The sequence below is a fragment of the Protopterus annectens genome, chromosome 9.part0 (assembly GCF_019279795.1).
Source record: "Protopterus annectens isolate FY-2018-M chromosome 9.part0, PAN1.0, whole genome shotgun sequence".
Lineage (NCBI taxonomy): Eukaryota > Metazoa > Chordata > Ceratodontiformes > Protopteridae > Protopterus > Protopterus annectens.
The window spans coordinates 656,787,887-656,911,793 of record NC_056743.1 but is presented as its reverse complement, the minus strand read 5'-3'; the positions used below and the strand labels follow the sequence as shown (position 1 = coordinate 656,911,793).

At 36.5% G+C, this 123,907-nt stretch overlaps 1 protein-coding gene across 1 annotated transcript; it reads right to left on the bottom strand.

Annotated features, from left to right (window-relative positions):
- Nucleotides 1–59,957: 59,957 nt before the first annotated feature.
- LOC122811414 lies at nucleotides 59,958–122,981 on the bottom strand. Its single transcript, XM_044083245.1, has 6 exons — nucleotides 122,702–122,981; nucleotides 103,926–104,065; nucleotides 84,608–84,678; nucleotides 84,258–84,365; nucleotides 75,061–75,165; nucleotides 59,958–60,542 (listed from the first exon to the last, which is right to left on the bottom strand). Exons 1-6 carry the CDS (start codon nucleotides 122,837–122,839, stop codon nucleotides 60,499–60,501), a joined length of 606 nt encoding a protein of 201 aa, XP_043939180.1. The 5' UTR covers nucleotides 122,840–122,981; the 3' UTR covers nucleotides 59,958–60,498.
- Nucleotides 122,982–123,907: the final 926 nt, after the last annotated feature.

Genomic DNA, 123,907 nt, shown 5'->3' with positions numbered 1-123,907 from the left:
TGCTCTGTTATGTCATCTTTCCTATGATATATCCAGGTAATGAATAAAAAATAACACTTAAAACCAGTACATCCGCCTGACAAGTAAACAAGGCCATAGATAAATAAGTAAGGATTTGGGCCACATACTTTTTCATTTACACTGTACTGAGGATGTGAAATACAGTTATATATAGGAACCCAATTAAGAATAAACATTTCACTTTAGAACTTAGATGAGGAAGACAAAAATAGTTCACAGACAAATGTTGAAGAAAAGGCTGTTCAGTAACAACCTGTCAGACAATCAAAAATCATAGAGAATATGGCACTGAAATGTCACTTCCCAGGAAAACTTATATGTATCTGCTTTTATGAGGAGTATCTCAGATCTGTATTGTCTTTCAAGGAAGGTCGTTCTGCCCACAATCCACTATGTAGTGAGACTAGCTCAGAGGTTTGTACATTCGAAGCAGACGTTTTATTTCATAGCAGTCCATGATTTGCAATTCACTTTGTTAATTAATTAAATTCTTTCAGCAAACTTACAATGAACAAATACATCAGACACCTGATGTTCCAGTAATTGTCCCATTTCCTGAAAGAACTTATTTCCTGTTTGAGCTTCAGAGATTTTTTTTTTGTCTTAATGTTTAAATTTAGCTATAAATATACAGGAAACGTCATCAGATAAGACAATGTAAAATGTCTAGCCTGTGAATTTTCCGTCATAGTATAAAATTGTGATTATTTTTCCCAGTGTTAATATTAAGTTCCTTTAATTCTTGTGTTGACTTGTTTGCATATGGGAACAGCACTACAGTTTGCCAGTAGGTGGCACTTGTAAATGGGTATATCTCAACATTAAGCATTTTCTAAGACATGTCCTAACCTGTAATTCTCAATTAGGTTTATCTCAGGGTTCACTCCTGCTGTCTGACGTACGACAGATATAATGTTAAATCATTAAGTATCAAATGCAACATTCTAGAGAGTAAAATTAGACATCAAATTGATGAGTTATCCATAATTCCTACAGCACTTACACATCCACTATTTTAGCACAGCACAATAGTTTTATTATTGGTCACTGCTGAGCAGCAATGGAACCACTTTATGTAGTGAACCTCTAAAATGGATGAAAGTACCACATTCACTTTTGCCTTCCACCACCAATGAACATGCTGTCGATTTGAACCTTATGTTCTCCAAACCATAAGTGCAGTTCTGAAATAAATTGAAACAAAAGTATATATTTGTGATTGTTGAAGGGTACATGCTCCCTTAAATTTCAATCATAATGCAAAAAAGCCTCCTATTCACCCACTACAGTTTACCATTCCACACAATAAAATACCTAGTCCTAACACAAACTGATATTGGAGTATCCAGTCCCCCAATATCAGTGATATATACATTGGCTCTAGATGGTTGTCAATATTGAAGTGAATGAAACCCCTATGTCATGTACAAAAATGAGGAAAAGGGGTTGTGGATGGATGGCTGGATGGATGGATGGCTGGATGGATGGTTGGATGGATGAATGTTTAGATACTCAGGAATATCAATTATATATACTCAGGACAGTAGAATAATCTATGCTACCTAGCATTACATGTTCCATATCATATTTGCAGTCCTAAAATAAAGGGCATCATACCTCCCAACTGTACAGTTTTTTGCAGAATGTCCAGATTTTTGCCTCATATTTTTGGTGCATTTTCATAAAATTGTGGTTTTCTGGAAAATTAGTAGCAACTCATTAAAGACTGAAGTTAGAAAATAAAGACAGACATTTGAGTTTCAGACTTCATACCCTTCAGAAAATTAATGCTAATGTAAAACCTGTTATTCTATCAACTTTCTAAGTTTGTAAGTGCAATATTTAAAAATTGTCTCTATTTTTGGGCCTTTGCCCCACTTTTACTTATGGCTTTGTCCAAATTTCTTGCTCTAAGACTTTGAGAGGTATAAAGGGCATTGCTAATCAAAAAAAAATCTTCATTCACCTGCTGAATCTACCAGTCCCACCAAAAAGACATAATTAAACTTGGGATAACCGAATAGTACGTGCTGTAGACCATGATGCAGTTCATCATAAAATCCAACAGCAGTAATAAAATGTTTAAAATCCAAAATGATCTTCATTCACATACAACACAATATGACTGTTGCATCCAACAGCCCAATGCCATGTAATAATCATGAAGACACAAACCACTCATTTACATACCTGAACAGTAAGTGCTTCTTCAGCCAAACGTCCAACATGTGCAGATCCAGTGGGATACATAGTGGTCTCCATATTTCTAAATAAACACAAAACTGCAAAAGCAAGAAAACAACTAGAAATTGCCAGTACAGTGACTGACATTAGCAGTACCACAGGTCTGAGTATGGACCCCTCAGAGAATAATATATCGCCGTACAGGAAAATTAATAATTGGCAGTACTTGCACTGATTGTTTCATCAGTTCCATGTAATTGACAACAGCATCATTGACTAATATCTTAAAACAGCAAAGCATTAAACCTACACCCTTACATCTATGTAAATACTCAGTGAGATCAAACATTAATATGGATACCTTCTTGCCACTTTGTGATCTCACTTTAAGCATAATGCTACAGCTGATAGCAGCAAGAGTTGATCAACTTGTTCAAAACAGTTTCAAATTAACAAAAAAGTATACATGGATAGATATATTTAGAGATTCATGAGAAGTGGTTTGGCTTTAGCTGCATATTACAAATGAACATTACTGCCTTGGGCTATAAGCAACACCTGCCCCCACCCCAGTAAGGTTACAATATAAAGCACAAAACCATAGTTACAATCATAGCTTCTCATGATTTCACCACCTTACTCTCAAACCAGTGTCTTTCAGTGCTATTTTAGTGACAGTAATAGTATCCAGGCTACAACTATTGCAGCACACACACACACACACACACACACACATATTTATATATATTTAAAAAAAATCTAAACTGCAAAATATTGACAGCAAAAATACCTAAACTCAAAAATTCTCTAAACATTAAATACCAAGACAACACATTTATACTAGGGAAGGGATTATGCCCTTTCCCCACTGTTGTGTGACCTTGGAGTTTGTATGTATAATTACCAGGAGGTGTGGGGTGCAGGGGTGGGCTTGTCCCCCTCCAAAAACATTGGTTTTGGATATGGTTAGAATTTGTTGATATTTAGTGTTGATATTTTTGACTTTAAATATTTTCTGTTGATATTTTAGCTGTCCATATTTTACAATGAAGATTGTTTTAAAAAAAAATATATATATATATATATATATATATATATATATATATATATATATATATATAGTACTTACGTATTATCGCCACCAGATTTTTGTGGTAGTAGTGGTTGCTTCCCAACATTAAAATCTGACCGATGATGTTGTAATCAAGTCATACAATTTGTTTTCTTTCACACTTACAGTTGTTGTACTGCAAGGTTATCAGTAAAAATTAAAAACTTCATTTGGCTGTTTTGTATGCACTTCCCCGGCAGCATGTCATGTGAAACCTATCTTGCCCTTGCAAAACACTATTTTGAAGCACTCCTGACTACAATCTGTGACAACCTTCCCCCGCATAGAAAAATGAAGACAAAACCAGGAAATGAACAATCCACATATTTTCCGTAGTAATACCTTCCAGAAAGCAGTGAAGTACAATCTCAGTTTCTCTAAGGATACCACCATCAACAACACAAAAACAACCCACTACTGACAAGTTCTCCTGTCAGAAACAAACCCCAGAATTACCTGTCAACATCATCCACCAACATTTTTGAAAGCCATTCCTTACTGCAACTTGCTGTTACCAAAACTTTCCTTTCAAGTCTGTGTGCAAAGTGTTAGATATAAAGACGTTACCTAAACATTTCTATATGTGGCGTGGGTGCTTTTCTTGGCAGCGTTCTTTCCTTACAGTCACAGTATTCCTTTTGGCAGTAACGCAGCAGCCGTGAGAATTGAAGTGTGCGTGTGTAATGCACAAAAACAAGAAGGAGAATCTCACATTTATTTATCTTCCAAAATATTTCCCAAACTTGTTTTTGCTTAGTAAAGAAGTAAAATTACACCTTACGATGTTTCCTGCACTCCATTTCTTTGCAGCATGTGAGTTTCGCAGCCACGAAAATCTGGTTGCGATAATACATACTATATGTATATATATATATATATATATATATATATATATATATATGTATATATATACGCTCAACACACACACACACACTTATATAAAACTACCTTTTCACCATATTTCTACATGGGATCAAGGTATTTAGTCAACTCTCATTAACTGTCTTAATTCAGTACTGGTCCACCTTCTTTAGCAGTCCTACCTGACTGTCACAGGTCTTTCTCATGTAATTCATTTACCTCTTTGCTCGATGTCCTTGTTTTTTCTCTTGCCTTCTTTCTTTCTGCCCCAATTCTTCTTCAACAGATTATATTCTACTTTCTCGCAGATGTGCGCAAACCATCATGATCTGTTCTTTTTGACTCTCTCTGCCATTGGAGCTATTTTCGAATCTCTCTGATATCATTTTTTTAGTCCCACAGTATTCATCCTACCAGCCATTTCAGGCACTTCATCTCCATCACCTTTAGCTTCCTCAGTCTGCCTTCACTTCCCAGATTTCTGTACCATACAGAAATACTGTTCACACCACTGGTTTGTACGTCTGAATTTCCAGACTCTTTGGCATTCTTCTGTTACACACACTGTTGCAAACTCTATGCCAATTGACTGCAGCTCCTCTGCGTTTAGCTTTGACTTCCTATTTCAGAATTTTCTTCTCCTCAGCCATCCCTCACAGATACTTGAATTTGCTAACCTTTTCCACTATTTTCTCCTCCATCTTAATTTTCAGGCTCTTCCAAGTTGATGTATTTGCTGTCTGGGCAACTGACTTGTCTGTACATAATTTCATCTCATTTGGTTAGGTTTTCTATTATATTTCCTTATCAATGGCTGAAATTCCTGTTCAGGGTCTGCTTGTAATGCCACATCAGTCGTACCTTTCAACTATACAGATTTTTGCAGAATGTTCAGAATTTTGCCTCATATTTTTGATCTGTTCCTTATAAAATCTGCATTTTTCTGGCAAATCACTGTGGATTGACATCATTAAATAATGACAGACATTTGAGTTTCAGAATCCATATCCTTCAGAAAATGCATGTTAATGCAAAGCATATTATTCTGTGAACTTTCTAAGTTTATAGCAGCAATATTTAAAATCCGTCCCTATTTTTGGACCTTTGTGCCCCCATTATTTTAGGCCTTGTCCAGATTTTTTGCTCTAACAGGTTGAAAGATGTGCACATCATCTGTATATAGAAGCTTTATAGATTTGTCCCAGTGTTCTGTTTGATAATGTAGTCCATCACCAGCTCAAAGCTGAGGCATGATGCCCACCCACTCCTACTGGGAACCCCTCTGTGAGTCGGAATGCTGTTCATACTTGTGACATTGGTCCCTTGTACATAGCCTGCAGTAATTCTACCAGTGTTTTTGGAACTTCAAACTATCACAGGACACCCAAATCAGCTTTCTTGGGACTTTGTGATACGATTTAACCAAGTCCAGGAATGTCCAGTTGGACTATTTTTTTCCCTATACAGCTGTTTTGCTGATATCTATCTCAATGAAAATATGGGGTCAATTTTTCTTTCTCTACATTATTTAGATTGCTTTATATTAACTCCTTACACAAACAAATGTCTTTTGATCTACAGAGTTTATATTACTTTCCATTAACTACTTACACCAACTAGTGAGTGTCCCTTGCCTCAGAAATTATGTGAAAATTCTGTTAAGCCTTTATAATGAAGAAAAAGTCAAAGTGCTCCCATTGTATCCAAATATAGCATAATCTGATATCATTATTGGGTGCAGTATTACTTTGTTTTAACTACGTGCACAATGTCTAAAAGTTCTCAGGTATTTATTCTAAACAGATCTTCTAAACATGTTTAGTTTACTAAGAATGGGATTTAATTACTTCCAATCAGTCTGACATCAATTGATTGGGTCTTTGTTTAGTCAACGAATTAATATTACATTGAATGGCTAAACATCGAATGTTACCATCAAAGTTTACTTTCAAGACACAGGCAAATCTTAGAAAAGAAATGCATCACATGGTCATAGTTGGCCAACATAAATGAACCTCGTACTACTACTTACTAACCGGTAATGTAGATATAACAGAACTTGCCATTTCTCCAATTTAGTGTGACCTCAGAGTTAGTATATATAATTAGTGGGGGATGTGGAGGGAACACCCCCAACAACAGAAGGATTTGGTGAACACTGGGCAATACTTATGTGGGGGGCTGTGCCCCTCACACCCCCCGCTAATTATATATAACAGCTCCAAGGTTGCACTAAATTGGGGAAAGGGCAGGTTCTGTTATAACTATGTTACCGGTTAGTAAGTAGTAGGTTGTGGTTTGTTTATGTTGGCTAACTATGGTCATTTGATGTATTGCTATGTGAAGATTTCCCTGTTTGGTAAAAGTAAACTTTGGTGTGTAATGCTCCATGTTCAGCCATTCAATGTACTATTAATTCGATAGCTGAGCATAGACCCCAACTGAATTATTTTTTTACTTCTGAAATATAGCCTGACCCCTACCAATGCCTTAGGGTCATACTCACAAATAACCTACATTGCATCCTACAAGTCTGTAAAGGCCTCCGATCCACCCTGGAAAATACACTCAAAATATTGCTGGGTAAAATATCTGAAAACACAATTTCTGCATGCTATAATACCTATCACAAATGTTGGTCTTTCTCATCAAGCGAGGTAACTATAGTCAGTAGTAACATAAACACACCTAAACCAATTATATACCTGTCCCAGATGCTTCAATAGAGACAAAATCTGATTCTTCATCTTATACATTTCAGGTCTCACCACACTATCCCTTAGTTGTTTTATCTCACCCTTTCTATTTGATGCAAATATTTTATATGGTCTCATTATTTTAATTTGCACAGCATGTACACCAGTCCAAATGGCCAATTTTTCCGGCACAAAGACCTCACAGTTTTGTCTTATTTCTTTTGCAGGTAGCTCATTGATTAAAATATTTCCCCTGTGTTTCCTAGAGTTCAATGTCCTTTTCCTTTTGCTTTTGTTTTTGTTCCTCCTGCTCTGTTATCACAAATTAATAGTCATCCTTCAAGTCCTAATTCTCTTTGTAACAAATCTGGGAGCTCATGGTTTTCTCCATTACATCCTCTCATACCGTGCCTTCTTCGATGTAAATTTCAAGCTTTCGCTCACTTTCTGACTCTCACGCTGCACCACTTCCTTCGCTTTGAGCCCAGGAGCCTGAGTCTCCATTCCCATTTGTGATTCTTTAACTCAGATTCTTCCAATCCCTTCAACTGGTTCAAATCTGCCATATTGTTTGCTTTCACCTCTGACCACTGCTGCTTTTACAACCTCTTTTTCATCTTTCTTTTTTGCTTTTTAGCAATTTTTCTACAAGAACTTCAAATCCTCTCCACTTGAATTGTTTGAGAAAATCAAAATCAAACTTCTACAGTTACTGATATGACTGTGAATGTTTATTCATGCAGCAACTTGAGAAAGTCTACTCATCACTGCACTGAAAGTCATGTCAGCCTTACGTCAGCTTTGCTGTTAACTCCTAGGTGTTAATTTCACAGCTATTTTCTGAAAGCTGTTCTATCACTAGATGTTTTGCAATGAGCTGGTACTTGGCCTTCTGCTGTTCTCTATCGCTAAAATGTGTTGTCATAATAGCAGAAAAGATTAAGGTTAGGAGTTGCCAACAAACTCCATTCTGTAGTCACAGGTTTGATTCTCGTAGTCTCCAGTATTATATGACATAACTCTAAGTACATTATTTTTAACTAACCCATGTTCCTATGTGAACCCATCACATTAGCTTGACATCTCTTGCCTAGTCTACAAAACAAAAACAAATCACAAATTGTTGATGATGTAATCAGTATATTGGCTTAATACTATTGTGACATCACAAGTATCAGCTTCATTCAGAATTTTGTGAACTAAAATTCTGGATGTTTTGCTAGCTGAGCTGATGCTTAACAATTTCAAGACAAACTCTATGCATTTTGCTAGAAGTATAGTTACAAATACAACTGATTCAATTACTGTACATTACACCTGACACTGGTATAGCTGTGGTGGTGGTGCTGCGGTAGCATTGTCACCTCACAGTACGATGTTGTACTGTTTGATTCTCAGCTAGAGAGTCTTCTGTGTGGAGACTGCGTGAATGGGCGTACCTTCATTGAAGGTTGTACATCAGGGCTGGCAACTCGGCACGTAAAAAAATATACTGCCAATCATTAGCGGACTGGAGTTCCGCTGTGGCGACCCCTAACCAGGAAAAGCTGAAAGACACAAACAAACACCTGACACTGGTATGTCCTGTATGTGGTAAAGCAGTCAAAGGAGCAGTAGTATTCTGCTTAAATAAAAGGTCTTTTCCCGGCATGTTGACATTAGTACAAGTAAGGGGCATACTAAGGGAGAGTTTGCCTCTAAAGGTGGTCCCCTTCCTTACTAATGAATCTAAAAAAATGAATGCCAGCTCTATCTGTCTGCTAGTCCTTCTGTGCTGTCAATTTTATTACTTCTTCCATGTGGAGAGAATTCCACTAGTAGGAAAGGTATCACTGTTGTACTGCTGGCTTTGCAAAGTGTTCCATACGTAAGAAATAACACCTCCTCTCCGAAATTTGAAATGGCTATTGTTGCAGTCTGAGTTATACTTATTTATGGCTGATATCAGGGTTATTTTTTTCATAAACTATGCAGAGACCTAAGCAATCTGTTTTGATACACACACACACACACACACACACACACACACACACACACACACACACACACACATATGTACAGCTCTTCATAATCTTAAGATTAGGTGACTGCCTTCTTACTAATCTGCCATAAATGTCTTTACAAAGCTATGAGAGCAAAACATTTTGCTTGACTACACCTGGGATACAAATTAAGCATAGCATTCTTTAGATATATTGTCTCACTTTGAAGCTAATGTTATTCAGGCAGAGCTTGAAGAGATCCTTGCCTCAAAACATCGGTGACTTTAGTTTATGAAATGGATGAGGAACAGCGCGTTACTTGATTGAGTTAAACTGGACTAAATAATCACTTTCCACACACACACACACACACACACACACACACACACACACACACACACACACACACACACACACACATGCATGCACATACATTTATCCTGTCCAGTCTTATGTTTAGTATATCTTTGTTTCACTTTCCAGTTTGCTTATTTCTTCTCTGAGTAGGTACTACATTATTTTTGCCCTTTTCTGCTGCCCCTTTAAAATCTTTATATTTGTTATGCTTATCCTCCTTACTCTAAACGTTAAGCTTATTCAGTTGTCCTCCTGCTTCCCTGTTATGTGCTCTTTCATAAGTTCCCGTGTGTCTTTTTATAACGAATAACTATACCTGGTCATCCAGCACTATACTCAGCAACAATTAGTGTTTTCTTATAGTATTGTTCAGTTTCTTGGCTTGCACTGGGATGTGCATTTATTCATTTATTTATTTATTTTTGGCAAGTACTGGGATATGAATTTAAACTGTTTGTATATAACTAAAATATTGTACTATGTCGATCATTTGGCAGCTTAATTATTTACTAGATTTATCTTAATGGGGTCTCTTTCTGATCACACACACACACACACACACACACACACATATATATATATATTTTTTTTTTTTTTTTTTTTATACACACACACACACACACACACACATATAAAAGCACACAGGATTTCAAAATATTCCAGTTTACTTCACAGAGAAAAGATAGACAAACCACACCTAACTCTAACACTTGAAGATAGTGATAAATTTCACTGACTGTTTCTCAGTAGATTTTAACATATAATGATCAAAGAGGCAGCACACTGTTTTATAGGTTTGTTTTACGTGCAAATGAGTAATATTACATTAAAGGTGTTATAAAGGCAAAGTGTCTTTCTATGTCTGATAAGCAAAAAGCCCACACACTGTATTTAATTTGGTTATACATATGCACAGAAGGCATCACATTAAAGCAATTCCAAAAATAGAATGTTTATAAATACAATTCATAACTACAAGCAAATAGAATAAATAAATAGAAAAAATGTGTTGGACAAACACAATATAACCAGAACAAACATTGCATGTATAGTATAAACAAATACATTCAAACATGCCCATAAACATGAATTTCACAGCTGACTACATAGTATGTGTTTATGAAGGGCACTTATCATCCTTATGCATCAAGTAACATTCATGTTGGCAGAATTTCAGGAAACTAAACAAACAACTTTCTCTGTGAAAAAAACAACATAATGTTTATTAGTTTGACTGTGCATAAACACTGAAGGCATAACACTAAATCAATTCAAAAGCAGAATGGTTATCAAACAAACATACAGCCTTCACAGTGAAAAATAAGATCTGATAGTCAAAAGGGCTGCACATGGTCTTAGCCATAATTATATAAGGCATCACATTAAAGTGGCTGGAAAAACAAAATTCTTATTAAACCAGACTTGCCCATATACATCAATATTACAACTAAATAAGTGAATATGCTTCTCATCTCTATACATCAACTTGTGGGCAAAAGGTTAATGAGCAGACACACCACTTCTCAGTCAAAAATAACATCTGATAAGTGAAAAGGTTGTGCAGTTTTTTAGTTTGATTATGCATGCACCCCAAAAGCATCATATTAAAGCACGTAAAAGCAAAATGCTTATTCAATCAGCAAACAGTCTTCTCAAAGAAAAATATAACATCTGATAAGCAAAACGCCTACACACTGTTTTTAGTGTGATTATGCAGCCACACAGAAAGCATCGCATTAAACAGTTGCACAAACAGTATGCCTGTGCAAACAGTTAATGACGGAAGGATGTGTTAAGCACTAAAAGCAAAATCATAGAATATAACTAGAACAAATATTAACTATATCATGCAAATAAGCTATATTTGCTCATTCAAGCCAGGGCTGAATAATACTCCTGTTTCATTTATTCATATTCTTTCTTTATTGATAAGAATGTATTTAATATTTGTTTTACTCATACAAGAATTATATACGACAGCACAATGCCCACAGAAGTGAATGTTGCCTCTGAGTGTGTTAATGTATGCTTATAGAGTGTACTTCTCATTTTTTATTTTGAATATCACCTATGTGGGTAGAATTCGAAATAGAAATATAGATATAAAAATACATTATAAAGCAACAAAATAGAAGAGAAGAAATAACATTACACCGTTTCAAATTGCATATACACTAACAGAATGAAAATAATCATTCATAGTACTTCAGGTTTCATATTCACAGATTTAGAGCAGATTCGCAGATGGCATTATCGTCAATGTGGCCATTAAACCAGGTACCTTGGTGTATAACTATTTCAACAACTTATGACTTCAAAATATGCTGACTACCTTAAGCAAAAATCTAATCAATAAATCTAATAAGAACCTGGTGGGGGGTATTATATAGCATAAAAGCACATCTCACATCTTAATTAAACTGTGCATGCCCAATGCCCAGATAAAACTACACTCCTACGTGGGATGACTATTAGATAATATAAAATCAAACTGACTTGGTGACACTCTCAGTCTTGTAGCTCAGGACTGTGAAATGTATGCTGGAAACAGGGCAAGGGAAGTATGACTGCGAATACTGAGCATGCCTGCACCATCCTCCAATGAAGCAGAGGCAAGACTACATTAACCTTACCATAGTCTTTTGGCTCTTTACGTCCATGCCAACACCTGGCCAATCTACTTGCAGCTTACAAAGACCTAACCAATCATGGTCAGGAGATGAGATAATGATGCAGATCTCTGGAACACTGAAAACTGCAGATGATTATGCATTCAGTGTTTCAGCTTCTATGTTTCCAGAACTCTCCCCCTTTGTACTCTCGCTCAGCTGACACACTACTATGCTTCAGATCTGTTCCTTAATCCTTACTTTTGCAGTCCTGCCTTAAAAGTCCCTTGGGGTAACTTCCACTCCTGGTCTTCCCTTTCCCTGTTGCTAAGATTAGTAAGCAGTTGCTCATTCTTACATTTCAGCTGCAGCCAGTGACCCTGTAGCTTGATTACTGCACTATTTGTCTGTTATCTGTAAAGATGTGCATCTCTGACTACGTCCTTCTAGTTTTTTTTATACTATCCCTTAAGCAGTGTTTTTTTCTGTTAACTAACTTTCCTATCTATGTTTAAAGCTCATAATCTCATATGCATATCGATGTAGCATTTTAACTTCTATAACCTCATTTGTACTATGTGATAATGCCTCCTACAGCACCTTCATACTCCATTTATCATAGTCTCTCTACCTCTAGGCTCATATTTTAGCTGTTTTATATTCAGTTTATCACTGTTACAGTAGCAAATTGTGGCTGCAGTCATTATGCAGACCACATACACTGTTGTACTATATCACTGGTAAACTTTGTCTTCATTCTTGCCTGACATGAGATAATCATCATCGATTTGTTTTCCATCGTTTCCAAACATTTATCTGTAAGCCAAGCTCTATGTGCCTCAGTTAGTAGACTTTTTTGTGATGAGACTGCATCTTTTCTGTAGTGTGTGTTTATCCCACTCATCTCTTTAAAAGGCCTCAATCCAGCACAGCTGCTCAGTAAAACTGTGGTAAATTAATTAAAAAGAATGTGGCTGTCATCATCTATGAACCAAAATGTCACTGCTTTAAGAAGGGAAACGTTTTTCAATATTTTATCCAAGAAAGAGAATAAGAGGCATGAAAACGGGCTAATAAGAACTTAGCAATTTGAAATAGTTTTCTGACATTAAATTGAGTCCTTGAGAAGAAATAAATAAAACGAAGGTGAAGACTTCAGAGCCAACAAATGTAGTTTATTGAGTGCTTTCATCCCACAGTAACCGGACTTCTTAACTGGAAGAAGTTATCGCTGAGCTATATTCTCCTCTCATTTGAATATAGTTTCTGCTTGCTTATACATGTTGACTTTTTGCCACTTTGCACTTTAAAATGTTACACAATATTTGAGTGCCTCTGGGCCCAGGTTGTGTCTGAAAAGTGTACCATTCTAATTAACATATGGGAAGTAACTGTCAGGATGCTACTATACATGTACAAAGTAACAAGCTTGATGCATGCAAAACACAACTTGTAACAGTATTCCAAGACTGGGGATTAGGCTCAATTACTATACAGATATTATTATAATATGCAACTAGTGTCTTCTTTTGATGTGGTTGCTCATAACATACTTTTTTGCTGGCATTGCAACCAGTGGGAATGAGATACTATTGTATATTTAAAATATTCTAACTTTAGAGATTATGTTTTTTTTTTCTTTCTCCTAAAAGTAGTTCAGCACAATATCATTATAATTAAATGCCCTAATACAATTAAGCCTTGTTTAAAAGAAAAGCACTTATACATTTCTATTTGAGGAAACACTTAATGACATATGTTATTATTTATCCTATTTAAGTCTACTATATCAAGGTGTGTGTAGGGGAATAAATTGGTGGTTTTATGATAACTGTCTCTCCCAGGTATGTCAACTGAAACCTTTCAAATAATTACAGAAATAATACAAGTTAGGCTTCATTTATTTATTAAATTACATTGCTAGACATGCTTTTATAAGAGTGTGCTTAACTTTCTAGATTTCTAATATTGTAGCATTATATTTAGGAAGTAGCATTTGCTTAATCTTCTTAGTTGTGGTACAGATCAGTTAGTGAGTGATTTGAATGATTGTATCTTCAAACCAGGAATTTTACATTCCACGATTGGTGGTCTAATTGTTTATAACTTTAATTGTATATGATTAGTTTTACTTAATTTGACCACAGCAATATTTCTTAGTATTCAGTATTTATTTTTCATACTGAGCCATCAAATTCTAGATTTATTGATTTTTTTTTCTTACACGTCTGTCTACAATTGTCTTTCATTAAATGTCTATGGCATTAATAGCCATTTGAAAAGAAGCGGTTTAAATAAATACTTGAATTTATATAAAATCTACATAATTTCTTTACAGGAAACACATGTACTAAATTAAGGTGTTGATAAAATACAGTTGAAGAACTATTCAGTATGAGTGGGCTCTTATTTTAAATCAAAAAGAAGAGGCACTTTGATTCTTTGGAAAAAATAATTACCTATACCTAAAATCATAAACTCTTACTCTTATAAAAATGGAATGCTGGCATTAGTAGTAGTAGAGATCAACAAACAACTTTATACATTTCTGAATACAAATTGGGTACCTGGAGTAGGGGTAAAAATTAAGAAACTTTTAAACATTATTACTTTGAATACAAAAGGTGAATTAATACTTGCAGGAGATTTTAAATGTGTCCTATCTAGTAGAGATGCTACAAATGAACAGAACCCAAAGGTAACGGCAGTAGCTAAACATTTAAAAAATTGTTTTACTGATTTAAACATGCATAATAGAAATGATTTAAAACCTGGAAAACCCCTTAATTATACACATTATTCATTTAGATTTGGCACCCAAACTAATACTGATAACGTTTTTATTTCAAGTGGTCTATATGCCAAAACTGAAGAAATATTGATAACAGCATGCCCTTTATGCTATAAAGGTTCGTTATTACTTTAAAGTCTAATAATTTAATGCATTGCCAAAGAATTCCTGCCTATATAGTAAAAATAAAAGGTTTTAAAGATTGGTTCTTGAAAGAAAGAAATCAATTTATCAATATAAACAATAATGGAGAAGTATCAGAAGTTATTTTATGGGATACACTAAAAGTATATCTATATGGAAGAATTAAAAATTGGTATTTATGCCAAAGAAAGGAATGGGATAAAGAATTAAAAACTTTGCAATCTAGCATAGATAAATTAAAATGAAACATAAAACCTAATGATAAGGCTGAAAATTCTGAATTAAAAGTTTTGAATCATAAATACCTTGACACACTTCATCATATAATTTCTATAATTTTAGAAGAATTTAACTTACATTCATACTCCATAAATCCTAAAAGTTTATATAAATTAGCTATCATATCTAAGAAAAAATAAACAAAGAACATATTAAGGAATTAATATTTAAGCAAGGGGAGAGAGTTTAAGAAATAACTGATTTAAAATATATATTAGAATGTTTTATAAGTTATTACAAGAGAATTAATAATAATACAGTAACTTTTGAGAATAATAGTATTCCAGATAACTTTTTGAAAAAATAACATACAATATAAATTAACTAAAGAACAAAAAGTTAGCATTGACAAATTGTTTTCATTTAAATATTTTTTTTTTTTTTTTATATGCTGCTATTTTTTTCCCAAGATGTGATGTATCTTTATATTGTATTTAGAACTCAACTATCTTCCTTTTTTGCATTAACAATGTTCATATGTCTGTTATGTACCTGGAGCTTTTCTCCCCGGGCCTCCGCTGAAAATGGACATGTATCCAGTCGGACTCTCCCGGTTAACAAATGTAAAATAAAAAATAAATAAATAAATAAAAATAAAATAATTAAAAGATCAAATTGATAACATTAAAACAAACAAAGCATCAGGTCTTGAGTGTTTAATTCCAGAGCTATATAAGTTGATGCCCGATAATACTTTATGTATATTACTCAAAGTATTTGAATAAGTTAAAACTACTTTAACTTTCCCTTTCTCTTGGCATTATTCTCTTGTTACTCTCATTCTTAAACAAGATAAAGATTCCAAACTCTGTCTTCCTACAGAACTATATCATTACTTAATATAGATTATAAAATGTTTATGTCTATTCTTGCTAAAGAGATTAAATTTCATTATCACAAAAATAATAAATGAGGACCAGACTGGATGTATTTTACACAGAAAGGTTCAGGATAACACTCTAATTGATATAGCTAATAAAAACAAAAAATAATTGTCAATAATAAGTTTAAATAAGTAGGGCCAACTGATGGAATCAAAAGCTCTATCTAAATCTAAAGTACTTAAAAATATATAATTTTTCTGAAAAATGTATAAATCTTATTATGAACCTTTATAGTAATACTTTCTCCTTTGTTAAAATTGATTCTTTCTTATCTAGCTCATTTAAGAATGTAATAGGCAATAAACAGGGATGCCTCTTATCCCCTTTATTATTTGCTTTAGCCATTGACTCTTTCACAAGTTACATTAAATCTAATGATAAAATTAAAGGATTTTCAATAGATGGTAATTATAGTTGTAAAATCCAACTATTTGCAGATGATATTTTAATAACTAGTGGAGATATTGAGGTATCGCTGCAACAAATAACTGCTTCCATAGATTATTTTGAGAAAGTTTCAGATTTAAAATTTAATAATAAAACAAAAACTTTGCTAATAGATAAAAAAATGACTAAATATTTAAAGGACTTTAAAATGTTTAACTGGAATAATACACAAATTAATTACCATAGAGTTGTTATAGGTCAACTGTAAAGGGTTCAATTGCAACAAATTATAGTAATTTAATAAATATAGTAAACAAATTAATTGAAAATTGGAATACATCTTTTTAACAGTAGATAACTTACTCACTCTGATAAAAATGATTATATTGCCAAAAATCCTATTTTATGTGCAGTCATTAATAATTCTTTCCACCAAAAAAATTTTCAAAAAGTTGAAGAATATTCTTAAGTTTTTATTGTTTCCTAATAAACCAAGAATATCTTTTGATTGGCATACTAAAGGTTGTCAGGAGGGTGGTATAGGTTTCCCGATTATTGAATTATATGCCAAATCTACCATTCTGACACTATGGTTAAACTCTTCTTATCAATCTAATTGGAAGTCTATTCATGAAAGATTATGTAATAATAATGGACATATTATAAATCCTCATTTACTATCTGGAATTAATACATTTTACTGGATTTTGAATGAATGTTGTCTAAATGATAGGAAAAATCTAATCTCTACTCCTTTTATTGACAATATAATACATATGTTTAAAACATTTATGAACTCCAACTATATAGTTAAAGATTTACTATTATTCTCTATATCTAATATTGATGGTTGTTTAGAGGCCTTTAATACAAGTAATATGTTAGAATTTAAAGAAACAAATTTAATATTTTGCAATCAATTTTTAAATGGGAATAATGTATATACTACAGATCTTCTTCTTGAGAAATGTTTAGAGAAAAATATTTGGTTAAATATACAGAGCTGCAAAAAAAATCTAAGTAATGAGATTAAAATGTCCATGGAGTATCAGGAAAAGCATATTCCTAAAATTCTGGAATTTCTTTTTAATATTGACAGTAATTTATGTAGAAGTAAATCTTACTTATCAATAATATATAGGATCTTAACAGTAGAGTTTACAACTTTAGATTCAGCCTTTTGGAATTATCCTTTAAAAATCAGTGGAATTGAATCTTCTAATAGTGACAAAAGGTTGATTCTAAGGCCTAGGGGAATGACTACATCTTCCCTTTACTGGAGAATTTATACCTGGAAATTGCTTCATAGAGTTTTATTAACACCCTAATAACATTGACGTAATCTACAAAACTGGGGAAATTAATTGTTGGAGATGTAATGATCATTCTGTTGCAGACTGAATCCTTATGACACTGGAATGCAAAATGGTTACATCATTCAGGACTGGGTTCAAAAACATTTCTCAAACATTGTGGACAGATAAAAGTATTATAACAAATTCACTGATTTTCTTTAATGCTCCAATTCCAGAATCTATTCCTAAATCACAAGTGCCTCTCCTTTGGTCCATCTTAGCCATAGCAAGGAAAGTAGTTACAAGAAACTGTAAAGGTAAAACTGATTTATCTGTTACTGTATTCATATATTTGGCTAAAGGTGTTTGCAAGGAAGAACTGTTGCATTAAAAATGAAAACATCGTATTCCACACATCAAAATAGATATGGGAAAAAGTTAAATGATTTATTAGATAAATGTTAATGGCTTGGTTTATTTTGTTGTGAACTTTTGTAAATATTTTTTTCTTTTAATTCTATACTTATATGAGTTTGTACAGTTTATATGTTAAAATTTAACAAAAAATGATTTAAAAAAGAATAACTTCCTTTCTTGTCAAACAAAGCACTAGATTAGCCACCTTTAAACCAATTTTGATGACTGAATGAGTAACTGCAAATTCACCCCTGCAATATGTACAGACCTCTCAACTGTCCGCATTTGAGAGGAATTTTCTGATTTTCAGGCCTGATTTACCCCTGCACATAATGTATCCATTTTTGGAGGTAAGTCCCTATTTTCAGACTTGATTTACTCCTTCGCGTGTTTTTTTTTTTTTGAATCCCACTTAATCAGACATATTTTCTATAGCTGTCCAGTACACAGAAGAGGACACTATATGACTAAACGGGTCTATATTAGAGCATTGACAAAGCTGTTAATCGAACAGCTTTATAATTGAAAATACTGGTAAAGGAATTCGCTTTTGTGGGGGCTGCTCCACCCACACCCCCCACTAATTATATATACCAACTCCGAGATTGTGCTACAGTGAGGAAAGGGCAACTTTTCCGATCTTCACTGTAGCACAGTCTCACAAAACACACTTCTGTTACCGGCATTTTTGAGTATAAAGCCATTAACGGCTTTGTCCATGTTCTAATATAGATCCTGACTAAACTACTTGCAGTACCAAAAATTTAAAGAACGAGGAAACACATTTTACTGGAATCATTCTCAGATGCAAAAATAAATGACATTGTGAGGTAGAATTTTGCAACATGGTTCATTAATGTGTACAGATTTACACTGTCTCTTTGATAATATGTTTATATTTTTTCATAATTTTTTGTTATGTTTATGAGTAGCATCCCCCATTCTTACTGGAAGCAGGGAGGGTTATGCACTATTTAATATTCAAATTTTATGCTATTTAGAGGACCAGATTTTTGACTGGATGTATCTAATTTTCAGGGCCTTTCTACCTATTTTCAACTTTGGCATGTTAAAGAGCTATGAGTATGTAGCATGGCTCTCTTTGATTGGGTCATCTCATTTATTTACAAGTTTACTGGGATGCAATGGCTAGACTTATCTCGTAATAACCTATGAGCCTGTAAACATATAAATCAATGGAATATGCCAGAATGACAAACCTTATGAAATCGTTCTTCATGAAAGAAAACTTATTTTAACCTGAAGCTGGTGATTTTCCCTGAAATTTTGTATATAATTGGAACTATTACGACAGCTTTTAAGTTACTGCAGCAGCCGTAGCAGGTACTTAAAGTATATAATAGTTTAATAAGTCTTCAGTCTTAAAGGATGATGGACTGGGTTAAGAAGGATATTTATCTTCAGCTTGAGGTACACAGCAGTGTGTTATATTTTCCTCTGCTGGTGTAAAGACTGCCACCTACTGAAGAGAAGAGGTAATACAGTAAGAAACGGCACTGAGATGAGGTTGGAATGCAGCTGGTATATGTAGGGCTAGGGCATCAGCGTGTGCCTTATCATCACTTCAAGTCACCATCGTTGGACAAGATAAAAAAAATAAATGGCTGGGTGTCACTTAAAAAGTTCCTTAAAATAGAGAAATCTGCCACTATCAGAGGGCAAGCAATAGCAATGCCCCTGTATTAAAAATAAAAAAAAAATCACTCTTGCACTAAAGCTGGGGTATCTTTCTAACATCTCATACTGGAAAAGATCTTAGTATATTAACATCAAGGGATCTAGAGAAGAGCAGTAAGAATAATGGGGAAAAGAAAAGGAAAATTCATTAATTATGAGTTGACAGCACTATGAATGCTTTTCCATTCATCACAGGATCACAATTGAGACTGAACCATTTATAAGTCTGCTTATTGATTTTGCAATTACGTATTCATGCCAGAAGTGAAAGAAGGGTAAAGGCAAATCCTAAAAAAAAAATAAAAAATTAAATGCCCAATATCACTTACTTATGAAGTGTGACAAAAAGAAAACTTGCCAAGTTTGAAATAACACGACTATGTTTAAGCTTGATTTGGTGCCCTCTACTGGTCACTCATTTTAGTGCAGCTTCAGTTTGAATTTTCTTACAAAGAAAGAAGTATGTGGCTAACAGCAACCAAACCACATTCTTGTGTAAAAACAAAGCTATATATATATATATATATATATATATATATATATATATATATATATATATAAAAAGACCTTCGACCCTAGGACCCACACCATTTATTTTATATTCATTATTTTTCATGTAACCATGGCTCTCAACCTTCCATTTCCAAAATGAGGACCTCTACCTCTTCTAATGATCATAGGTTCATAGGTAGGTACTAGGCTATCGGCCCATGGGCCTACATAAGCCTAGCCAACAAGGTTCCCTGGCTTACGCCACCCAAGAAAGTTATTTTCCTGTGCCACTGTCGAGCAGAGACACAGAAGTGATCCCTGGGGTGTATTTCCTATTTCCCATCCACTCATCAAGATTTTTCTTGAAGAGTGCTAATGAAGAACTTTGCTTGATATAGATGGGTAGCCTGTTCCAGAGTATGGGAAGTCTCTGGGATAGGAATCTATCCCTCCAGCATGTCCTGTTTATTGTGGTGACAAGTTTTAGGTCCCTAGAGCATGTAGCTCAGAGGGATTAGGATTTCTTTAGGTGTAGCATGTCCAACAGCTCTGGGTTTGACATAGCTTTATATGTTAGGCAGAGATCACCTCAGAGTAGGCGATATGGTACGGAGTAAAGCTGAAGTTTTTTGAGACGGTCAGTGTGGGGCATCTGTTTGAGACCAGTAATCCTCTTTGTGAGGTACTTTTGTGGCCTTTCCAGCTCCTGCAGATGTCTTGTGAGGTACATTCCAAAAGGGGCGTTGTACTCTATAATGGGTCTAATGAGGTTAAAGTAGAGTGGAACAATGACCTCTTTTTTCCTGGATGAGAACCCTTTTATGATGAGGTGTGCCACGTAGAAGGACTTCCTGACTACTGTGGCGATGTGACTATCAAAGGACAGACTACTGTCCACCTGGGTCCCAAGGTCTCTTATCACGCATTCAGTGTTAAGTAGACTGCTGGTTATGTAGTAGTACATGGGTACAGAGTTTTTACCAAAGGGGATGACAATACACTTTTTGGCATTGAGCTTGAGGCCATGGCTCTGACACCAGTCATTTGTCTCAGCGAGGCCCTTCTGTAGGATTTACATATCATTTGGGGACTCGACTATGCCTCCTAGTTTACAGTCATCTGCGAACTTCATTAGCCAGAGGCCTTCTGTGTTAGCCTGTACTTCAGAGAAGTAGATACCAAACAGGAGAGGTCCCAGGACTGAACTGTGTGGTACTCCACTTGTCATTGGTTTGAGGTCAGATTTGGAGTATGCAACTTTTACAGTGTGGGTTCTGTCAGTGAGCAACCCATCTTGTGATGTAGGGATTTATACCTAGTTTAGTGAGTTTAGCTATAATTCCAGAATGGGGGATGGTGTCGAAAGCCTTGGCGAGGTCAAGATAGACTGCGTGAACCACCTTACCCTCATCTACGGCTTTGGTTACTGCCTCAAAGAAGTCGATCAGGTTAAGGAGGCATGATCTGCCTTTCACAAACCTGAACTGGGTGGGATCCAGAGTTTGGAGGTTAGCAATGTCTTTGTTTATGTGTTCCATGATGATACGTTCCATGGCCTTGCAGACCAGGCTCATCAAGCTAATAGGGCGATAGTTCCCAGGATCAGTGGTGGCTCCCCCTTTGTGGAGTGGGATAACTGTTGCTGTACACTATTCAGTGGGCACAAAGCAGGAGGCTATGATTGAACATGGTGCTTAGGTGGGGAGCCAGTTCATTCTGAAGTTCATGTAAAATGCAGCCTGGGATGTTGTCCGGTCCCATGGATGCTGTGTTTTTGGCTTTAGAGAGTGCAGCTTTTATCTGCATAGTTGTGATTACAGGGACTCTGCATTCTTCCTCTATAGATATGGTCCTTTAGGGGGTGGGGGTGGGGGTAAAGTTAGCACTGAACCTATCTGCCAGGATGTTGACAATGTCTGTTGGTTCTGTAATTTTCATGCCGTTGTGCTGTAAGCAGATCTGGGTGTTGCCATTGAGATTCTTGACATAGCTATAGAATGCTTTGTGGTTGTCTTTAGAATCAGTGGCGATTTTGTTTTCATAGCTAGTTTTGGAGGATCTTATAAAGGATCTCAGCTTCTTACTGAGGCTGACCAGGGAGCTCCTCCACTCATGGGATTTTACTCTCTTTTGCAACAGTTTCTTCATTCTGTTGTACAGTTTGTTTATGGCAGGGGACCACCAGATTGGCTTCCTATTTTTGGAGGATAACATCTTGGTTCTGTTTGGGATAGCACGATCCATGCACTCGTGTAAGTGCTTATAGAGTGCATTTGTGTAGGATTCAGCAGTCGTAACTGTATTGTCCATCTGTATGGGTGTCATGAAGTTCACCACTTCTGTCTTAAGAAGCATGAAGTTGGCTTTGGAGAATTTTTTTACAGTGGTTTCCTTAATGGGGGTGGGGGTGGGATGTGGATATCAAGGGTGATTAGCTTATGGTCAGATCGGACCAACGAGGAGTTGACTTCAGGTGTGGAACACTGGTCACTCATGTTCGTAATGACTATCTCTAGGATATTATTGCCCCTGGTGGGGGTGTGGATAAGTTGATCCAGGGCATTGGAGTTTATGAATTTCAGAAAGTGTTGTGTGAAGGAGTTGGTCCATGAGCAGTTTTCCCAGTTAATGGTGGGGTAGTTGAAATCGCCCATTATTAGGGTGTTTGGTTGAACCCTTTTACCAGTACATCAAGAAAAGAGGAGTGGGAATCCTGTGGCATGGTGGGGGATCTGTAGCAAGCTACAATTTGGACTGCAGTTTTGCCCAGAGTTAGTTGCACTTGGATAAACTCGGATGCATTTTTCTGAGCAACTAGCCTAGAGGTGTGGATATCCTTAATGAATATGGACACACCTCCACCTTTGGTTTTCCAGTCCAGGTTACATGGCCAAAAAGTGTGGTATGAGTTATAGCCTGGTAGTGCAGGGGTGCTCTCTGGAGCCTTAAACCTGGTCTCAGTCACTGCACAGATATCGATGTTCTCTATTTTAAGGAGTGCCTCGAGTGAGTGCATTTTGAGATTTAGACTTCTAGCATTGAGTAGCATTACCCTCAGTGTTTGCTTGCCTGTTCCTGTTACGGTGGTGAATTTGTCATTTGAACCTTGCCTAAAAAAGGCACTAAAGGGGTGGCAAGAGCCTTAGCCAGTATCTGGAATCCCAGGGGTTGCAGGTGCAGGCCATCTCTGGCAAAGCAATGTGGTCTGTCAACCATGTCATCCCAAGCAGACAGATGCTGGATCCCCTTAGAATGACACCAGAAGCTTAGCCAATTGTTGAAGTCAATCATTTTGTCCTTGTACTGTGGTATCATTCTGGGTGATGGTAGAATGCTACTCGGGGCTAGAGTCATGCCTGCCTGGGCTACAAGATCGGAGAGCTCTTCCATGTCTCTTTTCATGTAGTTCAGAGAGGTACATCTCAGGTCGTTCACACCAACATGGACAATGACAAAGTCATATTTGTACTTGTTGTGGAGTGACCTGAGTGCGTGGGTTATGTAGCGGATCCTGGCACCCGAAAGGCAGCTGACAGTAACCTTCTCCTTGTTTAGCCTGGTGAGTGGGACATCAGTGTGCCTGACTATAGAGTCACCTATGACTAGTGTGTTGGATACGTTGTTTTGCCTTATTGGCTGTGGTTTTGTAGCACACTGAGTCTGTGGGCTATGTATCATTTGGGTTGTGTTGTGGGGTGGAAGTTGCTTGCATTTCTGCTTTGGAGGTCTATGTTGCTTGGGCAGATTATTATTGAGAGCCTCTGTGAATGTTTTTGTGTTTATATGTGTGGATTTTGGTGGTGTAGATTTAGTAAGACTATGTGATAAGTGTGGTGTGGTGCAAGTGTTTACCTTGTCCTCTTGAATGTCAAGTTCAGTCTTGATTGGAGAGAGCTTTAGCTCCAGTTTGGCTAGATAAGTGCATCTGTCACAGGTTGTAGTGTTGGGTGGTAGGAGAAGGGGGTTGTCTGTGTACATGAGGCAATTTCTACATTGCCCCAAGATGCCCAGATTCATCAGATAGACAGGAGAGAACACTGGGAGCTGACCCTTGGACATGCCTGAATAAAATAATATTTTCCTATAGATAAGTGAGGAAAGTGAGTACAAGAGTTGTTTTTCTCTAAGCAAGTGAGGAAAGTAAGTGCAAAAAACATTTTCCTCTAGGTAATGAGGAAGGTTGAGTGCTATAGTAATTAGTAGTTTATTTAGTGCTTACAACAAGTTCTGAACAAGTGCTGAGCACGAATAAGCAAATTCAAGTGCTAAAACTAAGAATCTGTATCTGCACTAGACTAGTTACAGGAAAGAAACAAGTGCAAATGTGGGCTTTCAAATCAGAAAGTTGAAAGAGATGGAAGAGATTGCCCAAATGGCCAATAACTACAATTTCTGGGCCAGAACCACTCCTTATGTGGTAGACAGGTTACCTAGTGCTTACCACTCCCACTGATAAGCTAGAATGCTTCCCTCCAACACAGAAAGACTTGGGGGGGGCTCAGAAGCTTACATACAGCCCTGGATACAGCAAATCTGTATCTGGACTACACTAGTTACAGGAAAGGTAGGAAACAGGCTTACAGTTTTTTTTTTTTTTTTTTTACAGAAACGTAGCTAAAACAGCAGTAAAAACAATTCAAATGCAGTGCAAGCACACTTGAGTATGTAGCAATATTAGACCAAACAGTTTAAAAAAATGCAATTAAATTAAAAATGACAAAAAGCAAGTGCAGAAAGAAGGAGTGTATTAGTTAGAATGTGGTAAAGAGATGGGACTGAGGGGAGTGTCCCAGATCAAATCTACATTGGGGCAGGCAACTGCAAAAGCCACCAAATTTAAACAACAAACCAGAAATAGGGAGGATGGGTGGGACAAAACGCTTTCAGCAGACATCTGAAAAACTATACAGTGAATCAAAAATAACAGTGCACAACTCTGAATAAAATTAGTCCAGCAACAATTTACACTACACAATTCTGAAGAACCAAAAAAATATACTTAGCTCTGTATATTTCCAGATAGTTTGAAAAGAGCTCTGTTAGACACAGGTTCCAGCAATGATATGCAGGCTGTTAACTAGCAGAGTCTATTATTATGCAAGTAATCCTTCAGATAGTCATAACTTAAGACACAGCAGAAAATAGGGGGAGGTGGGGCAAAACACTTTCAGCAGAGATCTGAAAAACTATACAGTGAATCAAAAATAGCAGTGCACAACTCTGAATAAAATTAGTCCAGCAACAATTTACAGCACACAATTCTGAAGAACCAAAAAAATATACTTAGCTCTGTATATTTCCAGATGGTTTGAAAAGAGCTCTGTTAGACAGAGATTCCAGCAGTGATATGTGGAATACACTGGCAAAATGTGGAAAACTTACTAACAGCTTACTGACAAGTTCATCTAGGAAGGTCACAGGATGGTTAAAATTTGTTATTTTTAATTATAAAAAGTTATTTTGCTGCATTAATGTGATTCATTTCTCTTTATCATAGATATCAGTTAAAACAATTCCTAACACTGAATGTGTTGCAGACACTATCAATGTGGAACATTGAGGAATGTGATTTTTTTAAGAACCCAAATGAGGACCATTCCTCATAATGAGGTACACATGAGAGGTATAGCAGATCTCACAATACCTATATCTATAAAATCATTGAGTGGATGGAGGTAGTCTACACTCACTATTTTAACATGAATTACAGTAAAACAAAGGTATTAGTAGTCAAAAGAGTATTTCCTCTGAAGAAACATTGGTTTAATCTCTACCAAGGCACTTAACAAGAGTTCCTCAGGCAGCACAATCCTTTCATTGGTAGCACACTTCAGTTACCATATTTATTTATGTATTGGCATTTGTTTAACAGATTGCTTTAGCTGGGCATATAAAGTTACCCCTTTTCAGCAAAGATCTGGGGGAAAAGCTCCAAAACACTTTTATACAGACATACAATAACAGAGATAAAGAGAACTACTGTCAGATATATAGAGTATCATCAATTAAACAGATGATGGGTATTCAAATGGTAAGTGTAGGTATATAATTAAAATGAAGACAATGTCACAATAGTAGATAGTTTATCCAGGCTCTAAAAAAATTGAAGTCCATGTTAAGTTGGCATAGAGATATTGGAGTAGACTGGAAATCATCAGACCCATTTGGGCCTTTGCCAAGTGATCATTTTGGATTCCAGGTTCATAGGTATGTACTAGACTAATGGCCCTTGGACCTTTACAAGCCTAGCCATAGGATTACCCTGGCATAGTGCCACCCGACCCTAGTTCCCAGTGCCTCTGTTGAGTAGAGCCACTGGAGTTATCCCCGGGGTGAATTTTCTGTTTCCCATCCACTCATCAAGATTTCTCTTGAAGAGAGTCAGCAAGGTGCTCTGCTTGACATGTATGGGAAGTCTGTTCCACAGCATGGGCAGTCTCTGGGTTATGAACCTGTCCCTCCAGCATGTGCTGTTAATTGCGGTAATAAGGTTGAGGTCTCTGGAGCATGTGGTATGGAGGGATTGGGATTTCTTTAGATGTAGCATTTCTAACAGAGCTGGGTCAGACATGGCTTTGAAAGTCAAGCAGAGATCGCCTCTAAGTAGGCAATATGAGGCAGAGAATAGCTGGAGTTTTTTGAGTCTGTCCATATAGGACAAGTGTTTAAGGCCTAGGATCCTCTTTGCGATGTACTTTTGCAGCCTCTCTAGTTGCTGCAGGTGTCTAGTGAGGTACATGCCAAATGGGGCATTGTACTTGATGATTGGCCTAATGAGGAAAGAGTAGAGGGAGACAATGGCCTCTTTCTTCCTGGATGCAAAACCCTTAGTAATAAGATGTGCCACATAGAAGGACTTTCTGACCATGTGGCAATGTGGTGATCAAAAGAGAGGTTGCTGTCAACCTGTGTTCCCAGATCTCTTATAACGCCTTCTGTGTTCATTGGACTACCATCAATGTGGTAATTCATGGGAACTGGGTTTTTCCCAAAGGGGATGACAACACATTTTTTGGCATTTAGCTTAAGGCCATGGTTCTGACACCAGTTGGTCCCAGTGAGGCCATTCTGTAGGATGTCAGCATCACTTGGGGAGTTAATAATAGCTCCCAACTTGCAATCATCTGTGAACTTTGTCAGCCAGATTCCTTTTGTGATGGTTTGGACTTTGGAGAAGTATATACCAAACAGGAGAGGACCCAGGACAGAACCCTGTGGGACTCCACTCATGACTAGTTGGCAGTCTGACTTGGAGTCAGCTACTTTCACACTGTGGGTTCTATCTGTGAGCCAATTTGCAACCCACCTAGTGATATAGGGTTGATGCCAAGCTTAGTGAGTTTTTCTATGATCCCTGGGTGGGGAATGGTATCGAAAGCCTTGGCCAGATCAAGGTAGGCTGTATGCAGCACCTTGCCTTCATCCACATCTCTGGTGACTGACTCAAAGAAGTCGACCAGGTTGAGCAGGTATGATCTACCCTTCACAAAACCAAACTGTGTGGGATCCAGAGCTTGGAGATTCCCTATATCCTTGTTTATTAGGTCCATGATGATGTATGAAACTTACCCAGAACTCTCCAAGTCTTGAACCCATGACTCTGCACTACAGTCACAGCAACATACCTCTACACCATCTGAGCTGTGTAAAATGCAAAGGACAGTATAAGAGGTAATCAGTTGTATGGGGGGGAGCAAGCGGAGAGGATATATTGCGTCATTAGGAGTCAGTTATGGAGCAGGGACATAGCCACTTACTTTGGAGGCAGAGTTTAAGTTGGTCTCTAAAGGGTCTACCTTTGCTGAGTTGTTTGGTTTCAAAAGGTAAAGGATTCAATAGCTTAGAGACATGAGAGAATTAATGATAGTCACCAGCGGGATTATTAGATTTGGTTGTTACAAGATGAAGCTTATCAGTGGAGTGAAGAGCTCTATTGGGAGAGTATAGCTGTAGGGTGTTATTTATGCTAGGACACTGAGATGAATTAGAGGTAAGGTTTTGAGATATGACAGGCTGGGATAGGGCTAGATGGTGTGGAAGCTCAAACTATGAAAGTTACTTAGAGTGCAAAAGTAGTGATGGGTTTTATAAGATTATTTTTTGTGAAAACTTTGCTATCCTGTTGTGACATTGTTCTAGTACGTTGATCTGGGGTACATATAAGTTAGTCTGAATGGGACTGTCATAGACCAAGGTAAGGAAAAGGAAAGCTGATAAGTTTATGTGACATGCTTTCTACTGTAACTAGTAAAACAGAGTGCAACTCTATATAGGGCTCCCAGTTTTGGTAGATTTTTTTGACTACATAAATTATGCGAATATTAAAGTTCAGGTTTTCTTCAATGGTTACCTGTAATAGCTTGATGGGTGATAAAAGTTCAATGACAGTATTATTTGGGGACGTAATTGTGAATTGGCTTTTGTCAAAGGTATTATGCTTAAAGTTGAACAGCATTAGTTTATTTTTATGGTGTTGAGAAAAAGGTGAGAGTTGCTTAACCATGTTTCAATGGATGAAAGTGAGTCTTGTGTTTTTTTCCTCGAGTGTGTGGAGGTTGGTATCACTGCAGATTAGTGTTCAGTCATCAGCATACTGATCTAGGGTAGCATGTTTTTTTCCTATATGCAGATCATTGATAAAGGTGATTTGGATATTTTGCCCTGGGGTACCCCTACTGTGACAGAAGGAAAGGTGAAATGGGCATTAAGCCATGTTACTGCTGGGGATCTGTTTGAAAGGTAGCTGTTGAACCAAAAGACTAGAGATGTACCAAGTCCTAGCTTGGCGAGTCCTTATAGGAGGATGGGATGGGAGACAGTATTAAATGTTTTTGAAAGATCTAAGCAAACAACAGAAACAAAATGTTCTTCATTTTTGTTTTAGTTTACGGTGGTAAAGTTTAAAATAAAGGACTCAACCATATGTCAGTTACAGCAGGAAATCACATCTCCATTTGGACCTATTATTAAATTGAGTAAAGCTCCCACCCCACCAAGTTTCTGTGTAAGTAATACCTCACTTATACCTGGTAGGAATAGATTTTTAGATATCTCAAGTAATAAGAGACATTAAACACTGTAGGTCAAATAAAGTTTATGTCACACAAGAGCATGAGTGATGTAGCATAATATTAGAATGCCTCTGGCTACAACAGACAGTTGTTCTTTATACATTAATTAACGTCAGTTTATAACAGATGTTCCTTGCATTCATGGGGCTGATGGCAAGCATGGGTTTTCACACAGCCCTGAGGGATGTGGCAGTATACAGTCAATATATCAGCAGACTTCATACCCAGCTAGTTTGCTGTAATTCAGAAGCCCATGGTTTCCGTCATGCTCCCAATCACTTGGTTTAAATCCCATTACAGATAATATACATATCAGCATACAGGGAGTTGTACTTCTGAAGTGCTGTTCATCTGCCTCCATCTGTGTTAATTGCTTTGGATATGAAGTTTATTCGCGTATGCATGCAGAAACTCATGTACATATAAAGACGTCCATTTGAACAGATTCATAGACTCGTAGATACTCCAAGGCCATTGAGTCTTAAATTCATGGAGTTATAGATTCATAGGCTCTTCAGTACTACAAGACTCTTGAGTCTTCTGACCATTCATATCTTACCAGTACCCTCTCTCATGCCTTACCGTCTTTCTCCAGAGGTTCATACCAGTCAATCCAGGATTAAATTAATGAATACCCTTTCAATCTTATAGGTTATGTTTAAAGGAAGATAGTGGGCTGCTCTGCTTAATATATACCTTATGGTGGCTATGGGTTATAAACATGGCCCTCCACTGTGTTTTATTTATCTGTTGAAGAAGATTTAGGTCTTTGGTTCTAGTATTGGACTTTTAGAGATACAGGCCATTCAGGACAACAGAGTCTCTAATAGCTTGATAAGTGAGGTGGAGCTCTCCCCTTAAAAGCCCATAAGGCACTGAATAAAGGGAAAGAGCTTCCAGCCTCTCTCAATAGCTCAAGGACTGCAGGCCTTTGATAATTTTAGTTAGGAACTTTTGGGATCTTTCCAATTGTTTGATATCTTTAGTGGGATACATCCCAAATATGGCATTGTACTTCATAGTTAGGAACCTCTGGGATCCTTTCAGTTGTTTGATATCTTTAGTAAGATCCATCCCAAAGATGGCATTGCACTGGATAATTCATCTGACCAGAGCTGAGTATAAGGGAGTGAGCACCTATATAGATCTTGTAAATATTCCTTTGGTAATTAGTTGTACTAAATAAAAGCATTTCCTGGTGATGATTTTCACATCTTGATCAAAAGAGAGGGAATTATCAACCCAAGCTCCTTGGTTCCTGACTACATTTTCATTTTGTGGTGGTGTGTGATCTTTGCAGCATGATGAGGGGAGGAGTTGGCTACCAAAACTGATGATAGTACACTTTTTAGCATATAGCTTGCGTCCCTTTTTAGTACGCCAAAAGATTACTAGGGAGAGTTCATCTTGGACGTCTTAAGTATCAGAGGGCGACTTTGCTGTCATCTACAAACTTTGAGAGCCAGAGGTTTTTGCTGTCTGCTGGTTGGTCTCAAAAGTAAATTCCAGAAAAGAGTGGTCCCTGCACTAAACCCAGAAGGATACCGCCAACGATTTTCATACTTTCTAACCAGGTGCCTGCAACTCACATTGTGTGGGTTCTGTGTTTCAGCCAGTTTCCTATCTATCATCTCATATGGGTTTATTTTTAAAACATTTTGTTTCTTTATGATTCCAGCATGGGGAATGGTGTTGAAGGCTTTGGCCTAGTCAATCAGTGCTGTGTGTTCTTTGCAGACACAGTCTAAATAATACTTTTAAAGAAGTTTACTAGATTAAGTACAAAGGATCTACCCTTCACACAGCCACATTGCCGGAGTTCAAGCTGAATAAGATTATGAGATCATTTATAATACATTCTATGGCTTTGCAGATAAGGCTTGTAGATCTGTAATTACCACCCTTATGCAAGGTCATCATGACTGGGTCTATATTACATCATCGAACTCACAGGAGTTCAAACGATGTAATATCAAACCAGGAAGTTTGAAATCCAAAAAGTACGAAAACACAGAACAGCGATTTTTTTTTTCCCAGGGAAAAAAATCACTGTTCTGGTACAAAAACAAAAAAAACCACATACACTTTAAACTTATACTAATGTGGGGGCCGAACCTCCCCTACTTAAATATACCAACTCCAAGATCGCCCCACAGTGGAGGAAATAGCAAAGCCACAAAAACGGCCCACCAATTTTTTCCCTGGGAAAAAAATCTGTGTTTCGTAGCTTCGCTATTTTCACATTTCGAACATATGGGTTCGATATTACAATGTTCGGACTCCTGTGAGTTTGACGTTGTAATATAGACCCTCATGACCACAGTGTGCTACTCATTAAGGATAAAAACAATAGCTAAACTTCAGTTAACCAATTTAAGGAGTGGTCTGCAAGTGAATGTTTAACATTATTTAATAAGCAACTAGGTTTGTTGTTAGGTCCCATGAAGGAAGTGGTTTTCGTCTTGCTTAGCACTTTCAGTAAATGATTCTTAGAGATAATTAGGGGAATAAAATATTCAAGTATTTCAGGGCTTTGAATAAAAGTCTGAGGGGTGAAGCTGGCACAAAATTTGTTTGCAAGGATGTTAGCAATGTCTATTGGGTCAGAATAGCAGGCATATTTTGATTATGTTCAGAGTAAGGGCAGGTATTTATAGTTTTCTAACATAAATAAAGAAGGATTTATAATTATCTTTGGCTTCAGGGACCAGCCAAAGTTTATGGACCTGATAGTGTTTTTTATTTCTTTTTGTAATGTCTTTGATATTTTCCTTATGAAAGGGGTGTTAGTTCTGCTATAAAATTTAAGGAGTTTCTTACTTTTGTTGTTGAATTTATTTATGGTAGTGGACCACCAGGTTTGCTTATTTTTGAATTTCCCCATGATACTTGTTGTTGGTACAGACTATACATTTTTCTAACTAGATATAGAATTCATTATTAAAGCTTGCTGATCTATCCGTGTAAAGGGTGGTGAAATCATAAGCGGATTTTATTATTTCATCATAGAGTAGGGACAGGTTGGCATGTTTGGGGTTTGCTGTAGGGACTTTTGGGAGTTTAAAGGAGAAGGTCTTGAGTTTGTGGATAGACTTCATGAGGGGCAGAATATACTAAAGGAGTGGTACAGGAAGTGTCCATATTGGTAAGTATTCAGTTGAGAATGATGTGTACTCTAGTATATGTGTTTACCAACTGATCATGGAAATAGTAACTCTAGTCATTTCTAGGCATATCCTACATTGGAGATATAGGGGCCTCAGTTTGCATTCAATCAATAATTTAGGTCTGTGACAGGACAGTGTTAGAAACTCACAGTTCATGGTTGAGAATGTGTACATTTGATTTCATTAGCCATGGCTCAAGGCATGTCCATCATCACCAGTAAGATGACTCTGTGAAAAATCACCCCACACAAATCACTGATATTAGTCACATATGTGCCAGACATGGAAATCATAAGCACTGCCTGGGTAACCTAATGACAAATTCTGTATTATACTCTGTGCATTGCATACCACCCAGTGTGGGAGCCCTTATGGTTGCTATACCTCTGTCTCTGTTCCCCAGATGGCATTATGAATGCAGTGTGGGTGCAGTCGATGGGTTCAGTACATCAGGTGACTAGGCTATGTTATAAAATGCCTGCATGGTGTTCATACCTCTCAACCTCTTACAGCAAGAAATCTGGATGAAAGCCTAAAGTAATGGGGAGACAAAGGCCCAGAAATAGGAACAGATTGTTAATATTGGTCTTATAAACTTAGAAAGTTGCTACAATAACAGGTTTTGTGCTAGCATGCATTTTGTAAAAGATATAACCTATGTAACTCAACCATTATTTAGGAAATTCAGTTGTCAGTGATTTGTCAGGAAACCCATAGATTTTATGAGGACCAAACCAAAAATATGAGGTAAAAATCTGGACATTCTGTGAAAATCTAGACAGTTAAGAGGTACAATGGTGTTGCTTTCCTCCTCTGTGGTGCAAGGGAACCACCCTTCATGCCACAGAATGACATGGAGGAACTAGTAAAGTATCCTTGCGGTAGATGCCTGGGTTATACCCACTATGTTCCATGTTGGCTGCTGAAAGGTCCCTGTAGCTAATCCTCTGCTACACATGCCTTGATGTCCACAGGAATAGGTACTCGATGCAACCCACAAGCCTGCATATGAGAGTGGTACATCTCCACCAGCACTTGCTTGGTACCTCTATCCATACAGTAGTGTCCCACTAGTTCTACATTATGGAGGGACTAGTATGTTCAGTGCCAATGGATGACTAGCTGACTCCAAAAGGAATGATGAGCTTCTCTGTGACTACCAGCCTCTTATGTATATATATTGTGAGACAGGTATACTACATGTATGTCCCTCTCCTTGTTTCAGCAATATTTATAAATGATCATGACTTATATTAATCTTATATAACTGAATTCTATTATTTGATGATTTAGATGGGGACAGTAGTGCATAATCAAAATGTTTGATATGTAGACATCAGTGGGTAAAATATTTCTGTTACACTGTATAATTGTTATTTTAAAGAGAAAATCCTCAGTAATTTCTTTGAAGTTTATATAAAGTATTATATAAGGTTCAACCTGGCTATGTAGGTATGAAATATGTAGAAAAAAGCTGTATATTGGGAATGGTCTAAGAAGAATTATGACTAAATGTTAGGATTTTATAATTTATGACACATTCTTATTTGCTCTAGGATCTTTATTAGAGATATGAGTCCATCTTTTTAAAGTAAAATGATGACTTATGTTAATACTGAAAGAGGTGCAGCGGAATCTAGCTCAGTAAGTAAGAAAAAATATGTATGAAAGTTGGATAAGGGGAACACATGAGAATGTGAGCAAATATTAAAGAGAATAACATTTTGGGAGATTAGGTGACTCTTTCAAATGTAATCAAAATAAGTTAAAAGCAACAGGAACAGATGGTATGAAAAAGAGTTTGGTGAGTGTTATATGTAAGATTGAATGGAACCTTCAGAGGTGGGTACATATATTTGCATGATTTGTATGACTATCAAAAACAGAAGAAGATATACATGTCTTCTGCAATATAATAAACATGTTTCTATTTAAAATGCTCTGTTTTCCATAGAATTCCACAGGAAAAACATCAAATTTTTTATAACTATGCTAAAGGATCATTCTGATCCATCAGAGTGCTGATGGGAATTGAAAGAGTGGTAAATAGTTGAGCTTTATTATAAACCTTTTCCAAAATAAAAACAGGAAGTATATATGTAGTATACCACATATTGCAGTCTGAACATTTAAGCCAGCCTCCCTGAATTATAACAGATTACAAGAATTATGAAAAATAAAAGTAAATAATAGACAAAGAAGTGTGAAACAAAGAAAGGAATGGTTGGGCAGGTAGGAACTTGGTACAGCGAGTATTGCCCAAGATCAGTATTACTTGTATTAATTTGTCTGTCTGCTTAAACGGGTTACTGTAAAGAGAAGGTTTGAAGTATCACAGATGATAGGTGGAGAAATGTACATTATTTTATAATGATAATATTGCATGCTATCAATCTTGAGACACAGGAAGGAAATATGGTTAAATATTAATTTATGGGTAAATGAAGTTATCCAGCTTTTTTAAAACTTTTCAAGATATTCATGACTGACTTCCCTAGAGCAAGTAAACATTTCAGCATTGTACAATACGCAGATGATTCAGCACTTATTTGCTCCGCCAAAAACCTTGTCACTCTTCAGCAACTCACACCTCATTTAAAGCTTGGTTCTCCAAGAACAACTTTTACTAAACCCACAAAAAATCATAATTAATTCTATTCATCCCAAACAGCTTTGTGAACAAAAAATACACTTCAACCTAATTTTGTCAGTTTACACAAAAACTGAACCCATGCCAAGCTCCTCAGAGTCACCATTGATGTACATCTCAAATTTGACTCTCATGCTGAAGAAGTAGTTAAAAAAAGCATCAAAAACTCTGTAGTCTTTATAAGATTAGACCATAATTCACCATTCAGCTGAAAAAAACATTGCCTCAGTCTTACTACCAACTCTTGCCTATGCTGCCCCATATTGCTCAACTTAATTTGATTTGCTATTAATGTGCTCTACAGAATTCATCACTGTTTGGCTCTTAAGCAACTTCACTCTACAAAAACATCCCACTTCTTAAATATCTCACAGTTGGCCACTACCCACAAATTTCTAGGTAAACCTTAACGATGTTCTATACTAAGTCGTATCCTTCAACTCTATTGTCCTAGCAGATAACTTCACTTAAATCTTTAGCTGTTGTTCCATATAACCAAACCAAATACCTATGTCAGTGACTCCTTTCACTTTTTCAATGTTTCCAGAAAATAGAACTCCTTCCCTCATGTCCAAAACAAGTTTCTAACCTTTTAAACTAAACTCCTTTAAGATGCATCTCAAGCAATATTTTATGAAATCTTGACTTTGCTCATCCTCATCTCCAGGTTAAAAGTTCTTGCAATGATTCCCTTTCACAGCACTACCACATTTCCATGAATGTACTATCTTTATAAGTTTCCCATACTGACATCTTCTGTCTCCCACAAACTTAAAATGCTCTTTCTAATTTATCTTGTATACTATATTTTTCTTTCTCTCTAACCTACCACTGTCTGCTAATTCAAATGTCTTTAAATTTTCTCCTTCTGTCTCCATAAATGCATTTTTTCATTTCTGTTCTACACTTCAACTTCTTCTTTCATTTCAATATATGTTGTTATGCTGTTTCTTCTTCCTACCTTCCCACAGAATCTTATGTTTCAGCACTGAGGAATGTTTTATATGTACAAATGTAATTGTTCCTCCACTTAATCATCCTTCATAATCCCCCTTATGCTTATCTTTTCTCTTTCCTTTCTGTCATATATCTGTTATGCATTCAAATGTTATATTCAGGCTTATCTACTATACCTTGTTGCTAGCTACACCCCACTTTCTGCTGGTCAATACTCTCATTTTTTTCTCTTTTGCATTTAAGACTGTCTGTAAACAAAATACTGACTGTAAATAAATGTATACTGTATTCCCTACACTCATTGTTCACATTTTCCCCTATCAGTATTATACATTTAAATTTCCTTGATATATTGTTGTATATTTTATATTTCCCATTGCCTTCTGCTTTTTGTAGTCTTCATGCTTTGTAAAAAGTCATAATGTATTTTCTCGATGCTTTGTAATTAAACATAATATATTCTACTGACTTTTTTTGTGTGTTGCCCTTTAAAGAATGATTTGTATTCTCATTTCTGTACTAAGTGAAACTTTTCTCCTCAGATTTTGACTTAAAAGGGACATTTTTTTGCCCCAGAACATCTAACTAGGGAAAGAAATATAAATAAAATGAATTAGCACTATGGGTATATGAAAATTTAAATAATAATGTGAAATTATAAATAGAAGGGTAGAGACAGCCATAACAACAAGTCGCAAGACTGCAAAGCACTACTGATAGCACTAATGATAGCACTAATGATAGCACTACTGATAGCACTAATGATAGCACTACTGATAGCACTAATGATAGCACTACTGATAGCACTAATTATAGCACTAATGATATCACTACTGATAGCACTAATGATAGCACTACTGATAGCACTAATTATAGAACTACTGATAGCACTAATTATAGCACTAACGATATCACTACTGATAGCACTACTGATAGCACTAATGATAGCACTACTGATAGCACTAATGATAGCACTACTGATAGCACTAATGATAGCACTACTGATAGCACTAATGATAGCACTACTGATAGCACTAATGATAGCACTAACAATAGCACTACTGATAGCACTACTGATAGCAATGTGAATGTTGTCAGAAATCATTAACTGTGTAATGACTTAATGAGGTTGAATGATTATGTCTGAGTAGGACTTTGTATACCTGTGTTAGATGTTTTTGTTTTTATTTGTTAAAATACTTATAAAACTGTTTGTTATGAAAAAAATGGCTCATGTATTTAAAGATGTTAACTTAGAAATTTTATTTCTGGAGGAGCAGTTACCAGATTTTGAAAGGTTTTAAAATGAGAGTATGTTTCTTCTGCAGATCCTTTCATCTCTTTTCATAATGACAGACTCACCATGAAAACTACTTCAGTGTTCATTCCCATAGTGATATCTATAATGATTCACAATCCATTGATTTACCCTCCATTGTTTTACTGTATAGCAGGAAATAACAGTATAAGGTAGTCTTGATGTTTAGATATTTGTGGGTAGCTCAGATATAATGCAAAGGGAGTCAAAGCACTCTAAAGATCACCTTCTTTACCTATCTCTCAAACAAAGGCTACCAAGCAAAGTCTCAAAAACTGGATGGAAAAGTGAATTTGTATGTTATATTTAAGCATAAGTTTTTGTATTTTCCACTACAATTCCCAGGTCCTGAACTGAGATCATAACTTAGACTTATGAGACTATAAATATGAATTTGGGGGTACACACACACACACACACACACACACACACACACATATATATATATATATATATATATATATATATATATATATAGTAGTCTTCTTTCGGCTTTTCCTGGTTAGGGGTCACCACAGCGGAACTCCGGTCCGCTAATGATTGGCAGTAGAGTTTTACGTGCTGGCTTGCCGGGCCTAACGCACAACCTTCAATGAAGGAATGCCCGTTCATGCATGTCGCCACACAGAAGACGCTCTAACTGAGAATCGAATGGGCAACGTCTAACTGTGATATATATATATATATATATATATATATCTATATCTATATATATATATATATATATATATATATATATATATATATATGGGTTGTCATTATTACATCGACAGCCCATTCCATCAAAACTGACTTCACCAACACAGCAGATCATCGACAACTGAAGAACAGATGTTTCCCACATGATAAGTAACCATTTGGCTATCAACCTGAATTTTTCCTTTACCCCACAGCAGTGTGTTCTTGGTGTTGGAATATTTATTAAGGGAGGTGTGGGGGGCAAAGCCAAATGGTTATTTACCATGTGGGAAAAAACGTCAGCTCTTCAATTGTCGATGATCTGCCATGTTGGTGAAGTCAGTTTTGATGGAATGAGCTATCGATGTAGTAATGGTAACCCATATATATATATATATATATATATATATATATATATATATATATATATATATATATGTGTGTGTGTGTGTGCAGTAAGTCAGAGGATGTGGTTACTCAGAGTATTACCCTTACTGTAAGGGACAGCAGGTTGTAGGTATATATTTAAAAACCTTAGTCTAAGTTATAATCTCAGTTCATGACCTGGGAATTACAGTGGAAAATTATGCTAAAATATAACACAGAATTTCACTTTTTCATCTAGTATGTGAGTTTTTGTTTTGCGACCTTACTGGTCTCTTTGTCTGTCTTTGATATATAGATAGACAGATAGATAGATAGATAGATAGATAGATAGATAGATAGATAGATAGACAGAGAGATGTGAGAGAGAGATATAAGAACTGTGTATTATTTACTCATTCTTGTCAAATCTAGAAATCCAGCCATATATATCTCACTATTTAAAAGACTGACAATGTAGCTAGGCACTGTACATTGTCATTAACAAAGCGTACAGAGCGCAGTCAGTAATGTTTTTATAATAAAATAAATAGCATGTAGTGAAAAACTAGCATGGAAGGCTGCAGGCCTTAGGTCTCCATTACTTTAAATAGAGAAGACATAGGATATTTTAATTCTGACATGCAAAGTAATTCATAAAATTTTATTTCTCAGTCGAGTAACAGAAATTCATAGCATAAACATGCTTCTGAGATAAGTTAAGGCCACAGCAACCTTGGGCTTGAAACAAAAACAGTTAGATCAGTTTTCAAGATTATTAAATAAATGGGACAGCTTACCATATAGTTTAAGAAATGAGAATTCTTTAGATGGTTTCAAAATAAAACTACATAAGTATATGGATTCCTTTATGGCACAGTATGGTTTGGCATGGCACTGTATGGTATAATTTGTTGTGGTATGTCAGGGTACAGTACGGTCTGATATGGTATGGCCCCAATACTTTATGTATATATATATATATATATATATATATATATATATATATATATATATATATAGAGAGAGAGAGAGAGAGAGAGAGAGAGAAAGAGAGATAGATATTTGTCAAGTGATATCTTAAATTCTGTTAGAAGACTGGTCAGCTCTTTACTTGACCTAATATTGCATGATGTAGCTCCATATTACAATCCATCAGATTCCATCCACTCCTAAAATGCTGAACACCCACACAACTGAACAAGTACTCATCCCAAGATATCCTAAAAAATGTTTGTGTAATCACCCTAACTTAACTATAACTCGTGGAGGAAAAATTTCCGTAGTATTAGTGTCACCTGTTGTATTTCATGCCTTCTATCCTCTTTGTAAATGCTCTTTAAATGCAATCATTTGCATTAATGTTGTTGTACAATATGTTATAAACGAGTATAAGAATCTCTTCTGAGCTTCATTTAATAAAAATGCATTTAAAATGAATAACCGTTCCATTTGATTGTAAAACTGCTTTTGCTAAACTAAAAGTCACGTAGTAATCAGTTTTCTGTTATGGAACTTTATTGTACTGGTAAATATATGCTAAAACAGGTAATTTCAAAGGCAGGTCAGTCAGCATAAACCCATACTAGCATGCAGTTCATTGCTGTAGTAATATACTTAATTTTAAAAACAAGGCTATATGTTGGTTAATTCATTCAGTCATAACAATGCAGCAGCATTTAATCTAGTTTGCATTCATATTCTTTTCTCTCTGACAGAGTATCAACATGTGTTTTTCTAGTACTTAAAACAACACTTCTAATACATCAAAACTATGCTGTTTCAAACCAAGCATATTTACTGTATCTATATATAGCACTTGCTTCCATGCATTTCCTCTAAGCCTGCTACAGTTCTGGTAAATTATCTCATGTAGTTTCCTGCTTACCACCTGTATGTAAAAGCATTCACAGTTAGAGGTAGTGACTTAAATGACAAATGTTTTGTATTACAGTCAGCATATTTGCATGGTTCTATTTCTGTTTTGTTTTGCCTTAAGAGGAATACATTTGTGATTTTGTAAAACATAAGGGTAAGTACAGCAATGTCCATATTTCAACATGCCTTTATAAACTGTAGCAATAATTTCTTTTCTGACCTATATTTTATATTCTGTCTTGTTATATTAATGTAGTGGTTCTATTATAAAACTCCAAATTCTTAAAAGTCAGTGTTCCAAATGATCTCCCTAAAGAAGTGAACTATTGCTAGAACACAATTAGAAATCACACCAGCAATGATTAACTATGAGGAAAAACATTTTCTGTGGGCTACTGACCCATGGGCAGTTTCACCTTGAGCATGTGTAGGGATGATGTATGTACTAGGGCTATTCCATGCTTCCTGCAAGAATGAAGCATTGTTGTACAAAATGGGACTTTGGTGACTTTTTACACAAAATATGAGTATGCAGTGGGTAAAATATCCAAGAATGGAACTTATTTAACTTTTGAAATATAAACATTGTATACCATTATACCACATGAAACAGGCATTGGAGGAATAACTTTTTATTACAAGCATATCTATAATTTATCTATTTTATGGGGCTAATTTTTAAAAATATTTTTTTTGTATTTCAGTACAGAATATTCCAGAACTTTTGTGGTATAGAAATTAAAGACATGGTATTTTTTAGTTATACAAAGGCTAGGATTCAGAAACCTAGATTTCAATATACAACTTATTTTAGGTAGGTTTGCTCAATGCAGTACTCATTTCTAACTCAGAAACTGATGCAGTTTCACTGTAGTAAGAAGGCTGCTGTCTGTAATCCTACACATGTCTTGCTGGTGATGGCCACATGCAGATGCAGTAGTCCAGGGCATAGTGAATTTCCCCAAAACTTTTCATCACGATTAGAATAAAGAGATTGATTAATTAAAGGATAGTTCTACCACTGTACTTGCTGAGTGAATCAGAAAAAAGTATTCACTATCATTTGACAGTATACACCCACTCAGTCCCATGGCAGGAAATATGGTGTTAGCCCCATAGTAGGTAAATACTGTGAAATGTTGTGTGCATGTGTGTGTGTGTGTGTGTGTGTGTGTGTGTGTGTGTGTGTGTGTGTGTGTGTGTGTGTGTGCGTGTGTGTATACATGTGTTACTCTTTTCATGCATGAATGTGTGTGTGTGTGTGTGTGTGTGTGTGTGTGTGTGTGTGTGTGTGTGTGTGTGTGTGTGTGTGTGTGTGTGTGTGTGTGTGTGTGTGTGTGTGTGTGTCCATGTGTGTGTGTGTGTGTGTGTGTGTGTGTGTGTGTGTGTGTGTGTGTGTGTGTAGAGTAGACAGAAATTGTCTGGGTGTGCATGTGTGTCATTTTGTGTGTGTGTGTGTGTGTGTGTGTGTGTGTGTGTGTGTGTGTGTGTGTGTGTGTGTGTGTGTGTGTGTGTGTGTGCATGTGTCTAATACTGCCTGAGTATCATTATGTCTAGGTTTGTGTCATGTTTATATGTTCCTGTGCAACTGATTTGCATGGATCAGTAGGGAAGTCTAGTGATCAGTTCAGAGATAGGATAATGAGCTGCTGACTAGATGTTGCCCCATGCAGGTAGATCATGTTTGTAAATCACATTATATCACTGTCACTCTTTTGCGACACTACCAGCATAGCTCTGGAGGTGACCTATTTTCTGAATTTCATATCAAATTCTTTTATATCTGTATAAGATGAAGATAATGTTTATCAGTTTGTTTTACCAGTTTATAAGGTGCTACCTGCACTTTATAGTCCATATATTTATTTTATGAAATGCTGTAGATAGAACTAATATATTTATTAATAACAATTATCTGTTTTTACAATTTTATGAGTAACGGAACAGCAACATTACATGTATTTTAGCAATGGTGCTGTAGAAAATTATGTGGAAATCAGTCTGGAAACTGCCATAATTGAAAATATAGCTACCATTTATAAGAGGGCAGTAAAAAGTAGTTTATGTTTTTATGATGCTTTCTACTGACACATAAAAGTAAAGAGAAATGTGGTTAAGTCACAATTAAAAGAAAATCAAGATTAACTACAGATAATTTGTATGTGTAAAGAAAATGTAGAAACTAAAGGATGAATGTATGAAGAAAGGTTATAAAAAGCACTTTTGGATATTGTTTTCCAACAGGTAAAATATATATATATATATATATATATATATATATATATATATATATATATATATATATATATATATATATTTATATACAGATGTATTTTCTTCATACAGGGGGATTTGTCACCTATTAGAAAGCCAATAAAAATGAAGAATATTTCATGGAATTGTTGTAGTATTATCAACAATGAGAACAAACTATATTCTGTATCCTTGTATTAATGAAATAGAAAGAATATACAGGAAAAGTTTAATGATGTGTAGTAGACACCTTCAAATGAGGAAGCTCATGAGATTTTACACAATAAAAAAGGAACCCTCAGATGTGGAAGCTATTCTTCTTACTGACTGTAACATAAGATTTGCTATTTATATAGATACATGCATCACCCGTCTTTAAATACAGTGAACAATGCAGAAAGATATATGATAGTATTTACCAGCATCTGTATGCTAAAAGGAAACGCATTAAATAAAATGAAATGCAAAAACATAGTAAACTTTGCTCTGCTTTATTGTTTATTTTTCATGATTTAGAAATTTTAGTTTTAAATGTTAAAAGGGGCGAATTTATTACCATATTAGCTAAGAAATAATATGAGTGTCCAACTAGATTACATACAGCTAATATGCCAGGACTGATGAGTTAACTTGTACTAACCCTTTGTTTAAATTAAAAATGTTGTATCTATTGTGTGTTCCTGGTTGATATAGATTGGCCTGCCTTTAAACATTTTTCCTTTGCATTGTGGTTAAAAGTCTGATGGTGTTCTGTAGTACAAGCGTGCTTATTGTGTGTTATTCAGTTTTATCAATGGAGTTTTAATGCTGAACATACTGTGTGTGTTTTTTACTTTATTCTTTATTCTACCCCATAGTTTTATGCCATATTGAATTTATTATTGTTTAGTTTCATTGACTTAATAAACCTAAATATCTATCCTACCATGCTGTATGCATTTTAGTTGTTGCAATATCTTATGCAGAGGTTGCTCTTTGTACATACTTCTCTGTTCCTGCTTAATACCTGCTGCCATTTTTTATAAAGCTGGGTCATTATTTTCTGAGACCAAATCCTTGTATTAGGGACCATCCTATGCTGTAGCAGTCAGCATTGCTGTGTCACGGAGTAAGTAAATCTTGTTGAGGTCTTAGCCGGAGTGCCCTGGGTGCAGATTATGTACAATCTTCCACTGTTCAAATAGCAATTCACTAACTTCCCTACTTTCCTTCCACATCCCAAAGATGTGTCTTAGATGAATTTGTCTTTTTCCATTTTTCACATAGTTGTGCATGCTGTGTGAGAGTGAGTGAGTGAGTGAGTGAGTGAGTGAGTGAGTGAGTGAGTGAGTGAGTGTGCACTCTGCAATTGGTACCCATTCAGAATGAGCTTCTCTGCATTGGACCGATTCATAAGATCTGTATCCCACACAAATCTGAACTGGATAAAGCAGATAATCAGAGAATGAATGAATTCTGACATTGGTTCTTTTTCTGGAGTAGTAACATCATACTCCATTGTTATTATGATTGCATTTTGACATCATCTGTTTACTTTTTAAATGTTTTATTGTTTAAGCAGTGCGCACTGAGAACTAAAGCAGTACCATATTCATATCTGAATTATATATATATTTTCTGTTCTTTTCTTGCACTCTCTCCCCGTAGCAGATCACTAGCTGCCAGCAGCTCCTCTCCTCATTTACTGGGTCTTTAGTGGATCTGCTTTAGCCTGCCCAACGTCCAGGGCCATTTGAAGAAAGTCAAAGTGAACTTTATTGTCATTCAGGCCGCACAACAGTGCAACTGAATGAAACTGCATTACTTCGAACTCAATGTGCATACAACATATACTGATAATATTAATACAATAACACATATACTAATGCTAATCCAACCATAACAACAGTTTATGCAGTGCAGTAACAAGTACAATGACATGCACCAAGACTATTCCACTTACATGTACTCATCAGTACCCAAAATATTGCACAGGTAATATGTTGCACAGAACAGAATCAGACAGATTTCAAATTGCATGGAATGCTAACTTGGTATATTGCACAGAATGTTAACTAGGCATCATTAATATTGCACATAAGGTACAAGATTGTACTTTCATAGAGTTATTGCATATGTCTGTGAATTACTACAGTGTTGTAACTCCAGACCTCCATGACTAGCTTGGTGTATGTTATTAGTGGAGTTCAGAAGTCTGATGGCTTATGGAAAAAAGCTTCTATTAAATCTGGTGGTTTTGCAATGCAAGCTACAGTATCTCCTGCCTGAAGACAAACATGAGAACAGACCATGGGAATGGTGAGTGCAGTTTTGGACTATTTTCATGGCTCTGCTGAGGCATTGAGCAAAGTATAAGTCCTGGATAGATGGGAGCGTGGACCTGATAATTCTCTCCATCAATTTTACCACCCCCTGGAGAGATTTGCAATCTGAAACCATGCAGTTTCCATACCACACCAAGAGATTATTAGTCAGGATGCTTTTGCTGGTACCCATGTAGAAGGTTGTCAGAAATGAAGGTGGTAGTTTTGCTCTTCTCAACCTTCTTAGAAAGTGTAGACACTGTTGTGCCTTCTTGACAATGTGATTAGTGTTTATTGACTAAGGCAAGTCTTCAATGATATGCACCCCCAAGAGTTGGTGCTCTTCATCCTTTCCACTGTTTCTTCTTTGATTGTGAGTGGAGAATGAGCCTTGCATCTCTTCCTGAAGTCTACTATTACCTCCTTTGTTTTATTCACATTCAGAGTCAGGTTGTTGTTGTTACACCAGCCAATGAGTTTGTTCACCTCCTCTCTGTAGGCTTTTTTGTCACCATTGCTGATGAAACCCACCACTGTCGTATCATCCGCAAACTTAACAATGTAGTTTGTGTTGTACCAAGTGATGCAGTCATGTGACAGCATGGTGAACAACAGGGAGTCCGAACACATCCTTGAGGTACTCCAGTGTTCAGTGTGATGCTCATGAGGTGTTGTTGCCTACGCATACCTTTTGTGGCCAGTCAATAAGAAAGTCTGCATAAAGAAGTGCTAACACCCAGATGGACCAGTTTCTCAGTCAGATGTTGGGGGATGACCGTATTAAAGGCCGAGCTGTCATCAATAAATAACATGCAGACATAGCAGTTTTTGTTCTCCAGGTGAATAAGTGAAGTACCCGTGAGATGGCATCTGCCGTAGAGTGATTGGTCAAAGACTACTTAACATCAAGTCTTTCCTGCAACACTGGACCCACTCCAATTTGCTCATAGATCCAATCTCTCAAAGCACTTCATTACACTGGAGGTTAGAGCTACTGGGTGGTAGTCGTTCAGGCTTGAGGGTGGAGACTTCTTGGGCAGTGGTACAATGGCTGTATTCTTGAAGCACTTGGGTACTGTGGCTTAATACAGAGAAATGTTGAATATGTCAGTGAGAACAGTAGTTAATTGGTCAGCCCAGTCCCTGAGCACTCACCCCAGAATATTGTTAGGACCAGCTGCCTTCTTTGGGTTTACTCGTCACAGCACCCTTTGAACATCTGCTGGGTGAAGGCAGAGCACTTCATCTTCTTGGTTGGTGTGCAGTTTCGTTGCTGTTGAGAGATGAAGGATGTGGGTACAATACCGTACTGCTGTTGGGGAGTGTGCCCTTACCCCTTTTCATCCTGTGTCCACCTTGCAAGCTCTGCAGTTGCTGCCTACAAGCGGTTCATGCATTTTTCCATGCATGACCACAACTTTTTGACCATGCTGTATACAATTTGCAGCATGGAACTTGCCAGGCTCTTAATGCTGCTGCTGTTGCAGTGAACCTAGGCAGCCCCCCCCCAAATGGACAAGCGGGGTGTCAGCAGCTTATTGCCATTCTCCTCCCTTTCTGATTTCCCCATTGCCTGTGCTATTAGTTGAACCCAGGACATCTGAGGTGCAGTAAGGTATTTATCCCTCTGCACCAGTATTTGAAGTACATCTTTCAGCATATACTGTGCTACCCAACATTTCTTTTAACCCAGGAAGCCTACTGTTTGTTACAGGCCAGTTGGCTGACACTAATAACATCACAGGAAGTCTACCAGTGTCTTGTCATCACTTTCTCCCTTTTCTCTGGTTTGTGTGATCTTAGAATTAGTAATTGTCTAAACATGAAGGCCTTACTGACTATTAAGCTCAGGTTACTAGTGCTCTGACTAGAATATTATGTTATGTGATAATAAACACAAACCCCAGTAATATTATAGTTAACTTTCTGAGATAGTTTGAATTAAGGATACACTCATTATAAAATATTGCCTTAGCAGAATAAGAAACACTTCTTGCTATTCAGTGCAGCTTATATTTGTGCATTATTAGTTACTCAGTGAGAAATGTTCGTAAGTACTGTAGTGCCTCATAAAACCGTCAGCCTAAACGACTGAATTAGCTTGATCTGCATTATTCTTCTTTCTAAAGATCGCCAAAAATGTCCTTGAAGAGCCATAACTGACTTTTTTGATACAGAATGATCAGGCTAACAGAAACTGTGCTGGAACTGGGTTGTCATATTTCATGTAACTTTGTGTCTATGGGCATTCATCCCAGTTCTGAGTGACTGGACTCTCGCTCTCCTATATAACCTGCCGCTGGCTATTTTGTGCATTTGAAATGCATGTAAAGAAAGCCTGTACCTTGAAAGCTCCATTATACGAATCTGCTATGGTTGTAACCACTGATGTGGAGGAGATACAGAGGATAGCCTTAGAAAGTGAGGCCAGCCTTGTCTGATAGAAGCATTTTCCTTGATTCATTGCTTTAGTGTGTTAATAGCCGGAGAGAATTATATGAAGTATATTCTACAGATGACGCAAAACCTTTGCATTTGTGTTGGGTTGTCATGTATGAGCAAAACACATTTATTTGACAAGGAGTGTGAACTAGGGCTTTCTACTACCCACCTAAAAAACTACATCCATTCATTTATTTATTTATTTACTATTTGATAAATGGGTAGGTGGGCTGATACATAAGCCATTTCCAGCCATGACTTGGGCACAGAGGCACATAAAATTATTATCCACCAAATCGCCTATCCATAATATAGAAGTGAAGTCTAAAAGATACAGATTTGTCCAATATTACAGCTATACATAAAGAGTATGAACCAACAGTTTTATAATAAACCATATATAAAGAGCACAGTTAACAGAACACATGGCGATTCTTTCTTATAACTGTCAAAGAGTAATAGAGGCATATCATGATGAAATCCGTTTTACACGTGTTCAGAAACTATGCACATATTTATAATTGCATAGTTGAGAGGCAAGCGGATTCTTGAGAGAGATGTCTTTAAGGAATAGTTTACAAGGTGATTTTTATAACCATCAATATTTTTAGAGGCATATCAAACTAATAAGTATCTCCCACATTTCACAAGAAAACAATATACGTATGTACAAAGTACAGTTTGACAACAATAGATCCAACAGAATAGGAATAACAGATTCTGAGTAGAGGAAATACTAGTATTGTATTACTAGTTGTAGTCCATTGGTCGGAGTGGCCTGACTGATGTGCAGTACAGCTAATCTTCAACACTGAGCTTATGGTCATTGATGTATATCACGACAGGACAATTTTCCTGAAACATCAATATCATCCTCCTTGCAAATAACACGACTGCCTTGATGTTTTGCCTGAAGCTGTACTTTCATCAGTCAAAATAACAGTTTTATTGCTCCTGGTATTAAACAAACTGTGGCTTAAGTAAAAGCAAAAAAAAAGCAGCAATGCTGTAACATAATGGCTGACAATTGTCATTTTTCCTATATTCATTTTATCTTCATATCTACTGACCTTTAACTCAATAACAGAAATGCTGTGCTTCCATCACCCAAGTCATGACCTATATATTTTATATTTATTTGCTACAAATACCATAAAGCAGTTTCTGCCTCCTATAACTTGTCATTTAACAAATTTTGACTTTTTGCTACTATCATGAAAATTTGCGTTTTAGTTTTAATAAGCATTACCCTAAGAGTCGCAGCTCACTAGAGGCAGATGTCAAATTTTCAGTGCATATTTGAACATGTTACAAAGATACTGTAGCTTCATTCAAGGAGGTGATAAAAGTGATGCATTTGTGTAGTGATAAAAGTTTCATTCATTCCAAGATCTCAGAGACTCATTCGAGACTTGTTTTTTGTGTATCAGCCACAAATGAGATATAAATATAATAGTCAGGAACCATTGGAATTGGTGATCATTCATATAATTAAAATCCACCATAAAGAAATATACTTAAAAAACTAAGATACAAGTACATTCTTGAAACTTCAGCAAACTTTAGATCAAATGATTGGAATCACTTAACATTTTTTCTTTTTTTTTTTCAGAATTAAGGTTGTTGACATAGTGACTCATTAACAGCTCACTTGCAAAGTAACATTGTACAAGAAAGAGTTATACAATTACAAGACTTTACAGCAAAATGTTAAGATTTCCACTTCCTGTATCTGTAAAAGCCAAATAGCAAAAAATGTTTTGGGCTCTCTTGGCAGTTGCTAGAAATGTTATTACAAAAAAAAATGAAAATCAAACTCAGTTCCTACGTTTAAAGACTTTTTAAATTTAACATCAGTACTGTGTAAAACTGACAAAGAAATGATCAGGATAAGATCTATAAATCATACTGAAACTTTTAGTGGTTGGGATAACCGTGAAATGTTGCTACTGAAATACCAAGATTCTTAATATGTTAATTGTATTGATTACCTTAGTGATTCAGTGTATTCCTGTACAACGTGTGACATTAATTTTTTTTTCCTTTCTGTATATATATTGTAAATGTATTAAATTAATAAAATGTTTCTTTAAAAATTAAGATTTATTTATATATAACAAGCATTTTAAATAAAAAAGCTGGAGCTAATGAATTCCGTATCAGTTTATACTTGTTATATCTAGCATTGAACATTATAATTAATGTGGCCAGCTCCCTTAGAAAGTTTTGCTTTCTTTTTATTTTTCTTCCAATCTTGAGAACAAGGCTTGTTTTTTTGTATCTTTGTAATCACCCATTTATTCTAATGCTGTTTATTGCTTAATTCCAGAGTATTTTACATCTGAGATCATCCATTGCTTAACAGAAGGCAAGGACATCCATTGCTTTGCTATTCATTCTTACAACACAGATAAATAAATGATATATTCATTTTCTACTTCATATTATTGCAATGACTAAAACATTTTCTAAACTTCATATTACCAAAATTAGACTCCACCTAAAAAATGTTTGGAGGTGCTAATACAATCACTGCATTGTAACTCACATCTGCCTTTTTTTTGTGTGTTGTTGTAAATTAACCTAAAACTAAAGACCATGTTCTTTTTACTTGCTTAAGCCTACTTATACAATAATGGCTAATTTGTGGTAACTGTTTTTGAACTATAGTGAGGGATAGACATGCTTTACTAAATCATAGTTATAATGCTTCTATTGTCACAGTTTTTGTTGATTTTGCAAAACGTTATACTTTCAACACACAGATCAAACACTGTCAGTTTTTGTACAATATTACAGTTCCCAGAAGCACCTATGATTACTTTTTATCTGGATATTTAGCTTATAACAGAGTTACTAACTGTAGAATTTATGGATGGTGATGGCATCTCTGGGGACTGCCTTCATTGCTAAGGCACAAGAGATTGTAACTTGCAGGGGTATATATGTATACTACTTTATACAACCAAGGAACAAAAATCTGTTTCTCAAGCATAAATTAATGCAATAAACATCATTGCCCTACCAAGCCTTACAGTATGAGATATACATCTCAGAATATGACTTAAAATTTTCAGCTATGAAAAAATGTCTTAGTCTACAAGCAGTCATAGTATCAGCATGCAGAAAATGTTTATGTTTGGAGGGGCATAAGATGCTTTTTTCTGTTACTTGTTTAGCCAAGAGCACAGACTCATTTTCTTGGGTGACCCTTCCATAGCTGACTATCCCATCACACTTACATTACAATACCTGCTGAATCTATGCAGAGTAAACTAAAAGTATTGTGTAATGTGACTAACACCAACTATATATATCTTGTACTAAGACTCTGCTATTGGCTTAGATCTGTTAATCTTATCTCTTACTATATTGCACATACTGATTTCTTGTGATTTTATAGGCTACACAACGAATGGAACACTGCACTTCATTTTAACTTATATAAAGTAACACAAATTCAGAAAGGTCTTATGATCTCATATAGTAGGAGTGAAGCTAACAGCAGAGTGTTAGAATATGTTGCCTTATACTCTTATTTAGCAAAGTCAAGACATGAACTACATTTACTTTTGCTATGTTTTGACTTTTACCAGTTTGTCTGTGGTTAAATATATATTAGCCAATAAAATATAACATTATAGGGCAGTTGTCAAGTAGAAATTAAGACAGTAATACCTCAGCGCATTCAAAATGATTTCTGGATGCCAGAAAATTCATGATCCAATTTTTTTTCACATTCCTATGATGTACAATATTGAATATACTGCTTAATAATTGAAAAGTGCATCATATTCCATGTCAGAAAACTTTAGCTATTCTATTAACATGGTATTGCTAGTTAAATTGTTAAACTTTATATAAGCAATGTTTTTACTGTTTCTAAGTACACAATGACAACAACTTTTTGATACATTGCAATTTTTTCAACTACTATTTCATCCCAGTTTAAAACAAGGAAATAAGAAAAGTGATGATTCAAATCAATGACTTTTGCAAAAATAATAAGTGTTCTGCACAGGGCAAAGCTGCCTGTACCCCCACACCCTTGCAATCATATGTAATAACTTTGAGGTTAACAGAACTTCAGCAATAAGTAAAATGACCATTCTCCCTAGGTCTGGTAATCTTGGAGTTACACAATGTCTTTACCAGTGATTTCAAATCCAACAATACAGTATAAAATGAACATATCATTCATAAAAAGAATGGTCCCCAAACATTTTTGGTTTGCATTTTAAAATTGTTTTACTCTTGAAACACTGCTTTTGCAGTTTCACTTTATTTCTACGAATATATTTAGTTGACCTAATTTGCATGAAGGACTGCTGTACTGCTTACTGCCAGTAGATGAGGGTGTTCTTTTAAGTGAAATAATAAAAACATTGTATAACAAGACTGATTTGCAATGAAAATAAAAATGTACTAAACCAGCTACAGTTAAAACTAAGTAAAATAAATACAAAATGATTAAAACAGCAGCTTGGAATACCTAACAGTAATTTTATTCAGAAAAAAATAGAGATTTCTATTATTTAAGACTTTTCTTCAGACTCTGAATTAGAATTCAGTCATGCTTCATTAAACAGTAAAAGTAATAAGAAATCATCACTGTGAGCAACATGAGTGTGTTCTTTTTGAACTTTAAGTTGGAAAATGTCTTCAAAATGACAAACTGTTTAGCACACTAGCAAAAAAATCTGTGGCTAGTAACAGTTATTTCCAATATACTAGTAAGTATCCAACATTTCCGAAATACAGCATAGTGAAAGGTCAGGTGATGAGAATCTGTACACTAACCAACAAAGACTCACATTTTAAAGTAGAATTGTCTAGAATAATAAATATGTTTAAAGAGAGGGCTTTCCCTTCAGTTTTAGTTGAAGAACAGGCAAATGAGATTATGTTATTGAGACAGGACTTGTAAACCCCCCTCACTGAATTGGATGGCTAGAACATGGGTGCTAGTGTTGTTGATTTAAAAGAAGGAAAAAAGTATACTTTGAGTTTGGTTTTATCTTATCCCCTTGATATGCCAGTGATTAAAGAGATAGTAAAAAATAACGAATACTTTGGAGACTCAAGTGCAGAAAAAATTGTAGGGAAGTCTCTGATTATTATTAACAAGAAGTGTTATAATATCAAGAACATATTACAGAGACCCATTGTGGGACACAGTCATGAAAGAAGAGTCACGGGAACTTATTGTTGCAATGCGTGTAAACAACAATGTAAAACCATTTACAACAATCCTTGCTTTTTTCTTTTTGTGTAAATACTGGTATGAGTTACGTTGCCCCAAAGTACTGCAATTGTAATGCAACCTTTGTGGTATATATTGCTGGATGTCTAAACTATTAAGCATTTTATGTAGGCAGAACTACTAGAAAACACATTTCAATAATTAATGAGCATTGCCATGTCATTAAGAAGACTGACAAGGATGTGTTACACAGACACACCAAAATATGTACTAGTTTAAAACATTTTATTTTTTATGTGTTAGATTTTGTTAAAACTGACGATGGGTTGTGATGGTAAGAACTTGTTGAACAATAAAGAATATGAGTGGCAATGAAACTGAATGCAACAATTAATGTTAAAGTTGTGCAGAATAAATAAAATAGGCTTTTAGGTGCAAATTCATTTACACTAAAGTCTGTTATTTTAATCAGCTCACCTTTGATGACGTCATGTTATTTTTACTGTTTAATGAAGCATGGATAAATTGTTAACTCAAGGGTCTGAAGTATTTTGCTAAATAATACAGACAAAAATGCTTGCTCTGTTATTTATTGATTTTGATTTATTTATTTTTGTAAATGTATCGCCCAATAGTCCAAGCTACTGTTTTTACATTTTTTTTCTTTTACTTACAGATATCTTGGGCCACATCAGGGGAAAGTGACTAACCAAATACAGACAACATGAATTGCCCACCTACTTTAAATTATTATGAATATCATTTGAATGACAAATTGCATTAGGGTACAGGACAGCAAAGTGGTCAACTTTTTTTTTTATTTGGCTTTTGTAACCCACAATGATATGTTGCATTTCTAATTAAAACCACTTTTCAAGGCTCATGTAAACAACTTCATTGCTATTACTTCATAAAGAAGCGACATAAAGTTAAAATGTGTATTACATGTATCACAGTTATTGCATTTTATGGAACGAGCACATACACTTTACAGTGGTGGCACATCATTTTGGTTATTGATACATTTATAAGTATCAGACTAGCTGACATTGTGGGCTGTTTTTAAGCCTAGACAGTTCCTTTTCAAAGGTGAAAATTAAACCCTACATCTTGTGTCTGTGAGGTAAACACCTTAACTGTTATACCAACCCCCTAACTCCCATGGTAAAGCCAGCATATGCACTTAACTGTTTGCCTACTTATCTTCATCCACAAAGTGCTATGATCTTTTTCATTTGACACATTTCTGACAAGTAACTTTCTTGCCATCCCCCATTTAACCCTTAAATAAATATTGTGCTATATACTGCCAAGAATGCAGTCAAGTGTTAACATTTATGTGCTAACACGTGTTTTTCTTTTCTTCACTTCGTCATTTCTCCTTGTTTTATTGACCACACAGGTACAATTCCTATATAGCCCATTCAGTGCAGGACAGTATTCATTACTAACAGAAGCTTGTTAATACTTTTCTATGATAATGAATGATTAATCCTCTGCCTACCACTATTTATTAAATCTAAACTGAGAAGCTGTTTTCTTACCAGACTGGAAAGTGCAGTAAGTGGCAGGTTGATATTATAAACCATCTGGTGTCAATGCTTTTCTCATAGATTTACTGTGAAGAGCACTCTGCACCAGCTTGTCTGCTGCCATAATATATTTTCTATAACTCACACACACACACACACACACACACACACACACACACACACACACACACAGGAAATTCTGCAGTAGCAGGGTGAACAGATTACTAATTTCAAGATGCTGGAAAGGGGGCCTGCGAACTAGAAACTGAATCGCTGTATTGTGAAGTTCAAGTTCATGTAGTCTAAAAAGTAATCCACAAAAATATTAAATATTAAATATGCACTAGACACTGATTTTAGTGTTGGAAAGGGGCTGAAAAGTAGCTTAAAGCCATGTATCTGAAATCAGTACAAAAAGCAACTTACACAATTCTATTCGGAACAGTCCCTGGGATTCTAAGAATACTTACACTCAGCACAACTAAGTTAATAAAAGGTAATGTCTCTTTACAAAGTAACACTACACTGGACTAATTCACTTACATTGAAAACAATTATTTTAAAATCTTCTCAGTATTTCTAGCAGTAAAGGAGAACTCTGCTGCCATGTCATGAGGTTTTAACTGACATGAACAGCACTATCGCATTGTGTTATATTACATTATGATACTACTCTTGCCGTTCTTGTAGTGATCTAGACTTCAGTACTAGTTTGTCCTCTAAATCAGGCTCTAACAATAATTGCCGCAACAGCCTCTAGTGGTAAAGTATTAGTAAGGCATGTAGTTAAGTAGCATTCTTCTTGTGTTTGTCCCACCTTGGCTAACTAGATAACTTAGGACTGCCTTGTATGCAATATTTACAATTGCAAATCTCTGTGTATACTTCAGTGTTACATTTTCTCATAAGATACCCCTGCTATCTTAGTTACTTAGGAGATGAATAGATGCATTAATGCTCCAGTAATCTCCAGTGTACTTGTATATTAATATAACTGCACTGTATTATTTCTGTAGTTTTGTATATAAATTGCTCTATGTACTAAGTCTGCAATAATTTTTTAAGCTATTTTTCTTGGCCAAACTGAAATCATGTTGCAGCTAACTGTCCACTGTTAGCATCTGTATTTAGTACTTCCCCTGTATATTAATATAACTGCACTGTTTTAGTTCTATAGTTTTGTAGATGAATTGTTCCATGTACTGTCTGTAAAAAATGTTTAACCTGATTTTTGTAGGTCAAACTGAATCATGTTGCAGCTAGTTGTCCACTGATAGCTGCATTTAGTATTACCCTTATTTATGAAAATGTATTACTATCAAATGTTTTTCTGTATGTCTCCCTGAGGTTTTCAGCTTGTTGGTATATCAATATAGCAGTAGCTGTTTCCGTGTGCATTTGGGCAGGCTGATAATATGAATATGGCCTTCCTCTAATTCTTCTTTCTTTGCCATAATATTCCATTTGCTAATTATCTATTGCTCATATTATTTAATACTTACCAGCTCTTCACATTGCTTCTGTTCTATTCATAGGTTGAATATTAGTCCTATATGACCAGCTTCTAACATTGTACTGCATCGGACTCACAGGATATCAACCCATTATTTAATATCAAGAAACCAAAAGACTACTCTACAAGACTCCCAGATACAAGGACATCTGATGCAATACAGTATTCACTGACTGAGTATGTTTTATGAAGTTATGCATCTTTTGCAGTGAATAACGTCTTTACTGTAGTTAAAAAATATGCAAAGCTGTTAATAACAAATAGGGTAATCTACATTACTTTCTTTTTGTTGGATGCATGCAGTCCTGGGAAATAAACAGTAGTATTTCTGTTACCCTCCTTCTTGGAGTAACTGCTAGTTATAACTAGATTTACTTAAGTAGTTTTTCTAAACTTTTTGATTCAGTCTGCTAAAAATGGACCCCTTTTCCTGTACATTCTCTGATACATAAACACAATGATAGTCTTACCTTAAAGGCAATATTAGAATAGTCCCCTTGATTTTTTAGCTTTTGCTAGCAGTTAATGCTTTACTTTTAGCAATTCCCTTATACAAATACTAGTAGTCAGCTTACATTCTTAATACAATAGCAATATTGGTATCAAGCTTAAAATAGTGATACAATAAGTTGTATTTTTACATTGTAATATACATGTTAAATACAGTATAAACAAACAGATTTTTCTTTCTGCTACACCCTATAACTCCTGAGTGTACATAGACAAGGACCTAACCTTAAAGATAGTTTTTTTTTTCTGGGCAATCTTGCAGGCTAGGACACTCCATTCACTCCCGCTTCACTCATGCTCACTCTGCTCCCCTACCCTACCCCCAATTCCAACCCACCCACCCTCTCTTCAACTACTCATACTTCTAACGCCTTCAAATATTATAGACCTCCAACCATAATTTCTCCCCAGCTATCAATATGCACACTAAATCAAACAACCTCACCCTTATTACTATTCCATACTCTACCAACATGTATATTACACCTATAATTGCCTTATCTATTCAACCTCATAACTTTTCTCTACCTTCTATCAATTATAACATCATTAAATACTGCAAATATTATATACATCCAAGTACAATTACAGACTCAGAAAACAACACACACTTCAAGTTTCTCAGATATATCTTCTAGTTTATTTAAATTAGCAATAGTTACTTTCCACAAAACTTAAACGTCTAAATACCACTTTAAATACATTTTATACAGCTGAAATTCTAACATACACAAATGCTATAAAAAATAACCATCATGCAAATCTATTCTCTAATATCTTCCTGTGTGGTGTTATCCACCTTACCCTGGTCCCATCAATGTACCAACAACCCAGGTCCAAACTAGGCAGCTTAATCTCATCAGATTGAAGCTGTGTAGTATCAAAATAAAACCACAAAATTTCATGTCTGGATTTCTAAGCCACCCCTGATATCCAACCTGCCACAGAACTGTGGTTCCAACCTAAAATATTAGACTCAGAAATGCCATCTGGCTATAAAGTGGTTAGAGTGGATAGACAATGTGAAAAAGGAGGCAGAATTGCAGTATTCTACCCCAAACTACTACACTCTCACAGAAAAATCCATTCCAAAATTTGCCAACACAGTAATACTCATCCCATTCCTAAAGCTAAACAATGCTAAAAGCTTATGCATTACTGAACTGTATATCCAACCTGGTCAAAATATACCTAATCTAGAAAACATCTTATCCTTGATATCCAGCAATATAAGTACTGAAACAATCATCTTAGGTGATGTTAACACTGACTAGCAAAGTCTCCCTTCAGATTTCTCAACCACTAGTATTAACTTCTTTGGTTTCTCTCAAATGGTCTCTACCCCAGCCAGATATAGCAAATATACTACTTCTGGCCCTACCTTAGACTAAATGCTTGTCTTTCATCCTAATAAATTTACAAAACGGGTATTTTCCCCAGTTCTTTAAGTAATCCCTTACCTGCCTATACCTCCAGAGCAATCTCACATATACACAAACAACACCAATATAAAACAATATGTGGCATTTCTCATTTTAATAAAAACACCCTTATTATTAAACTTAAAATATATAAACTGGTCTTCCTTAAAAACCTTACTTCAGTACTGCCTTCCTAGATGCCCTTAATAATGTAGCTCCTCTTCTTAGAAAAATAATTAAAACTAAATATGATCCCATGGTTAACTAAAGCTTGCTAACCATTATTGGACAAGAGAGAAAAAGCATGGAAAGACTGATTACAATATTAAACCAATACCTACAAACCTTTCATTCTCTGTGCAATCAAGTCAAAATCCTAGTAAAAAAGACAAAAATGAATTCTATTTGCTGCTCCAAAAATAAACATAAAAATAACCCTAAACAATGATGTCATTTTTAATTCACTCCTTAGTCCAGGCTCCAAACCTGACCCCGCTCCTTATCCCAGTAAAACTCCTCTCCAAACAGACACCATACTTAATAAATATTTTATTGTTTCAATAACCAGGGTTAACCACAACATAAGTCATTCTGTCACCACTCTTCCTACAAACTCGCCAAACATCAACACTATCTCACCTACCCTTCCATCCACAACTCCACATTCTAAACTATTGTTTCCTTTACCTGATTCAATCCAAACTACCTCTATATACTGTCCCAAAAAATCCCATGCCCACCAGCATAAGAAACAAATTGTTACTTAGACTGAAGGTCTGTTCATCGACTGCAGACAATCTCCTAGTAGAATACTTAAAATTTGCTGCTGAAGCTATAATATATCAAGTTAGTATAGTCATTAATAGATCCATCAGTAAATCCTATGTTGCAGAAATTTGAAAAAGGTCATATATCATCCCCCTACATAAAGGAGGTAATTCCCTGAAGTATCTAACTTTCATCCCATAGCTACCTTATCTCCACTCTCGAATATACTAGGAAAGTGTTCCCATAAGCAAATGCTGGATTATCTTTTACAAAACCATCTCCTAACACGCAACCAGCATAGGTTTTGCCCTGGGATCCTTCTCACCATACCTACCTAATATTACAGCTGTTCCACAAGGTTCCATTCTTGGCCCTGTCCTGTTCAATGTCTTTATCAATGATCTCCATACTTCTTGTTCTCCAGCTTCCCTGTACAACATGCTGATGACTCAACCATCATCTGCTCCTCAAACACTCTCTCTCCCACCTACAACAGATAACCCAAGAAGCTTTCAATTCCATTGAACTATTGTTCAAAAATTCATATACCCTACTCAATCCTAATAAAACCAAACTTCTCCTCTTTACCCCAGAACACTCACAGCTCAAAAAACTTTACTGAATAAGACCACTGTCAAAGTTGTCACTCATACCAAGCTCTTAGGAATAACAATATACAAGAACCTTAAAATTTGGTGTTCACCTACAGAACAGCTTAAAGTAACTATTCAGAAACTCAGTTTCCTGTATAGCCATAAACTATTTCTAAATTCAGCCATAAAACACACTCTTGTCACTAGCTATCAATCACCCTCACTTCTATACTGTGCACATATTCTTACAAACTTCAACAGCTCCCTAACAGCAAAAATGGAATCATGCTATAACAAAACTGTAACATTTGCTACAAATGCTACCTATCACAGCCATCACCCTTTGGCTTTTCAAGCTCTTAACTGGTTAGAATTTCCACAACATCTTAAGTACATCCAGCTCTTAACTGCCCCTAAAATCATATATAAATATGCTAACTGCCCCTCTCTACATTCCATACTCAAGAGAAACCTAGCCAAACAACCCTTTAGATCAGAGAATAAACAGCTTCTGGCTTTACACAAACCTACTAAAATAGCTGGTCACAGTCTATACTCAATCTCAGTAGCCAAAGTGTGGTACTTACCTATAAACATCAGAACTAATAAAGTCCTTCTGATCTTCAGACACATGCTAAATGATTATTTAATGAACCTTGGAGCTGTTCGTGCTCTCAACTTGTTTAATAGTCCTCAGTTAACACCACCTACTACAGAAAGCTTCCTCTGTTAAACTTAACTCCTTACTTTACTTTCTCTACCCCCTCAGTATCATCTCTTAGCCCCCCCCCCAGGTCCCCTCCTTCCTCCCACCTCTTAACCTATTTTCTTCTTGCTAATATATATGTAGTAGTAAAGTAGCCTCTACTGTTTTTTTCTAATTGCTAATATGTATGTTGTAGTAAATTAGTAAGTCTCGCATATCTATATTAGAAAATATATTCACTCACACACTATATTATGTTTCTGAATAATGTCTATATTCCTTTATTAGTATATTCTGTTTTGTAATTACTCTGTGCAAATTCTTTTAGAGCTTTTTTCCCCAGGCCTCCACTGAAAATGGGTACCTCCTGACCTAGTCGGACTTTCCCAGTCAACAAATGTAAATAAATAAATACTCCACCCATTTGGTAAAAGTGGATTTAATATTATTTACTGACACATACAATAAGCAGCAGAGTTTAAAGAAAAATAGAAAATGTTTCAAAGGTTTAACCAGAATATTATTCATCAGTTTTCAGAACAATATTTATTAAAGTGAACCACTGAACAATATCCAGAATTCACACACAGAAGATCAAAAGTGGTGCATTAAAAGGAAAACAAGATAGTCTATCTTCATACAAATGGAGTTAAAAAAGATACATTCTCCCCAGACAACTGGCAGAATTCTATTAAAACTAAATGAGGCAGATGTTCCCAATACTTGTCAGTTTCTACATGCCTCTCTCCACGTCTTTGGTTAACAAGTCTGAATAAAAGAATGGATAAACTATTTCCAGTTTATTTCTGTGATAAATGTATGTGTGATTAATCAGATAAATTATCTTATACCAATGAGTATAAAGCATGAACAACCACTTAGATATGCCTGCGTCTTTAAGGACATTATCTCATGCGTTCACAAACAGCAGCCTTTGGGATATAAGTTTGGTTATCTCTGCTCCTTATTCAGTTTTAATTTCAGTTTCTTCTTTACTCGGGCATTGTTCTAAAAACAAAATAGAGAATGAAAAACATTGTGCATTTCATTGTTGGTTACAGTTGTCATTGCTATACATACAAATTCAAAAATTAAAAGAAAATCACCAATTGCACGAGTCTAGTTGTCTAAAAGACTGATAATTACCTTTTGTATCTCCTAATTTACAATATGCAATGAACAACTGGAAACAAATATGACTGAAGTTAAAAGATGCTTGGAGATTAATCCAGAAAAGGGTATGAAGGGGGAAAGAGAGCTAGTAAGTATGGAAGAACTCAAACCATCAAAATAAACAGGAACATAAATGTAAAAAAAATATGCTGAGGCATTATTACAAGGGGAGAAGACAAGAATGAGGGAAAATGAGGAGACAGAAGACAAGGATGGACACAAAAGAGAAAGTAAAGGACACAGGCATAAAGATAGACAGTAACACTCTGGCATGACTGAAAGGAAATGAAATGGTTGTAACAGAAAGTAAATGACTGGAAAACCCAAGGTAGAAGGACGAATCCAAATGATGCTGGTGGGGGGTAGAAGTTAGAGAAAAAGATAGTTAAAAATAATACAGGTATATAACATATACCACAAGAAAAGCAAAAAATGACAGGGACAGATGATGTGGGAAAGGAAAGGAGAAAAAAGTATAGGAGAGGAAAGTGTTGAAGGAAATTTGATGTGGACAAAAACAGTACAAAATGGAGAAAGCACAGAAATGGTGGAAAAGAGAGTAGGCTAGGACTGAAAAGATAGAATAGAAGGATATAGAACAGTGGTGATGGACAAAATAAAGGGAAATCCTAAGCATAGAGAAGGAAAATCTAAGAGGAAAACATAGTGTTATAAAATGGAAAGTGAAGACAATCAAAGCAAAAAAAAGTATATGAAGAGTGGGAGGGAGGAGTGAGATCTGATATGTTGACAAAAGAAATATCCTGAAAGGGGACATATTAAGAGTTTAACCAATATCAGAATGACTAGAACAATGAGAGGGAAATGCAGTACAAAAACAAAAAGCAAAAATTTGAAAGTGGTGAAATGGGCACCATGAAAAAATGTAATAACAGAAAAGAAGAAAGGAAAATAAATCAAATACAAAAAAAAAAACAAGGACAGAGAGAACAAATAAAGCAATGAGAAATATGTAAAAGTAAAATGAAAATCTCAGGGAGGGTATTGAAATGACTGAATAGAGATAAAGACATTATATGTAAAGAGGAAAGTGAGAAATCTGAGTAGGGAAGAAAAGAACCAGAAAGAAGAAAGAGAGCAGGACATAAGAGCACTATTAAAGGAAAGAAGAGAAGACAGTAAAGAGAGGGGGAAGTAAAGTAACACAGATGGTATGTCAGGCATAAGAGAGGGGGAAGTAAAGTAACACAGATGGATGGTACGTCAGGCATAAGAGAGGGGGAAGTAAAGTAACACAGATGGTATGTCAGGCATAAGAGAGGGGGAAGTAAAGTAACACAGATGGTATGTCAGGCATAAGAGAGGGAGAAGTAAAATAACACAGATAGTACGTCAGGCATAAGAGAGGGGGAAGTAAAGTAACACATGGTATGTCAGGCATAAGAGAGGGGGAAGTAAAGTAACACAGATGGTAAGTCAGGCATAAGAGCATGCAATAAGAAATAGTAATATACAAAACTTGTATCCTGAAGACTACATGAGAATATCAGCCTTTCAGGCTTATGTAGTATTAACAGAGGAACTCTAGTCACTATTTGTGAGTGTGTGACATGTTTGCCTCCTTCTCAGGCCTTCATCTGGACCATCTTTCTGAAACACAAGGAACAAGGACAAAGCTGTGAATGTATTTACAGAGCTGAGAAAGGTTACAGAATGGACACTGGTGGCAAGAATAGGTCAGGCTAAAGTACAGGAAATTGTTGAAGAAGAGATTGTGCCACTTTACTTATGACTGGAAGTATGCAAGACTTCAGATGACACCATTGACAGGAATCTGCAGAAAAACTAAATAAGATGAAGATCATGATGAAGAGAACTAAAAGTAAAACACTGTCGGGAAGAATAAATACAGTAAGTGCAATGATAGCACATCATCATCATCGTCGTCAACCCCCTTTCCCCATTTTCTACATGTGGGTCGGGGTGTCGCTGTTCTCCTGCCCTGACTGTCACAGATCTTCTCTCACACAATCCATCCACCTCTTTGCTGGATGCCATCCTTTTCTCTTGCCTTCTTCCTGTCTGTCCCAAACTGCTTCTTCACTAGATTGTTTTCTACTTTTCTGCACATGTATCTGAACCACTGTAATCTGTTCTATTTGACCTTTTCTGCAATTGGAACTATTTTGGCTTCTGCTCTTACATCTTCATTTCTTCGTCTGTCCCACAGTGTGCATCCTACCTTCCATCTCAGGCACTTCACCTACATTACCTCCAGTTTCCTCAACTGCTCTGCCTTTACTGCCTATGTTTCTGTACCGTACTGTAGTGCTAGTCACAGCACTGTTTTCCACACCTGACTTCTCAGCTTCTTTGGCATTCTTCTGTCATATACAGCACTTAACACTGTGCCACATGTCCACAGCCACTCTGATTCTAGATTTAACATCCTCTTTCAGACTTCCCTTCTCCTTAACCACTCCTGCCAGATACTTGGAGCTGTTAATCTGTTCCGCTATTTTCCCTTCTATCTCAATTTTCAGCTTCTTCTGAAGTCCACTATTTGCTGCCATTGGAGCTGTCTTATATATACACAGTTTTATCCCATGTGCCTTCAGTTTTGCATTCCCTTATCCTTTGCTGAAGTTTTTGCTCAGAGTCTGCCTGTAATGTCACATCATCTGTATACAGCAACTTTGTTGATCTGTCTCTGACAACCTGTTTGCTAATGTAGTCCATCACCAGTATGAACAGCAGTGTGTTCACAGCTGAACCCTGGTGCACACCCACTCCCACTGAGAACCCTTCTGTAAGATCATAGCTTGCACTAAGTCTGTCAATGTTTCTGGGACCTTGAACCATTGCAGGATTGTCCATATCAGCTTTCTTGGAACCTTGTCATATGCTTTCTCCAAATTTAGGAACTGTCCAGTTGGACTCTTTCCTTATCACCAGCTTCTTCTCAACTATCTATCTCCCTGCAAACATCGGGTCAGTTGTACTGCATCCTGATCTGAATCTGACCTGCTCATCTGCCATCTTAGTTTCTACTGTGCAAACATTGGGTCAGTTGTGCTGCATCCTGATCTGAATCTGACCTGCTCATCTCCCATCTTAGTTTCTACTACTCTTCATATTTGTTTATCAAGCACCCTTTTCAGAACTTTCAAGCAATGCAACAAGATTTTGATACCTCTGTACTGCCCACAGTTGTAAATGTCCCCTTTGTTCTTAAACACTAGCACTAGTATGCTTATTTTTGAGTCATCTTGGATACATCTTTCTCTCCATACTGCTATGAGTACCCTCAGGAGCCATTTCTCCTCTGTCTCACCCAGCATCTTCATCATATCGGCTGTGACCTCATCTGACCCTGCTGCTTCCCTGACTTCATTTTCCTTAGTGCTGTTTTACTTCTTCTCTGGTAGACTCCTCATCTTTTCTCATCATAGGTTATGTCTGGGATACTACAGCTACTGTGGGGTTTTCTTCATTCAGAAGCTGCTGGAAGTACTCCTTCCATCAGCCTTTGATTTCCTGGGATTGGCAAGCAGGTTGTTGCTAGCATCCATTATAAAAAGTGTGTGACTACCTTATTTATCTTTTTGTCCTTGCCTTGCAACCTGATATAGTTTCTTTGTGCCATCTACTGACTTATTTTCCTGAACCTGGTACAGTGCCACATATGCCTTGTTCTTTGCTTTCCCAGGTAACCCAAGCTGGGAAACTGAGCACTGGCCAGCCAATAGCTTATTGAATTGGGGCTACTAGGCTTTATGGCAAGCACACACTAGCCAATAGTGCACATACACCTGTTTCACCATTAGCATGGGTGGGTCCCTGGTGTAGTTTGGAGTAGGCCGGGTCCTCAGCACACTTATCACTGGCAAATACCCATACCTATTTGGAAACATAAGTCAACATGACCAAATCAACTAGAGCCATATTTTACACCATCAAGTGGCTAGCCCTTCCACAATGTGTAACCTATGATCTGTGTTCTCCCATCATGAGGATACTGCTCATTACAGTAGATGCCCAGTGCGGTAGAGTCTGTGCTGCTGCCCACAACTCCATTTTATGATGAGTCTGAGATGGAAATACTCTGCATGTTTTTTTGGTGGTGGGATGAACCCCACAGAGACACAAGTGAACATGCAAACTCCAGAGATTAGGATCAAACCTTGTACCTTGTGCATGGGTGGTGAAGACCTTAACTATTATGCCAACTGTCTCCACCATATGTTTTGACACTTACATATTTCATACAATCATCTGAGTCAACCCAAAATGCAGGAGGATGTGGAGGCTTATATAAAAGAACATACAACTACGTAGAGTAGCAAAGTGAAAACTACTAACTAGGAAAACAAAGTTTAATGGGGAGTTCTTTATTTCTCAACATACAGCATGCTATTTTTTATCAACAGTCAGTAAGGATTAAATGGTTAAATAGTTTCAGATTTTAAGTTTAGCAAAAGCTGTTTAATCAAATGTTGTGGGCTTGCATTAATCACTGAAATAATGCAGCTGAATGTTTTGCTAGTAATTTTTGTGCCTTCTGCACCAGTGTCATGGCTGAGAGTCCAAATATCAGCCCACTCACTTGGTCAACAAAGAATAAATACATAAACAAATAAATATTAATGAATTAATTAATTAATTACAGAAGGGACAGGAAGAAAAAGGAAGAAAATTGTAAGAAACAATTAATATGGAATGCATATATGACAAAGGAAAAAGGGTTACTGTCACCAGAAGCATAGCCAAGATGTGGCAAAGAGGGGGGAACCAACCTTGGCATAATGTGCTATGGAACCTGCTCCGGGCATAAGATGATGGGGGACACAGTTGTTGCTCAGTAGAACAGCACTGACATCCATTTCCTTACCAGTATTTCGGAAGGCTGATACCAAAATGAATTCTGATACTGCTTTTGTTGTCAGGACTAAAGCACTTGCTTTAGGGCTTCCAGTGTGGTATAAGTTCTGTTGTGGAAAGCTGCTTACAACCAAAGCAACAAACGGTTTGCTACAGTTTTTTAAAAGCAGACGAGCTTTTTTCAAGGGAGATACTAAGATACAGGAACAAAAAAATAATATCAAAATGGAACACATTATGACAAGAGATATTAGGGAAAATGGAAATTTTGTTTCTATTGAAATTGTGGAGACAAAATAAAAATCCCTCTATATAGTGGTTGCATTTTGTAAAACATAGGAACAGATGGCTTGAAAAGGTAACAAATGTGAGAAGGAAATGGAATAAGGTATGCAAAAGAGAATAAAAGGAACCATTAATCTGTCCACAAAGTTAAAAATGCAGAAGCTTTCAGGAGGCCATGGGATGGATGTGAGGATATAAGAAAGTTGATACATAAGTGGGTACCTCACACTACTATCGCTTTAACAGCAAAGTAACGATGGAGTTACAACATACTGAGGCATAACTCAGAAGGAATACATGTGGTAATGTTTTTTATGTTTCTCTTTCTTTCTTCAAAAGAATAGAAATGCACTTCTTTTTTCTAAAAGGACTAGATGTTACCTTGTAATTCTTTATTTGAGAAATGGGGGTTAAGTGAAGAGATAAGCAGGAAAAGGTCATATCATGAGGACAACTCTTTCTTTTGCACAAAAAACATAATTATTAAAGAAAAGAAGATTACTGAAGCAAATCAGGAGGAAGGCACTACAGCAGAAATTCTTAGTTTGCTTAGGAGAATAGCGAGAATGTATGAAATGGAAGGGAAATTACATAGTTTCGGTAAAGAGTTGGAGAGAAGTTCTACAATGTTATAATACAGCTTTTTTCTCTCTGTTGGTTAATTTATGTTTTGTTTCATGAAATGGTATATGTTTTATATTGGTTCTAATCTGTTTTGTTGAATTAAATGAAAAACTGAAGGAATGCATATAAAAACAAAAAAGAAATGATTCTTAAAAGATCTGCTAGTCAGGTGATTTCAGGATGGCTTCATAAACAGACTTTGTGTGTGTTGTAAAGTACCTTGACATTCATATGGACTCCGTGGAGTTTGTTGCCTTCAATCTTGTAATCTTTGCACATAGACATGTAAAATACAATACCCATCAATGTAATGCCCCCAATGGATACACCAGAGAAGCCTATTATATTTATTTCCTTTGTCTGTGCATCCGTAGTGATGAACCACATTTAGGGAACTGCAGGGCTATGGCCACTCAAATGTTTGCATGATAGACAGAGTAGCATGGAAAGCTACATATAGCGATCCTGATAGCCACAGTGTTATAACCTTCCCTGACATGCATGCTACAGAACCACCCTAAAAGATATTTTTTTACTGGTTTTTATTTTCCTTCACTGCATGTTTTCTGAAGTGATGGCAAATTTACCACCCTAAGTTTGATGGGTAGCTGCTAGTCACATGTCAGTAATTGTTTACTATCAAAATCCAGAAATGTGCTTCTTCATTTAATCATACCATTGAAATAAAATGTCAAAAATAAAAATATTTTATGCCAACATTTCAAACATGTTAAAGCCGATTTCTGGTATGCGATGTTTTGGAAAATAATGACTGTTGAACTGCATTTAGTGTCTGGATATCAGTATTACGCATTTGCTAATTGTACTTTCAATTTAACAAAATTTTGAAACCATACATTCAATCTTCAGTACTTGAAGAAGTGCATTTCTGGATTTTGATTGGAAACCATCAATAATAGCTTTAGAATATGTATGTAAAGCACTTCTGTGCATCTATATCTGGAAAATGTGATAAAAGGCAAAATGCATCTATCAGTCTTCTACCCTTAACCTCTAATAAAACCAGTGCAGCCTTTATAAAAAAAATTGAGTTATTCTAAAATGAATTAATGAATGCTGTCATAACTTATTAATATGTATAGTCTCAAAAAGGATTCAGACCTAGGAAGTAGGATAGCTAACACTGTGTCAAATCACTGAGCTATGCTTCTAAAAGAAAGAAGACAGGCCGACAATAAGTGTTGAAGGGGGTTCTCTTTCCAAAATTATGGAATGACCTTGAAATTGACAATATTAAGTAGGAGTGCAGACCATACAATGAGGGCTTTGCCCTTCACATGTAATAAATTTGGTTGTTTTTCCCTTAACCATATTTGTTATCTGATAATAAGCCTGAATATAACTGGTTAACCTCGATGCAAATAATATATCATTTTTTTGAGAGATGAGGAACATACCTTAAAGCTATTGTGTTACAAGACACAGGAACCAAGGAGAATTCCAAGAAAATTTGAATAGTATCCATAATGATGCAAAAATAAAGTTCATAACAAGTACTTATTTAGGTTTAAAAGGCATTAAGACAGACAAATTACTCCCACCACTTTCATTATCAACAGATTCACAAAGCACTTTGATAGTAATAAAAGTAGAAAAAATGTCTGTTGTCTGTTAATAATGCCACATTAAATGTTTTATTTTAAACTTTATGAAGCACTGTTTTTGAAGGGAGGTGGAAATTTATTTTGGACATATATTTGGGTACCATATTCCTACTTAAATTCAGCAGATCAGATTAGTGATGGAGAATTCTGAACAGTATACAATTTACTCCACATCTCAAAGTACTTCACATAAGAATTTCTCAAGAAAATGCTGGGACAGCACACAACACCATCTCAAATCTAATCATAGTTTTTCATCGATCGATGGCAGTACAAAAGTAGATTCACAGATTTCCTATGTATCTTTATTTAGAGACCATGTGAAGTCTGTAGTTGTTTAGTAATGTATAAAATTCGAGAATATGAATTCTGTCTGAATTCAGTGAGGCCAAATTTTGAATACAGCAAAGTAGACAGAAATTTGTCAAGAGGATGGCGCCACTGTTAGGGCAGTCTTCTACCCACCTCAAGATGTAGTGACCCTAGACTTAGTTATAATAGGCACAAGGGGTGCAGGCCATCACAGCCTGTCCAGCTTGGTCCAGCAGTTGCAGGGTCAGCTGCATGTAGCTTACTCCTGCATGCAGAAGCAAAAAAGGGTCTAAATAATAAAAACCTTGAACAACCCTGATGGCTAAATGAATACTGTCTTCATTCAGCTAATCCTTATCCTTTTAAAGAAGAACAAATGTATACATTGACTAAGACAGGGATAGAACATTTTAGTGGTTCATAGTTCAACTATATTATACAAATAAGGTGTAAATAGTGCAACAGGTTGCTTAGCTCAAAATCAGACAGAGCAACATAAATAGACCATGTTTTTGTCAACCCGTTTATAGACTGAAATTACTAGACTAAGAATCCAACCTTACCAAAGCAAATGGTCAACAAAGGCAGCAACAAAGTCTGTATGAGATGAGAATAGATGAAGTATGCTTGGTGCTCCACCTGTGAGACAGCATTATGGTTCTGGGAGGTGTTGGGAGGGGTGGAGTGCAGAGTTGCAATGCTGAAAGGGGAGGTAATACAGCTTTATAGGATGATAGGAGAGTGCCGGGCATGGGTTAGCTAACTTCGATCTCACAGACAGAAATATGACAGTGCCTGGACAACAGTAATGAGAGGAGACAGTGGGACTAGAAAGGAGTTAGAGAAAGAAATATGGGAAACAAGAAGAGTAAGGCCAGACTAAGGAGAATGGACCAAGCATCAGGCAGGTGACATTGCACAGACTATGGGACCAGGACATTGAATAAAGGGACAAGCAGGGCAAGAGATGCAAGACATATGAAAGAAAGAAGGAAGAGAAGGTAGCAACAGAGACATAAGTAATGAATGAGTCCAGAGGCAAGAAAGGAGGTAAGGAGGAATGGACAGGAATAAGGAAGGGTTCTGGAAGAGTGTAGGCATGAAAGAGCTAGATGATTGTGCAGGAGTATCAACAAGGTTGAGCATGTGTGTGAAGAACGATGCTGGTAATGACAATTGTTTATCAACCACAGGCAGAAAGTCTAGTACTGGAACCAAAGGTGGGTCTGCAGCAGGAGCCCAGGGGCTGGGAAGAACTACAATGACCCAAGTCTTGATCATCAACAACATAAGTTCAGCAAGCAAAACAGAGATAACCAATCAGATGACAAGAAGAACCAATCAGATGTCAAGGAGAAGAACAGCAACTAGTCTAAAATGAAGCTGAGAAGTATAGGTCTGTAAATAAAAAGGGCTCCAATGGAAGGGAAGGAGCAGTCACATGTAACAAACTGTATGGGTACCAATATCTTTGGCAGACCTGTAGAGGAGACCAGAGGGAAAGACCATGGAGGAGGCTAAGATAAACTTGGAATCTTGGAGGAAGATAGCCTTTTTACAGATGCTACAAGAACCTGTAGCCTTACAGTCAGGAAGTTCTTGGGTCCAGAAGTAAATAAGGCAACAGATGCTAAAATTACATTTCCTGTATTCCAAATACAGAATCCATCTTGTTCCAAGAGATACAGTCTTGACTAAACCTGTATTCAGAATCTAGAAAGAGTCAAATGCATATTCAGCAATGGGTACAGCAAGACAGAGAAAGGAAAAAGTAGAAGAAGATTTAACAGTGATAAATGGACAAAGAAGAAAGAAATAGAATGGCTGGAGCAGAGTTGTTGGGAGGGGGTTGAAGGATCAGTCTTAATGACAACAACTGTAGTTTTGGTAAGAAAATAGAGGAGTTATAAATGATAATGCTCTGTGGACAGTAGAAGTAACTGAAACCTGGCAAGTGATTACAAGAACTGAGTCATAAAGGCCCCCTTATATCAGTTGTTCCAGCAGGATGTAAGAGATGGAACATGGGAAGAGTGACAGTCCATGTGAGATAAGGCACTAACTGTAGGGTAACTGGGAACAGAGAATGAGCAAGAGAGAGACCTCAGTGAAGGCTAAACGTAGCCCATAAACAGCTAGACTGGAAGGAAGGAATGGGCAAGGTATGATCATGTTCAGTATACTGACCAGAAAACATGAAGCAGGCCCAAAAAAAGACAAGAAGAAGAAGAAGAAAATGTTGTTGTGTATTCCTTCTTCCAAATCTGACAAGGAAATTGAACCAAAGTATTAGTATTCAAAATATTAGACTATTTAGGATTCATCCAGATTGTACAAACGAAAGACACAGGGAAACAAATAATTGTAGACTTCATACTTTTAAAATTTAAAGAAACAGAATACTTAAGAAAAGGGTACCCTCCCCTCCTCTCAAGTTATCAGGCCAATGCATGGCTCACTATGACAGAAGATGAGGAAAACAAGCAGATGAATGACAAGGGCAATGTACAGGTCTATAGAACAGCAGATCTCAACACAGTGGGAGAACTGTCTGAGCTAGAAATGGAAGAATGGAAAGGCAAAGAGGGAACAAGCTGGCTTATGTTTAAGGGTAAGCAAAATGTACATGCGTTTATGAATAAAGGACTAGCAGAAAGATCAAAGCAAACAGAATATATATATATATATATATATATATATATATATATATATATATATATATATATATATATACACATACTCACAAAAACATATATATATATATATATATATATATATATATATATATGTGTGTGTGTTTATATATATATATATATATATATATATATATATATATATATGTGTGTGTGTGTGTGTGTGTGTGTGTGTGTGTGTGTGAGTGTGTGTGTGTGAGAGTACTAGATGCATATATTGATTATTGACCCTTTTCAGCTATGACCCAGGCTCATCACAGCAAAAAAAAATTAAATACAAAAAATCAAAATTATAGAGAAGGTATCCTAATATTCATTAATTAACAACATTTACAAGAGAACCAAAACATGCATATATTACTGGTTTCAGTAGTATTTACAAGAATACCAATACATACAGAGATTGTCAATTTCATTGAGGATGTTTTTTTCTTCAAATGAGAGGAAATGGTGAAACAGACTACCAGAGGGGGTTATGGGTAGTAGTACCACAGACAACTTTATGGGTACCCGGGATAGAAAGTGGACTACGAGGAAAGGTATGCCTGGGGCAGCTGCTGGATGCTAGCCTCACTAAAGAGGCCTCAGAGCAGACACACATTCTTGCCATTTTCTGCCATCACAAGTACATAATACAATCCGTGACAGGTAGGATAGTTGTTAGGAAAGGTCTGAAATGGGGAGGTGGTGTTTATAAGGAAAGGAATGAGGAGGAGACGATCAGTACATTCTGTTATGGCGAGGTGTACGTTTAGAGAGGAATGGACAGTACTGGAATAATGGCGCTTTCCCTCAGAAAATGTATACACGTATATGTTCATAACAAGGAGTTAGGCAACAGCACGTAAGAGAACCTAAAGCTTCAGCACCAGAAAAACCGGTAAGGCAATGCTTTTCCCGCTCCCTTCGCTTTTTACTACAATGTAAGTATACGGTCATTAAAATCAGAGGACAGAGTTTTAGCATCCCACACAGCATACACCTGAAGGGACATAAATGAACAGAATGAGCAAGAACTGTGCATGTCTGTCAAGATGGACCATCCAGAAGTGATGACTTTGAGAACAAAGCCCCAGAAGCTATTGCTTTTTTGCAGGCTGCTTGGTACACAAAGTCATTGTTCACTTTCCTTAGTATCTTTTACAATATATCTTATTCCATATTTTGAGGAAAACCCTAAGCAGAAGTATCAACAATTCAGCATATATTCTCTGTTCTTTATGTTATTCTTGCTTATATGTCCACATATTGGTGAATATATGTAAAACTCCCTTCTCATAAACACAAGAAACCAGTAAAGAGCTTTATAGTGTATGGACTTCAATCAGTAATATTTAAGATAGTTTTAATATGAATCTACATTTACTATACCTCAGACTGTAGCAACTCTGTAGTGACATCCCCTGAACAGTATGTTAACAAGCATTTTATTTGTTGGTTATCACAGGCTTCCCCTTTTGATTGTCAATGAACTCTGCAAGGGTCTATTTGTGGAAAAGCATATTTCATTCCTAGTCACATTTTTATCCTAAAATAAAATCTGTTTGTGCAAGTCACTTCCCAAGCAGTCTGTGAACATTTGTATTCTGTTTCCTCAGAAAGAAAATTGCAAAAGTATTCTGTCACAAAGTTGGTATACTGTACTAACAACCTCTATAAACTTTTGAACTTGTGTTTATTTTTTAAATGCAGTCTTATAACACAACCTGTTTTTGGTCATTTTACTTATTTTTTGCAGAACAGATATTTTCATAACACCAAATAATTATAAAAGTCTTTTTAAGATTCAGGCTGAAATGTTACATGGCATCCTGAATGCTAAGATTTTATTTGCAATACAATACTTTATCCCTTATAAAACAGAAAATATGAGATACTGACAAAAACGTCATTGTTATTCTTTGGTGATATCATGTATGTTATTATCATCAAACATATGATATAGGTTTTGAATGTACAACATTCTTATCCTCAAACCATCTTACCTCCAAATATTATTACACATCTCTGTCACAGGATCCTGAAAGGGCCTGATTGTTACCAACAATAATGCAAATTGTTATGTAAATGTAACTGGTATAATAAATAAGAGATATGAACAAAAAAAACATTACTATGTTTCAGCAATGGAGACAGATGGCCAGTGATCAGTTTTAACAATACTTAACATTTATAGTTAAAATGCTTAGTGGTTGTTGGACTAGATCTGAAAGAAGTTCCATATATCCTTAGAATCTTTACAGAAGTGGAATGCAAACTTGGGCTAGATTAAAAAGGCAGGATCAAGGAAATATGGAGATGAATTTTAACAGTAGTAATAATAGCAGAAACAGTGGCAGAAGTGGCAGTAGAAATTGACATATTTGTAGCAGTAGCAGAACTGGTTACAGTAGAAAAAAATAACATTTATAGTATTACTAGCAGGAGTAATATTAACTGCAGTAGCATCAGATCTTACAGTGATACCAGAAGTACTAACTGCATTAGCAGCATCAGTAGTTGTAGCAGGAGTAAGAAGTAGTAACAGTACAAGTAGAAGGAACAGTGGTGGCAGCAGCACTAACTGCAGTAACAGCAGCAGCAGCAGTAGTAGCAATAAGTACTAACAGTAGTAGTAGATGTAACAGTGATAACAGAAGTACTAACTGCATTAGCAACATCAGTAGTTGTAGCAGGAGTAAGAAGTAGTAACAGTACAAGTAGAAGGAACAATGGTGGCAGCAGCACTAACTGCAGTAACAGCAGCAGCAGCAGTAGTAGCAATAAGTACTAACAGTAGTAGTAGATGTAACAGTGATAACAGAAGTACTAACTGCATTAGCAACATCAGTAGTTGTAGCAGGAATAAGAAGTAGTAACAGTACAAGTAGACAGAACAGTGGTGGCAGCAGCACTAACTGCAGTAACAGCAGCAGCAGCTGTAGTAGCAATAAGTACTAACAGTAGTAGTAGTAGATGTAACAGTGATAACAGAAGTACTAACTGCATTAGCAGCATCAGTAGTTGTAGCAGGAGTAAGAAGTAGTAACAGTACAAGTAGACAGAACAGTGGTAGTACCAGTACTAACTGTAGTAATAGCAGCAGCAGTACTAGGAGTAGTAGAATCAAGCAGATGTGGTACAAGTAAAAGTCACCGTTTTAACTACAAGAGTAGATGGCAGCAGCATAGCATTTTAACCTGAATCTTAAAACAATGACTTTTATATTTATGATATAAAAATTAGCTGTAAATTTTTCAGTGGTGGCAACAGTACTAACTGCAGTAACAGCGGCAGCAGCAGTAGTAGGAATAATGAATAGTAACAGTAGTAGTAGGTTACTGTGACATATAAGATAAAATACTTAGAAAATTTAGATGAGTATTTACTTGCAAAATAATATAAGCATATTTCTGGCAGTGCAGAGGACTAAAGTTCTGGGCTGTTAATGAGCTGCTTCTTGTGTCCTGAGTACAAGGTTTGATTCCTTCCACCTTCTTTTGCCTAATGTATGTGTAAGTCATCTAATCAACAAATTTATAAAATGAAAAATGTCAATTTGTCACAAACAAATCCTTATCTTTCTTATCTCTTTTCACTCTTTCTTATAGTGTTGCATTAGCACACCACCTTATATCCTTAACACTAGTTTGTCTAAAAAAGGGGATCTGTCAGGGGTTTCTGAATAATAATGATTGTCGAAATAAACTGCAGTCAGAAAAATCCCTCTGCATTGCCCTATAATGCAAATTATGGTTCAGTGTAATGTTTACACTTGGACTTTATAAACTCATTCACACAGCTGTAATGTGCATATCCACCACTTACCCTTTGGGTGGCTTGTCCACATGGCGATCAAATAAATACAGAAAATATCAGCCTACAACAATAAGCATATTAGGAAACCTTATAGTTGTCCAGTGACAGCTAAACACAAATGTAAGTTAGCCTTAAGTGCAAATATACCCACCTTTATCTGTCAAATATACCCACCTTTTAACTGCGGCACAATAATTAGATTTACCGGGGAAATACCATAACACTGAAGTCGCTTCTTAAACTCAGCCATGCAGGAATCTCTTACATTTTTGGTTCTGGCTAATAAATACAAGAGATAGCCTCGTTAATTGTAAAATTCAACAAAATACATTTACACATTGAAGTCATTATTTGCTTCAGATCCTTATGAAACAAAACAAAACAAAAAAACTGAAGTAGCTGGAATATTGTGACAGACTAAAGAAACTGTAGATACGTGCTACCAAGCAGGAGGTTATAATTTCTGTAACTTTCTGTACAGTAGCATGTTTCAGCTAACAGTAAACTCCTTATGAACAAAACATACATATAAATCATTTTTTTGTTTATTACCAAGAATGAGAAAGAAAGCATTAATCAGTCCTAAAATGACTTGATTCCTTTTGTGGGGCACCTACATCTTTTAGCGGTGGCAGTACAGATCTGGTCAACATCCTCCAATGTTCTGCCTCTGTTCCTATCACCTTCCCATCGTGTGCCCCTTCCCTAATTACCACTGCTCCTCCCACTTCACATATTAGTATACTAAGCAGAGTTTTTTTCTCAATACTGAGTCTGCCAATTGTAAGCTATACAACCTAGCTTCAAAGGTTCATAGGGTGATACTAGGTTACTGGCCTGGAAGCCCTTATAAGCCTAGCCAAGAATTTCGCCCATGTTCCCTCAAAGTCAACACCTGTTTCCCCTGTCCAGCAGGGACATAGGTGGGATCCCAGGGGTGTATTTTCTGTTTCCCATCCAGTCGTCCAGGTTCCTCTTAAAGAGGGCTTGAAAGGTACTCTGCTTGACATGGAGAGGGAGTCTATTCCACAGATGGGGGAGTCTCTGGGACACAAATCCATCCCCCCAACAAGTTCCATTAATGTCACAGACCAGGTTAAGGCCTTGCGTGTGGGTTGTGCGAGTGGAGTTTGTCTTATGGATATGCAGCAACTCCATCAAGGTTGAGTCTGAGATGGCTTTGTATTCCAGACACAGGTCATCTCTGAGCAGTCTGTATGAGACTGAGTGGAGGGACAGGGCTTTTAGCCTATCTGTACAGGATAGGTGTTTGAGACCCTGGATTTTCATGATCAGGAACCTCTGTGGTCTCTCCAACTGCTGCATGTGCTTGGCAAGGTACATGTCGAAGGGTGGATTATACCCAATAATAGGTCTGATAAGGGAGGAATACAGGGATGTTATGACCTCCTTGTTCTTGGATGAAATACCCTTATTTATGTCTGGATCAATTATTGGTCTTTCAGAAACCTCAGAGAAAACAGATTCACTGGTTTTAAACTACTGAGAATTCAAGAGTTATCTAAAGTGAAACACACAGACAAACCTTGAAGTGTAATTATTATTAATGCCAAAAAATGTTTCCTAATGAGTCTTTAAGTCTCAAGTCATTGCAGCCAGAATACATCATTTCAATTAGTTTAGCACTGAGTTTTTTTTCTGTGTAAAAATAATACCTCTACTGAGTGTTACAAGGGCCACTATTTCCCAACTTCTATAGACAAACTCCAAGTCACAAAACCTAGTTAAGGGGGCATTAAAAAACACCCTGGCAAGCTTATTATCTTAACATATTAAATCTGCAATGTGTTTTGCCATGATCACTTATTAAGTTTCCCAAAAAACACCTTGTATGTGATCGTGCATGTAAATGCCCAGTTATAAGACAGGTATGTAGGGTTAAAGCCTTGCCTACAGCCCAGGTGGCCTGAGACTGATTACCAGCTTGGTCATCGGACAGGGCTGGCAGGGAAGGATGGGCAACCCAGACTTGGTGAGGAAGTGGTGTGGAGCCAGCTGCCCACTGCTGCAGTCTCTTGAAGGAGGGACAGTAATGCAAATTTGTGGCCTGAGGACAGATGTCAGACTGATCAAGCTGCTCTCTGATGGGTATACAGAAGTATGCACTTATATGGTTGAGTCACTGTGGGTCTCTACAATTATATAATTTGCATGTCCTCCCAGCCAGGGGCAGTGCAAAAAATGTCCTCATTGCTGGCATGCCAGCGATGGCATAAACCATCCATGTAGCAGCTACAATGCTGTTGCCTTCTAGTCAGTTCCTGTCCTGATCCCAGGTGGAATTCCTGGGGACAGGAATGAATAATCATATACAACTGAAGGGAAGTTTGATGCCCAGCAGGAATAGTGACAAACGTCACACAGAAAAAAATAAATTGCCAGTTATGGATTACTTTGAGCACTGTTGACATTGTTAAAACATTTAGTAACTCACATCATTGCCTGCTGCATCTCCCCTCTCCTCTGCATCTTTGTTGCAGTGAGGCATAGCAGACTTTGTTAGCTCAGCTAGAACTGATGCAAAGACAACATTAGTTGGCTACATCCCCAGAATGTTAATATTTTTACAGCTATTAAGACATCCCTGATTGCCTTACTAGCACATTTAAAATATATCCAACTAGGTGATAAACCCAGTAATCCTAATATCCATGCTTGCAATCATTCTTTCTTAATACAATGTACCCATAAAAACAGCCTAATATATTAACCTGCTGGTTTACTTCTGGTCATAAGGGAAAATGTACATGACCTTTCAGTGAACAGCTAAAAAAGCCATTTCCACCACCAGTGCTCATCTGCAGCAGATTGTTTTGGCCACAGATAAACACCTTGTATTTGTTTGTCTTAATAATCTCAACTCTAACAAATCTATGACTGACATAGATATAAAGTTTGTTTTCAGCTATTTCTATAACTATCTTATATCCTATTAGAATAAATACAGTCACTTATACTCATGCGGGATGCAGGGATGAAAACAGACCTTTGATGGCCAATGAACTTGATAGCTTCGAATGCTTCATTATTTCAAATAGCATGAGAGGAAATAAAACACAGTAATGTATGTGACTCCATTATTATTCACAATTCTTTGCAAAAAATAATGTTCTGTCACAAAGTTATGCTCCTTTGAGTAGCCAATCACCAACTCCTTTTCAATCCCAGAGCCTTCCGGAAGAAGGAAACCTGACCCGATTGATGGATAATCTGCTTTATTCATCAAACATTTATAACCATGCTCTGCTGACTTTTTCTTTAGTGATGAATTTGCCATACCACTCAGGATGCACTTTTCTACTTTCTTTAGATATGCTACATTTCCTGAGATATACACCATCCGTTTCAATTTAGCATTTTCTCTTATTCAGAAATCCTTAAAAATCGTTGTTTTCCTTTCTGAATCTGATGTCGTTGAGTCTGACTGCCATCATTCAAGATTCTCAAAACATCTAGTCACTTAATTTCTAGACCTCTAACTCTCTCTTTATTAACCTTGTCCCTTTCCCATTCTGTATACCAAACATATGAAAACATGCAGTACCCGTCTCTTAGATGACTCATGCCTCACACACACCTTATTACAGATCTGCTTCCATTTTATCAGATCTAGGAACAAGCTGGTTGTATCCTCTCAAATCCTTGCATTCATTAACAAATATGTTAACCTATGCAGGAATTAGCATGGCTGTACACACTGTTTGCCATGACTGTCACATGTTAGTGTCTGATGATATTCTTAATGGTATGAGCAAGGGATTGCAGACCAATATCATCATTGTTGATGTCACTAAAGCATTTAATCTAAAAAATTACTCATTTTTTTCAGTTGCTTTCTTCTCTTGTCTTGCAAATTAAACTTTTTTTCTGGTTTTCCAACTATCTGTCAAACAGAATATTACAGGTTAAGAGTGATAACTGCATTCTAACCTTCAAACAGTAAATTATTTTGTACCCCTAGGTTCTGTGTTTGGTCTATCCCTTCTATTCATTTACTCTCATTTTTGTTTGGTTTTTATGAACTTCAGGTAACTGAGTTCGTAGATGACATGGCATGTATTAGAAAGCCTTCCTCAGCCCCCCCCCCCCAAAAAAGACCTCTTTCTGATCTATTTGTGCAATATGAATGCATGTCTTTCTATTAAGTAAAGTGTTTCCAGCCTCACTAAAACAAATGCTAAGAAAAACTGACTGCTATAGGGCTAGATTGTTTTTTCCTTCCTAAACATATCAGCCCCATCATGCTGTCTCTCCGTTTCACTGTATAGGAAGGTGGCAGAATTTTAGCTTAACTGTCCATTTATAATTTTCAATTCCTAGAGGGTAAACTCACTGGCCAGCTCTGTGGTTTAAACAAGATCTGCAGACTACAACCCCCTGACTTAAATCCAGTGATATGAAAAGTTGAATGCATTCCTCAGACTGAGCATGACTTTCCCAACATTTGTGCTCTTTCAGCACTAATTGATACAATGTGGGGATTCATTAATGTATACTGACAGACATTTTTTAACTCTGGTGGAATTCAAAATTCTTGTGTCGGTGACCATGACACAGAGACCATGGCATAGAGCCTGTAGGTTCATGCTGTTTTCCACTTGTATTGAACAACACTGCATAGCTTTATAGCAAATAAACTGGCACCCAGTTAACTCTGGTACCCTGTTACGTACATTCTAACAGTTACATCATTTGTGCTGCCCTGCCCTTTTTCAGAATGTCTAACAAATTGCATAATTTTTGCTGCCCTGCCCTTGTTTCACAATGTCTAACAAATTGCATCATTTTTGCTGCTCCAACCTTGTTTCACAATTTAAATTTGCATTCACAATCCAACCACCAATCCAGATCCTTAGGAGCACTGTGTCTTTCCCAGCTAGAATGCAGGTTATATTGTATGGCAGAGCCCTCGCCGTCCTTAATGCCACTAAATATTTTTCTAAATGAGCCATTTGTGAATGTTATAGGCCATCACATTCTCACATTTATTATCCTCTATGTACTGACAGCTTCTTTTGCTATCTTATCTAGTTAGCAAGAAATATAGAGATTTATGATTCAGTCATTCTTAATTGTTTTGCTACCTGTCACAGATGTAAAGCTTTCCAGTCCAGTCTCTCATTTATATACCATTACACTCCAGTCATATAACCCATGCAGCTTTCCATTCTGATTTGTTTCCTTCAACAGTTAATTTATTTTAACATATGTTTAATATATCTAATACGTTTAATGAAGTTTAGATACTATCTTGAAACACAGCTATTGCTTTTTGTTTATGGTTATTACAGTAAATAACAATGTTAATGTTTTCTGACTGCTGATACTACTGGATTTAACAACAAGTTCTCTTAAAATGACTGGAATGAATGTATCTAGAGACACAAATTATTTTATTTAAGATTTATAGTATTAATTATGCCAATTCTGGTACAGATTTGAGAGTCTTAATAGATGATAACTGGACTGTAATATTCCTATGCTTTCTGTAATTAAACAAGCTCAGTGTAACATCCATTAGATTTTTAGGACCTACACATCTATAAGAAAAAAGTTGAAATGTTAGCTTTATATGCATTTTCTGTGGCTTGTTTTACAACTACAGACAAGATATGTGTTCTACAGATATAATACAAAAATAGTTAAACTTGATTGCATAGAGATGAAATTTAGGCTACAATGTTTTAGAGCATTCTTTCAATCTTGCCATGCCTTTTTTAATTTTATCTGTCTTATTGTGCCTCACCCCTGTTCTATAGCTCTCTGACACTAGCAAAAAAACATAATACTTTGTCTTCTAGGCATTCTAGATTTCACCAGCCTATGGATTGTCCTCTGTGATGCATTGCTGGAAACCATCTTTACTTCTGAGTAGCCTCCTTTACAATGACTTATTTTATCAAGTTTAATCAGTTTTGTACCCATGTTAAGACTATATGACACTCTCATGTTATGACAATATGACCCTCTCCGAGACTATCTAATGTATTTGCTAACTTTATCTCAGGTACATACCTCTCAACCTCTTAGAGTAATAAATCTGAACAAAGCCATTGAAAAAGTGGTACAAATAGGGACAATTTTAAAATATTGTCCTTACAAACTTAGAAAGTTAATACTATAGCAGGTTTTGCATTAGCATGACTTTTCTGAAGGGTTGTTTGTTTGTCTTTCGGCTTTTTCCCGGCAAGGGGTCGCCACAGCGGAACTCCGGTCCGCTAATGATTGGCAGTAGATTTTTACGAAACGCCGAGGTGCCAGCTCGACACCCAACCTTCAATGAAGTCTAAAACTCAAATATCTGTCATTATTTTCTAACTTCAGTCTTTAATGATTTGCCACTAATTTGCCAGAAAGCCACAATTTTATGAAAAACAGACATATAAGGCAAAAATCTGGACATTCTATGAAAATCTGTAAAGTTGAGAGGTATGCTCTGTTACTGTGGTCACTGAGAGACATTTCATTAAAAGGAAATATCTGTAAATTATTTGGAATGAATATTGTAAAAAGACTGGAGGTGCTTATATTTAACAAGTGTCTGTCTACAACTTCACCCAGGCAAACTCACACCAACTTGGGAAAAAATAACAAAGTCATGGAGATGTTCTGTTAATGAAATAACACTCAATGACATAAACGGCCACTCTGGACTGACATGCCTTGCTGAACTCTAAGTAGAAACTATAATCTGCAAAAGTCACAAATTGCACAACAGTACAAGTAGAAACTGTTAAAAATAGCAAATTTATTTCTTAATAGAGACACAAAAATGCATGACACATCAAATAAGCAAGCCAGTAACTAAAATCTAAATAGGCTACATTTACAGTCTCTTTCTGGTTCAGTATTCAGCCTATCAAATCAAAGATTTCTGTTCAATTTCTGGTGTGAACGTCTTGATGTAAAATCATGCTGCTTTGAGTTTATTGCCCTACCGATGTGTAAAATGTCCCTTCTTCAGGTTAGATTCCATGAATTTACTTATACCAGGGCCAATGTAGATGGGGGCTAACATTTGCCCTATTCCCGTCATCACAAACTGTACAACTTTCCTATAATTTGTGAAAGAATAGTTAGTTGTGGTATTACTACATCATTAATAACGCCAGGCTGAATCATAGTAGGTCTCACTACATTATCGACATTTAGCTTTGAAGTTCCTTCTTGACCATTTCCTCTCTAAAATGACCCAGAACACTGCCTCCGACACATTATGATAAAGCTTTTTTCTAGTGTAAGCAAATACCAAGAAGTGTTCATTTAGTAGCTTTAATTCTTTAACAATCTTTTGTACTTGACAGCCTTCAATCTTCTTATCCTTCCTCTCGTCTTTTTTTGCATACTTTTGTCCTAGTGAAATGTTTCATCTCCCCTCTCGGCTTTCTTCCCTTTGAGCCCTTGCATTTCTTAATGCTTTTCCTGGTCTAGTCTTGCTTAAGCATTACAGCTATCTCTCTTCTTCTTTGTGTGCTTCCTTTTCAGAAATGCTATATTTTTCCCTAAATTTTGATGCTACCTCATTTGAGAATTATAGGTTCATAGGTTCATAGGTAGGTACTAGGCTATCAGCCTAAGGGCCTAAGTAAGCCTAGCCAACAAAGTTCTCTGGCTTACGCCAACCAAACAAAGCTAATTTCCTGTGCCCCTGTCGAGCAGAGCCACAGAAGTGATCCCCGGGGTGTATTTCCTATTTCCCATCCACTCATCAAGATTTTTCTTGAAGAGTGTTATTGAGGAACTTTGCTTGGGTAGCTTGTTCCAGAGTATAGGAAGTCTCTGGGACAGGAATCTATCCCTCCAGCATGTCCTGTTTATTGTGGTGACAAGGTTTAGGTCCCTAGAGCGTGTAGCTCGGAGGGATTGAGATTTCTTTAGGTGTAGCATGTCCAACAGCTCTGGGTTTGACATAGCTTTATATGTTAGGCAGAGATCACCTTGGAGTAGGCGATATGCTACAGAGTAAAGCTGGAGTTTTTTGAGACGATCAGTGTAGGACATCTATTTAAGGCCAGTAATTCTCTTTGTGAGGTACTTCTGTGGCCTTTCCAGCTGCTGCAGATGTCTTGTGAGGTACATTCCAAAAGGGGCATTGTACTCTTTAATGGGTCTAATGAGTGTCGAGTAGAGGGGAACAATGACCTCTTTTTTCATGGATGAGAACTCTTTTGTGATGAGGTGTGCCATGTAGAAGGATTTCCTGAGTACTGTGGCAATGTGATTATCAAAGGAGAGACTACTGTCCACCTGGGTCCCAAGGTCTCTTATCACACATTCGGTGTTAAAAAGACTGCCACCTATGTGGTAGGTCATGGGTACAGAGGTTTTACCAAAGGGGATAACAATGCACATTTTGGCATTGAGCTTGAGGCCATGGTTCTGACACCAGGCATCTGTCTCAGTGAGGCACTTCTGTAGGATGTCCACATCATTTGGGGACTCGCTTATAGCTCCTAGTTTGCAGTCATTTGTGAACTTTGTTAGCCAGAGGCCTTCTGTGTTACAGTGGCATTTTCTTCCTTTTTGGTTTATATTCTTGTTTCACACAAAATTGGGTTGATGGTGTGATAGTAGTTTTTATGACTGGCATAGCATTATAAAAATAAATAAAAATATACAACCTAGTGAAAATTTGAACCATCCTTTTAAAAGACTCCCAGGTACCATGGTCTCATAGCATTTCAAGGGGATTAAACATGACATATTACAAATGCATGCTTATACACAAAAAAAACTAAAATCAAATACTGAAAGAAAAACATTAAATAAAGCTATCAATTAACTTACTACCTATTTCCAGAATGGAAAGATCTGAGTTAAGCCTACTGGATACAAATAATAGTACTGCAAAATAATCCTTGTTTCTTTATTGTTAATACATCATTCACATACCTCTCAGAACTACTAATATCAGGAATGTGAAAAAGTATAGCAGTTTTCAACAATTTAAATCACTGGATCAATGTATATTTTGATGAGCAGCAATACATATACAATAATGTTGTACAATTAAGGCAATCGTGCATAAAAGATATGGCTGTAGTATTCTTTGTGGTACAACTTGTACTAGACAACTCATTGCATTAAGCACTGATACATCACTATACTCTCATGGTGGAATGGAGCTGCAGGTAATCTTATATTCAGAGGGCTGTGCAAATTAGCAGTGTACTTTTACTGATGTGATACAGTTCGTGTTTAGCTGTCTGTATTCATTCATTTATAAATATGTTCATGAGATGATTTTAGAGAAAACATAATTCCACAGTCTGATACCTTTCTTTGAATAAAAAAAAATAATGTAGATTTCAGAAACCTATGAACTCTTACTGATTTTTTATTATACTTACAGTACAAGTAATGTAGTCTAACAGTTGTATTTGATGGTTTCTCATATATGAAATAAATATGCAGACACTTCTTAAACTCAGGAAATACCCGTCCCGTCAGATGTGGTGCTTTAATTAAAAGTAGAAAGAATAAAGTGATTAAAAGGTAGCGTTGAATAAATGGTTGATATGAATCAATTGACAAATAATCAGACTTTTGAACTTACTAAATTATACATGCAATGTCCTAAACTGTTTGCATTTGAAATACACTTGTTTGAGGCATTTCTTCTCAGAAAAAGTCCAGTGTACTTTAAGCATGCGTATGTAATGCTATTCTGAGAGTTGAATAAACTGGAGTATAAAATTACCTTGCAGAAGTAAGTAGCCGGATTCTTCAGAAATATTGAAGTAAAAAGTAGAATTCAGACATGGCTCCCCACTAAAAAAGGAAAAAGAGTAAAGGAGTATACTATCAACTGTAGTATCTGTATATCTAGTGGCAACAGAAGCTCTTTTACTATACATTTAAAAGTGTATGTTATCATTTCTCTTTTAGTTAAACCCTTCTCTTTCCAGTCATAGGTGCTCTGCCCAGGTGTAATTTATGGTATTAGCTGATTACTGCATTATCCACACCTGGTATGATAGGCAATGCTTTTGAATACCTTTAATAAAAATTAATTCTGTTTAGTGTGCTAGGCCTGAATAACTGGATTCATGCACATAATATAAATACAGTTGTTTTTATTAAGAGATGTCCTTATTTCTTTCATGGAAGGTACTTTCGTGATATGCCATTAGGTGTTGTAGCACATAAACCAAACCAATTCAGAGAACGGAACCAGGAACAAAAGTTAAGACCACGAAGCTGAGCCAGCAACTTTAAATAAATCCAAAACTGGTCTTTTATTGCACGAGAACAAAACACTAAAACCACGTATCACAAGCGCTTTCGCTCGGATGTTCCGAGCTTTTTCAAGTTAATAACAGAATGTAAAACATCAGTTTAAATAGCTGCTTGCATTGATTAAACAATTAAACAATTTTGTAATTAAAATATTATTCAATTACAGACCACCATTTCAAGTGCAAAACTGCATGAACAAATACTTAAAACTTTCTTTGAAAATATCTTGCATTTTTTTCAATACATTAAAATGAATGTTCATATTGCATAAATTTCCATATCCACTTAATTAATAAAAATATGCTAGATGCATTTAAAAGTGCTACATTTTTAAAAAACTTTAATATAACTTCATTGTTATTTGTACTTATGAATTCCTTTACTGGGAAAACCTATTTGTGGGTAGTTGTTAACAGGATCCTACTCTAGTCGATACAAGTAAATATAGGTACATCTATGTGTGTGTCAAAGACTTTTCCTTTTAAAATGTATGACATATTTGAGTGTTATTACTTTAGACTGTCTCATAATCTGGCCCTTCTTAGTTTTAATACTGGTTTAATACTGATTGTGTCATTCAACCCAGGCCAGTTTCCTGCGTTCAGTCTAAGTTGCCACACCAATTCCCTATATTCTAGAGTGGCTTCCCAGTCTCCCCCTCTTAGATCTCGATTTACCTGCTCAAGAATCATGAATTTGAAATTGTAGTTCGGACATACAAGGGAATGCTTATAAAGAGCATTAGTTTCTTTATTTTTAGATATTTCATAAAAATGTACATACATTCTCTTCTTAATTTCCCTTTCCGTCTTGCCTACATAAAAACTTTTACAAAACATGCACACCACCAGGTAAACCACTCCTCTTGAGTTGCATGTGAAATACGTGGGAGATTCAATTCTCATTTTTCTGGAAGGCAAATATATGCCTTTGTCATCCAAAATTGCATGGCATTGGTGGCATGCCCCACACTTGTATGTGCCAGCTCTTTTTGTGTGATCATTATCTTTTCTCTTCTTCTTTTCAGACATCTCTTTTAAATTAACCCCCTTTTTCCTAATGAATCTTGGTTTGGTAGGTAAGACATTTTTAAAATCTTCGTGTGCTGTTAACAATGGCCAATATTTATTAATAGTTCTTTCTATCTTTTGTGCTTGGCTACAGTGTGTGTAAATAAATTTAGGTCCCATAAACTCATTTCCCTTTGTGCTAGGTAATTGATTTGAAATAAGACCCTTACCTAGTAATGGGGAATACAGTGAATCTCTTTTGCTAACTACTTCCCTATGTAGTGTTTGAAATAAGTCCAAAGGGTAGCCTCTCTCTAGGAACATTTGTTGCAGAACCAGAACCTCACAATTGAAGTCACCCTCCGTACTGCACATCCTAGATGCTCCGATTAGCTGCCCTTTAAGAATTCCTTTTTTCTGTGTAAAAGGGTGACCACTTTGGAAATGTAAGAGTGAATGAGAGAATGAAGCCTTCCGGTAAATTTTTGACTGGAAGGTTTTGTTGTTGTTATCTTTGTACAAATTCACATCCAAATAATGGAGTTCGTGTAGCCCTATTGTGTGTGTGAATTTCAGAAAACTAGTCGAGTTGTTAATGTGAGTTAAAAATTCTGAGAGCGAGTCATGTGTTCCTTTCCACAAGATACAAATATCATCCAAAAACCTTCTATAAAACAACAAGTGTTCTTCCCATGGGGAGGTGAATACGTTCTTCAATTCCCACCTGTGTAATATAACATTAGCATAGATGGTAGCACACGGTGCCCCCATAGCGACTCCCTTAAGCTGTTTAAACAACTCTCCATTAAAGAATACAATATTGTTCTCCAATACCATACTCATTAATTCCACAATCAAGTTGGTTAAGTTGGCACTCAAGCTTGTTTCTTGGGTAAAAAATTCACTAAACCATTGGAGTCCTATGTCATGAGGTATACTTGGAAATAAATCTTTGATATCAATTGTTACCATTAATACATCTGGTTCAAAGTTGTTACAAGGAACATTTTGCAAAAAATCCCAGGAATCCCTACACACATACCTTAGCAAATGGATAAATTTCTTTGCTACATGATCAATGAATTTTGATAAGGGTTCTGTTATACTACCACTTCCTGCCACTATTGGTCTAAATGCCAAGGGATCAAGTCCTTTGTGTGTCTTTGGAATTCCAAATATTATAGGTGACCTTGGTTTTGGAACATACAAAAAGTTATATAATTTCTCATTAATAACTCCTTGCAATAGGTAGTCATTCAAACAGTACTTGATCTTAGACCAATATATATGGACCTCATTTCTAGAAACCGTTGCATATTGTTTGTCATCTTGAAGCATTTGGTGGAGGTGCTCATCATAATTACTCTCATACATAAGCACAATACCTCCCCCTTTGTCCGGTTTCATCACTCTTATATTTTCCTTTTTTAACATTTCAATGAAATCATATTCAGTTTGCTTCAAATTTATTTTATCAGTTTGAGTGAGTTTTAAACTCCTAAGATCATTTTCCGCTAATTGTTCAAAAAGTTTGATTAACAAATGCATGGGAGGGTTAAATAAGCTTTTCCTGTCCAATTCAGAGGGTGTGTGTGTTTGCTGTTTAAATAAATGTTGTAGGTTAAGACTTCTGGTGAACAACTTTACATCTATTAAAGTAAGGGGTATATTGCAATTTTTAGATGGAACAAAATGTAATCCTTTAGTAAATACATCAAAAGAAATATCATTGAGTGCTATTTCTGTGTAATTGTAAATGGTAAAGTTAGATTTAGTATATAGCTTACATGCCCCTTGCACCATACTTGAGATTCCCTCATTTGCATTTCTATTCTTTTCTTTCTTTTTTCCTATTTTGCTTACAGCAACACTGGTACCCCCAACCTTTGATGGATCGTGAATTTCCAATGGACCTATGTGTTCCAGTGACGTGGTGCTTGCGGTTTCTGCTTCCACCCCACTGCTCTCCCTGGATGCTGGTGAAAATCCTGCGTTGACCCTTTTCGTTCTTTACCAGCTAGCCTTTCACTTCTGTGTAAAGCCCCCCCCCCCCAGTTGTTTTGAGCTGCATTTTCTTCATTACTCATATTCTGATTTTCAACCCTATGCAGTCTATGTAAGGGGTAAGCCACCCCCTCCCTATATTCAATTAAATCTCTCTCCAACTTGCGCATTTTCCTGTTGATTACCTTATTACAGAATGTATCTACATCATCAAACACTTTACTATATTCAACTTTTATCATGGAAAAATTAGAATCAGTAACAATGTTGTCATTCAATGCATTCAAATCATTTGTAAGTACATTCTGTTTGGCTTCGTATTCCTCTATCATGGCACCCAACATTTCAACCCCTGCCCTGTTGAAAATATCACAGAGTTTAAAATAATAGGGTGTTCCAGTTTGTACATTGTTGGGAAATTTAAATATTCTCAAACCTTTTGGAATGCGTTTTAACTTTGCGCATTCTTTTAAATAATCAACCTCAATTTGATTATTCTTTAAAGCATACAGTTTCTTTTTGAATTCATCGAATTTGTTTTCAATAATAGGTATTTTGTGATATGCCATTAGGTGTTGTAGCACATAACATATACTTTGCATAATTTTGGGCAAACCATATGCTGAGTTACATTATACTGAAAGCAATTTGCTGAAACCAGTGTCTGAATGATGAAAATGAGGGGAATATGCTAGTAAAAGTACCTCTATCCCAACTTAAACAATTATCTCCAGATAATATCCTAAATGGGAAATTGCAGAATTCTATGAAATACGGATTCAGTTAATTTCATTTCAACAGTTAGTGTGTGATAAAGAAGGCAGCGGAAACCATCATATATGGCAGTATTGTCTAGAATAGGAATAACAATAGAATCACAAAGGAGAGTACGAGATTCAACGGGATTCCGTGAGTTTGTGAAAAGTATTTTAAAAGGATTTGTAGAGACTTTCGATATAATATAATGGTCGAGACTAAAAATAGACAGCTATTTCAGCTGAAAGAATTTGAAGAATTTGTAAGAGATGATTAGAGAAGTAAGAAAGATGGGTAAAAATACGTATCAAATATACTGAGGAGAACTGGAATACAAAGTTGGAAAAGGTGGATGAATGATAAAAGGAAAGAATGACGAGAGGGAATTTTAGTAGAATAAGAAGGTAAAAACTAGACAGAGAATTATTTGGTGTGATAGCTGGATAGATAAAAAGGGTACCAGAACAATACAGCATTTAGACATGCAAAGTGGTGACATATGCTAGTAATGCAAAACCTTTATGCAAATAAAAGAGGCCTGGAGGTCGAGTTAAAAGGATCTGTGGAGTATAATGAGTGATATATATATATATATATATATATATATATATATATATATATATATATATATATATGTGTGTGTGTGTTTGTGTGTGTGTGTGTGTGTGTGTGTGTGTGTGTGTGTGTGTGTGTGTGTGTGTGTGTGTGTGTGTGTGTGTGTAAAATAAAGTAGAGAAACAGTAAAGATAACATAGAAGGAAAAGTAAAAAAGGCAAAGAAAGTTAGGTAGAGAGCTAGCAAATAAGAATAGAAATGGAGAATGTGTGAAACGTGATATAAGAGTCCACTCCAGAATCACCTGTTGAGGGTACTGCACAGTTTTGTCTTCTTTTAATAAAAAGAAAGAGGCATAAAAGATGTTAAACATCTGGAGTGGAGGAGTAGACCCATATCTCTCAACCTCTTACAGCAAGAAATCTGGACAAAGCCATGAATAAAAGTGGGACAAAGGCCCCAAAATAGAGACAAGTTTTAACTATTGCCCTTACAAACTTAGAAAGTTGATAGAATAACAGGTTTTGCATTAGCATGAAGTGTCTGAATGGTATGAATTCTGAAACTCAAATGTCTGTCATTATTTTTTAACTTCAATATTTAATGAATTGCCACTAATTTGCCAGAAAACCACAATTTTATGAAAAACAGACTAAAAATATGAGGCAAAAATCTGGACATTCTGCGAAAATCTGTACAGTTGAGAGGTATGAGTAGACCCGTAATAGATGTTAAACATGTGGAGTGCAAGAGTAGACTCATAATAGATGTTAAACAAGTGGAGTGGAGCAGTAGACCCATAATAGATGTTAAACATGGGGAGTGCAGGAGTAAACCCATAATAAATGTTAAACATGTGGAGTGCAGGAGTAGACTCATAATAGATGTTAAACAAGTGGAGTGGAGCAGTAGACCCATAATAGATGTTAAACATGGGGAGTGCAGGAGTAAACCCATAACAGATGTTAAACATGTGGAGTGCAGGAGTAAACCCATAACAGATGTTAAACATGTGGAGTGGAGCAGTAGACCCATAATAGATGTTAAACATGGGGAGTGCAGGAGTAAACCCATAACAGATGTTAAACATGTGGAGTGGAGCAGTAGACCCATAATAGATGTTAAACATGGGGAGTGCAGGAGTAAACCCATAATAAATGTTAAACATGTGGAGTGCAGGAGTAGACTCATAATAGATGTTAAACAAGTGGAGTGGAGCAGTAGACCCATAATAGATGTTAAACATGGGGAGTGCAGGAGTAAACCCATAATAAATGTTAAACATGTGGAGTGCAGGAGTAGACTCATAATAGATGTTAAACAAGTGGAGTGGAGCAGTAGACCCATAATAGATGTTAAACATGGGGAGTGCAGGAGTAAACCCATAATAGATGTTAAACATGTGGAGTGCAAAAATAAACTCATAATACATGTTAAACAAGTGGAGTGGAGGAGTAGACCCATAATAGATGTTAAACATGGGGAGTGCAGGAGTAAACCCATAATAAATGTTAAACATGTGGAGTGCAGGAGTAGACTCATAATAGATGTTAAACAAGTGGAGTGGAGCAGTAGACCCATAATAGATGTTAAGCATGGGGAGTGCAGGAGTAAACCCATAATAGATGTTAAACATGTGGAGTGCAAAAATACACTCATAATACATGTTAAACAAGTGGAGTGGAGGAGTAGACCCATAATAGATGTTAAACATGTGGAGTACAGGAATACACTCATAATACATGTTAAACAAGTGGAGTGGAGGAGTAAACCCATAATAGATGTTAAACAAGTGGAGTGCAGGAGTAAACCCATAATAGATGTTAAACAAGTGGAGTGCAGGAGTAAACCCATAATAGATGTTAAAAAAGTGGAGTGGAGCAGTAGACCCATAATAGATGTTAAACATGTGGAGTGCAGGAGTAAACCCATAATAGATGTTAAACATGTGGAGTGCAAAAATACACTCATAATACATGTTAAACAAGTGGAGTGGAGGAGTAGACCCATAATAGATGTTAAACATGTGGAGTACAGGAATACACTCATAATACATGTTAAACAAGTGGAGTGGAGGAGTAAACCCATAATAGATGTTAAACAAGTGGAGTGCAGGAGTAAACCCATAATAGATGTTAAACAAGTGGAGTGGAGCAGTAGACCCATAATAGATGTTAAACATGGGGAGTGCAGGAGTAAACCCATAACAGATGTTAAACATGTGGAGTGCAGGAGTAGACTCATAACAGATGTTAAACAAGTGGAGTGGAGAGTAGACCCATAATAGATGTTAAGCATGGGGAGTGCAGGAGTAAACCCATAATAGATGTTAAACATGGGGAGTGCAGGAGTAAACCCATAACAGATGTTAAACATGTGGAGTGGATAAGTAGACTCATAATAGATGTTAAACATGTGGAGTGGAGCAGTAGACCCATAATAGATGTTAAACATGTGGAGTGCAGGAGTAGACTCATAACAGATGTTAAACAAGTGGAGTGGAGAGTAGACCCATAATAGATGTTAAGCATGGGGAGTGCAGGAGTAAACCCATAACAGATGTTAAACATGTGGAGTGCAGGAGTAGACTCATAATAGATGTTAAACAAGTGGAGTGGAGAGTAGACCCATAACAGATGTTAAACATGGAGAGTGCAGGAGTAAACCCATAATAGATGTTAAACATGTGGAGTGCATAAGTAGACCCATAATAGATGTTAAACATGTGGAGTGCAGGAGTAAACCCATAATAGATGTTAAACATGTGGAGTGTAGGCGTAGACCCATAATAGATGTTAAGCATGGGGAGTGCAGGAGTAAACCCATAATAGATGTTAAACATGTGGAGTGGATAAGTAGACTCATAATAGATGTTAAACATGTGGAGTTCAGGAGTAAACCCATAACAGATATTAAACATGTGGAGTGCAGGAGTAGACTCATAATAGATGTTAAACAAGTGGAGTGGAGCAGTAGACCCATAATAGATGTTAAGCATGGGGAGTGCAGGAGTAAACCCATAATAAATGTTAAACATGTGGAGTGCATAAGTAGACTCATAATAGATGTTAAACATGTGGAGTGCAGGAGTAAACCCATAATAGATGTTAAACATGTGGAGTGCATAAGTAGACTCATAATAGATGTTAAACATGTGGAGTGCAGGAGTAAACCCATAATAGATGTTAAACATGTGGAGTGTAGGAGTAGGCCCATAATAGATGTTAAACATGTGGAGTGCAGGAGTAAACCCATAATAGATGTTAAACACGTGGAGTGCAGGAGTAGACCCATAATAGATGGTAAACATGGGGAGTGGAGCAGTAGACCCATAATAGATGTTAAACATGGGGAGTGCAGGAGTAAACCCATAATAGATGTTAAACATGTGGAGTGCATAAGTAGACTCATAATAGATGTTAAACATGTGGAGTGCAGGAGTAAACCCATAATAGATGTTAAACATGTGGAGTGTAGGCGTAGACCCATAATAGATGTTAAGCATGGGGAGTGCAGGAGTAAACCCATAATAGATGTTAAACATGTGGAGTGGATAAGTAGACTCATAATAGATGTTAAACATGTGGAGTTCAGGAGTAAACCCATAACAGATATTAAACATGTGGAGTGCAGGAGTAGACTCATAATAGATGTTAAACAAGTGGAGTGGAGCAGTAGACCCATAATAGATGTTAAACATGGGGAGTGCAGGAGTAAACCCATAATAAATGTTAAACATGTGGTGTGCAGGAGTAGACTCATAATAGATGTTAAACAAGTGGAGTGGAGCAGTAGACCAATAATAGATGTTAAGCATGGGGAGTGCAGGAGTAAACCCATAATAAATGTTAAACATGTGGAGTGCATAAGTAGACTCATAATAGATGTTAAACATGTGGAGTGCAGGAGTAAACCCATAATAGATGTTAAACATGTGGAGTGCATAAGTAGACTCATAATAGATGTTAAACATGTGGAGTGCAGGAGTAAACCCATAATAGATGTTAAACATGTGGAGTGTAGGAGTAGACCCATAATAGATGTTAAACATGTGGAGTGCAGGAGTAAACCCATAATAGATGTTAAACACGTGGAGTGCAGGAGTAGACCCATAATAGATGGTAAACATGGGGAGTGGAGCAGTAGACCCATAATAGATGTTAAACATGGGGAGTGCAGGAGTAAACCCATAATAGATGTTAAACATGTGGAGTGCATAAGTAGACTCATAATAGATGTTAAACATGTGGAGTGCAGGAGTAAACCCATAATAGATGTTAAACATGTGGAGTGTAGGAGTAGACCCATAATAGATGTTAAACATGTGGAGTGCAGGAGTAAACCCATAATAGATGTTAAACACGTGGAGTGCAGGAGTAGACCCATAATAGATGTTAAACAAGTGGAGTGGAGCAGTAGACCCATAATAGATGTTAAACATGTGGAGTGCAGGAGTAGACCCATAATAGATGTTAAACATGGGGAGTGGAGCAGTAGACCCATAATAGATGTTAAACATGGGGAGTGGAGCAGTAGACCCATAATAGATGTTAAACATGGGGAGTGGAGCAGTAGACCCATAATAGATGTTAAACACAGGGAGTGGAGGAGTAGACCTATAATAGATGTTAAAGTGGAGTGGAGGAGTAGACTCATAGATGTTCTGGAGTTGCTGTTTGGAAAAGGGATTACGAAAAAAATAGGTAATGACTTGTCTAGGATATTAGGGAGAAAATGAGTGATATGTAGGAGTATGGGGAAGGGAAAATTAGAAATAGAGGGATAATGCTAGTTTGGCAGGATAAGTACAGTTATGCAGCACAGAATTCAGAATTGGAAGGGATTTATAAAAATGGAGGGTTAGTATCAGGGAAGCATTAGTAATGTTAGAATGACAATGAAAAGTAAAGACTAGAGCACTGGAGAAGATGATAAAAAGATGGAGTAAGATCTGAAGTATACACAATAGAAAGAAAAGAATTTCAGGGCACTGGATAAGTACAGAAAGGTGAAAACCACAGGAGATGGTTGTGAATAGTGGAGTATAATGCATGGAAGTGGAAAAGATAACATGAGCAGTTTTAATTTAAGCTGACAGTTTGACAGTCATTTTTTTCTCCCCATTTTTTTCTTTGTTTCAATATTCAGTTTATTCTTTCACTGCATGAAACCTTGACATTAGATTTAAGACCAGGGTAACCTGAAAAGAATGGTACAGTAAACTAACGGTCTTGGTCCTACTTCTGAAATTCAGATTGTTGAAACAGATGGTGTAAAATGGGGACGAGTCTTAACAACCATTGTCTGGTATAGAAGTGCTAGACAAAATGTTAGTCACTACGTCCGGATCACTAATGCTCTGCCATTCCAGGTAACAAGGGGCAAAGTATAGTCATAGGAGACTTTTACAACACCAGGATTAAGTGGGCTCAGGCTAGTAATAAATTTTATATGGGAACTGAGTTTTTTGATTTTTATGAGTTGGTACAGAGCACACCTGGAAGAAGAAAGGTGTGGAGTCTAAGAATAGCAGCATCTCACAAGAGCATGTATGAATACTATAGAGAGGATATGCAGCCAATCCAGGTACGGAGTGGCAGATATGGAACTAAGGAATATAAGGAACACTGATAGTGGAATGTAGAAGTCCGTGACTTTATCAAAGGAAGGAAGGAGTGCAAGAAAAAGTGGGTGACAGAAAAGATGTACAGCCTAAGAAGGAATATTGGTTGGCTAATAAGAAGGCTAAAAGAACAGTTCTAATAGTAAAGAACAAGGCATTAGAGGCACTCTACCAGCTTCTAGAAGGTGACTCAGTAGATGGCACAAAGAAAGTTTATCAGGTTACAAGGCAAAGACCGGAAAGCTAAAAACTTCAACTTATCTTTCCTGTTCTCTTCCTCATCTTCAGCTGTTCTTGCTCTCCCCTATATATCATTCATGTAGTCTTCCCTTGCTGAGGTTCCACTACCTTTTCTCCACCTTAAGTCATACATTTAACTATACACTCATCTACCACATCTTTTTTCAATCATTTTTCACATACTTTGCCATCAGTAACTAGCCCTTATCTGCACTGTACCTAGACGTCTTTCTCTATGATGACTATAACTCTTATGTAAAATATTATCTTTCTTTCCACTCATTTTTCTTATCTCACATATTTCAAACCCCATACTTCATTCATACGTATTTTCCAAGTTTCTCTAACCCTCGCCTTGTCATGATGGATAGCCCACCTGTCTGATTGTCACACATACATTTGACTAATACAATATGCCTTGTACACTGTAAACTCAGATGTACAATCTGCTGAACTTTAGTGAAATATACTTCTAGGATTGCTACTTCTGTATACTGAAAACTTTACTATTGTAAATTTACTTTTTGCTTATCATATATTGTAAAAGTGTAAATGTAAATGTCATTCACTGGAGCTTTTCTTCCTGAAACTATGCTGAAAATGGGCCTTGTCTAGTCAGACTTTCCTACTAAACAAAGTCAAATAAAATAAATAAGTAATAGTCATCTGACATCATTCATGAGGGTCAAATAAAATAAATAAGTAATAGTCATCTGACATCATTCATGAGGGTCAAATAAAATAAATAAGCAATAGTCATCTGACATCATTCATGAGGGATGCTAGCAACAACCTGCTCACCAATCCACAGCACATCAAAGGCAGATGGAAGGAGTATTTCCAGCAACTTCTAAATGTTGAAAGCCTTACAGAGCTCTGGTGCCCCAGACACAGCCTATGTTGAGAGGAGAGAGGGAGCCCACCCTAGAAGAAGTAAGAACAGCACTAATGAAAATGAAGTCAGGGAAAGCAGCAGGCTCAGATTAGGTCACAGTAGATATGACTGAAATGTTGGGTTTGCAAGGGCAGAAATGGCTCCTGTGGTTATTCGTAGCAGCATGGAGAGAAAGGCATATCCCTGATGCCTGAAGAACAAGCATTCTAGTGCCAGTGTACAAGAACTACAGGGATATTTGCAACTGTGGGCAGTGTAGAGATATCACACTCCTGTCACACTGTATGAAAGTGTCGAGAGGGTGATTAATAAATAAATATGCAGAGTTGAACATCCAAGTGCTCGGGATTATGCGGAACAGTTTGCATTTAACAACAAGCGAAGCCACTGTTCTGCTGTTCCGCAATGAACAGCTGTGGCTCCGCTACATGAACTCTGATTGGTTTGTATATCACAATTGCTGCCAATCGGCATTGCGGTATACAAACCAATGCATACCTGTACTGCCCTTCCACATTACACAGTGTTGGCTGTGCTCTGCAGTTTTTGATTGGCTCGTAGACCGCATTTACAGCCAATCGTGAATGTGGTCTATGAGCCAATCAAGTAAGCTTCTCAGGGGGACGGGAGCCAATGAGAGCTCCCCAATACAGGCCAATCTCATTCTGGGATGTCTTTTCACGCCAAAATAATGGCTTGAAAAGGCTTCCAGGAATGAGGGATTTTACTTTTTGCAAGTTGCTTGCAACAACAACTTGGAAGGAGGAACTCTGAAGACTGGGAACTTCGGCATCGGGGAAAAGGAAGGAGCAGCTGAGGTGAAGATTTCGGGACTTGGAAGCCAGCCTGCTAGGAGAGGAGTTAGTGAGCTGAATGGACTTCAGGTTCAGGAACAGTGCTTGCTGCTGCTTTGGTGGAGTGAGACCGATCAAAAGGCTGAGGTTTATTTTGCTGCCTGCTGGATCATCATTTGTGCCGTGGATTGTATTAAGCTGCTGGTGCTGTTTATATAGGTAGAGGTAAGTGACTGTTTTAGCTGCAGTGGTTAGGGTTAATGTTAATGGTTAAGGTTAATGGTTAGGCAAGTATTTCCCTATCCTTAAAACTGGTATGCTAGCACAGATCCTGTTATTGCAGCAATTTTCTAAGTTTATAAGAGCAGTATTTAGTATCTCTGGGCTGCTTGTCCCCCTAGTACATCTGATACTGTTAATTAAGCAACTTTCTGAGTTTTATAAGAGGAATATTTAAAGTGTCTCTGTGTTTGTGCTTCTTGTCCCACTAGTGCATCTCTAAATGTAACTGACATTTTTTAGAGAAACTGTATGCCAAGTCAGGTCCTTGTTATTCTAACAACTTACTACATTTTATAAGAGCAATATTTAAAGTGTCTCTGTGCCATTTTAGAGAAACTGTATGCCAAGTCAGGTCCTTGTTATTCTAACAACTTACTACATTTTATAAGAGCAATATTTAAAGTGTCTCTGTGCTGCTTGTCCCCCTCGGACATCTTTGAAAGTAATGGCATACAGTTAATGCAAAAACAAAGATAGCAAAGTCAGGTCCTGTTATTCTAGCAACTTTCTAAGTTTATAAGAACAATATTTAGTGTCTGTTTGTGTTTGTCCCCTAGTACATTTCTGAAAGTAAAAGCCAATTTTTTGCAGAAACGGTATGCCAAGTGTTTATGAGAGCATCATTTCTAAGTTTATCAGAGCAATATTTAGAGTCTCTGTTTTTTGTGCTGCTTGTACCCCTAGTACGTTGGGCAGGGTCTTGTCTAGATTTCTTGCACTAAGAGGTTGAGAGGAATGTCAGTATGGATGTCAGAAGTGAGTTATTTATAGTAATGAGATGATTTAAAGTATTCAGTTTTCTTTTCTGGTAGAACTTTAGAGTGTAACTTGATTGTGCATTCTTTGGTTACACTCTAAAGTTCTAAGGCATGATGTCTTAAATGGCACATTCTTATAAAAGTACAGGGAGCCCTGGTTTTAAGTACCCTTTTTAGGCACCTTTGCCAGGCTCAGAACTGGCAGTAGGACAGGGGTAGAACACAACATCTAAAGTGATGTATGTAAAATGCAGGTAGTATTGGTGTGTGTGTGTGTCTGTGTGTGTGTGTGTGTGTGTGTGTGTGTGTGTGTGTGTGTGTGTGTGTGTGTGTGTGTGTGTGTGTGTGTATGTGTATGTGTGTGTTGCAAGTGCATTTGTTAAGTACCATGCTCCATGGCAATAGGTCTACATCTAACATATGACAGGATGCTATTTAACTTGGTCTAACTAAAATCATTTGTGTGACTTGTAATGTCTGTGTAGGAAATGTAGTAAATTTGATTTTTATTTTTGTAAAATGCTGTTTCATTTACTTATGGTGTGGTTATGGTGTTGCAGATAAATAAAGGTTTGGGATCTGAGAAGTGTGTCTTATTGAATTTTAAAGATGTTCTACCATGCTCCATGGCGAAGGCACATTTCGCGCAGTGCAAAAATAGGGTGTTTCACATTTTGACCATTTGTCACACATTGTTAGGGTCTGTGTTCCACACTGGCCTCTTAAGAGGTTGAGACCTATGATGCAGAGTAATAGAATGTAAGAAGGCAAATGAGCAGTTAGGATTTAAATCAGGATGCAGCACAACAGACCCAGTATTTGTAATGAGAAAGATGAAAGAGAGGAGGGTAGAGAGGAAGGTTCCAAGTCGTCATTCCTGAACTTAGAGAAAGCATATGACAAAATTACAAGAAAGCTAATCTGGGCAATTCTGTGATGCTTTGAAACATAAGTAGAATTACTGCAAGTTATGTATGAAGGCCCAATGACACAATTTCAAACAGTGTTCAGACTCACTGAGGGATTCCCACTGGGAATGGAGGTTCATCAGGGTTCCGCTCTTAGCCCACGGCTGTTCTTACTAGTGATACATTACATTAGTAAACAGGCTGGAAGTGACATATCAACAAAGGTGCTGTATGCAATGTGGCATTACAAGTAGGCTCTACTTCAGCAAATGGTAGGGGAATGGAATGCAAAACTGAAGGCACGTGGTATAAAACAGTTAAGACAAGACAGTTGTCATAGCAGCAGATGTGGGTAAATCAGAAGAAGCTGAACATTGAGATAGAAAGGAAAGTAGTGGGAACAGGTTAATATTGTCAAGTATGTGGAAGGGGTGGTTTTGGAGAATGAAAGGTCAAAGGTAGAATCAGAGGCACTGCAGCCAACTGAAACAGAGTGTTGGTGACTAGTGTGTGGCAAAAGAATGCCAAAGAAGCTAAAAAGTAGGTTATACAAAACACTCATGTCCTGTACTTCTGTATAATATAGAAGCCTCAGCAGTGAAGGCAGAGCAGCTGAGAAAGCTAAAGGTGATTAAGTTGAAGTGCCTGAGATGGGTGGTAGGATGCACACTCTGGGAAACATGAAAGAACAATGACAGCAATTGCACAGAAAAACAAAGAGAGCAGATTACTGTGGTTTGGGTACATGTGCAGGAAAGCAGAAAATGCTTTGGTGAATAAGATTTGGGAGACACAGGAAGAAGGCAGGAAGAAGCAAAGATGCCCAGCAATGAGATGGATGGATTGCATGAGAAAAGACCTGTGACAGTCAGGCATGACTGTATAGATGGTAGGACAACGCCACTGTATCCAGAGAAATAGCAAGACTGGAAGCAACAGCCCAAGCCCATACAGAAAATGGGAAAAAGGGGGCTGATGATGATGATGATGATGATAACAGTTTTCAATTAATAACACCAATACTTTGGACCTGTTATTTACCAACAAAGCAAATATTAGTTTAAAACTGAAACCTCAACTGCCTATCAATAGCTCTAAACATATGGTTTAGTAGATCATCATCTGTTTATAATTTGAGTAAACTGTACCTGACTGGAGCTAGACTGGCACATGCTAATACAGACTGGGCAATAAATTGCAACAATGAAAAAGAGAGCAGCTGGGCTCACTTTGTAATAGTCTGTTTTCTGGCTACATTTCTCAGAAAGTGATAAACAAATATACCCCCCATTTAGTAAGATACCAAATTAAATAAAAACCAGTGAAGAAGAAGAATCATACATTTATTTAATTTATTGATTGCAATTTGATAACAGAGAAGGTGGGCACCATACTTACCTTTTTCAGCCATAACCCAGGCTCCAAGGGAAAAACATTGTAGTTAAGCCATACCATGCTAGCATGCAAAGCAAATTATGCAGAGCATATAGATATAACAGAGAACAACAAAAAGATGTTCGTTAAATATGTGAATTACAAACAAAATAATAATAATCACCATGGTGACCCCCTATCCAAAGATGGTTTGGCTGTTACAATCCAGACAATATTAAACAACTTTTCTTCAATGAGCCTGATTCCAGGACTTGCTCTCAGTGGAAGTGACCACTTACACAGAGAGCAGACTGTGAGTGGGAGTTTTGGATCTGAACTCCAGTGTAACCCTGTTTAAAGATAGGCCTTACTCCGAAGTAAGTCACTTACATTGTGAGCAAGTCTCTTGGAATCAGGACAGAATTACCATAACAGCAGCTCTTTTGGAATCTGGCCCATATTTTACTAGCTTAGTCTGTATAGTAAAATACTGAGCCTGATCTGGTTACTGTCTGTTCTCTGCCTTTATTTATCCAATACAAGGGAAATGGATTTGTTTCTTCTTAAAAAAGATTAGTCCCAGTAATCCTCTGGGATCTGATAATATTTCTGGTCAGTTTATTCACCTCTTGCTTGAATTACTTGTTTCTTTGCTTCCTTTTTTCATTGTCCCTTCATTGCGGACACCTGATACACACGATGGGTTGCCATGGTAAGACTGAGAAGTGCAGGTCAAGCAGTAATGCTTCCATTTCAAGTACATGTTTTGAAAGGTACTTGCTTTCCTTTCTTGTAAACATCAGCTTCTATACTTACTTTACTGGTGTCAATACAATATGACTTTCTGAAGGGCACTAGACTTTATTGTGCCTAACACACTTTAATGATCCTGCAAGCTGGGCTATGGATGTAAGACTTAGCACCTCAGTTATATATCTAGATTAAGCAAAGGCCTTTGATAGTTTACCAGATAATATCATTATTAATAGCCTTATTGTTCAAGATAATAGTTCTCACCTCATCTGTTGAATGTGTTCTTGTTTAATGGGAAGGAATCAACTCGTTCTAATTCATGGTCAGGCTTCAGAGAGAAGTCTGTATGTGTTGATGTACCCCAAGATTCAGTACTTGGACCTATCCTATTTAGCCCTGTTTTTGCTTTCCTTCATTAACAAAGTATTATTTTGTAAAATATACTGATGACATAAAAATCAGTGATGCTATAAGCAAAGATAAGACATCATTACCCTTACCAGTTATTTATCTTCTGATACTGAAAGGATAAATGCTAGGGGATCACACTTTAATTACCATAAATGCAATGCCCTGTATGTGTTACTCAACCAATAGTTTTGAGTGTTCAAGCATTGCCATTGGTGAATGCAATAAAGATCTGTGGGTACTGATTGGTAAGAACATATTCTTCAGAAGTAATGCTGATCTAGCTGAGAATAAGCGCATCAGGAGGTTGGCATGTCTTTTATATGAATGTATAAACACTAAGGATTTTATATTTATTAATAAATATGTGCAACTCATATCAGACTCATCACTGAATACAATTCTTCTTATACTGTAAGTGAACTTTGCTGTTCCTAGAAAGTGTTCAAAGAAAATTCACATAAAGGATTCTAGCTTGTAAAGGAAGGTCTAACCAAAAATGACTAAAGCATTGATATTCCATTAGCACAGAGGGATAAAGCCCTGAGTATGGCACATATGACCCAGGTTTGAGTAGCGGTTCAGGCAGTTGATGGAGTGGCAGGGAGGGAAGGGTGTGCCAATCCAGGGTGGGAGGGCATTTATCCATGACTCTCCCTAAGGGGAGGTATGGTTTAATAAGGGGCATTGCCTTCGAGCAAGATGAATGTGGGTGCCTGGGGTAGGGAATGGTTAGGGCCTATAACAACCCATCCAAATGGATGGATATAGAGATTGATTTAAGTGCAGCCTTCTGGCTTTACAACTAGTATATCAGAGTCTGTGTTCTACTTTGGCCAGCTTAGAATGAATACACACAGCTGCAAAACCATTACATTATGTAAAAAAAACAATAATTAAGTATAGAATAAAGATAGTTCATCACTAAATTGACTTTTTCTTGTAACAGGAATTGCGGACTTATGTCACTCTGATGTCGCCCTATTGCTTAGCTGAACTTTTAGAAAATATCAGTTCTGAAGATATACAACTCTCACCTAGCTCTATTAAAATTCTTTGATATCCAAAATATGTAAATGATATTGCTTTCTGTGCCACATACACTGATGACTAGAACAGCTGCACCTTCTTTAGCAGGTTTCCTCCTTCTCATAATGGGTTAAATAAAAATCTACCATGTACTACAGTTTTGGTGGCTTTACAGAGTATGACCTACAATATGCAACAACAGATAGAGTAATCGTAGATAGTATGATGATATGCTTGTGGAGAGGAAATTTTGTAAGTTCATGCAACAAGGGATGAACATGCCAATGAACAGGTTTGAAAGGTACTTTCATCATGCACTTTGACAAAAGAATTTAAACTGCTCAGGCAAATCGGTACAAAGTTATCACTAATAAAAACAACTGTTTAAAGATAAATGGCCATGCATCTGAGGGGTTAATGAAATACTCATTAAACTGGGAGAGACATACACATTTATAACCCTGCAAAGACATTCAAGTTGAAGCAGAAAATGTAAAAATAAAAAATACTGTTCAAAGACTTTGTCCATTCACTCATTTTCTCTGTAAATAACTAGATTGTTTGTCTGCCACAGGAAGACATCAGCAATATAACTGCCTTTGTAGTACTCCTGGTTCGACAAATTATTTGAAAGTAGAATTGTTATTAACATGAAAACAATCAGTTTAATGTGTCTAAGAAAAAAAAAAAATCAGGTTTGAGGGCAGTTTTAATAATGATTTTATGGCTTTAATGTAAGTCTAAAATCAAACATCGTTCCAAAATTAGAATAGAACAGAATATTCATCAAAATGATACCTTGGCCTTTACTTTTTATAATATACTCCTAACTCACTGGAATAAATGAAATTCATTAGTAAGTTTGATTCCTTTAGTCTAGGTTTAATAACTTTTTTTCTAATTTCCTTGGGTCTACAGAGAATATAACATCTGCAATTCAAGCTTAGAAATCTTCCAAGAAATATTATATGGAGTACATCCTTAAACAAAATACATGTCAGGGATTTGTTTCATGTTATACATTTGCTGCCCAAAAGCTATTTCTGTTTGTTTTGATGTTGGATGAAGAGTTAACAAACTGATGTAGCATTTAAAGTGTTCAAAACTTTCATTTTAGAGTAAATAGAGGACAATGCAACATTAAAGTTAGGTCTATAAGTATATTATTTTGACATATCTGTCAATCATATTACGGATTTTTTTCATAAATGTAGTGAGATGTAGGTAAATGCCACCACTAAATGTTTTTGACATTTATTTCAATAGGTTTTGCAGACCTTAATTAGTTTTATAATACAGGATCACTGAAACATTGCACTACACATCTATGACCTTCAGTCTTCATCTCTCGTCAGTCATTCTCAGGGTTAGGATTTAATTTAACACTTACATTCGTGCAGTTTGCCAAATGGTCACATGGCTATTATTCAGGGGCTGAAAGTCCATCCATGCACTATCAGAGATGTTAAGCATTTTCTCCGTTTCCTCGTCATCAGCAACACCACCAATGTATATCCACTTCCCATAGATCTAAGAATTATATGATATGGTTTGCCAGAGAGAGAGAAAATCAGGAAAATGTGGAAAAAAAGCATTGTGAGCATGTTTATCAATATGTCAAATATACAGTTCATTCATTTTGTTAAACAAATATTGATTTGCACATATTTTACCAGAGCAGTTTTGACTGAGCAAATCACTTTACCAAACCTAAGCTCAGTAAACCCTGAAAACAGACATTTATACCTTGTAGACCTTTCCAGTGAACTTAGATGAAAACAAATTACAAATTAAAAAATAGATGTGTGGAGTATTACACTTATCAAGGTCTATCTGGTTTTGCTATTGAAAAAAAGGATAAAATAATTAAAATAATAAGTGTATGTAATTAAATAAAGGTTAAAGAATTTCTGCTGTTTTTCTTTTTGTTTTTATTTGCTTGAAATCACATAAATATGTATTGCCAGTCTAGAAAAAAGAATAGGCTTTCCATTACAGACTCTTTAAATGTTTTTATCTGCCATCAGGAGAATGAAAGGACAATATAATTAACTCACAGCAGGAGCACTGCCTGTCTCTCTCTGTCCTTATATGTATGACGGAGAGCCTTTTATGTCAATCACAAAAACAATGACAGGATACTCACATATCACTTAAGTTATGAAGCTACAATAGTCTATTTACATGGGCTTTGAAGCCATGAAGTTCAGTGCTGCAAGAGAAACAAACAGTTCACTACAGATGCGCTCACTAAGTCAATAAAATGAGTCAAGAATTATTTCCTGCCTCATTTTTGTTCCTTTCCGTGAGCCATTCTGCAATGAGTCCGTCACTACCATTTCCATTCTGTTGACCTTAATAATCTTACACTGACGACAAGCTTCAGCGCCTCTAAAAGAGGGTCTCATTCAGCCTTTTCTCAGGTGGGGATATCTCTGTCAAGACGGACCTGCTTCTCATGCATCTACTTTACACCTGCACACGGGAGGCATATTAGATTCCACATATACAATGCCAATTCCAACTTTAAGAGAGATCTAAGAATGTGACCTTAGAAAAGGACAGCTCCTGAATTGAAATTATTTGCAAAATCTCTTTTTCCTACTGTGCTTTCAAAATTGAATTAACAGCTCTTCAAAAAGATAACATTTGCAGAAACACAGAACTTCACAAATTTCTACCCAAGGCAGAGCATTTGCATTATGTAGTCTGGTTTCTAGATTGCTAAAGATTACTATGAGCTCTTCTCCACTATTGCTAACCACACAGAGAGGCAAACATCTGGCATTTCTAATATTCCTTACTTTTCTGTATGTAGTGATGTTTAACCCGCACAATGGCATTGAGCAGTAACACATTTTTACTAGTCACACTTTAATTTCTGAAATGTCCACATTCACATTTTTGGGTCTTAGGCATCAGGAAGAGAGCCCTTCCTTCCATTATAGGGCATAAGCAAAGCTACATTTAGAGTAGTTTTTATAATACTTTTAAGGTAAGCTTGAGAAAATTCTTCTTAAAGTCAGTATAGTAGGGTCTAGAATTTAGTTCATGAGATACTGGTAAAATATATGTTATGGAAGGGTTCGAATGTGCTTCAGACAGAGCAAGAAAAGGCTATAACAATATTAAAAGAAACGCAGCTACTGAGGGTGTTAGCGGGGGGTAGCTGTATCATCCCAGTGGACACAAAGGACCATGGATGTTCTTCTTTAGGCATCTTCATGTTTGTGCTGTAGGAAAAGATGACTTTGTGCAACCATTAGGGATAGTACAACCGCCTCATTGTGTAAAAGTGAGAGTGGTATTATGGGAGTTCACCTGTTAGGCTGGTGTTGCATAGTAAAACAGTTTATATGTGCAGATTAACATGTGTTCTAAAATTCTAATATAGGGTCTAAATTTTACATGGTAAATTTAGCACATAAACTTAATAAACTCAAATTACAAAACACGGCAGATTAAGATAGAATCAAAATCCAAATCAAAATGTATTTTGCAATAAAAAATGCCGAAATATATCATGTTAAAGTCTAATCTTCTGATTTCACTAAAACAGATGTTAAGATACAATCAAGAAGGCAAAGAAGTAGTGAAACAAAAACAAATAATGAAAGGAAATAAAAATCTATTTATTCTGTCACTCTGTCTTTATATATATATATATATATATATATATATATATATATATATATATATATATATATATATATATATATATATATTTATTTATATATTTATGTCTGTGTGGCATCCAATGCATGGAGAATAGGATATACAGCGTTAAGTGAGTCTTCTCATACAAATCTAGTTAGGAAGTTAATTGTGTTAGTGAGAATAGTGATTGCCAATTAAGCTTACATAGAATGATGGAGCCTGGGAGACTAAAGACAGGAAGTTGTTTCCTCAAGCCAGAGATTCATGGTAGGGTACAGTGAGACTCTGCCAAGGATTTGTGGTTCCTGAGATAGGAATGTCCAGTCATGGACTATAGTTATATATGATGCAAGTTCATGTATTTTTATTTTCTTGTGCAGCTAAAAGAAAGGCCTGGTGATGCCTGACTGTGACTCTTAATTTACAGCCCCCTGTTGGAAGGGCTATCTGTGGGCTTAGCCTGTGTGGTGGACTTGCCTCTGTGGACTGTAACACTTACTTCTAAAGTACTATAAATAATACAAACAGTGTTTGAATGGACTGAGAAAAGCCATGTGTACTATATACTTTTTTATATACTGGTGCCTACAGTTGCTTTTAAGACTTATGAGCTTTCTATTTGCCTGTCTGTAAGCTATCTAACAATCTCTTTCAGTTTGTCTATACATGCATGTTTTATGCATTTATCCTTTAGATTTAATACATTTGAACGTAAGTTCTGTTTATGCAAAGCTCCACAACATATCATGGTAGAAAAGAATTACATAATAAATAGACACAACTAGATCTAAGAAGGCACATAAAACATGTAGAAACTATACTTTATCACAACTATTGTTGTGCTGAATACTGCAAATATCTACATGGTCAATACCGGAAGATTACATCTTATCAGTATATTTCTTTTTGTTGATAATTTGGATAAAAAAAAAGGATATGCTGAGCTGGTTCTAAGCCATTGCTGATAATGAATAAAATATCCTTGTCTTATCTATGGGGAATATTAACATCAAGTTAAATACTCTCGTCTGTGGTATTCACTAATTAGGTGCACTAGTGTTACTCTAATTTGATGTAGCTAACTCCACTAGCATAGAGGGATAAAACCTGAGTTCAACCCAAATGACCCAGGTTTGATCAATTAGGAAATTGATGGAGTCAGCACAGGAGAAAGAGGAATGAAGTGACTGAGCCATCTCACCTCCTTCAGTGGGGCATGATAAGTTTTAAAAAATATACTTTTGCTGTACTTTACTAAAGCCATGAACTTGAGCACAGTTACTAATAAAACAACTTATCTATATAACAGATGACGCATACTATATGTTACAGTTTACAGCTTATACTGTACAAGGTTTGCTTTTCAATACAGATACAGATGATGATTCTCCATTTACCTCGGAAATGATGTTCCTACAAAATACCAGAACTAACACAGTTTAGTCTAACAGTCCTTTTATAGTACTTTTTGTACCGTTTGGATCCTGCCTATGAAAGCAATCTTTTGAAGTCTTTTGTTTCACATCATGCAGTCTGCTGATAAGCTGATTGTTGTTCTGTTTCCAGGTAAATTATGTCACAACCTTCAAGACCTGGGAAGTCATCCTTGTCTCCAGTCTTCCTTGCAGCTGTACTAGTCAGAAATTAGGGCATCATCCTTATCTGCAATTCTCCTTGCAGCTGTACTAGTTACGGAACAATTCTTACACAGTATGGATACCAAACATATAACTATTTTATTTTTTTCCTACTTTTTTTTTTTTTTACTTATTTTCAACTACGAAAGTTTTAACCCCTTAATGTACCTAACAGTTTCCCCTTTTGTTTTAATTTTCATCATGATTTACAGAAAACACATTAGGAAACAAAACCTTTAGCTTTCTTTTGATACAACAGGTTAAAACACAATTTCACACAGTTAGTGCAATGATAACAAACATTTTACTACCAGAACTAGATGTATAATCCAATTTAGCAACTTTTTTTCTTTTTGCAGACCATTCTGTAAAAATGTCCCACCAATTATGACCTCTGTCTGCTTCAGTTTTTTTAGTTAACTTGATTAATTTATTTTTTACAATTACAGAATTTAATTTATGACTTAGAACAGTCTATTAGCCCTTTGCAACTGTTACATTTTTTGTTTACTTTGTTAATTACCTCATACAAAGAGTCTAGAGACAGACTAATATTTGCAAAAGGCAATACCTGAGGATTTCATTTAAAAGACATAGACATTTTACTTTCTGGGGTAAACATGTAAGTTTTGTTATGCCACACTAAATGAGTGATATTACTAAGACATTCCACAAAGGGTGTTTCTTGTAACAAATCAAAGAATGAGTTTTTCTAATACAAACAAACTGAGAAGCAATCTCTGTGAACATTTTAAAACTTGACAGCAAAATTGACGATTTAAACAGATTTACAGAGTGTTGTAGAAAACATGGTTTATACACTGAAGAATCCTGTCTACATATCAAACCATTTGCTGTACAGCATACGCCAATGCATATTCATTATTTCAGTTTTGCTTCCACAGCATTTTTTTTTCAATTTGTACATACATGGACTGTAATGTACACTTAGTCTAGTCTACAAACTTAATGATATTAATATTTATTTAACATTTGTGAACTGGAAAAGTCCAACTTGGAACAAAGCCAATTTTCAGCGGGGGCCCAGGGAGAAATGCTCCAGATGCATGTCTTTGTAAAGTGGGTGGAAACCGGAGCACCCGGAGGAAACCCACACAAACTTAGAGAGATCATCCAAACTCCACACAGAAGGCACCCCAGCCGAGAATCAAACCATAGAACCCCTTGCTGCAAGGCGACAATGCTATTACTGCACCACTGCACCATTCTGAAGCTTGCTATTCAAAGATTTATTAAAATGTTGCAGAAATTACTTCTGAAAGTTAACATGCTCTTCTTATGATGCCCATATAATGGGTAACCATTGTGCTTGTAAGTGCACAATTTCTGAAATATCTTGTTAATTTTAATCTATTTGCTAGAATTTTTATATCAGTCGAATTTAATGCACCTAAACCTGTTTTCATTTTTTTTAAAAGAGTATTGTACTATGCTGTTTATCTTTTGCAGCCATTATTGTTAGGAGGGAATGAGATATTAAAATGTGTTACTGTTTTTTGCTAATTTTGTTTTACTAATGTACATGTTGATGGTACCCTGATTACTTGATTAGGCTTGGCTGTGGGATTACTATTACAGACTAATATATATATTTTTTGAAGCTCTATTTTAGACCCTTTTGCAGTACTGTTTACACAGTCAGTATAAAATTGAAAGAGTGCCCTTTTTAATTGCAGTATGTAGCATTGTATATAAGTATTGTTTTGTAAGGATACATTTACTTTATATTGTGGGAGTTGGACATCTCTGGCAGTCTTTCAGGCTGTAACATTTTGGTTAAAGAAAGGGTTTTTAATGTGACATTTTTGTCCCCTTGGACAAGAAAAATTACCTTGAATTTTATTTGTAGTATTACTTATGTAAGCCTTTTCTGTCACGGTTTTTTGCTATTTTTGGTGGTATTATACAATTACAAAAAATTGTAAAAAAACAAAATAGATATTGGTTTGACTAACAGACACTTAAATGTAGATATTTGTATTAATTTATTTAAATTTGCTGTTGTCTGCCTTTTGCTCTTTTGTATTTTAAATTGGTGTACTCTATAGAATTTTATTTTTATCCTTTGAAAAGAAAATACATACATGTCACTTTTGTGGCTTTATTTTTTCACTGCTTTTAACTACTCTTATTTGACCTCTATGCTCTAGAACTGTTCAGTTTTTCTTTTTTACCTTTTAATAGATTATTTGGAACACTAGTTTAAAATGTTTTTGAGTAAGTCATCTGCTTTTTTATTATTTTAATGTGGCATGCTTTGTAGCAACATTGACTGTGTTTACAAATCTGCTGTAAGTTTTTTGCTATATGACTTTTACTAGCTTTGTCTTTTGTAGTTATTTTTTAAGCTGGGCTATTAAAGTCCCTGTCTGCTCGGGTAATTTATCTTTTTTATCCTGTAACTGCTGTTTAAGGTCTGGAATTTCTTTCTTTAACTTTTTACTAACCAGATTTTTCTTGACTTGTAACTGCTGCGTAAGAGTTTTAATTTTTTTCTGTAATTTTGCACGGGCTGTCTGATATTTCTCAGTAACCTGTTCTGTTGACTCTAAAGCTACTATGCACTTTAAAAAAGTGTTTGTATATCTTGTCTAAACTTTCTGAACTCATTTTGTCTGTCTTTTAGAAGTTTTTTTTTAATTTTCCTGTCAATTCACCATGAATCTCATCCCTGCCCTTATCTGTTTTGTGTTATACAGTGACTTTATTCCACTTTTGTGCACATTTTTAAAGGGTGTGATAAGATTTACAGGAGATTTTGTTAATAACTGATTTGACTGCTGTTTTAACTCTGAAACTAACATTTTACATGTGGTGAAATAACTGTTTAACATCTGGATATAATGTAATCTATTACCCTTATCTGGTTCTTTACCATTAGAAGATTTTTTTTTACAGTTTAACTTTTTAACAATGGTCTGAACTGTACTTTTATGGCATTGCACACAGAAAACAGTTTTATATGACTTGCACAATAAACATTTACTATCATACCACACATTCTTTGTTTGAGATACCAGTCAAATGTAATCCATTTGCATAATGCCTGACTATTAACTTGCCCTAATAAAGTTTTACATTTGCCAATATGCTGAGTATACCAACATTGCATTCTGCCCCAGATTTTATTTGGCCATTCTGATATATTAAGAGTAATTACTTTGCATAATGCCTGACTATTAACTTGCCCTAATAAGATTTTACATTTGCCAATACACTGTTTATACCAGCATTGTATTCTGTCTCAAATTTTAAATGGTCGTTTTGATACCTTAAGAGTAAAACTCTGTTTACATTTTTAACTATGACCCCTAATGGCATCCATACTGTATGTGACAGAAAAAAGTCTTACCACACAGCAAAAAGGCAGGTGATCAGGCTGACTTTTGCAGATGGCTGGTAATTTCTCCATAGTCACTCAAAAAGCTGGTGAACCAAAACTGGCAGCTGCAGATTTGAAACCTTGGAATTCACCAACCTGGCGAACATATTGCATTGCTAACTTACTGCATGGCAGTCTCACTCTGGATTCAGACATCTGAAAACTGTACTGCTGCAAACCATATAAGACCAGAGTGCTCCTGTTCAGGACTCACTCATAAATGTTAATTACAGAGTCTTTACTGGAGTGACCCTATACAAGGCACCACTCCCCCTGTGTTGGAATACAGGCTAGGCTCACCACTGATAAATTTAAAAAATATATACTTTTTAGTACTGTACTTTACTAAAGCCAACTTGAGCTCAGTTACTAATAAAACAACTTATCTATATAACAGATGGCATGTATTATACATTATAGCTTACAGCTTTTAATGTACAAGGTTTGCTTTTCGATGCAGATAATGATTTTTCATTTACCTCAGAAGTGATGTTCCTACAAAATACCAGAACTAATATCATTTAGTTTTTACAGTCCTTTTATACTCATTTGGATCCTGTCTATGAAAGCAGTCTTTTGAAGTCTTTGTCTGATGTTGTACAGTCTGCTGATAAGTTGATCTTTTTTTTTGTTTCAAGGTGTATTATGTGACAACCTTTAAGACTTAGGGAGTTATCCTTGTCTCCGGTCATCCTTGCAGCTGTCCTAGTCAGAAATATATCCTTATCAGCAGTTTTTCTTGCAGCTGTACTAGTCATGAAACAATTATTACACAGTATGGATGCCAAATATATAACTATTTTATTTTTTCCTACTTTTTTTTACTTATTTTCAGCTAAAAAATTTTCACCCCATTGTTTTTTACTGTCACCATTCTGTGTCTTCTGTGTCTTTACCTAATGTTGGTACATGATAATGCATCAACACATCTGACATGTTAAAAGATTATTTGGATTATTTCATAGTTTCATACTAGGCAAGAGAGGAATGTCCAGAGGACCGCAATTTACTGTTTATGATTCTTTCTTTCTTTCTTTCTACATGCATATGTCTGTGTGTGTGTGTGTGTGTGTGTGTGTGTGTGTGTGTGTGTGTGTGTGTGTGTGTGTGTGTGTGTGTGTAGTTGCAAAGTATGTCAACAAAATGCCTAATGGCTGAACATCAGGTTGCAAGCTCAATACACTGAACATTGTTTTAGTCAACCAACTGCTGCATGGAGGCTGGGGCTCATCACTTTCCAAAAGGATCTATGTTAAAATCTGTCCCATTATTTTAATGGAATGGGATTTGATGTATTGGGCTGAATGATTTGATGGTCAGTATGACATCCATCCAAGAAAATGAACAGAATCGTGCATACATATATATATATATATATATATATATATATATATATATATATATATATAGATAGATATATTGCAGACTGGCAGACAGGTTCAGTGCAAACTTCACCCCCCTCTCCCCCCCTAAAGGAGAGATAACTATCCCAGCGGAGTGTAGCCTCCCAGACATCTCAAATGAGGGTGAGCTGCTCTCTCTAAAGCTAAAACACAGCATCAATGGGACGATGGTCTAAATGAGGAATTAAACCTGCACATAAGGCAGCTGTTTAATCTCAGCCTTACTACAGGATATGTGCCCAAACAAGTCTAGTCTGCAAAGCTATGGAGAGGATCATAATGGAGCTCATAAACAAAGATATAGGGACTTGCAGACATTGGACCGGAAGATCATGCCTTTTGAACTTAAACAGTCACCAAGGCCATTGATGAGGAAAGGCAGTCCATACAGCCTACCTTGACCTTGCAAAGGACACAATACCCACTCGGGTGTTGAAAAAAAACTACCAGCTTAAATGTAAACCCATATGTCACAAGATGGGTTGCAAACTGGTTTAAGGACAGAACCCACAGGGTTAGAGTTGCGTGGTGTCCCATATTGTTTGGCATCTACTTCTCAAGTACAGGCCAACATGGGTGGAAAGTGCATCGGACACGGATATCCTTCAGAAGGGACTGATAGCTGGTGCCAGAGCCATGGCCTGAAGTTAAATGCCAAAACAAGGTAACCCCAAGCTACCATATAGGTGGCAATCCACTAAGCACAGAAGAGGTTATCAGGGACCTGGGGACCCAGGTTGACAGTGGCCTTTCTTTTGACACTCACATTGCTAAAGTGGTTAGAAAGACCTTGATCATGAAGGATTCACATCCAGATCTAGTGAGGTCATTGTTCCCTGTACTCTTCACTTATCAGACCAATGATCAGTACAATGCCCATTCGGGATGGATGTATCTCAAACATCTGCAGCATGGGAGAGACGCCAAAGTTCCTCACCAAAAGGATAAAGGGACTCCAAAATCAGTCATATGCTGCCAGATTGAAGAAAGCCATGCTCAACCCGGAATTAATGGACATGCTTCACCTCAAAAATCCAAATCCACCAAAACCACTAGAGGATATAAATAGGAAGTGCTGGAGGTATGCTGTGGAATAGAGTCCCGTCCATGTGAGGCAGAGCACCTCGCTGGCTCTGTTCAAGAGAAATCTTGACCTGTGGATGGGAGATCGAGGGTTTCCGGGAATCATCTCTGTGTCACTGCTGGACAGAGGCACAACAAACTAATGGGCACAGTATTTTTTCATATAAGGGGTGCGTAAAGCCACAAAATTTAAGTATAAACCTATGAATCTATGAACCTATGAACCTATATATATATATATATATATATATATGTATATATATATATATATATATATATATATAGAGAGAGAGAGAGAGAGAGAGATATGGCTGCAGTTCACTCTGTTGAATAGTCAGTTTGCTGGCAGAGTGCTGTCTGAAAGCGTATTGTGTGTTTTCTTGATTAGTCTATAGGCCTTGCTGTTGTAAAACTTGTTTTTCTGATTCTGTATAAGCCCAGTGTTTGCACCAAGCTGCTCTGTGATTAATGGCAGTTAGCTGTGCCCTGTATAGATGCAGACACTATCAAGTTAAAAGTTCCTTTAGAATAACTATCTCTGCAACCTCCCCAGTCCCCCTGCTGCTCTAGGAGCATCCAAGTTGCGCACAGAGCAACATTGCCTTGTTGGATAGCTGCAGTTCACACTGAGTACAGCACCCATTCCTCATCTGTATGCTATCATCCCAGTCCAGTTAAATCTACCAACTCTTCTCCCTGCTTAAACCCATAGTAAAAAACCTGAAACCATGGATAGGCACTTTCCTGCTATCTCTGTGGCCAGCCTGGTGGACATGGGCATACTGAGGTAATGTAGCAACTGTCTCATATATACTGAGAACCACTTAAGCCTGAAGCAAATGAACACAGTATCAGGGACATATAGTTACATTAGGAAAATTGAGAAATGACTGTCACATAGTGACAAATCAAATGACAAACAGGTTGAGAGCAAATGCACATCATTTCCCTCATTAAATAAGGTCTCAACAAATAAAGTCACATATGCAGAGATACTCAAAAATAACTTACCAAAACCTCAGAGGCCTCCTGTATATTGCTCTCAGAAACCACATGCAAGCAAAATCAAGTCAACACCAACCACTGCACATAAAAATACACATTACAGTGTCTCCATAAGCAAGCCCCTAAAGCAAAACACCACACATTCAAACATCTTGGTCATAGAAGACTATCATGAGACACACAGATGCTCCCCTCACCGAGATGGATAAAGAGTAGGCTACAGTCTGTTGCCTGTCAGGTGCCAGGATTCACCAGATCATGCAAGCACTCAGGTCACTCAACCACAAGCACCATTATGACTCATTCATATTCCATGTGGGAATGAATGAAGTGAGATGTACCTTCCTGAACTGTATGAAGGGAGACATGATGGATCTCTCTGAATAGGTGTCACAAGATGGTATTAGCCTCACATTGAGCAGCATTCTACTCTCACCAAGAATGATACCTCAACACAAAGAGAAAATGAATGTCTTCAATAAATGGCTTAGCGACTGTTATCATTCCAAGGAGATCCAGTATTTGTCAGCCTGGGGCAACATGAACAAGAGACCACACTGCTTTGTCAGAGATGAACTGCATTTGTCGGCGCTAGGCCTTTCAAATACTGGCCAAGGCATTAGTCACATCCATAGTGCATTTTTAGGCAGTGCCAAGCCAAGAGAACTACCAGCTTAAAACATTCTTTTAACACCAAGCTGAAGGTATTACTGCTGAATGCTAGGAGTCTTAACAAGAAACTGAACTCCCTGGAAGCCCTCCTTGCCCTGGAGAATGCTGATATCTGCACATTTACAGAGATGTGATTGAAGGCAGCAGAAAGCAGCCCAGCAGTGCAAGGCTACAATGCCTATTACACATTCAGACCATCTTCTGAAAAGAAAAAAATTGAAAGGAGGGGTGTTTCCATTTACATAAACAGCAATCACAGCTTTAGATTGGTCAAGCAGGATGAGCTACTCCATGTCCACCTGACCATAGGCAAAATCTCCCACCATATCCTCGCAGGTATGAAACATGAAAACCAATCTGCATACCTGAAGTTACTAGAATCACTTACCATTCAGCAGAACACACTTCTTATGGGTGATTTTAACTAACCCCTCCATAAACTAGGAAACATATATAACCAGTAACATACAGGCTCAGAGATTCCTAGACTTTGTCAATGTAAATGCTCTGGAACAGCTGGTCTGGACTCTCACTAGGGGCTCAAATATCCTTGACATAGTACTCACAAACATGATGGAGCACTGCCCCCCCCCCCGTGTGTACTGTCATCATTGGTAAGAACAGATCATAAATTGGTCTTCATTGAAATAAATGTAAAGGTAGTACCCCCATCAAACCCTGAAACCCTAAAGAATTTTTCAGAGACAAATTATCTCGTTGGTAATTTTAAAGCTCCCCCAAACTTGAAAACACAAAGACCTATACAGAAGTTTACACGAATGCCCTGTACAACCACTTAAACAACTGTATAGAAACAGCAGTACCTGACTGAACTAAACCCAGGTGTAGTCAGAAAAACAAGCCACCCTGGTGGACCCCTGACATAAACAGACTATGCAAGGAAGAAATTCCTATCTAGAAGTAAGTGGGAGGATGTACAACACAGAAAAATAGCCTTCATTAGTCTCAACAAGGTAAATCAGGGAACTAGCCAACACGTCAAAAGGTAAACACAAGACTAAAATAGCCTCCTAAGCAAAGGATTACCACAAAGCAATTTTTAGTTATGTCCAAAATCTTTAGGGGAACACTCAGCAATGTACTGAGTTGACTGTAGATGGCACTACCTATACTCAGCCAGAAGAAATAGCAAACCTGCTGGCCAATAAATTCAGCTCCAGTTTCTCTTCCTCATCACCTCTGGTCACTCCAGATAAAATACCACCTACCATTCCTTTGTCTGTTATTACAAAAGAACAGGTCATCATTGCACTCTCTAAAGCTAGAAAAATGGCATCAATGTGGCCTGACGGAATCCCAGAGTGCCTCTTAAATAGACTGAACATGACCTAGCAGATCCACTTAGCATACCTATCAACTGTCCAGATTTTCGCAGATTGTCCAGATTTTTGTCTCATATTTTTTGCTCTTTTCCTCATAAAATGTAAAGTTTTCTGGCAAATCATTGAGGACTGATATCACTACATGATGACATATATTTGAGTTTCAGACTTCATATCCTTCAGAAAATGCGTGCTAACACAAATTCTGTTATGCTAGCAACTTTCTAAGTTTTTAAGAGCAATGTTTAAAATCTGTCCCTATTTTGGGCCTTTGCCCTCCTCCTAGTTATTTTGAGCACTGTCCAGATTTTTTGGTCTAAGAAGTTGGCAGACATTCCACTCCAATCTCTATTTAACCACATTCTCCAGAAAAGCTTTGTCCCAGTAGAGTGGAGGACAGCAGTCATCCCTCTGCACAAGTGGGGAATATCAACTGACCCACAAAGCTATCAACCCATAAGTATGACTAGCCTGATATACAAAGGTATGAAAGGGATAATTATGAACCTGATTAACAATGACATAGGAAATATCCAGACTCTGAACCCAATCCAGTTCAGCTTCATCAAGGGCAGGTCATGCCTACTCAGTCTGGTGGACTTCTTTGACAAAGTTACCAAGGCCATGGATGAGGTAAGACAGTACAGCTACCTTAACCTAGACAAGGCATTTGACACAATACCTCACTCAGGTATCATAGATAAACTCACAAAATTGGGCATAAACCACTATGTCCCAAGATGGATAGCCAAATGGGTCATGGATAGGAATAGTGAGAAGTGAACTGAAAACTGCTCCATGCTACAAGGGCAGCCATTTTCAGGTGTAGAACTTTATATATACCACAGCATTTCCTGCAGCAGTTTCTAAAATTAAAATAAAAGTTAAGATGAGGTGAGAATCCATCCATCCACAACCAGTTTTCCCATTTTTGCACATGGAGTTGGGGTGTCACTTCAACAGTGACAATCATCTATAGACAAGATTCACACTGCCGGGTGGCTAGCCCTACCATGGAAATAATTTATATTCTTCTTCTTCTTTGAATCTTTATTTGAATCTTTATTTTAATCATTTAAATATTGCAATGTGTTCCTCTGCAGTTACTGAACATTCCATTTCTATGCAATTAGTTGAGTTTTGGCTGTAGTGTGATGTGAAAGTATTTCCAAAACAAATAACAAAATCTGCAAATGCTTTACAGTTAGCATGAATCTTGTTAGCTCACTGGTTCATAGGTAGGCGGTGCATCTTCTGTATTGACGACATAGGTTGGTCAGCCAGGTAGCACAGGCAATGAGTACAATATGCAATTCTCCCTGTCTGGGCTAATAGACTGGAGACCCTTTTGTTGCAGCATTAGCACATAATGGAGATTAAGTATAACAGCAGTGACACAAGTGAGGACGATGTGGATATATACAGGTATGTAAACTAGTATAACAGCAGTGACACAGGTGAGGAAGATGTGGATATATACAGGTATGTAAACTAGTATAACAGCAGTGACACAGGTGAGGAAGATGTGGATATATATACAGGTATGTAAACTAGTATAACAGCAGTGACACAGGTGAGGAAGATGTGGATATATACAGGTATGTAAACTAGTATAACAGCAGTGACACAGGTGAGGAAGATGTGGATATATACAGGTATGTAAACTAGTATAACAGCAGTGACACAGGTGAGGAAGATGTGGATATATACAGGTATGTAAACTAGTATAACAGCAGTGACACAGGTGAGGAAGATGTGGATATATACAGGTATGTAAACTAGTATAACAGCAGTGACACAGGTGAGGAAGATGTGGATATATACAGGTATGCAAACTAGTATAACAGCAGTGACACAGGTGAGGAAGATGTGGATATATATACAGGTATGTAAACTAGTATAACAGCAGTGACACAGGTGAGGAAGATGTGGATATATACAGGTATGCAAACTAGTATAACAGCAGTGACACAGGTGAGGAAGATGTGGATATATACAGGTATGCAAACTAGTATAACAGCAGTGACACAGGTGAGGAAGATGTGGATATATACAGGTATGTAAACTAGTATAACAGCAGTGACACAGGTGAGGAAGATGTGGATATATACAGGTATGTAAACTAGTATAACAGCAGTGACACAGGTGAGGAAGATGTGGATATATACAGGTATGCAAACTAGTATAACAGCAGTGACACAGGTGAGGAAGATGTGGATATATACAGGTATGCAAACTAGTATAACAGCAGTGACACAGGTGAGGAAGATGTGGATATATACAGGTATGTAAACTATATACCTTTATGAGCCTAACTACCATACCTTTCAACTGTCCAGATTTTCACAGTATGTCCAGATTTTTGGCTCATAGTTTTGGCCTGTTCGTCATAAAATTTATGATTTTCTGGTGAATCACTGAGGATTGAAGCCAGTAAATAATGGCTTACATTTGAGTTTCAGACTTCATATCTGTAAGAAAATGCATGCCAACACAAATCCAGTTATTCTGACAACTTTCTAAGTTTATAAAAGCAATATTTAAATTTTGTCCCTATTTTGGGGCCTCCCCACCATTTTTTATGCTTTGTCCAGATTTCTTGAGCTGAGAGGTTAAAAGGTATGCCAACTACCAGGATGACTTGTGAGCAAAAATCTCTATTTCCTGGGCAACTGAAGATGTAGCTGTGGCATAATATTTATGTGGGTCCTATTCTGCCAAAAAAAGTGATACCCGTTAATGGGCTTTGGTCCTGTCGTGGGGAAAGTTCAGGTCAGCTGTTTTGTCATATCTGAACTGTCTAAACCAGATGCTTGCATGTGAAGTGACACAGTAACAAGAATGAAGAAGAATGGATAAGATCACCAAGGGCAACACCCTGGGCACGTTGTGGGATATGGCAGCATAACGGGTTTTCAAATCACAGAAACAAATTCCAATTAGATTTGCATAAAGCCTCTACTCATCATTTTTCCAATGTTTTTATATTGCTGGCTATTTAAGACAGTCCCAGTATCCATGCAGTCGACATGCATGGACTCAGTATGATAAACAGCCATATTTTCTTAAAGATATAATTATGAAGCATGGAAAACTAACCAGTCAGAGAACCCTAAGAACATATAACAGAGGAAAATACAATGAATTTGCAATGCAGTGTTTCCTGTGGGCTTCAGTTTGATTCCTTTACTCTTGGCTTGCATACAATGGAATATGAGCGAGTATCATCTCAAAGCTTGCAAGACACAGCTGAACAATAGTTAAATTCTGCCTAGAAGGACTGTTCTTCTTCTTCTTCTTCTTTCGGCTTTTCCCAGTTAGGGGTCGCCACAGCAGATCTCAAGGACTAATTAATGAAAATATAAAATGTAGAAGTAGCCAGTAAATGGCTCTTCTGGACAAGTATAACCCATGTAGTTAAATGAACATACCAAATTTACCACAATAGCCATGAGTGGGTATATACTTGCAAGCATAAATAAATTTTAATAAAGTTACAAAGATTTGCAGATTGTTTCAACACCTCAAAAAAAGGTCATGTACAGATACCCTTACATTTATTTTAATTTATAAAATATAGAAATGAATCAACGCTGCAATGTGAAGTTCATTTTAACAATGTTCTACAATAAATTCCTTATATACAATGTAAATGGAGTAGCCTTTGCATAGTGGCACCAGTTGCCTTTTTGTGATTCAGTAAAAGTAAAGCATTTTCACATGCCTTCACACATGCTTTCAGTTGCACTTGTTAATCATGTCACCTCTCTCCTTTCATTTCATAACTTGTAACAAAAATGGTGAACTGGGAACTCTGTATTGGTGTTTGCAAATATAAATAATGCAAGGACTCACAAAATGATACACTCTATATTTTAACATACTCTTCCTGTTCATCTCTTGAGCTTCCATGTTCATACTGTGGCTTTTCATCTCACTTATTCTAATTGCACAAATCTTGTAATCATTATTTCTGTCTGTCCACTAATGGGGCAGTGCAGTGAGCTCAACAAAAGAGTTTACCATTACATAGCCGGCTGACTGCAACAGCACTTCCCAAGACATTGCAAGTTCATCTGTCTGTCTATAGGTTCATAGGCAAGTACTAGGCTAGCTGCCCTTGCAGGCAATTTTAAGCCTAGCCAATTTCCCTTTCAAAGGTGAGAATCAAACCCTGTACCTTGCAACTGTGAGGCAAAAATCTTAACTATAATACTGACCCCAACCCTATCTATCTTTCTGTATATCTATGTATATATCTTTCTATCAACCTATCTGCTTGTTTGTTCATTTGTTAAGCAGTCAGGCGGGGATATGTTGTCTGGTCTGGAAAGATCCTATATTTTTGACAGTTGCCCCATACCACCTTATTAATGTATGCTAACCCTAACCCTGCTGTTGCTGCCCCTAACCACAACCTCACACATTAACTTACCAAAACCCTTTCCCTAGTAATACCACATACTTATTTCACATGCACACACAACACTAAAGTCATCTCTGAACCTAGCCCTTATTCTAACCCTAACCCAGAAACACTTGCACACCAACACACTTATACCCCAAAACAAAAATCAAAGAAATGCATGAAACATTAAATCTATCCTCATCCCTATTGCTAACTCTAACCCTAACCTGCAAGCACTCACATACACACACACACACACACACACACGTAAACACACACACACACACACACACACACACACACAGACACACACACTGCACACACACACACACACACACACACACACACACACACACACACACACACACACACACACACATGGACACGCACACACACACACACACACACACACACACACACACACACACACACACACACACACACACACACACACAACTAATATCAAATCTTTCTGCACTTCCTAAACGTAAAGCACTCACTCAACAGTAACACTTACTGTTCTTTATATTGACAATTTAGAAACTCAACAAAGGCCACCCTTGATAGAAGGCAATATTACTAAACGTTTGTCGATTAAGAGCTTATTTGATGGAGTTTTCTGCACATACACACACATATAACTGTGTGTGTGTGTGTGTGTGTGTGTGTGTGTGTGTGTGTGTGTGTGTGTATAAAGATACACACACACATATATATATATATAGATAGATATAAATATATATTGTATAAATGCATATGCATACATTTTTAAATTGAATATATGACTGTATAAATTTTTTTAAAGTTGTTGCATTTTATCCAGAAGATGAATTGTGTCTTTCAATTTAACATGAACTTATATATTTTCATCTCTTGATAACAAATTTCACTTAGTTGTTGGATCCAATAAGACATTGTCAGTGGTTCTGCTTTCTGAATATATATTTTACTGAGATTGTTAAAATTCTTTGGCACATGACAGTATGTGACTTTGGAATGGTGTTTGGAACTCAATACAATATGACAGACATATGAATAGTTACTATACTTATAGAAAAAGGAAAGAAGTTTACCACGGGTTTGGAAGTGGAACTCAATACAATATAACAGATGCATTAAACGTTACTGGGCTTATAAAAGCAAAAACAAGTTTACCTAATGTAGCTCATGAATTAAATAATTTTGGAACTGCAGCTATAGTGGGGACCCAGTCTCCATGATATTGCAAATGTTTTTCATCCTGTTTTGTCTTCTTTAGTTCATCTTAGAGTCATGCTTTCCACCATTGTCACTAGAGGTCATTGCCTGTTTGCATTTAATGTTTTATATAGTGTGTGACCTCTAGTCACTGCAAACGTATGAATGTTTTCATATTTTATATATTTTTCTTACAATATGCTAGCATCTTATCACTTTGTAACTTTGTACCATCAACCTTCTGTTCTCCAGTAATGCCAGGAATGTACAGAACATTCCCTGTAATTTTTTTTACAAATCTGTAAATGATCAGGCAACAAAGTACATATAATGTAAAATAAATAATAAATACATATACCTGTGTAGAGTTCCATTTGAGCAATAGTGGATCTGCTTCCTTGCACTTCAGATGAGCATTTGAAATGAGCACTAAGAAACTGAACAGAAAGCATAGCTTGAGAGACATCATTGTCTGCTTTCTGTATAACTGTTCCATCTAGATTTAAATACTCGGGTCTGTTTCTGTATTATTCACATATAAAAACTGCCCTCAGTGAAAAAGCTTTCTCTGCAGTGTACAAGATGTATATGCGTTTGCAGTGTCAGATCTCATCTAGAGATATAAAATGAAAGTTTTGGCTACAAATAATGTTTGAATTTCAAAATCAGTTTCGCATTTCCTAATAGTTGTCTGTTTCTGACCTTTTTTAGACCCAAGAGTAGGCAAATAAATTAGGAAATCAGATTGCAATCCGGATCAAAAGCATTCAAAATAAAGTGGTGAATGCTGAGATTTGAACTTGAGCCAGTGTTTTCAGTGCCACGTGATAAAGTCTGTTCAGTTCTTGAACATTGGCCAAACATGCAAACTTTTCATTTATGCATGCTTCAGAAGCAAGCTCAGAACAGTATTGAGGCATGTTAAACAAGGCAGTAGTTAGGTATTCTAAATATATGAAAATTGGTAATTTTTTTCTGATCATCTCTTGGAAGCTTTATAACTAAAACTAAAGCTTGCAATATAGAGCCATACAAAGTGTGCTAATGCAATAGGAGAATAGCAATGTTATACTTATAAGTGGCAAAGCTGAAAAATGTTTCCCTTTCTCAAGTGTATAGGGGTAGCATTTTAAAAATTGAACATATTTTAAAATGATAAGTGGGTGTTGGGCCAACATTACGGCTGAATACAAAAAAAAACATTTCTTGGTACAGCTCTGATGCTCAATATCATTGTGCAGGTTGATAAAAGTTCTGTCAAATTAACCATAACAACACTTCATATAAACCAGCATTCCAGATGCTCCATGCCATGACTTTGTCAGTTATCTTTTGTTTTCCCCTTTATTAATTTCAATTTTATTTCCTCCTTTTATCTGTTGCCCTGACGTGATGAGATAAGTGTTACTGATTCCCATTCTATCCAATTGCCATTCTATCCCCCTTATCTAAAATCCATGAAAAATGTATACATTCCCAAATAATGCACCTCACTAATAAACTGCTAACCAACATCCAGTGTGGATTCTGCCCCAATCACAGTACTACCACAGCCCTTATTAGC

Coding starts and splice junctions, on each gene's coding strand:
- LOC122811414 (XM_044083245.1), bottom strand. CDS start 122,839: ATGGAACAGTTATACAGAAAGCAGACAATGATGTCTCTCAAGCTATGC. Junction 84,366..84,607: donor CGGCTACTTACTTCTGCAAG/GTAATTTTATAC, acceptor TTTTAATTAAAG/CACCACATCTGACGGGACGG. Junction 60,543..75,060: donor TATTGTGCCGCAGTTAAAAG/GTGGGTATATTT, acceptor TTTTGTTTTTAG/AACAATGCCCGAGTAAAGAA.